Source organism: Nyctereutes procyonoides, unplaced genomic scaffold, assembly GCF_905146905.1.
Source record: "Nyctereutes procyonoides isolate TBG_1078 unplaced genomic scaffold, NYPRO_anot_genome, whole genome shotgun sequence".
Classification (NCBI taxonomy): domain Eukaryota; kingdom Metazoa; phylum Chordata; class Mammalia; order Carnivora; family Canidae; genus Nyctereutes; species Nyctereutes procyonoides.
Window position 1 is genome coordinate 15,203,793 of NW_026575146.1, and position 141,106 is coordinate 15,344,898.

A 141,106-nucleotide genomic window follows, 5' to 3' on the forward strand; every position below is an offset into this window, starting at 1 on the left:
TGAGTATTATAGGATATTTATCCACCCCCCTGCCACCACCCATTAGATGCCAGTAGCACTCACCCACCTCCAGTTTTGACAACCAAAAATGTCTCAAACTTTGTCAAATGTCCCCTGGGGGCCAAATCATCTCCAAATGAGGACCACTGTCGTAGGGCTAAAACTATTACAAAAATGTCAAACCAAGTGAGTTAGTCAACAAAGGATGCCAGACCATGGAAGGCTAGTCGAGAAGCCCATGCTTTTCTATCATACCATGCTGTTTCAGGCAGAATAAATATAGTAGAAGCTTTTATACATAGCCACCTCAACAGCTTTCCAGATTAACAGTCATATTTCCATTTCTTTGTAGGGCATAGTGACAGATGCCCATAGTGCCTGAATGCTCAGAGCCAGACCACTCACTACGGCCCCAACAGTTGAGGTGGATGCCTACCAAGAGTTTGTATATGTTCCCCAAACAGACTTATGCCTAGTTTTATTTATTGACCAGTTATTGAAATTATGTGATTTAATCAAGTACTATTTAAATTGATAAGATGTGAGAAAGGAAGTTATTTTAATGAATACTTTCTAAGGTTTTGATAAAGGTGAGCCACTAAAAATAATCACTGTTCGATTAGATGTGCTTAAAGCAAATAATAGAAGATTGGGAAGATCACTGAACAGTGAAAAGATCAGGTTACTTTGCAGGTGTCTTCAAGTTCCCATTCCACTCCAGAGAACTGCAAACATAGACAATGCATTATTAGTGTGGTCATGGGAAGCTCCAACAATTTTCTGGTTCTTCATCTGAAAAGTATTGAATGGATATGCATTTGCATGTTTTAAGTTACAATGCAGTGCTTAAGATTAAGTACGTGACATTTTTTTCTTGACTCCAACTTTTTTGACCACATGGAATAAGATGTCTCTTAATGCTAAGTAAAGAACAAATATCCCTTGGTTCGCACTTTGGAAGTTGTGTTTAAATAACTGGTCTTTGGACATAACATCTATTTTTGTTAAAATTTGACTTTCTGCTGGCCTACTTTTCTTTCAGGTTCAGTATAAAGCAGAGATTTTTTTTTTCTTATGCTTCCCTGGAACACAATGCAGTCTCTTAGCTTTTTGACTAAGTTCAGGCCGAGAAATCCTCAGTGACAGGTGGTCTCCAAAACCACAAGAGTCAGTATCAAAATGGCCAGACAAGACAATAGCAGTCAAGGAAGATTCCCCCACAAGCCCCTCCCTCCCCACACCACTAACATGAACCATAACCCCACACCTCCTCTCTCTTGCAGCTCAATCCCTGGAAAGTTGGAAAACAAGGTTAGCATGCTAAGAGAGGAGGAGCAGAACTAGGCAGGAAGGCCCAAAACTGGAAGAGCCAACAAGTTACTGCCTCCTTCTCCCAGTTGCAGGCTGCTGGCTAGAAGCCTGCGCTAAAGGACAAGTCTCAACTTTTAGTCCACATCAGAGATTTCTACATAGGACCAGGCATTTAGGGATCCCTGGGTGGCGCAGCGGTTTGGCGCCTGCCTTTGGCCCAGGGCGCGATCCTGGAGACCCGGGATCGAATCCCACATCGGGGTCCCGGTGCATGGAGTCTGCTTCTCCCTCTGCCTGTGTCTCTGCCTCTCTCTCTCTCTGTGTGACTATCATAAATAAAATTAAAAAAAATACTTAAAAAAAAAAAGGACCAGGCATTTAAGACTGAGCTTGTGTTTCAACTTAAAGTGATTATATGATTTTTTAAATCACCTACAATTTAAAAAAAAAAAATCCTGGAACCAGCATTTTGGTACAGGAGCAAAGAAAAAACCGAGTTCAGCTTCCAATGTAATGACACAGTGGAGTCATTATACCATCACCTCCCAGAAGTCATTGCTACCCAATGTAACAGTGACACATCAAGACTACGTCTACTAGAGGGGCATCTAGGTGGTTCAGTTAGCTAAGCGTTCAACTCTTGGTTTCTGCCCAGATCATGATCTCAGGGTCCTGGGATCGAACCCCGTGTGGGGAGTCCACTTGATTCTCTCTCTCCCTCTACCTCAGGCCCTCCCCACTACTCTCTCAATTAAAAAAGAAAAGAAAAAAAGACTATGTTTACCAGAAATTGTCTCAGATTTCTCATCTTTGAGTAGCACTTCAGATTTCATGAGTTTATCCCATAGGTTCTTTCAGTAGATTTTAGAGGTGAGCCTATGCCCATAACACCACCTTGTCCAGGGGCACCCACCTCTAATCAGCCCATATATGACTTTAAATCTAGAAAATAGTGTGAAAAATTACATGTCTTAGTTTCCTCAAGACATGTTATGGCATTCTGAATTGTTTTCTTTTTTTTTAATTTTTATTTATTTATGATAGTCACAGAGAGAGAAAGAGACAGAGGCAGAGACACAGGCAGAGGGAGAAGCAGGCTCCATGCACCGGGAGCCCGACGTGGGATTCGATCCCGGGTCTCCAAGATCGCGCCCTGGGCCAAAGGCAGGCGCCAAACCGCTGCGCCACCCAGGGATCCCCTGAATTGTTTTCAAATGTTTCTTGAAATTCTTTTTTTTTAATTTTTAATTTTTATTTATTTATTTATGATAGTCACAGAGAGAGAGAGAGAGAGAGAGAGAGAGAGAGAGAGGCAGAGACACAGGCAGAGGGAGAAGCAGGCTCCACGCACCGGAAGCCTGACGTGGGATTCGATCCCGGGTCTCCAGGATCGTGCCCTGGGCCAAAGGCAGGCGCCAAACCGCTGCGCCACCCAGGGATCCCTTGAAATTCTTTTAGAAAAGTTGAGGTGCCTAGTTGCTCAATTAAGTGCCTGACTCTGGATTTCAGCTCAGGTCATGATCTCAGTGTTGTGAGAGATCAAGCCTGGGCAGCCTCAGTGGCACAGCGGTTTAGTGCCGCCTACAGCCCAGGGCGTGATGCTGGAGACCCTGGATCGAGTCCCACGTTGGGCTCTCTGCATGGAGCCTGCTTCTCTCTCTATTTCTCTCTCTCTCTGCATCTCTATGAATAAATAAATAAAAATCTTAAAAAAAAAAGAGAGAGGGAGATCAAGCCTGCACTAAGGTGGCAGGGGAGGGGGGCCTCCATGCTCAGTGGGGAGTCTACTTGAGATTCTCTCCGTCTGCCCCTCCTATTGCCCTTCCCCTTCCCTCTCTAAAAAAATAAAAACTAAAAAATAAAATATTTAGCAGTAGTTTGAATTTAACCAATTTTCTATTTTTATTTTTTTTAAGATTTTATTTATTTATTAAAGACAGAGAGAGAGAGAGAGGACACAAGCGAGGGGGGAGTGGCAGAAGGAGAGGGAGAAGCAAGCTTCCCACTGAGCAGGGAGCCCAATGCAGGGTTTGATCCTAGGACCCGAGGATCATGACCTGAGCTGAAGGCAGACGTTAGCCACCCAGGCACCCCTAATTTTTTCTATTTTAATTTTCTTCTACGCACTACTCAGTGTTCATCATAGTTAGTGTACTTTTAATTTCTTCTCTTACCCATGCCCCACCTCAGCTGTGGTAATTTCTTCTCTGGCATCAAAGGAAAATACAACAGTATTTAACTTAATTTTAAATATTTGATATAACAATTTCTTAGTATGTCAACTGCTATATTACTTCTGAGGTTACTGCTGTGCCTCCTAGTAACTGTCATTGTCAGTGAATGTATACGTGTGTCCTTATTATTGCAAGTGTCAAATCTCGTAATACTTGATGGTATTGGGTATTGGGAAGGTTCATTTTAATAATGAATTTTATGTATAAAAGTCATTTTTTAACAATTTTATTTATCTGAGAGAGAGAGAGCATGACCAGGGGTGGGCAGAGGGAGAGGGAGAAGAAGACTCCCCACCCAGCATGGTGTCCTACATGGTGCTCCATCCCAGGACCCTCAGATCATGAACAAAGGTCATGAGCCAAAGTCAAACACTTTACCGACTGAGCCACCCAAGCACCCCTGTGCAAAAGTACTATTAAGAACACCTTAAAAAAAAAACCTAAAAAGCTAAATACATTTGAAGATAGTTTAAAGTTAATGAGAATGTTAAATATTATGTAGATAACTTTAGGAAGACCATCATATTCTTTTGAGTCAATAAATGCTTATAAGGATTTGAATGATATTAAGCAGAAAAGATGTATTCAGCTCTTTTAAAGTTTTTGTGAGGGCACCTGGGTGGCTCAGTGGTTGAGCATTTACCTTTGGTTCAGGTCATGATCCCAGGGTCCTGGGATTGAATCCCATATCAGGGTCCCCACGGGGAGTCTGCTTCTCCTTCTGCCTTTGTCTCTGCCTCTCTCTCTGTCTCTCATGAATAAATGAATAAAATCTTAAAATTTGTAAAAACGTTTTTGTGTAATGAATATACATTTATGCAACTGACAGAATTTCAGGGAACACAAAATCCAAGAAGATGTTTACTGCATGCTATATTTATCTATTGAAAATCATCTGAACAGTGCGCCTTGATCCCATGAGTGATGTCACCCCAGTTGAATATGACAGTAACTGAAGCTGTTACACAATCTCTTGTCTAGCACAAGGCTAGGGATGGTCTAAATGACAACTAAGTGAGCACTTGTTTCCAGCTTTCCAAAGGCCAAGGCTGAAGCCACATATACAAGGGGTTTGGGAAAAATACCTAGGCCAAAGCCACACCACGGTTTATGCTTTAAAAATCTATTAAATAAGAGTGTCTGGGCAGCTTAGTCAGTTAAGTGTCTGGCTTTGATTCAGGTCATGATCTCAGGGTCCTGGGATCAAGCCCTGAGTTGGGCTCCCTGCTCAGCAGGGAGCCTATTTCTCCCTCTTGCTCTGTTCTCTCTCTCTCAAGTAATTAAATAAAATCTTTAAAAACTTATTAAATATTTATTATCTTTATAATGCCTTATAGTAAGATTCCTATACAAAACAAGAACATTTATCTGCTGTGATTTATTCTGTATATTTTACTCATTCCCCATTTTCAATGTCTGAGGCCCACGAACATGTCCTGGCCCTTGCCAGTCCCTTCTTCTAGGGCCTGGATCCCCGTCTCTGCATCTGGGCTCCTGCTTGGGCTCCCACTTGGATTATAATGAGCAGTGCTGCTACAGCTCTAAGATCACCTTCCACCCGTAGGACCCTCACTGCTGAGCCCTGCTCAGAGAATGGACCTCTGGAAACATTTGTCTGCCTAAACACACCTATGTTTTCCGTGCCTTCTGGATATGGCCTTATACAGCTTGGTTGTCCTTCTTAAGAAAGACCTGTGGCCACTGCAGCTGCTTTCAGACTGCCTCCTACCCAAATCTGCCCTCATTATCATCTGGCTGTTCCTCTCTCTGGGGCAGAAGCACTACTCAGACTTATTGGACAGTTTGGCTATATTCACTTATTTTCTATGGAATGAGAACAAAATCCCCTCCACTGTGCCTAAACTTTCTCCTACTGACAGGGGTCTTGTTCTTCAGCTCAAGGGTCTACAGGCATAAAAAAGGATGTCCCAAAGAGGGACCCTTACTTTTATAATATCAGGCTGAGGAGAGTAAACATAGTTTAAAGTCACATTCTCTGCAGTAGTTGTACCTTTACTTTGCTAAAGGTTTCTCTTTTGGCATATATTCCTGAGGGAAGCCTGTTGTGTATGTTTAAGGGAGTAATCAGCTTAACTTTATCTAAGTTGAGGCTCTCTCTCTCTCTCTCTCTCTCTCTCTCTCTCTCTCCTTTTTTAAAGATTTTATTTACTTATTTATTTGAGAGAGAGAGAGAGAGAGAGAGAGCAGGGAGGAGTAGTAGAAGGAGGAGAAGCAGGCTCCCCACTGAGCAGCAGGGAGCCGGACGTGGGGCTCTATCCCAGGAACCTGGGACCATGATTTGAGCCAAAGTTAGGTGCTTCACCGACTGAGCCACCCAGGTGCCCTAGGCTTTAGCTCTTCTTATCGGTACTGTTACTGAACCTCTCTGGGCCTCAGCTGTCTGCCAAAGGGGACTAATACAGGATCTCACTTCCCTGGAAGTCTGCTTGTGAGAACTAATGACACAATGTATGTAAAACATTCAGCTAAGTGCATCATTTTCCTTCTCCCTTTCTTTCTATAACTTCCCCAATATGCCTTTTCCTCTCCAGAAACCCAGGACCTCAGATACCCTGAATCCCTCAGGGTGTGACACATGTCATATAGAATTTTCCCTCCTCTGGAGGGATGAGCCCAGCTTTGATCTGGAACATTGGGCTTCTCCAGACTGTGCACCACCTGCTGGGGAGTCAGCCTCTAAGAGTCTACTTGACTTGGATTTGATCAAGGGTTTAGAGGCACAGCCTTTAGATTGCTTCCTTTTATTTTAACACAAGGTGGTGCTCTTTCCCAGAGTACTATAAAGCACTTCCTGTGTTGCCATTTGTTGAAAAGGGTAACAAATAACTCTGATTGGAGTGCCTGGGTTGTGAGATGCTCCTGGCCAGGTGTTGTCTCCCCAGTGAACCACATCCTGGCTCACCCATGCTTTTGATCAGTAACCTGTGGGGTAGGGGTGGAGGTATTGGCTGGAGAGAGTGGTCACTGTCCCAAGATTTTCTCTCTTGCTGGGCTGCCTCTTCCCTGGTCCTTTGGTTATAGGGAGCAGGCTTTTTTGGGGGGAGAGGGGGCATGTTTTGTCTGTGCCTGTTGGTATTTCCAGATTGCTTGCTTCTGAGGTGTATGAAGCAAAAAGAAAGCCCACGGAATGCGGGGCAACATTTGTGTTGTCCTCTGGTCCTTATGCCCCTAGGCAGTGTGCCTTTCTCGTGTTTGTTTTCATAGGTTAACGTGCAGGATTTTGTGTTGTGCTTCGTGAGAGAAACATGGAGTGGTATGTCTGCTCCATTATCCCAACAGTGGAAATCTCCCAGAATTGCTGTGTGGAAGATGGTTTTGATGGGTGGCAGAGGAGGCTGTTGGAGTTTTCCATGAAAAAAGATAAAGATCTGGCTGTGGCCAGTAGCCCTAAACACAGATCAGTGAGACAGAGAAAATAGGTTAAAAAAGGCAGGAAAGAGCAATGAAAATAAATTATGTTGTTGCTAACAGATGTCTGTAGCAGGTGGTCAGCGTGGTGACTGGGACAACCGCTTTTCTCTGGCAGAAGTACAGATTTTCAATGATCAGGAGTGACTCAGGCACATGGTTTTTGGATGGACTGTCTCCTGTTCTTTAACTTGTGGGGAATAGAAGGCTGTCCTTTTTAAAAATTAGAAGAGGTGGGACACCTGGGTGGCTCAGTGTTTGAGCGTCTGCCTTCAACTCAGGTCATGATCCCGGAGTCCTGGGATCAAAGTTCTGCATCAGGCTCCCTATGGGAGCCTTAATCTTAAAAAATAATAATTTAAAAAAGAAGAGGTTTCATTTATTCAAGAGAGACACAGAGAGAGGCAGACACAGGCAGAGGGAGAAGCAGGCTCCCTGCAGGGAGCCCCATGTGGGACTCATCCAGGAACTCTGAGACTCAACGCTGAGCCACCCAGGTGTCCCTCTTTCCATTTTCTTTCTTTCTTTCTTTCTTTCTTTCTTTCTTTCTTTCTTTCTTTCTTTCTTTCTTCTTCTTTCTTTCTTTCTTTTTTTTTTTTTTAAGATTTTGTTTATTTATTCATGAGAGACACACAGAGAGGCCGAGACATAGACCAAAGGAGAGGCAGGCTCCTCGCTGGGGGCCCGATGTGGGACTCAATCCTGGAACTCCAGGATCACGCCCTGAGCCAAAGGCAGACGCTCAGCTGCTGAGCCACCCAGGCGTCCCTCTTCCCATTTTCTTTAACTTGTTTATCATGTAAATACTCTCTTTCCTTAACCAGGTAAGTCAGAACGTGTTTGGTGATGTTTTAACAGGCACCCTGATGGACAGTGATTTAAAATATAAGTACAGGGCAGCCCCGGTGGTGAAGCAGTTTGGTGCCACCTGCAGCCTGGGGTGTGATCCTGGAGACTTGGGATCGAATCCCACATTGGGCTCCCTGCATGGAGCCTGCTTCTCCCTCTGCCTGTGTCTCTGCCTCTCTCTCTCTCTCTCTCTCTCTCTCTCTGTGTCTATGAATAAATAAATAAAATCTTTAAAAAAATAAATATAAGTACATTTCTATTTTCATAAAAAGCCCAACAGTTGACAGTCCCTGGGTTCATCTGGAAGCTTAACAATGTCATCCAGGATCCAAGGACTTTTCACTCCCTACTCTGTATTCTCAGCAGGCTGGTCTTTTCTTTTCTTTTCTTTTCTTTTCTTTCTTTTCTTTCTTTCTTCTTTTTTAAGATTTTGTTTATTTATTCATGAGAGACACAGAGAGAGAGAGAGCAGACATAGGCAGAGGGAGAAGCAGGCCCCATGCAGGGAGCCTGACATGGGACTCTGAACCTGGATTCTGGGATCATGCCCTGAGCCAAAGGCAGATGCTCAACTGCTGAGCCACCCAGGCGTCCCTGGGCTCTGTTTTCCCATTTGATACTTCCTGATCAGGAGATGGTTCCTATAGGTGCAAGCATCACAGTCTCTCCCAGACTGTTAAGAGGAAGGGAGGGGGGGAAAGCACATCTCTCTATCTCTCTTATCAGAAAGAAAAGCCTTTCTTAGAAGTCCCAGGAGATTTCCTCTGGTCCTGGGCAAAACTGGTCAATCAACTAAGGTTCTCATCAGGTGAATCCTGCCCATACGAGGTATTTGAAATATAGAGGGGGAACTTTCAGGTGTCACACAGAGAGATACTATTGGCATTTAGTGGGTTTGTATTGGGATGCATAATGTTCTAAAATGCACAGAATACTTTTACACACACACACACACACACCACACACACACACACACAAATTCATTCTACCCAGAACATCAGTAGCACTCCTGTTAAGAAACATTGGCTCATACTGGCCATAATTAATTCCCTGGGCTGAAGATATTATGACTCAAACAACCATCAGGAAACCATCAGCAAGAAGAGGAACATGGCTCCCAGCAGTGTGTGCCATGGTACCCTGGTGGAAGCTGGAAGGAGTACAGTGATGCTTAGTCATGTTGGCACACTGAATCCTTTTCAGAAAGCAGTTATTTGCACTGAATGGTAACAAGGACAGAGATCGTGATAGGGAAATTATCTTGGTCTGCCTTTATTTTATTTTATATTTTTTTAATTTAATTTAATTTTATTTTATTTATTATTTTATTTTATTTTACTTTATTTTATTTTATTTTATTTATTTTATTTTATTTTATTTTATTTTATAATAAAGGGATTTTCCAGGAACTAGACAAGCCTGTTTCCAAGAACAAGTGATTCTAAGTTCCCCACACCTCTATTATCTCTGCTCCCTGCCCCCATCAAGGATTCAGAATGATTGAAACTTCACTGTATAGCCACTGTTAAGGGATAAAATTTCATTTGTTCTTAGTACAGTGTGACAGGTATTTAATCAATGTTTAATGGGTATATAACAAATACACTGATTCAAAACAGTACAAGAAGGGGCACCTGGGTGGCTTAGTCGGTTAAGCATATGCCTTCGCTCAGGTATGATCCCGGAGTCCTGGGATTGAGCTCTGCATTGGGCTCCCTGCTCAGCGGGGAGTCTGCTTCTTCCACCCCCTTTACCCCTCCCTGCCTCGTGCTCTCTGTCACTCTCTCAAATAAATAAATAAAATCTTAAAAAAAAAAAAAACAATCTGGCAGCTCTGGTGGTGCAGCGATTTGGCACCGCCTGCAGCCTAGGGTGTGATCCTGGAGACCTGGGATCGAGTCCCATGTCGGGTTCCCTGCGTGGAGCCTGCTTCTCCCTCTGCCTGTGTCTCTGCCTCTCTCTGTGTGTGTGTGTCTCTCATGAATAAATAAATAAAATCTTTAAAAAAAAAACAAACAACCAAACAAGGAAACAAAGCCTGGAAATTGTTCAGAATTATATTCAAGGAGATAGGTACAGTGAAATAGCATTTTTAAAATAGTACTGGTAGAAATTATTATATAAATATATTTTTTTTAAAAATTATTTAAAGAGTACCAATGGAGTTCTTTGTGGTCTGCAAAGACTAAACATCATTAGCTTTACAGTTAAAAAATGTAAACTAAACCTGAAAAAATAGATACATTTGGTTAGTATATTGCATTGAGGTTCAAACAAAAACTTTATAAGAAAGTACTTGTAAAACCCACTAGGTTAAAAAGAGAAAATTATCTAGAAAGCTTTGTTTAACAGCCATATATGTAAAACTACAAATCTCTATGACTGACACATAATCGGCTAAAGAATGCCTCTAAAGCTAATTACTAATGTGTAACAGGAGATAACCTGGTAAGGAAGAGTCGAAAGAGCAAGGCAGACAGAAAGAATGGACCAAGCAAAAGTTATGACTCATGGAAAAACTTGACAAGCTCAGGGTCATGGTCACGCCATCTCTGAGCTCAGAAGAACTCTGTGAATCACTGCCAACTTCTTTAAATGCCAATTCTGCCCATCTCCAGGTTCTCTGGACTTCTTATATGCCAACGACAAAGGTTAGACTTACTGTGAATGCCTTTTTTTTTCTTCTTCCTCTCTTTTTTCCTATTCACATTTTATTAGATGGTGCCTAAGTCAAAGTAGTAGCATTATTGGTTATAGGCTAACTACTAGGTTGACGGGAAAGAACTGGCCAATTTACTTCACATCAGTCTAACTCAACAGCATGTGCTATTTAAAACAGCCAAACATAGGAAGCCTGGGTGGCTCAGTGGATAAGTGCTTGCCTTCGGCCCAGGGCGTGATCCTAGAGTCCTGAGATTGAGTCCTACATCAGGCTCCTTGCATGGAGCCTGCCTCTCTCTCTACCTATGTCTCTGTGTCTCTCGTGAATAAATATTTAAAAATCTTAAAAATAAATAAAACAGTCAAATGTAAGTAACTTTCAGCACACTTTGGTAACTCTTTTGAAATTGCAGCTTAAGAGATCCCTGGCTGGCGCAGCGGTTTGGCGCCTGCCTTTAGCTCAGGGCGCGATCCTGGAGACCTGGGATCGAATCCCATATCGGGCTCCCGGTGCATGGAGCCTGCTTCTCTCTCTGCCTGTGTCTCTGCCTCTCTCTCTCTCTGTGTGTGTGTATGACTATCATAAATAAATAAATTAAAAAAAAAGATATTGCAGCTTAAAGTTGGGTGGATATTGATATTGAGGACTGTGCTAGACCTAACTCAGGTGCTCAATAAATACTTACTGCTTACAGTTTCATTAAATTTTGGGGAGAATATTTTTGCTAGTGCCATTACTTTTTTTTTTTTTTTTTACTATTTTCTGTAAATTGGAGGTTTTCCCACTATTACAGATTCTAAATTTGTTCATTTGGTTCAGATGGTGACCACCAGATGACTCCACTATACATATATATTCTCTTCACAATTAGATAATAACCTGAGAAATGTTATTTTGGTTTCAAATGTATGCTCCCATTTCCCAACAATCTGTCATCTAAAGGTTTTAAAGTCCATAAATGATCCTTGACTTATTTAAGATTTGCATACTAGTTATTTGCTAATTACATTATTTATTCTACATTTATTTGCTAGCATTCTATTGTAAAGAAGAGGTTTTCCTTATTAAATCAGGAGTGAACCACAATTCTCTTTTTCAATAAACAAACAAAAGGGAGGGCAAATACTATGTTAGCGTGAATAGCTCATTATCAGAGTGATTTGATGTAACAGTCATTTCCAATGATGGAAAATTGTTCTCCACCCTGTCTTTCATCAAGTTTAACTGTAGGGTCATAGATTTTCATCTATTCAGTATTTACAATTAATTGTTGCCATTTCCTTTTTATGTTAAAATTGCGCTGAATGTGGCCTGTGGCAGATGCTTCAAGTTGGTTCCTGTGTCCTTTAAAAATGTACTTTTTGAAGACTGGATATACAAATGGATATGACCAGACTATAGATAAAAATAGAATTTTGGGGGCACCTGGGTGGCTCAGTCAGTTAAGTGTGGGGCTTTGGCTCAGGTCATGATCCCAGAGTCCTGGGATGGAGCCCCATGTGGGGCTCCCTGCTCAGCAGGAAGCTTGCTTCTGCTCTACTCATGCTTTCTCTCTCTCAAATAAATAAAATCTTTAAAAATATGTAATTCTGACCCACAACCTGCAGCAACCTGCCCCTTATGTGCACTAATGAGTGAGGAAGCCAGCTAGCTTCCTGTAAGACTAACTTGGAGAGGAAGTCAGATTGCCATTGCAAGTAAGAATTCAGGCAGATAAACAAGAACTTAGTTCTAAGTTCTAAAGAACTTTTCTTTTTTTTCTTTTCTCTGTAGCCCCAAATGACCAGGACTTGATTAAAAATTCACAGTTTCTCTAATTTTCATCCCCACGTCCACCACAGATTTAATCAGAGAAAGTCAAATCTCACTCCTGGTCAATCGCATAGGATGCCCTGCTCCTAGTCACCTTCAGCTTTTCCATGCCTATTGCTTCCAACAGGGCCCACCTGAAGCCATTCCTTTTTTCCTCTCTGAAGCTTTCCCACTCCCATGCCTACCTTTGAGTCTCTGCCAAAATGCAAGTGATGGTGGCTGACTCTCGTATCATGGCGGGCTCCGAATAAATAGCCTTTGCTTTTCTCTTTTGGCTGGTCTTCATTTATTTCCACACTATTGAAGTATAATTTACATACACATGGGAGTTAATTCATATTAAGTATATGAAAGTAATATATATAACTTATATGAGGTAAAGTTGACATTAAGTGGACCCATTTTAGTGGTGTAGTGATGACTGTTGATATATACATACACACACACATATATATATATATATATGTGGGTAAGCACCATCTTAATCATGATGTAGAATATTTTCATAACCCCCCAAAGTTCTTCCTTTCCAGTCGTGTCATGTTCCCCTCTCCCCGCCAGCCAATGATTGATTTGACTTCTATTCCTATAGACCAGTTTTGCCTGTTTTCCTAAGTCCTGTTGACATATCTTTATTAGCTTAAGCACTTTCTCTGCATTTAGGCACAAAATGTCTGACTCATCCTGTACTTTCTCTGCCCCAGACTGGAATCAGCCAATTTTCCAAAGAGCTTTGGATCTATTTATTGTGGAATGGAATTTAGAAACCAGATCTGGGTGGCAAGTATGCTCATTGTTCCTGAAGGTGACCAACCACCCTGGGTTGCCTCTGACAGTTCCAGGTTTAATACTGAAATTGCAGCATCCTGGGAAACCCTCTGGGACAGTTTGTCACCCTAGTGCTATTTCAGTGGACAGGACTAGGAAATTTATTTTTAAAATCATTTGCTCAAATTGATACTTATAATTTAAATGTATTACAGGCTTTTTCTGAACTTCCTTGGTCTTTATATTTGAACCTCATTTTCTCCTCCCCTTAAAAGTTAGACATTATTAGTTGTGTTATCCTATTATATATCTACATATATAGTTTAAAAACCACAGCAATAGTATTGCCATTAATTGTAAACATTGAGAAAAACCTAAGATTCCTTTGCAGTCCTTTTTCATCTTTAGAATATATCTCACCATAGATGTCACCTGAGTACTATGTTCAAAAGCCCTGGAGGAATAAATCTTTTCTATGGGTAACAATATTAGCTGTTACCAATTTGAATTACAGTTAAGTTTGTTTGTTTCAATATGCTTTCAACATTGGATTTATTGTTTCCTTTATTTACTTTTTGGCTACGTAAAAGTCTAGAAGTTCAGAATTAGATGTCTTGCTTCTACTTCTTTCCCCTGCATGCTTTCCGCGATCCTCTGTAGGTAACCGTGTGTTTCTAGGATATCCTTCCAATTTTCCATATAACCTGGGACTCATTCCAAAGCAACCCAATTCTTTTCTTATGGCTGCTTTGTATTCCATTGTACCGTTTTACCATGTCCAACTAGCTCCCTATTAATGGATCCTCGGGTTATTTCCGAACTTTTGTTATGAAAATGACACTGCAACGAATAACCTTGCCTACACGTTGTTTCTATTTGTGGTAGTGTATTTTCAGAATAAGGTTAGGGTCAGAAGTAGAATTGCAAGATACAAGAATAGATGCAAATGTAATTTTGGTACTCCATAGGGCTTGAACCATTTTTCCCCATTGACACCAAGAAACTTATGAGCACTGCTTCTCCAGGGCCTTTTAATTTTAATGTGACTTCCATTATAAGTGAGCACAAACAGCCTTTTATGTTTAAGGACTACTGCTCTTCTTTTCTGTGAATTGTCCTGCTCACGTTCTTTCCCAAAAATTCTCTTCGGATCTTGGTCTTCTTCTTCTTTTTTTTTTTTTTCTTTTTTTTCCCGTTTTTAAGATTCCCTGGGATGTAAGTTGCAAATATGTTCTCCATTATCACTTGCTGGGAACATACCAGATGTGTATCTGGAGTCCACTTTAATCTTTTTTTTTTTAATTTTTTTATTTATTTATGATAGTCACAGAGAGAGAGAGAGGCAGAGACACAGGCAGAGGGAGAAGCAGGCTCCATGCACCGGGAGCCCGACGTGGGATTCGATCCAGGGTCTCCAGGATCGCGCCCCGGGCCAAAGGCAGGCGCCAAACCGCTGCGCCACCCAGGGATCCCCTGGAGTCCACTTTAATCTTATCCGTATAAATCACCTCATTTCAGGACAGCTCCTTCAGGGGTAAACACTCTTAGCAAAGCCGGGTAAGGGAAGATCAGAAGAATTACCTGAACCCTCGTAGGAAGTGTAAGAGACTGTTTCACGTTTAGCAGGTAACACCATCGTTCTTATGCAATGGCCCGGGTGACACAAGGTCTTGCAAAAGGGAGTATATCCAAATTATAAATCGTGTTTTATAAGGTTCATTAAAAACTCAAGGGCTCGCCTTCCCCGCGCTTCTGGGTTTGCGAGGCGCTAGGGCAGCTGACCCGGGCACAACCCCCCATCTGCTAGACAATAGCCCCTCCGTCTAGCCCGCCCCGAGACGTCAAGGCGCGGACGCCGCGAGCGGCGGGGCGCCGCGCTCCACAGGAACGCCGGCTTCCAAGTCCTCCAATGGCAAGGCTAAGCGAAGCCTCCGCGGCCCGTCCTCCCACCCACGGCCTAGCTCCTGGGGTAGCACCTGGCCCACCAGCGCGCGGAAGCATCACCGGCGGACGCTGCACCACACAGCGGCCAATCGCGCGCCGCCCGGCCCGGATTCCTCCGCCGGAGGCCGCGCCGCAGCCGCAGGTGGCCCGGCGAGCGCGTCCGCCCCGCGCCGCCAATCGCGACCCCCGCCGCCCTTCCCGTGATGCCCCGCGGCTGACCTCCGACCTCGCCGCCCACCCCTCCCCGCGGCGGCCCGCTCCCCCTCCCGCCCCCGCCCCCGCCCCCGCCCCCGCCGAGTGTGCAGCGCTCCGAGGCCGCGCGGCGTGTCGGCCGAGCGCAACTCCTCGCTTAGCGCTTGGGGGCTCCGGGCGGACGCCGCGCCCTGGCCTTTCCTCCCTGCGGCGGGGCCCAGCGACGGGCCGGTGGCCGCAGCCGCGGCCGCGCCCGCGAGGCGACTCGGTGAGTGGGCCGCCGCGAACATGGCGGGGCGGCGACCGGGGCGGGCGGAGGCTGCGGCGCGGCGGGGCGGGGCGGGGCGGGGCGGGGCGGCGGGAGGAGCGGGAAGGGGGTGGGGCCTCGGGGCCTCGCGTCCTCCCTCAGCGCCATTTTGTGGCAGCGAGACCCGCAAATAAAGAGGAGCGCCGGGGCTGCGGCGAGAGGAGGAGCGCGGGGGCCGGGGCGGTGCGGTGTGGCGGCCTGGGCGGCGAGCGGGCGGCGGAGCCTCGGCCTATGTGACTGGCGGCGCCGGCGCGGCCTCCGTCCGGAGAGGTAGGTGCGGGCCGCCGGCGGGAGCGGCCGCGAGGACCTCCGGGTCCCCAGGGCTGAGGCGCGGCCGGCCCGGGAAGGGGCGGGCGGAGCGCGCGGGGCGAGCCGGGGCGCCCGGGCCCGCCGGCCTCCCGTTAGCGGCGCCTGCTTCCCGCCCGCGGGGACACTTCCGCCTCCCCGAGGCCATTTTGCCTCCGCTCTCCGTCCCGGGGGCGACCGGGGAGGCCGCCCCCTCGGTGCGCGGCGTGTCCCCACCTCGGTGTCGCCCCCTCCCGCCGCTCTCCGCCGGAGCCCGCGGGTCGGCGGCACCGACGGGCCCGTGGACCACACTGCACGTCGCGCAGTAGCTTATGACTGCAGCTGCGTCCTCCCGGAGACTTCCATTTTTAAAGGATTGCATGCATTCTGAGCAGAGAAGGCGTTCTCTGTCAATTCCGTAGAAGGGAGGCTTGGGGGAAATTTCTGAAGTCTCGTCTCGAGTCTCTCTCAGGCTGTTATTACCTGTTTTGTTTTTTTTTTTTCTTTGCTTTTCCTCCGAAACCCCACGTTGCATCGGTCAGAGGATCCGTGGGAAAAAAATGTCCCAAATTCTTGTTTTGATCTCAAAAGACTGTGTTAAAAATCCTCAGTAATTGTGTTTCTAAGGTAAAAAGACGGTTCTTTGGCCCTGAGTAGCAGAGGGTTTCCGTGAGTGTATTTACAGCCGTGAGCTGTGTCCGCCTGGTTGTGGGTCCCCTAGAATTTAGTTAATTCCATTACTGAGAAGTACAAGTCACAGATGTATCAAGAGTTCTCGTTTTTTAATTCTTCAGTTCTGACCATTGAGTTTCCTACGATAGGTGCATGTATTGTCGACATTCAAACATCCGGTAAGGAAAAAAAAAAAAAAAACAACAACGATGTGGGGAAATATTTTCAAGGTGCCTACATTTTACTTAACTCCTGTCGTTCGGTAGCATCGAATGAGGCAAGCCGGGGAGGGAAATTGCGGTCCGCCAGGTGGCATGTGATGAGGATGAAGTTAAATTTTAAGGGCTTGGGTGGCTGTATTTTGGGAGTTCTGTTAGATCTTAACCTTACTCTAAACAAATAGCTATAGCCAAGTGGTCAGTATTTTTAATCTCTCAGTGGTAGAACTTAAGCATAAATTTCTAAGACCCGTAGGAGGAAGGTAATAATTAGAAGTGTGTCCCAGGCACTGCTGTTTGACTTCAGCTCATCAGAACTTAACGTCTGGATTTCCTGATTCAGTTTTGAGTCATGCCTGCTCAAAATATTAGAAAGGTTAGAAATGAGTTGCTGTATATGACATAGAAAATCTGTAGTAGCTCTACGATGTAGAGACAAGAGTTGTAATAATTGTATTTGTGCAGGACGTTAAAGCTTTCAAAAGTCCCTTCTATGCTTGTATGTATGTAGTATAGAATTCCTGTACTTGGCAGTCTTTTCATATAATTGTATGTTACCTTGCTTTAAAAAAAATTTAAGAATATAAAATTTTACTCTTAAAATTTTTATGTTGATGGGTCTTTTACCAAAACAAGATCTAGGTACTGTTTGGTTTTATGCTTGTTCGTATTTTTTTATCTTCTATTTGTTTACCTCTAAATGTTTTCTGATAGCTTCTCGGAAAAACTTTTCAGTATTCCCATAACCATATATCCCATTGGATTATTAAGCTGGTCCATCAGGTTAGAAGTGGGTCTATAAATAAATATTCTCCACTCTTGAAAATGTAGTTGGTGAAATTTAGTTTGATTTTTTTAGTGCACATTAAAATTATCTTTTGATGTTGATATTTTATATGAAAAATCTTTTTGTGTAACATTTTTGTGGCACTTGAGCATTGAGATTTGCAACACTGTGAGGCAGGTAAAATTGGTTTCTCTCTCTTTCTCTCTCACTGATTTGGAGACTGCAGTTCAGAGTTAAGTGACTTGCTCAAGATCCATGACTGATAAGAGTTAGGAAAAAGTGGTCATCCAGCTCCTAACTATGGTACCCTTTTTACTAGAGCCAGGGTTGTATGCTTATTAGTTTCTTGAGTTCAGTTATAATTAGTTTCTCAAACTAATGTTTCTCAAATTGTACATGGTTTCTCAAATTGTGTTGGCTGGTGTTCGCCTAAGAGAGAACTGCATTGCATAATTTAGGATTGTAATGCTAAAAGCCAGTGAAGTACTGGGATCTGGGATGCTAGGCACCTAGCCAACCAAAACTGAACTCTCCATCATAAAGTGTTTCTCAGTGTAAAGGCATCAAGAGTATGTGGTGGTTCTTGAGGTCTGAATTTTAAGAAATTATCCCTGGATTAATCCACGTGAATAATGGAAACGTTTACATAATTTTAAGATTGGTTGTAACCAATCGTAAACATTCTTAAAAGGCAGCCAAATTGACCAAGTTTAAGTTTTTTCTCTTTTGCTTTTCTGTGTTCTTTCGTGAAGCTTATTCATTGTTGAGGATGGGAGAGTGGAAGAATAATCCATCTTCATCAGTTACCAACTTTTGAGAGGTGCCGCATTTGGAATCCTAACCCCCAGTTTATTAATTAATACCTGTTTTGACCAGAGTTAATCACCTAGTGACTCATAATCATGTTCATCATCTGGAAAATGGAGGCTAACTTCAACTTTGAAAAGTTGTGATTGTTAGGTGTGTGACTCACAGCCATGAGTAAATATTCATCTATCTACCCCCCCCCCCAAGATTCAAGATTCAGCTCCAGATATTTTAGTTATTCCATTTTTCTGATACAAAAATAACAGATGGTTCCAAGAACCTGGGATATATATTATCTTTATTAATCTAGAATTGTTTTAGATGACTATTATGCTTGCCAGTTGTAATTTAAAAATTTTCTTGGGGAATAATAATTTTCTTAGTATATTCATGCAATGTGAAAGTTAAGTTTGAGAACCAAGCTCTATTTCGGCTAAATAGTTGAATGTTGATACTTTTTTTTTTTTTTTTTTTGAATGTTGATACTTTTAAATTTAAACTTGTTCTAGGGCAGCCCCCGTAACGGTAACGCAGCGGTTTGCGTAACGCGCGTTTGGCGCCGCCTGCAGCCTGGGGTGTGATCCTGGAGACCCCAGATCACGTCCCACATCGGGCTCCCTGCATGGAGCCTGCTTCTCCCTCTGCCTGTGTCTCTGCCTCTCTCTCTCTCTCTCTCTCTGAATAAATAAATAAATATTAAAAAAGAAAACAACTTGTTCTAATTTGCCTTTTGCCAGGCTGCTTAACTCTTGTGGCCTATTATGGACTCTGAAGGAAAGATTGACATTTTTAAACAAATTTATTCATGAGAGACACAGGGAGAGAGGCAGAGACATAGGCAGAGGGAGAAGCAGGCTTCATGCAGGAAGCCCAATGTGGGACTGGATCCCAGGACTCCAGGATCACGCCCTGAACCAAAGGTAGATGGTCAAACGCTGAGCCTCCCAGGCGTCCCAAGATTGACTTTTCAATAGCTAAAAATTAGGAATTTTTTTCAAAATGCTTATGCTTTGAATTCCCAAGTCACATATCCTGTAACATGTGGAATGATATATGACTCTGAGAGTCAACACGAAACATAGGCCTTTATACAAAAACTGCATTTGTCTTTGACGTATGTCACAAATTAATAAATTTATATTTTTGAAGAAAATATACACATTCTTTAAGCGATGTATAATTAAAATTTGTCCACCATCAGACTTTTTAGAAAAGAACATAAACCAGTGTTAAAAAATTAAAAAACTTCCGTTTAGAGTTTTAAAAATTGGAGATCACCAAGAATTCTGCAATGGGACTTAGAAATAGAAACAAAGACAGGAGCATGTTTTCATTGTTCTCAACCTCTGAATTATCCCTTCAGTTTCTTCAAGAAGTAGTGATTGAGTTTTTGTTTTTGTTTTTTTTTTGAAGGGGAGAAGGAAACTAATAATTGCTTATTTTGTGCTAGTCACCATGCTAAAGATTAATGTTTATCTTTAGAAGTAGGTTAATAATTTGGAACATTGGTGGTTGGTGATCATCCTTTTTGGGATGAGGAAACAGGCTCAAATTCTGCAGCATTTTTTTTGTTTTGTTTTCAAAGTTTGCCACCCTCTTACGGAAAAGTAGGGTTATTAGAACTTCTTTAATGTTTCTCCTAGTCCTTTAAGTGCCCTTTAAAAACAGTGTAGCTTATTTGTTGCTAATTAAGCTTGGCAATTAATTTTACTTTAATGGAATATTATGAATATGTATTAAGAATGAACAAATAAACCTGGGGAAAGTGTCATGTTGCAGAGGCATTTAAAGCTGGAATTTATATTGAGTAACATCCATAATGCTTACGTTTTATAACTAAAATTCTGAGTAGCTGTAGTGCCCATTAGTTAACAGGTAGACTGCCTATCCACAGTGATAAATTTAACTGTTTTTAAACTGTCACTAAGCAGGCTTATCACGATATCTGTTACATTAGGTTTCACGTTTATTCTCAGAATTTTACAGTGGGTCATCTTGGTTATTTTGGGGAAAAATTAGATTGGCTTATTTAGCTATTATTTCAGTATTAATTGAAGCGAATTCATTTGTTCATACTTCCATTCAGCATACGTTTGAGTGCCTACTGTAGCATCAGCAGTGAATGAAAAGTTCTCATGGAGCCTATTCTATAATTGAGAGAAACAGATAAGTATTTACAATATCAGATCATGATAAGAACAGTGCAGAAGGGCAGCCCAGGTGGCTCAGCGGTTTAACGCTGCCTTCGGCCCAGGGCATAATCCTGGAGTCCTGGGATCGAGTTCCACGTGGAGCTCCCTCCATGGAGCCTGCTTCTCCCTCTGCCTGTGTCTCTGCCTCTCTTTCTCTGTATCTCTCATGAATAAAGTTAAAGGAAAAAAAAGAAAAACGATGCAGAAAAATAAAGCTTGATGTGAAATCACAGCAGGGATTGGCATGCACTATTTTGAGTGAGATGGGGAGCCTTTAGAAGGATTTAATCAGATTAGTGGCATATATAGGTACACCTATACTAGTTAAATATGGCTAAAAGTTCAAATGGCTAAAATCAATGTTTGCCTATTATGTCTTGCTCAGAGAAAGGGAAATTCCAAGGAAATGCCAGGCTTGATTTCTGGGTTCCAATAGGTTGCAGTCAAGTAGAGTGAATATACTTTAAACATACTAAAATAGAAGTAGACCTCTGTGGGGATAAACATGGTGAAGTTTTGTTTTCCAAATGATTGGAATCACTGGTATCGTGTTAGAGTCACCAAGCAGCTGTCTGTTAACTTCCAACAGAGTATAAACTGGGCAACAAGAGGTCTAAAGTAAACAGGGACCAATTTAAAGGAAAAAAATAGGAAAATATACAGACCTTAAATCATAAAGATATGGTTATATCTTCATAGATATTGGTCAAAGATTTGATCAATTTCAGTAATTCAGAAAAAAAATGACATTACTCAGGTTTTTGCTTGCTGCATCCAATGATAAGATTATTAAAGAGGGAAGAATTAAGCCAGTAATATATGATCGATTTATGATTTTTTTTCCCTAAAATGTGATGAATTCTGTAACACATTGTATCTGGTCTGAAAATGAGGTTTTAATGGCAGTCCGTGATTTAGAATATCTGATTTATAGAGTGGGAATTCTATGTAACATAAAATGGCATTGGAAGATTATGTCCTTCTGAGGAATTTCAAATAATATGAAGTCAAGTGGCTTTTAAAAATTCAGTTTTACACTATAAATTCTTTGGCTAATTTTTTGAAAATTGAGATATAATTGACACGTAACAGTTTCAGGTACACATTATTGGATATTTGTGTATATTATGAAATGCTCACCACAAGTAACCCTAGTTACCATCTGTTACCACATAATTAGAAAAATATTTTTCCTTTTTTCCTTGTGAAGACCTTCAAGATTTATTCTCTTAGCAACTTTCAAACATGCAATACAGTATAATTAGTTACCTTCCTGCACATCTCCATGACTTCTTTCTGTTTGGTTAAGTGTTTAATAGCTTGGGGTGTAAGAAGTATGGGTAAATAAAATAAATATAAAGGGAGTGTAAAATATCAGGGGAAAATTCATGACAATGCTGTTGAAAATAAAACCTAGGAAAAATTTTAAATTAGCTTGTCCCCTTATTTGAATATTAGGAAGTAGCAGAAGTGTTTTCAAAAAGCATAAGAAGGGGATCCCTGGGTGGCTCAGTGGTTTGGCACCTGCCTTTGGCCCAGGGCGCAATCCTGGAGTCCCGGAATCGGGATCGAGTCCCACATCAGGCTCCTGGCATGGAGCCTGCTTCTCCTTCCTCCTGTGTCTCCACCCCTCTCTCTCTCATAAATAAAAATAAATCTTAAAAAAAAATAAAGTTCATGAGAGTTCTATTGTATGATCTATCGTTTGCAATAGAGTGAAATAAATTTTGTAAAAATGTATAAAACAAAGATTTATTAAAGCCAATTTGAGATACATATTCTGGGGCATGAAATTATACCTTAATAAAAAATTCCTATTTAAATATATATCACGTATTAAGCATTGTACAATAGTGAATTATCACGATGATAGAATCTATCTACTGGGCTGCCTGGGTGGTTCAGTTGGTTAAGCATCTGTCTTCAGCTCAGGTCATGATCCCATCCTGGGATTGAGCCCTGCATTGAGCCCCATACAGGGCTCATTGCTCAGTAGGGAGTCTGCTTCTCCTTCACTGCCACTCCCCCTGCTTGTGCTTTCTCTATCAAATGATTACAATAAAATCTTTAAAAAAAAAAAAAGATTCTGTCTACCTTACTGTAACAACACGCTGTAAAAGGAAAGGCTTAGCAACTGGTACTACACTTCATAGGCTTTCAGCGAGATGCCTGGGATACTGCCTGAGGTCAGTGTCTGACTTTAGCACAACGATGTCACTTCTGTAAGATCTCTCATGGGGGAGCTGTAAGAATGCATAGAAAAGTTGTCTTTCTATCAATCCTTTATGGGAAGATCAATAGGAACGATACACTTTTTTACAGAGGATTTTTTTTTTTTTTTTTTTTTGGTAACTTAAAAGCAGTAGTAATATAAGAAGTTAACAAAGGAGAAGGTGGATACAGAGTACATGGGAACACGGTAATATTTTTGTAACGTTTCTGTAATCTAAAATTATTGCTGGGTAATCTAATGGTTTAGTCAAAACTGAGTTCCCAAATAAATTTGGAAAAGTCAGTATTTCTTGTTGCTACCTTAACTGGAAGAACATCAGTTGAACCTGTTCTCTGCCCCTTTTTTCTAGGATTCAAGATGACCAACGAGGAACCTCTTCCCAAAAAGGTATGTTTTTTTCCCACAGTTTTTTTAAGTCCTTTGAGGGGGCAGCAATTAATAGAGTTGAAAGGACATCTTTATTTGCTTATTTTTCACTCTGCCTTATAACACTACTAGCATGTGGGTGTATAATGTGCCAGACATTGTATCTTGTATGCAATGTATTTTTAGAATATTTTCAGTTTTTGGAAAACTTGCATTATAATTATCTCTGTGGTCTACTCTTAATCTTTACTATACAAATACTTCCACATACATAACAAAATTTTTTCACAAGTTCTTATAAGTTATTACTTTTTTTTGGTACTTTTTAAATGCCTTTGTAAGGTAAAACCACTTTATTTTTCAACAAACGGTTACAGGTAGTACTTAGATTCTTTCTACCTTTTCCTCTGAAGTTGTTTTCTAGTCTCATTTTCTCCCTCTTCTCTTTCCCTAACTTAATTCAGTTTAGTTACTATTGTACACACAGTTACAAAATAACGTGGTTTCTAAAAGTAATTCATAATTCTTTTTTTTTTTTTTAAGATTATTTATTTATTCATGAGAGACACAGAGGCAGAGAGAGAAACAGGCTTCATGCTGGGAGCCTGATGTGGGACTTGATCCCGGGACTCCAGGATCACACCCTGGGCTGAAGGCAGATGCTTAACCACTGAGCCACCCAGGCATCCCACAATTTATAATTCAAAAGGGAAAGCAGGGTATGAGCTTATTAACCAGTGAATATTTAAATCAACAATTTAGATGATAAAGGATTATGGAAATTTGTCTTAAGTTTTGAAGTCAAATTGTTCATGAAATACGGAATTGTACTGTGTTTTAATCATCAAAATTAACTGTGTGCTTTTTGTTAGACTTCTTATATATATATATATATTTATATATATGTACAATGATTTTTCCCTCTTCTATAATAGTATGCTATGTTACTGGTTTGAAACATTTTTCTCATAGAGGAAACTGATAAAGCATTAATTTTATATTAATGCAGAAGAGGTACCTCACCTTTACAATCTTTATTTGGTATAGAGAAACACTTCATATTTCTTAATTCATAAAGCAGTTTCAGCTAGCTAGAATATTGTTTAATTTTTTAACAATTTTTTTAAACTTCTTATTCTGAAATAATTACTAATACACTAGAAGTTGCAAAGCAATGTACAGGGAGGTTTTGTGCACTCTTCATCCAGCTTTCATCAGTGTTAATCTTGCATTAACCATCAGAAATCTTGCATAACAGTATGAAAACCAGGAACTTGACATTCGTACAATACACAGAGCTTATACATGTATTGTGTGTAGTTGTGTAGTTTCATCACAATGTAACTTACTATAAGCACTACCACAAACAAAATAGTTAACTGAACCACTACCACAAACTTCCATTTTGTCATTTCATAGCCCCATCCATCCCAAACCCTTGGCAACTGCTAATTGGTTCTCCATTTCAGTAATTATGCTGTTTCACAAATGTACAAATGAAATCATGCAGTATATATAACTTTCTGAGATTTTTTTTTCCACCCAGTATAATTTCCTGGAGGCTTATCCAAGTTGATCCATAGGCTGTTTCTTTTTAATGGTGTGAATATAGTATTCCAGGGGAAGGGATGTGTCATAGTTTAATCATTCACCTGTTAAAGGACATTTGGGTGGTTTGCAGTTTGGGGGCTGATACAAATAAAGCTGTGAATATTCATAGACTGATTTCTGTGTGAAAATAAAGTTTTATTTCTTTGAGATGTCTGCTGGGTTGGTTGTGTGGTACATCCATTTTTAGTTTCAAAAGGAATTGCCAAACTATTCTCCAGAATAGCTGGACCGGCATTCTCACCAGCAAAATGTGAAAGTTTGGTTTCTCTACATCTTCCTCCAGCATTTAGTGTTACTATTATTTTTTAAGCCATTCTAATAAGTGTGTAGTGATAGTTTATTAGAGTTTTAATTTGTATTTCCTTAAGAATGATGCCTGTATTAAACAGTTTACCTTTTAAAAACAATAATACAACTTTTTAAAAAACCAATAATATGTACTGAGCCATTTAATCTGAGCCTCTGGAGAGATTTTCTGTGTTTCACCACAGAGCTCCTTTGGGAAGGATTTTATGTGTCTCCAGTAATAAGGGTGTTTCTAATAACGGAAAGGAGCAATTGGTGGATTAAAATGTTAAGATCCTATCTTTATGAAGAATATAAAAGTCATTGGCATTTAATATTTTAAAGCTTTAGGAAGAACAAGTCCATTCATATTTTAATTTTCTTTATATAGGTTCGACTGAGTGAAACAGACTTCAAAGTTATGGCACGAGATGAGTTAATTCTAAGGTAAAATGTTCTTTTATCAAAAATATAAAATACTTTCTATAGAACATTGGGGTTCTAGCCTATAATTAATTATTTTCAAGTTAGATATATATTTTTTATTTATTTTTATTTTTTTTTTAAGATTTTATTTATTTATTCATGATAGTCACAGAGAGAGGCAGAGATACAGGCAGAGGGAGAAGCAGGCTCCATGCAGGGAGCCCTACGGATTCGATCCCGGGTCTCCAGGATCGCGCCCTGGGCCAAAGGCAGGTGCCAAACCACTGCACCACCCAGGGATCCCCAGATATATATATTTTTAGATTATTTATTTATTCATGAGAGACATGGGGGTGGGCAGGGGGCAGAGACCCAGGTAGAGGGAGAAGTAGGCTCTGTGCAGGGAGCCTGACGCAGGACTCGATCCTGGGTCTCCAGGATCACGCTCTTGGCCAAAGGCGGTGCTAAACTGCTGAGCCACCTGGGCTACCCAATTGTTTTGTTTTTAATGTTAATATATCCTGAAGTCATTTAATGTACTGTTTGTACATACTTTCTTTTTTCTTTCTTTTTTTTTTAATTTTTTTTTTTTTAATTTTTATTTATTTATGATAGAGAGAGAGAGAGAGGCAGAGACACAGGCAGAGGGAGAAGCAGGCTCCATGCACCGGAAGCCCGATGTGGGATTCGATCCTGGGTCTCCAGGATCGTGCCCTGGGCCAAAGGCAGGCGCCAAACCGCTGCGCCACCCAGGGATCCCTTGTACATACTTTCTATAGTCTCTTTCTTGCTTTCCTTTCCTTTTCTTTTCTTTTCTTTTCTTTTCTTTTCTTTTCTTTTCTTTTCTTTCTTTTCTTTCTTTTCTTTCTTTCTTTCTTTCTTTCTTTCTTTCTTTCTTTCTTTCTTTCTTTCTTTCTTTCTTTCTTATTTATTTATTTATTTATGAGAGACACAGAGAGAGATAGGCAGAGGGAGAAGCAGGCTTCATGCAGGGAGCCTGATGTGGGACTCGATCCCAGGACTGCGGGATCATGCCCTGAGCTGAAGACAGATGCTCAACTGCTGAGCCACCCAGGCATCCCTGGTCTGTTTCTTCATTATGTAAACACTGAGGAAAGCATAACACTTTAGAGAACTATAGTACTAACTTGGATAACTTCTAGATTGCTAGGTAATGTTTTTCTTGCAGAGGGAAGATCTCAGAATTTTAACTTGAAGCATTTGTACTTCATTTGTAGAACCTGCTACAGGAAAGACCCTGTTCTCAGAATGCTTTCAATTTAACATATATAGACTTGTTTTGAGGTCATTATTTAATCCTTTTCTGTTCAACATGTGAAAAAGTTAATAGTCCTAAAGGATGATGTGTTTAGTTTCGGAAGAAATTATTATTTTTAGATTTTTAAAACTTATTTATTCATGAGAGACACAGAGAGAGCGCTAGAGACATAGGTAGACGTAGAAGCAGGCTCCCAGCAGGGAGCCTAATGTGGGACTCGATCCCAGGACCCTGGGATCACACTCTGAGCCAGAGGCAGATGCTCAACTGCTGAGCCACCCAGGGGTCCCTGGAAGAAATTATTTACTGATAAGCAAAGTTACTCTTTTCTCATTAGCTATGACCTTGGTCAGTTCCTATAACTTTATATTCATTTTCTCACCTGCAAGTTAAAGGAGTTGAATTATTTTCAAAGGTTATTCCAAGCTCTGAATTTTTGTGGTTGTCTTATAAATGTCTTTGAAAAGCCGATCGTCAAGAATAGCATTAAGGGTATTTATTTTTTTAATATAAAATGAAATCAACACGTTTTGTGCTGTGTAACTTAAATGTGTTCTGTATTTTATTACTTTGGGTGAATTTTTTTATATGATAACTTAGGTACAAAGAAAGTATTTTTCAAAAAAAATTTTTTTCAGGGCAACCTTTGCCAAATCATTGAACTTTTTTTTCTATAGAAATATCAAGGGACTTTTACTTGAATAACTAAGTAAATTTAACAGGCTGGAAGTAGGGGAGCAAAAAGTGTTTTATGAGATAGGCATGCACAGATGACCTGTTCCATTGTTAACTAGAGTCTGATAATTTCTCACCTTCCTTAGCTGCTCAGCTTGTGGACAAACTTTTTATCTTCTTCATGCAAAGAACAGTTTTTTTTGTTGCATACATATATTTTCCTGAACATGAAATTTAAATCCTTAGTAGTCTAAAACACTCTTGTCCTCTCCTGCTGAAGTACACCCTTGCTTGTGATATACTGCCACTCAAGTGTTGATATTCTCTTAGTACCTCTGGTTAGTATGTGTAGTCTTTTTCTTGATTTATTCGTAGGGGGAAAAATCAGTAATATAATCTTAATAGAAATTCGTGTCAGGGATCCCTGGGTGGCGCAGCGGTTTGGCGCCTGCCTTTGGCCCCGGGCATGATCCTGGAGACCCGGGATCAAATCCCACATCAGGCTCCCAGTGCATGGAGCCTGCTTCTCCCTCTGCCTGTGTCTCTGCCTGCCTCCCTCCCTCTCTCTCTCTCTCCTCTCTCTCTCTCTCTCTCTCTCTCTCTCTCTCTGTGACTATCATAAATAAATAAATAAAAAATTAAAAAAAAAAAGAAATTCATGTCAGCAATTTCTTATGTTGTTACTTTTAATATTTTTAAGTCCTGTAGTTTATATTGTTGAGGTCGGTTTAACCTCTAGGGAATTATCTTGTCTGACTTTTAAGTTAGTTTTTCCTCATTAATTCTCTTGGTGATTTTAAATTAAGTGCTACTTAATTTAACCATGCTGTGTGTTGTGTCATCTTGATAAAGGATGTTTTTGGTTAAACCTCTATATTTTTCTGTTCCTCTAATTTTTAAGATTTATTTGTTTTTTAGAGTGCATGCAAGCAAGAGCAAGCAGGAGTAGGGAGAGAGGCAAAGGGAGAGAGAGAATCCCAAGTAGACTCCCTGCTGAGCATAGCCTGACACAGGGCTCAATCCCAGGTTCTGACCTGAGCTGAATCAAGAGTCAGATGCGTAACTGAGCCATCCAGGCCCCCTCTAAAATTGATTGTTCTTATATAGGATAAAAGGCCTTTATTCATCCCCAAACACTAAGTGGTGAAACTCCTGTTTGTGTCCTGGGTTGTAGACACCATAAAAATAAGCACCCTTTGACTGAACAGGAGTGTTTTTGGAAAATATGGATTTGTTTAGTATGGAATTTTTTTTGTTCATTATGCAGTAATAATGTATCTCCTAGCAAACCTGTCAAAGTTTTTGAGGTTTTATAGAAAGATTTTCTAAAATCAAAGGTCTGATTGACCTTTAACACAGGTTTGTACTGTGTGGGTCCACTTATGTGCAGATTTTGTACAGTATAGTACTTTAAATGTTTATTTGTTGTTGTTTTCTTAATATTTCCTTTTTCTAGCTATTTCAAGAATATAGTGCATAATACATACACAAAACAGCGTTATCTAAGTGTCTATACTATCGGTAAGGCTTCCATCCAGTCAACAGTAGGCTATTAGTAATTGAGCTTTTTGGGGAGTCAAAAGTTACACATGGATTTTTGACTCTGCAGGGTTTGTCACCCCTAAATCCCTACCCTGCATTGGTCAAAGATCAACTAAATTTTGATAAGCTGTAACTGAAGAGCAGCTTAAAAACAAAGCTCTTTGGTAATCAGGATAGCAGACAGGGTAGGTTACTTTTTGTTAGTTGCTTAAACATAAGACTCAGGACCTTGTTTTCAACAATAATTGCCAAGCTAGCATAGCCTATATTTTGAAGGTAGAGGAATATAACAAGGAAGAAAAGTTCCCTCATACTCCGATAGTCTGTCATTTATGCAGATTGTTTCTGCCAAGTAGGGATGTTTTAAAGAATAGTCCTGGAAAATAGTATATTCTCTTTTCCTTTTTTTTACAGGCAAAAATAAATACTACTTTGAACTGCTGCTTTGGTTGTATGTTATTTTCCGAAAAGAGCTAAGATAAAGAACCTTCAGTTCCTTATAATTAGGCACATTTCTTAGGTGAACAGCATATCTGAAAGTAGTAAGTTTTTTATTTAGTTTAAGGCAAATGAACTGACTCAAAGGATCATACTTGGTGTATTCTCAGCAGAGAACTTTTTTCTGTATTTTCTTTTGCCTAGTTAATGTAAATTGAGAAGGAATAATGAAGTGACTAATTTTATTATTGGTTAAAAATTATGTAGTGAAATTCTTGGCATTACTTAAATTTATAAATTTATGGGGTGTGATTTTCTAGTATATTTAATAAAAGGAATATCAACATGACAACTAATACATGGACTTATTTTTGTACTAGGTGGAAACAATATGAAGCATATGTCCAAGCTTTGGAGGGCAAGTACACAGATCTTAATTGTAAGTTTGAGTTTTAGCTTCCTGAAGATTATGTGAATATCTCCTTTTAGATTTTTGTAATAGACACAAGATAATTGGTTTTTCTAAGCAATTGTAATTTTTAAGTTTTTATTTAAGTAATTGCTACATCTGATGTGGAGCTCAAATTCATGACCCTGAGATCAAGAGTTGCACACTGTCTTCCAGCTGAGCCATCCAGGTGCCCCTAAGCCATTGTAATTTTCATTCAAGCATTTTTTTAAAGTACTTTCTCAAGCACTCACAGTATTGCTGTTACGAAATAGATGAATGAACCATGATCCTTCTTCTTGAGGAATTCCTACCAAGTCACTTGGAGAAGACCCGACATATAATAGTATGACCGTTTTAGTAGAATTACATATAAGTGTCTGAGAGTAGGGAAATTCAAAATTACTTGAAACTTTCCTTGATGTGTCCCTGATTCCTTCCACAGAAGAATTGGAAGTGAAGCATGAATTAGTAGTCTTAGAACAGAGGTACATAAGAAGTAGCACCTAATAAACTTGTAAGAGCTTGAAGTGTAACAGTAGGCTATAGGTACAGATATCTATACAGGGTTTTCAAAACCTGAAAAATAATACCAACAAAGTGTATTAATTTTAAGACCATTTTAGTTTTGTCACTTTTCATTGTTAGGAATAACATACTGTTTGTTAGTATACAAAGCAATTTTGTTTTCCAGGTCCAGAAAGCTTGATACCCTGAAATAAATTTCAATTGCTATATGACTGTATAATAATTCTTAGACATTAATATTGTGAAAGCTTTTTTTTTTTTTAAGATTTCATTTATTCTAGAGAGATAACACATGCATGCACTGCATGTGCGGGAGTTAGGGGGAGGCACAGAAGGAGATGGAGAGAATCTCAGGTAGATACTGAGCAGAGCACCATGAGGGTCTCAGTCTCATGACCCTGAGATCATGACTTGAGCCGAAACCAAGAGTCAGATATGCTCAACTGACTTAGCCACCTAGTGCCCCAATATTGTGAAAGCTTTAAGTGATAATTGTCCAGTTATTGGCATGTTTACATTGGATAGGTTAAAAACAGTATAGTCAGGACTTCGTGGATATGCTGTAAGATGCAGATAATGAAGTTGCCCATGTTCTGTTGGAGGTAAATTGGACAATAATAACAATTCCATGTAGTATTTAGGTAGTATTAGTACACCACTACCTTCTAAAAAGTGCACTCATGATCAAGAACAAATTTCCTTGTTATTAAAGTAGTTAGGATAGAAACTAAAGACTTGGTGAATTTTTTTGCCCTTGTTTTTATTATCCTTAAAGGCAGTCAGAACTTTGAGTAGGTCAGCTTGATCTTGCAATTATGTTTCATAATATTTTGAATTTTTTTTTTAATCATCAGCTAATGATGTAACTGGTTTAAGGGAGTCTGAAGAAAAACTAAAGCAACAACAACAAGAGTCTGCTCGCAGAGAAAACATCCTTGTAATGCGACTAGCAACCAAGGAGCAAGAGATGCAAGAGTGTACTGTAAGTATTTCAAATGTTTTGAGTCTTTTTGAGGAATTGGTTTTTAGTCTACACTATTAGGTCTATTAATATTTACCTAATTTTATAAACTTAATTATAAATGAACATTTTGTTAGGTAGACAGGCTTTGAGCTATAAATACACTGAAATTTTGGTAGATCACCCCATTGTTGAATTTAAATTTTTTTTTTTTTTTTTTTGGTCAAGACTGTTAAAAGTTTTGAGTCATTCTCTGGAATTTCCATGATACGAGAATCAGTATGTTGATCCCATTATTTTTTTGATACTTGAGGGCATGAGGAGCATTTGCTTCCAACTAATAAGCAAACTCTTTGTCCTCTGCTCTCCTTACCTCTCTGTGTATAAAACTTTTTTGTTAGTATCAGCAATCTCTTCCATATCTCCTTTTAATGTTACAGCATTCATTTGTAGTATTTGCCATGTCTGAAATCCAGTGGCATGTTTGATCATTTAGCTCTAGTTGAATTTAGATTCAGTTACATGCTGTCTTCAATAGTCATAGCCATTCCATCTTAGTTAGTGTTTTGTATATATGTTATGTGAAGTAGAGGTAGTTCTGTTTGTGTTGTTCTAATTTGGAAAAATCTGAACTTAAACATTTTTTTTTAATATAAAGTAATCTCTATATCCAACATGGGGTTCAAATTCACAATCGCTGTGTGTGTGTGTGTGTGTGTGTGTATTTTTTTTAAAGATTTTATTTATCCATTTATGAGAGGCACACACAGAGAGAGGCAGAGACACAGGCAGAGGGAGAAGCAGGCTCCATGCAGGGAGCCCGATGTGGGACTTGATCCTGGGACTCCAGGATCATGCCCTGGGCCAAAGGCGAACGCCAAACTGCTGAGCCACTCAGGAATCCCTATGTATTTTTTTTCTTAAAGATGTTATTTATTTGTTCATGAGACACAGAGAGAGGTCAGAGACACAGGCAGAGGGAGAAACAGGCTCCATACAGGGAGCCCAACGTGGTACTCGATCCCGGGACTCCAGGATCACGCCCTGGGCCAAAGGCAGATGCTAAACTGCTGAGCCACCCAGGGATCCCTAACAACCCTGATATTGAATTGCTTGCTCTTCTCATTGAGCCAGCCAGGTGCTCTGAAAATCTGAAATCTTCTTGAATTCTTTTGTGTAATCTCCATTGATTTGATAACATTGTTTATTAAATCTAATGTACAAGGCAATATTCTGGTCATTGGAGACTCTTCTATCGGGTGCAGTCCTATTCCTAATTGTTTTATCACCAAAACATTTTTAAGGCTCAATCACAGTACTGTTATTTCTTAAAATTTCTTTTCTTAATAATCCCACACCTTCTCTTTCTGTAATTTCAAGTCTTGACCACCCCAGCCTTTGGTTATTTTATTTGGACACATTGTTCCAAGAAGTCTTTCCAGTAGTTTGAATATAATTTTCTTTTAATTATAACACCCACCCCATTCTTTCAGAAAATTTTTCTCCTCTTAGATTTTCATATTTAATGGAGTGGGCACTATGTCTCTAAAGTACCCAGTCTCAAAACTCTTTAATTCTTTTTTCCTTTTTCTGATATTAAGGATTCTAGATTGTACCTAGTTTTAGGTCTGTACTTACATGGCACTCTGTTAGATGCTTGTCACATGCATAGGATGACTCTTATCTTCAAAGTGCTGTTAGTAGAGTGTGAATGGACGATGCCAACAGTAATATCTTACTATACCATTATGTCTTGAATTTTTTCTTTGTGTGTCCTACCATTGCCATTGCTATCCTATTTCATGTACTTTTTTTTTTTTTTAACAGTGCTTAGAAGCCATGCGGTAGGTGGCAGTGCCATAACCGTATGTCTGTTGTCAGGACTTGAGGGCCTCTTCCATCCTGGATGAGGGGAGCGCTCCTTTCATATAACACATAATTGTATTTTTTTTCATAATTGTACTTTTTACACTTACTTGGACAATATATACTGTTGACTCATTTCTATTTTATATATACACTGGTAGTTTTGATCCATATCATGCCTGATCAGAGACTTTGGTGTGATGCTTTATCACCCTTTCGTCTTTGTGTCCCAGGTTTCAAAGGCTGTTTCAACTAGAACCTAGCCACTTCCAGTCATATTTTTTTTTTTCAAAGATTTTATTTATTTGATAGAGAAAGCATACACAGAAGGAGAAAGAGAAGCAGACTTCTCTGCTGACCAAGGAGCCCGACCCTGGGCTCCATCCCAGGACCCTAGGATCATGACCTGAACTGAAGGCAGATACTTAACCAACTCTGAGCCACCCGGGCACCCCTCCAGTCTTTCTTTTTCTTTTCTTTCTTTTTTTGCAGCTTTCCCCTGCATAGGTCAGCTGAACAACTCATTTTCAGTTACAGAGTAAGGTTTTGCAGAAAGGGTAGCAAGAGCAACAACACCAGGAAAGTGCAAGATTATATGTGCAGATGAGAGCAGTTTACTTTGTAAACCTAAATAGTAGCTATGTCACTATTGGAAAAGCATGTTTTCTTTAGGGATCACAGGATGTGGTATATACTATATCACATGCTTTATCCTTGTTCAGTTATTCTAGCAACTGGTCTTATATTGAATAAACAGTTATACTTTTTTGTTTAAAATGAATTACTTTAAAAAATCTCCTTAAGCTAAATAAGTTACTTCTGTTTGCTCGGTGAAATAGTAAATGAATGTATTGTCAATCCAGATATTTACATTTTTTACTAAATTTATGATACAAATGAGCAGTTGGTTGTTAACTTTAGTTCTATTTAAGCTGTAGTGTGCAGCAGGATTTTGAATCAAATCTACTTTGGGTGTGAAGAAAGTAATGCATTTAATTCTAATAAACTGTATTTCATATTTTAGAAATGTATTTTTAGTGTGCTAGTAAGTAGTACAACTGAAGTCGAAATTGAAGGTTTCATATGTAAGTAGAGGGGTTCTGGTGTGGTGGAAAAAGCCCTAGACTGGGAGTCAGGAGGCTTGAGAGCTAGATTCTAGTGTCAGTTTTGGCAATGAACCAACTGTATCTTTGGATAGTTAGCTTATTTAATTTCAAAAATAAGGAGTTTGGATGTGGTCAGTCACCTTCTACCTATACAATTTTGTCATTCAAATCTACTCAAGGTAGAAATATATTTTTTGGCTTAAGGTGCTATTTATGAAGCTGTAATGCCAACTCATGTAAATATAAGCACTATATATTTTTAAATTTGGAAATACAGATAAATAAGTTATAATCTTGTACTTGGTTTATTTTTAGTAGACATATATAGAATAATTTCCATAGATACAAATTGGAAAGTGTGAACCACTGTACTTTTTTTTTTTTTTAAGATTTATTTATTTGAAAAAAAAAAAAGATTTATTTGAGAGAGCATGAGTACACAGTGGGGTGGGGCAGAGGAAGAGAGAAACTTCCCGTGGGCTCATTTTACGACCCTGAGATCATTCTTAGCCGAAACCAAGAGTCAGATGCTTAACCAACTGCGCCACCCAGGTTCCCCTCACTATACTCTTATGTAATATTTGACACATGGCTTTTTTCTAGTGGGTGTCAAAATTCTTAGTAAATATAGCACTGATTTTTTTTTTTTAAGTATCATTTTGGTTGCAAGTAGGATGTAGCCTTTTTAAGGATTCCAGATATGGAAATGCAATCAAAGCTTTAATTCCTACATGGATTACCTTAAATAGTTGTTTATAATTTGTACTTTTTCTAGAGGATGTTAAGGTCAAAGGGGGAAGGACAAGTTGATAAATTCTATGAACAAAAGGGACTTTATCCCACATTCCTATGACTGTTTTCTTCGATTTGGTAGTAATTGTTTGTTTTGCTTTGTACAGACTCAAATCCAGTACCTCAAGCAAGTCCAGCAGCCTAGCGTTGCCCAACTGAGATCAACAATGGTAGACCCAGCGATCAACTTGTTTTTCCTAAAAATGAAAGGTGAACTGGAACAGACTAAAGACAAACTGGAACAAGCCCAAAATGAACTGAGTGCCTGGAAGTTTACGCCTGATAGGTAAACAAATCATACTCCCCAGTCAAGACTTCCCTGACAGTCCCACTACGAGAAAGCTGTGGTGGGACAGCCAAGTACTCGTTTCCACACCAAGACTCAGACTTTTTGAGCCAAAAAAAGCCACATTCTTATACTATCCAGCTTGTAATGGTTAATGTAAAACTTACCAGATGAACCTTGTGTTTCAGCTTTTTTTTCTTCCCCCTCCCCTTGCTTCAGAGGCCTGATGGCGTCGGACTATTCCGAAGAAGTGGCCACCTCCGAAAAATTCCCCTTCTAGAACATGTAGACACTTGAGAAATGTTTCTGTTTGAAGAAAATAGAGGGAGAAACAGAAGTCTTAAGTCTGTGGCACACTGTGTCTTCAGACAGTTTGGAGGAATGAAAACCTAGAGATTTAAAATCATGAATTGAACATGTAAAATTCCAGTAAAATGTAAAAATGGAATATGCATCGCTCTTAACCTTGAGCATAGTGACTTAGAGACACTGTATCTCAGGTTTGCCAATAAGACTGTGGACTTCGTGATTGTTGTTGAACTTCTGGGTCAAAACTCAAATGAGGTGAATTTTGCCTTTAAAGAGTTTATTTGCTAAGAACCAATTTAATAGTCACGAGAGAATCAAATAATAGATGTCAGTACAAGTAGTTCATATATTTAACCATTTAGTTTGGGGCTCTATATTACTTGATTGAGCCTTAAATCAATGTGGTTTTAATCAATGGTTTGTTCTTTGAATGGTTGCTAATGCTGTAGATAATCTTACTGAGGACTGTACAAACAAACATAAAGGTGTGGTATCAAACTTCAGGTTGAAACTGTTTGAAGCATTATAAACATTCATTTCACTACTAGATTGTATAAGGATATTGGCTGTGATGAGACTCACTGCGTTAATTTTTTCAGTAGTGAAATTAAATCCCCATTCCATTCAACAGGCACATGTTGAAAGAGCATTGTCGTTGGTGTTAATGGGGGAATGTGTTTCCTTCATTGTATTTGGGCCTTTTGTATTGCACTCTTGATATTAAATTAAATGTGCCTTGAAATAGTTGTTTTTTTTTTTTTTTTAAGTTCAAGGAATATTATGATGATTTTGTTGTACTTTTAACATTTTGATTTTGGGGGGCTGTGGAGAGCAGATTGATTTTGGAAAAATTGTTGCTGTGCTCTTCAAAGTGAAGGAAAAGGCTCTGTGTCTCATTTTTAAAGACCTACGTTTTTCCAGCTGGTATCATAAAAGACAAGGAAAGAGGTTTGACACTTGCTTTTTGACACCTTGTCCCAGGATATTGCAGTAGAAATTAATGTGGGACAGCTTCACAGGGTGCCTGCCAGAAGATTGGGGAAATAATGTGTTGAACTGTGGGCTGGCCTAAGTGAGACATTCTGTGAATTGAAAAAAAAAAGTATAGTGATCATTTCTAGCAAATTCATTTGATCATTTAGATAAATGAGGCATTATTTTCTTCATGCTTCCATCCAATCCTGGAGGTGAATTTTTTTCGTCAGATCATTCTATAAGTCACCAATGCGAATTTTCACTTGGTGATAATGGAGTCTAAGATGAGTGGAAGATATATGTTCCAGATTGTCCCAACGTTTAAGTGCAGTTTTAACAAGGGTGACTTAAGTTCTCTTAACCATTCAAATCAATTGTAAGTATCTTATGTTTGTGCTTTAGGGAACTGATTGTGGGGCAGAGGGTGGGTTGAAGAAGTGGTTTGTGTGACTTTACAGCAAGAGATCCGCTTCTAAAATTCTCACTATTTGTGGGGTTGGAGGGTAAGTAACCAAATCTGTTTGAAATTAGCTTATTGTGCCGCATTAAGGCATTTGTATATATTTCATGCCATTTAAAATCACAGTAGAAATGGCCTCCGTATTTTTAGTAGGTTGAGAAATAATTCATAAAATGTATTATTAACATGTACGCAAATTTATTAGCCAGCATCTTTCTTTGCTGCTTAGTTTAAGAGTCACTGTGAGGTCTGTGGGTTTTTTTCTTCCTTCTGTTAAAAAAGTTTTTTAATAAGATAATACATACTCCTGTATAACATTGGAACAGCATGAAGAAAGGTGGAGACAAAAAGTGAGAGTCACTCCTGGATGTGACCTTGCCCTTCCCCATCCCTCTTCCCCATTTTGTTATCCAAGAGCAGTAATCACTGTTAAATTTCTTGGGTATCATCAAGATAATTTCTATGCATATACAATCATTATATATATGTATATTACACATATATATATCAATTTTAAACAAATGTGAATGTACATAACATAGATGATTGCAGCTTGGCATCTGTTCTCACACACACACTTAACCCTTTGCACATTTTTTTCATTTTTAAAGTACATTTAGATTATTTCATTTTTTATTGGTTACGTAATATTTTCATTGTATAAATAAATCATTAATTTATTTTATTCACCTGTAAATGGATTTTTGTTCTGTAAATAATAGCTATGAATGGTACTATAAATACATCATTAACCTGAAACAGTGCTCGATCAGTACTGTGTTTGGAATAATTCAAATAGAATGGGTTGTGGGCCCCTTTCCATTTTCCTATTCTATTTTAATTTTGAAAGAGAAAGATTGTCTGAATTATCTTCTCTGCTTAGTTAAAATATTCCACACATGTAACAGTGCATATATTTTAGAGTATTTAAGAAAGATCTATTTTAGTTATTTTGACAGTTAATGTTTTGCATTTAATCTTTGAGGTAATTGTGTGTACACCTCTCAGATATCCTGGCCCCCTTCCTCTCGTGATCATGAAGCAATGTATAGCATGTGTTCTTTTTTATAAATCTTTCTCTCAAAATGTTTTCTTTCATATTTTCTTTGGAATTATTTGATTTTAGGAATGGGCTGGGGGGGGGAATTGTAATTAAAATTATTCCAAAGACAGTTACTTGTAATTGAACTCTTAATCATTTTGGGGGATGCAATGAACACATAAATTTTACATGATATGGTAAAATGACAAAATGTTTAAAGAACAGGTTTAAGACTTGTTTCCATAATCACTAATTTTAGTAGTGATAGGATTATCTTAGAACAGGCTTTTATAAAAACGTATGACTACAAATGAAACATTTTTTGTATTACAGTTTGTGATACTTTATATGAAATTAAGTTAGGTCACAAATTAATGTATTTATTGGTTTTACAGTAGTCTTTTTTTCTAACCTCTACTAAATTCACTTAGAAGGATTTTCAGGTTAGTTGGAAAACACTGATGCTGTAGACTTTGAAAGAAAACAGAATTGTGGGAGCATGGGCAATAAAGCGGGAGGAGTGCCACTCCCTGACAGTGGTACCTATCTCTTCTCATTGGATTTCTAAACTCCCATTCATAGGAGGCCAGAAGCTGAGGGTGCTAATGGAAAATGACCGGTGGGAAAGGGGTATCTGGAGCTATGGTAGCAATAAACAAGAACACCAGCTAATAAAGTTGCCATATAGAGAATAAAACCCTTAAGTGTTTTTACGTGAGACTTCTTTGAGCAGCAGTTTGTGCCACAGATAAATTTAAATTACAAACTTGTTTGAGTTACATTAGGGTAGAATATGTACTATGGGTAAAACCAAACAAAAAACAAAAACAACACAGCACTGAGTCAAAGAATGAGAATCATTTATAAAATGCTCTCCTTTTAAGACTGAAGGCTTACAATAGGTTCAGATGCATTCTGAAGTAATACATCAGGCAAGTGAAAGCCCCAATAAATGGAGGAAAGAACAGAAAGTGTCAGCAAAAAAATTTTTTGACTGGTTAGATCTTTCTGAATGTTAATACCATCATGAGGATATCAGACTGTCCCTGGTGGAGTGTGCAACTCGATCTTGGGGTCATGAGTTCAAGCACCACTTTGGATATAGAACCTACTTAAATACACTTTTAAAATACCAGGCTTTCCCTTTTCAAGTATCAGGTAACCTCAATTATGTGCTTAAATCAGATCCCTTTAAAAGTGATCATTTCTCTTATTACTTATTGAGGCTAAAGAAGTTGTTTTATTGAGAACTGTTAAGACTGATTACATTTTTGCGCTTGCTGTGTATGTGTGTGTACACACTTTAGAAGATTGCACTAATACTTGGTACCTAATTTGTGGAAAGTTTGGTGCTCCCAATTTGGCAGATACTTAAATATTTGCATTATTTGTAATAACCCAAATCTCACTTTTCTAAAGATAATGTTTTGTAACATGAATAAAATCTTAACCACGTATCAATATTAAATTTTTAAAAACTTACCGTTTAGATAGCTTAAAGCTTAAAAAACTTAAATTAGGGACTTAACTTAAAAAAAAGTTAAATTAGGGCTTAGTGGATAAAAGTAGTCTAAAGGCTCTTTTTTAAAAGGCTCTTTAGGGATGCCTGGCTGGCTCAGTAGAGCATGCCACTCTTGATCTTAGTTAGGGTTATGAGTTCAAACCCCATGTTGAATGTAGAGATTGCTTAAAAAAAAAATCTATTAAAAGTTTCTAAAAACAATTACTGAGTATATGCCTCACTGTAATAAACCTCCTTCTGAGAACTGCCTATGAATAGGCACTTTTATCAAATGCTGCTTTAGCAAGAATATATATATTCTATGTTATCACATTTACCTTTTTAAGAACTTTTCTGTTCCATGAAGCTGAGTACCTTAGTGTTTTATTAATACCGGTATATATGAGGCTTGCCTTAATTAACTGGCTTGTTTCCATTTCAAATAATAATTAGGGGTGAAAATAGAGATCAGAATCCTTATTAGTGTAATAGAAAATGTGGCCATTTGGGTACTTTTTGTTTAGGGTTTATTTTTGCTGCTGTATTGGCAAAATACTGAAATGCAGAAGATGGACGTGTTCCAGGACAGAAGATGGTAATTATAGGGGAGGCATCTGCCGTGACAGTTATATTCTGTACGTGTTACATCTATTGCTGTAATAATTGCAAGCAAACAAGGTTGTAGACACTTGTCTTCATTTTGTGATGGATGGCTCTTTCCTTTGCAGCCAAACAGGCAAAAAGTTAATGGCGAAGTGTCGAATGCTTATCCAGGAGAATCAAGAGCTTGGAAGGCAGCTGTCCCAGGGACGTATTGCACAACTTGAAGCAGAGTTGGCTTTACAGAAGAAATATAGTGAGGAGCTTAAAAGCAGTCAGGATGGTAAGGGGTTTTTTGAAAAGTTTGATTAACTTTGCACTGGCTTTTAAAAAGTTGCCAGGCATGAATATTACAGATTAGATTCTTTATGTACTAATTTGTGCCGATGATTCTATAAAATTATAAATGGAACATTTCTAGTTGAGTCAGCAGAGCCATTTTAGTACCCCCCTCACCCCCCCCCCCCGCGACTCTCTTGTTTATTGTGCAAATTTCATAAGTTTTTGGATTTTTGGGGGAGGTGCAATTTGGTGAAAGAAGGCACTGCATACATATGCACATTTATATTCAATATTTAAAAGGGGTTATCTCCATTTAATCACTTTCCAAGTGTAAATCTTGGCAATATTTGGCTATTTCATGTGGTCTAGAAATCAGAATTGATTGTACCTGTTAAGGTCCTATTGAGTGAATAAGATGTGATATTTATTGATTTATTATTATTTTTAAGATTTTATTTATTTATTCATGGAAGACACAGAGAGGCAGAGACACAGGCAGAGAGAGAAGCAGGCTCCATGCAGGGAACCCGACGTGGGCCTTGATCCTGGATCTCCAGGATCACATCCTGGGCTGAAGGCGGCGCTAAACCGCTGAGCCACCAGGGCTGCCTCAAGATGTGATATTTAAATTTGTTCAAGATAAACTGAATTTTGTGAGCTGCTTCCTCCGCCCACCCCACCCGCCTTTTCTTGGGCAAGTAACTGAATTTGAGGAAGATGATTAGTAACTAAAATACCTGAACTCTGGAAATTAAATTGAAAATGAATATATTTGACAATTGTAAAGATCGGTCGTATAATACCTTTTAAAGTACCTTTTCAAAGTGATAGTTGTTAGCTCTTACTATATGTAAACATGGTGACTAGGAGATTTTTGTATAGTAATGAAGGACTTTCCCAAGCTTTTTTAGGAGTAAGTGGATATATGAATTTTATCAATTTTCAAGAGTTATTTTTTCTGATTTTTGCTTTCGTTCTAGCATAGGCCTCTTCGGAGTGTTAGAGGACTCACTGCTCCCTAGGGCTAAACTTGCTGTGGAGCTGAGATAGACAGTAGCTAGGGGGATAAGGAGGAAGGGGACTGGCCATGTGGGCCCATAGGTAAACAGATGTGGAGTTGGATTTGGGATATAATCAGTTGTATAATATGGCTAGATTTGAATCAGTTTTAACTTGTTTGCTTTATAAAACTATTTTAAGCATGTCTTCCCCCCCCCCAAAAAAAAAGAACCAAACTCATTCTTAAATGGCTATTTTTAAATTTCAAGGAAAATTTTAAGATATATATATATATATTTTTAGAATTGTGTTTGTTCATGTGAACATTTATTGACTATCTGACTTTGTGATAGGCATTAATAAAGTCTGTTATAAATCTTTTAAAAATAAATGTTATAAGAATATTAAAGTAGGTTTGACTCTCCTTTGCACAGAACTGAATGACTTCATCATTCAACTTGACGAAGAAGTAGAGGGTATGCAGAGCACCATTCTAGTTCTTCAGCAACAACTGAAAGAGACGCGCCAGCAGTTGGCTCAGTACCAACAGCAGCAGTCTCAAGCTCCAGCCCCAAGTACCAGCAGGACTACATCTTCTGAGCCTGTAGGACAGGCGGAGGCCACAGGTAAAGACTGCAGTCGGCTGGCCAACGGACCAAGTAATGGCAGTTCCTCCCGGCAGAGGACGTCTGGGTCTGGATTTCACAGGGAGGGGGACACAGCCGAAGATGACTTTCCTTCTTCTCCAGGGAATGGTAATAAGGCCTCCAACAGCTCAGAGGAGAGAACTGGCAGAGGAGGTAGTAGTTACGTAAATCAACTCAGTGCGGGGTATGAAAGTGTAGACTCTCCCACGGGCAGTGAAAACTCTCTCACACACCACTCAAATGACACAGACTCCAATCATGACCCTCAAGAGGAGAAAACAGTGAGTGGGAAAGGTAACCGAACTGCGGGTTCCCGCCACGTTCAGAATGGCTTGGACTCAAATGTAAATGTACAGGGTTCAGTTTTGTAATATTTTTTTCAGCAAATTTTTATACAGTGTCATTTAATTTGGGAGAGGATACTGTCCAGAAAATTAACGCATACTTTTGTCACAATTTGCCTTTTTTTGTGGGTGTGGTTTTTTTCTTTCCCTTTTTCTCCCCCCTCTCTTTCTTTGCTTCAATACCTCTGCCACTTTGGAAATTGTAACAGTTAATTACCTTGAATGTTGCTAACAGGACATTTTGTGTAGGGTCAAGTTATTTTTATATGAGTTAATGTGAAGTTGTAAATGGAAATCTTTCCTTAAAGTATAACACAATGATGTCTGTATAAATCTGTGTCTATCCTAGAACCTGTGCTGTGTAAGGGCATTCTTACTCATGCTGTTATTATACTTATGCACCATTCAGACTTGTTAGAGTAGATGTGGGTTTATGACTGCCAAGTTTGCCCAGTACAGTAGTTTTATCACTAAAAGTTGGACTTGCTGATGGAGTCCTATAGTAGTTTCAGTGTTAGATACAGTTTTTCCCACCATACATCCGTGCATTTTCTCTTTAGGTGACTGAATGTTTAAGAAATTTGTGTGCATAGTTACTCAGTTTTTATGAACTGTTGTATCCTGTTAATGCATATTGCTCTGTGACTCCAGTATATCTTACCTGTCTGTACTGACCAAACCTAAATAAAGATTTTTATTGTAACCGCTTGCATTAGTTTTTTTATTTGTATCTCTGTGTTTAGCAGGTCATTTATTTTTATTGAATTGATGAATTTTTACTCATCATCCTTCAACATACCACAGTGGTGAAGCTTAAGTTCATGCATCAATCTTGATTGTGCACTTAGTTTTTTAGAAATGTATGCTTTGGGGTGTCAGGTCAGCTCGGTTGGTGGAGCATGCAACTGTTGATCAGAGTTGTGTGTTACAGCCCCACACTGGATGTAGAGATTAAAAAAATCTCTAAAAACTGTTTTGCAAGATCAACATGGAATTTAGGACTAAATTTTTTTTCTGATTTGTAAAAAATCATAAAATATTCAAATATTCAGAAAAGAAGAAAATAAGTATTTGTCAGGTTTTGAAAAGTACAGTTTGTTTTTGTAAAATGATTTCACGTAATTGGGATATCTATATAGTCAGTGATGTTCATTTTAAAACATCGGCTACATTCAGGTCACAATCTCAGGGTGGGTGAGATCAAGCCCTACGCTGGGTTCCATGCTCAGTGCACAGTCTGCTTAGAGTTTGTCTCTCCCTCCGGTCCTCTACCCCCCCCACCCCCCATTTTCGCTTGCTCTCTCTAAAATAAATCTTTAAATAATAAACATTGGCCACTGCTATTGATTTATATTAATAACATGTCTGCTGATGTTACATGGTAAGGCTTATGGGGTGTTAGAGTGAAGGGGAGTGTTTTTAAGATTCAAAAGCTTGCTTTGTTGTCTTATTTTAAACATTATCAGTGTATGGTATGGAATGGTTTTAGAATTTGTAGCTTTTCATATGTGTGGTTGGGATGAAATGTTATTTTTGCTGAAAGCAAAATATTTTTTGGTTTTAGGTGTTCTATCATAATCAAGGAACCTCAGAAGTGGAATTAACGACACTTGAAACAGGTACACTTATTTGAAAATAGCTCCTGGCATACAGGTATATATCTTGTCTTCATTGCTTTGTTTAGTCTCTTGTAGTCTCAAGTAAATAGATCCTACACAATTTTAAATACTTAGTATAATTTACATTTTGTTGTATATTACAATACTAAATATTCTATTTATGAAGTACTTTTGACACTAGTTTTTCTTAGTACTTTTTTTACTTGGCCCCATTTTAACAAAAATGGAATTTCTCTTTTGATCTGTAATCTTTGGTGTACAATAGGAAATTAACTTTTCAACTAGTGATAGAATTCCATGACTAAATTTAATATAGACCCGTGGTACATCATTACCGATTTTCAAGTTTCTGGTGGATCTGTGTTAGTTGATGAGTAACTAGGGCAGAGAGAACTTTGGTTTGTGCAAAGTCTGTATTCTTCCTTTTTGGAACTGGAAACTTTTTGTTGGTACGTCTAAGATAAGAGAGGTGGTAAGTCATAATCCAGGATGAGCAAGTGGCTTCTGGAGCTAATGGATCTGAATTCTGGCTTTACTGCTTACCTGTTTCATGGCTTGGGCAAACTGCTTTCTCCCTCTGTGGCTCCATTTTCCCCTGTAAAAAGTGTGTTCCCTTTAAGTGGGACAAGTGGGAGTGCTGAAGATTTTTTTTTTTTAATATTTTATTTATTCATGAGAGAGAGAGAGACATAGGTAGAGGGAGAAGCAGGCTCCACACAGGGAGCCCAATGTGGGACCGGACCCAGGGACTCCGGGATCATGCCCTGGGCCAAAGGCAGGCGCTAAACCGCTGAGCCACCCAGATGTCCCAGTGCTGAAGATTCTTTAGATGACTCCTGAGAACAGAATCCTGCCATTTGGCAGAAACTTGAGTACTGCCAAAAAAAAAGGTTAATTGTAAGGGCAGTCAACTTGAATAAAACCCCAAAAGTAAGATAATTGTGATGTCTCTCCTTTAGCATCATTCCAGGGAGATTTGTACTATGAGGATAGTAAGAAATGCCTTAATATTTTTGATGTCTGTTGAGTACTTAAGTGACAGATGTGTTTGTTAATTCATGAGAGACAGAGGCAGGGGCGGAAGCAAGCTCCCTGTGGGGAGCCCGATGCGGGACTGGATCCCGGGACCCCATGCGGGACCCCGGGATCACAACCTGAGCCAAAGTCAGATGCTCAACCATTGAGCCACCCAGGCGTCCCAACACATTTTGTTTATATGTTTTTACTCTCACCTCCAGGAGAAGAGGCACTTGTTGACCATTTTACAGAACAAAGGAATTTAAAAGGCTTAAGCGATCACCCAAAGGTTGATAAGTGTAGCGTCTGCCCTCTAGGGTGCTGTCATCAAAGCTTCCCCGACATAACCCCCCTCAGACCTGGCAGCAGAAGCCTGTCTGATTCCGAGAACCCAGGCTTGGCGCTGTGTCCCCTTACCTCATCCTCTGGAGTAGGAGGAAGAACTGTGCTGGAGCTGAGCGTGACATCTCAGAAGCAGTCCGAATGGTTACTGTGCCAAATATGTAGGAGCTGGAGACAACCAAATGAACCAACAATGCAGTGATGGGGTAAAATATAAATTATAAAGATTCTGAATATATCATTGAAGATGCTGGCTAAAGTAAGAGGGTTTAGTTAAGAATAGTCTGAGAAGTGGTTAGGCGATACCAGTCTGTGAAAAAGAGGATTGAGGACATTTCATGAAGGTCTGGCATTATTGGAGGGTGGTTTGCCCATTGCCATCTCTTCACATAAGGTTCAATGGATGCAGCTGCTGGGAAGGTTGTAAGGAGAACAGAAATATAACCGTGCTTGATAGAGGTCTCACTAGATGTTCCTTCTCTTGGCCTCTCAGTTATATTTGATGCAACTGACCACTCTAGTTTCTGGGACACTTCAGCAAACAAAATGCAAAGCCATTCTGTCTCACAGTTTTCTCTCAGATATTCCTTATTTCTCATTAGTAGCAGTTTGTCCTTTAGACCAGTCATTGCCCCCTCCTCTGTTGACGCTTTCTTGGGAGTTCATTTATCCCCAGGATCTTACAACCCTGAATAATGTCATTACCTTTGATCTGGAGCGGTCACCGGGGAGTTGTGCCAAGAACCAAGCTACCCCTATTGTCAGGAGTGCACCGCAAACCAGCTGTGTCCAATCCACAGTGTTGAGTCATTGTTCTTTTAGACCAACCAGGGAGTTTGCTACATGGAAGGTTGGGGGATTCTACCTTCTGGCTTAAATCTGGCCTGCACTCTTGCAACCCTATTTGTGGAACTTAATGAAGAACAGTTGTGAGGCCCCTTCAGGAGAAACTGGCCCAGTAGCTGCTGTAGGTCCTTCACTTGCACTTGGAGATTATGGTGGCTACCCACTCATTCCTTACCAGCCTGGGTAGCATATGCTTATAGATTTAGTTTTTTGTTTGTTTTTTAGGATTTTATTTATTTATTCATGACAGAGAGAGGCAGAGACATAGACACGGAGCTGTAGGACTCGATCCCGGTACTCCGGGATCACACCCTGAGCCAAAGGCAGATGCTCAACCACTGAGCCACCCAGGCGTCCCTCAATACAGTTTTTAAAATGATACTCTTCTTTTGCCTATTTGTTATTCTTAGTTCCTATCTGGCCCATTCAAAGCTCTGAAGAGAGCTTGGTGAACAACTATAATGAGGACTCCCCAGGTGCTGTGTGCCCCCTCAACAAAAGCAAGCAATTATCCTCTCAATTTTTGCTCTTGGTTCTTGATAGACCCTCCAGGTAGGAAACCATTGAATGCATTCCTTGCATGCAGAAGAACATACTCATATTTGTTAGGCATTGGGCATAAAGAATATATTAGTATTCATTCATATTTAATGCCTGTAATGTATTAGGACCTGTGCATAAAGCAATATAACAAGACGAACTTGCAAAGCTTATGTAGTTGAGTACAGGAGACAGATGAAACCAGGAATTTTAACATCTTGTAAGAAAAGTTAGGTAGATGATGCCAAGGGGCACCAAATGCAGGAGATAGGAAGGCTTCCTGGAAGAAGTGATCATCTAAATGGAGTGCTTGCTACCCAGCAGAAGACAAGTTGCACTGCTAATTGAGATTTTGTATGTATGTCTGTATTTATTTATTTATTTAAAAACAGAGAGACACACAGAGGGAGAAGCAGGCTCCATGCAGGTAGCCCGACGTGGGACTCGATCCTGGGACTCCAGGATCACGCCCTGGGCCGAAGGCAGCACTAAACTGCTGAGCCACCTGGGCTGCCCCTAATTGAGATTTTGAACAGAAAGGAAATAATAAAGCCTGGAAGAGGTGGATTTAATGAGTTTGGTTTAGATGAGTTAAACTTGGTGTGTTGAGAAATTTTAATGGAGAAGGTATCTGCTCAGGGGACTAGATTAGAGATTTCAGAGTGGTCAGCATGTCATGGTAACTGAAGCCATGGGAGTGACTGGTATTACTCAGAGTGCTGGTGCAGAGTAACAACCTTGAATATAATAAGGGGCAAAGTAAGCCCACAAAGGAGACTAAGTAGCCTAAGATGTAAGGGGACACAAATAGAACAGAGCATGAAGCCAAGGCACAAAGTTCCATACGTTACTTGGACTCTCGTATTTTTAGGACAGGGAACACATTGCAGACAGATTTGCTGCTGAATTCTTAAGGACTGCTGATTCCATCACTACTCCAGACTCTTAAGGATTTCTCCCAAAGAAAACACTGTTATACAAGCATTTCCTACCTGTGTGGCCAGTGCTCTAGCTTTCTTCTCTGGTTCCTTTGGCCCATCCATATTCCTCTGCAAAGTCTTAATGCAGATTCCAAGGACCTAATGAGTTTTCAGTCTACTTCAGGAGGATTCTCCAGGCTTGGCAACCATTTCCCTTGCACATTGTGACACAATTCTCTTGCCCCAGTGTTCTCAACAAGCTGCCCTGCCCACCTAGAAACCCCTTTCCTTCCTGCCATATTCAAAAATCTTAACTTCCTCGCAGGAATTCCATGTGGATATATCAGGATGCTCTCAGTGGCATGTGACACAATAGCTTGTCTAATTCAAGCTGGCTTAAACAAGAAGGAATATTTGTCTTACATAGTTGGAAAATCAGAGGTTGAATTTAGAGACTGAATTTAGTGTTCACGTCAGAGATGCCCTCAAAGGTTGTACTCTTTCCATATTAGCTCTGCTATCCTCAGCGTGTTGGTGTTGGCAAGGGTCATGCTGTCTCTCCTCATGCTCAAAAGATGGATACAACAGTTCCAGGCCTCACACCAAGACACTGTCCAAATGTAAGAAGGATCCATCCTTCTTTATAGATCCTAGGTGGGATCTTTGGTTTCCACAGCCAATCTAGCAAGCTTCCCTTCACACTTCTAAGGCCAAGATTGAGTCACGTGACTGTTGTGAAATCATTGCCCAGGGCTAAGGTTATTTATATAGAGTAAAATGGATAGTGGGAATCAATCACTATAACTCGATTATGGGAAAGAGGTGAAAAGTATCAAGTCTAAATAACCATAATATTCTAGCTGTCACCAATTACTCCACCCAGGTGTTTACCCTTGCCAATATTGACCATCAGTGATCGTTAACTGTTAATCATTTAAAATTTCTAAGGAGTTTTAAATTTTTTCTGAGCTTTATTTATTTGAGAGAGCGTATGGGTGGTGTAAGCAGGGGGAGGGATAGAGGGAAAGAGAATCTCAAGCAGATGCAGTGCTGGTAAGGAGCCCAACTCGGGTCTCCATCTCACAACCCTGAGATAACGACCTGAGCAGAACCAAGTGTCAAATGCTTAACCACTGAGCAACCCAGTCACCCCTAAATATTTTAAGTAATCTCTACCCTTAATGTGGGACTTGAACTGAATAGCCTCAGACCAAGAGTTGCATGCTCTGCCAGCTGAGCCTCCCCAATTATTATTCAAATAATAATTGTCTCCATATCTCTGGCTGACTCTAATCTTTGTATGGGGGTCTTATGCAGCCCTTGGGGATGGTTAAAGCTTTTGGAGAGAATGTCCTGAAAATTCCTTAATATTTGTTAATGCATTAAGCAGCCGCTACTGTGGGTCTGACACTGGCCTGAGAGCTAGAGAGAAGACAAAGCAAGAGCGCTCTCTCTCTCTCTCTCTCTCTCTCTCTCTCTCTCTCTCTCTCTCTCTCTCTCGAAGACTAGTCCACGCTGTGGGGGCGTGTCCAGGAGAAACACCCAGACCTGAGCCTGGAAAGTGACTGGGTGGGGGAGGAGGTGGGTATTAGGGTTCTAGATAGCTCTGAAAAATTGAGCTTCCCCCGATGAGACAGCGAGAGTAAGTCGTAAACACTTTGAAACACAAGAGTGACCCAACGTATTCCATGCACCCACTTCCTGCAGATTCTCCAGACTGCTCCCTGGAGGAAATCCTTTTGGTCTGTGGGATTAAGACCCTTCACATTTTCCTCACCCATTTGGCGCTGGAGCTGATGTGCCACCCTCACAGGAGAGCGCGGAGAAGGGTCTGCCCAGAGAACCAAGTTAACCCCTGATGAATGGAGGAGCTTTCCAAGCCACCAGAGCAGGACGCAACCGCCTGCAGGCCTTCAGCTGGCAGGATTCGCACCCACGTCCTCGCCACTGGTATTCGAGTCCTGGGCTCAACGTGGGGTACTATCCTGTCACCCCCACTTTTCACTGACTCGAAAGAAGTTCAGAAAGACTTGTCTTCCCCTCCGCCCCCCAAACCAAAAACGTCAGGACAAACTACAGCCCTAGGGTTTTCGGATAAAGGCCTGAGGTGACGGCGGGCGGCTCTCGGTGCGCGGCCCGCTGACGGCCCTCCCAGCCCCCGCGCGCCCCGCCGTCGCGCCTGCGCACTGGCGCCCGCGGGGCCGGAGGCGGGGCAGCCCGCGGCTCCGCCCCTTGGCGCGGCCCTTCGGCTGCCTGGCAAGACTCTGCCTCACTCGCCCACAGTGCCGGGCAGCAGCAGCGCGAGGTGTTCGTGCGGCAGGATGAGTGCAGGCTCTGATCCCGTGGTCATCGTCTCGGCGGCGCGGACCCCCATAGGTAAGTGGCCGGGGGCGGCTCGGCCGCGGGGACCCCGGAGCCCCGGGGATCCCCCGGAGCCCCTCGGAACCCTGCACCTCGCGCCTCTTCGGGCCCACGGGCCGGCAGCCCCGCCCCGTCCTCGCCCGGTGAGGCCCACCGCGCGTCGCGTGCTCCGATTGGGTCCCCGGGTAGAACCACCGCGCCGCCCTGCCGTGCTATTGGCTGGCGGAGGTAGGCGCTGTCTTTCGAGTCCTCTGGTTGGCCAGCTCCGGGAGGAACCATGTCGGCCCTGTGGCGGCAGGGGCGGGGTCGCGGGGTGGCCTGAGCCGGGCGGGGGTGGTGAACGGAGGATTCCTGAGACTTGCCTCCCGTGGCTTAGCGCCGTGGAGATTTCAAAGCCCTTGGGCCGTCGACCCCTTTTGTTGGGGGGAGCGTGGGCCGCCCCCATCTGCTGGCGCTGGGGAAATGGAGGGGTGGGTTTCCCGCGGGTCCGCTCGGTCGCGGGCCAGCCGCGCTGGGCGCGCAGCTCATCGCCCCTGCCTGCCCTTCTGCCCTAGGCTCCTTCAATGGTGCCCTAGCCACCGTCCCTGCCCATGACCTGGGCTCATCTGTCATCAAAGAAGCCCTGAAGAGGGCCGCTGTGGCTCCCGAAGAGGTGTCGGAGGTCATATTTGGACACGTTTTGGCGGCAGGTAACTCCTCAGGGACCGCGGAGGTTTACTGGAAGCAGCTCATCATACCCCCCTTTCACCCCCGCCCCCCCGCCCCCCAGCTCCCGAAATCTAAGTTCCTACCTCCAGAGATCTGCTCGCGGTGGTTCCCTCTGTTGGATTTCTTCAGGCTCCCCCGTGCCAAGCCCCTTCACAGGCATTTCCTGGTGAGCCCGGGCTAGACCACCGCCCTCCACTGTCTTTTCACTCCTTAGAACCAGGCTCAACCTCACCCACCAGAGACTGTACACGGCCCTCCCTATGCCCCTAAAGTGCCACACGTTCAACAGACATGTATGAATTCCTCGTTTGTGCCCTGCACCGTGCTAGGTGCTGGGGCCAGGGCTCCAACCACCCAGGTAAGGACTCACTTCCCACCTGGGAAGGGAGGCCGCACTTCCTGCTCCTCACAGGGCTCTGGCTCCCTGGATGGGGACACGTGAGTCATCAGAGCGCTCCAGCCTCACTTCTGGTTCCCACTGAGTTTACAGACCTGCGATCACTGAAAGTTCCTGGTTAGTTATTAATAGATTCATGCTCACTCAGTAGCATGAATTCTCATTATTCCTAGTGGTACTGGGTAATGCTCACTTACAACTGACTTCTGTCTTTACCCTGAGACCTGGCCCATTGTTTGGTGAAGTCACTTGATGGTTTTCTAGTTCCTCTTCCTGATTCTCAAATTGTCCTTATGGCCTGTAAAGTTGGAGCCTAATGCTTTCTCATGACTCTCAAGGGCTTTATTTATTTATTTTAAAGATTTTTATTGATTCATGAGAGACGCAGAGAGAATGAGAGAGAGAGAGACAGTCTCCATGCAGGGAGCCAGATGCGGAACTCAATCCTGGGACCCCAGGACCACGCCCTGGGCCGAAGGCAGGTGCTAAACCACTGAGCCACCCAGGGATTCCCCTCTCAAGGGCTTTAAAATACACAAGTAACATCCTCAGACTGGCCACCTTCAGTCCACATCCTCCTTCCTTCCCAGACCTACCCACAATTCAGACTTACTCAGTTGCCATAGGGTGCTCCATGCTGGTCTCCCTGTTATCTCTTCCACATCTGTCCTCGATAGTACCTCTACATAATTTAATAGAAATAATAGCTGTGTTCATTGAGGGCCTAATAAGCGCTGGGCTTTTAAGCTGTGCTTAGTGCTTTCATTGCTTTACTGAGTCCTATCCATAACTCCACTGAATTGTATTATCTCCATTTTGCAAATGAATAAATGAGATTTTGAAAGGTCAAGTCACTTTTTTATTTTTATTTTTTTTTAAGATTTTATTTATTCATGAGAAACACACACACACACACACACACACACAGAGAGAGAGAGAGAGAGAGACGCAGAGACACAGGCAGAGGGAGAAGCAGGCTCCATGCAGGGAGCCTGATGTGGGACTCGATCCTGGGTCTCCAGGATCAGGCCCTGGGCCGAAGGCAGACACTCAACCGCTGAGCCACCCAGGGATCCCCCAGGTCAAGTCACTTCCCCAGGGGCACAGTTTGAAGTGCAGCTAGCATTTGAACCCTCATCTGTCCTAGTCCTTAAAGCTAGGTACCTTTCACAGTCTTGTAAAAATATTAACCAAGCACCTGCTATGCACCACTAGGGATAAGCTGTGTTCGTAAAGGGTAGAATTCATCATTCTTGTGGAGCTCATATTCTGCTAAATGCTAGACTATATTATCTAATTATGTGTAGGACTCATTTCTTACCTTGAAGATGGGGGTTATAAATAAACACATAATATTTTTATGAAGGAGTTATTTATTTAAATGCATATGTAATTAATTGTAGCTTCAAAAACGAGCCTGAAGTGATCGTCTTTTTTATTAACTTCCATGCTATGTGTTTCATTCAGAGGTATTTTGATTCTTTTTTTTTTTTTTAAGATTTATTTATTTGAGAGAAAGTATCTGCATGAGTGGGAGGAGAGGCAGAGGGAGAGGGAAAATGTTAAGCAGACTCCCCACTGAGCTTGGAGCTGGACTTGAGGTTCAGGTTCAGGACCCTGAGATCATGCATGACATGAGCCAGAATCAAGAGCCGGCCACCTAACCGACTGAGCCACCCAGGCATCTTTGATTCTTTTTTAAAAAACTTTATTTAATTTTAAGATTTTATTTATTTATTCATGAGAGACACAGAGAGAGATTGAGGCAGAGACACAGGCAGAGGGAGAAGCAGGCTTCCTACAGGGAGCCCAACATGGGACTTGATTGTGGGACTCGATCCTGGGACTCTGGGATCACACCCTGGGCCGAAGGCAGGCGCTCAACTGCTGAGCCACCCAGGTGTCCCAGCATCCTTGATTCTGTCTTTTTAATAATTTTTCCTATACTTGTCTTCAGTCTCAGTCTCAAGGCTACCAGTCTAATCCCAGATAAGGAACATTATGATGAAGATAATCTTTAAATTTTTGTCTGTGACCCATTTGCTAGTTTTTTTGCTAACAAACTCATTGAGGAAGGATGCTAGGTATGGGTAGATCTGAAATTTGCAACAGAGTGACCACTGTGTAAACATTGATCCTTTGATAACAGATAGTGGGGACTGAGAACATTTGGAACTTTCAACTCCCTTCCCTTCTCTGCTACGATTATGTGCGTGGTCTATTTCTTGCTGAGAGGTATCTGTGTTCCTGTCAGGTTGTGGGCAGAATCCTGTTCGACAGGCCAGTATGGGCGCAGGAATCCCTTATGCCGTTCCAGCGTGGAGCTGCCAAATGGTCTGTGGGTCAGGCCTAAAAGCCGTGTGTCTTGCAGCACAGTCAATAGGGATAGGAGACTCCAGCATTGTGGTGGCAGGAGGCATGGAAAGTATGAGCAAGGTGAGGCCTCTGGAGGTAAGGCTGTCACTGACCGCTCCCTAATAAACTCCCGTCCATACCATAGCAGAGTAAACTGATGCGTCTTAGAGCTGAAACCAAGCAGTAAACAAATAAACAATGGATTCCATCTCCATCTCTACCTGGATAGTATACTTTTTTTTCTAAAATGTTATCAGCATAAAATATTTCCTGAATTAAACTTATAACATTAGTTGGTCCATCTTAAATTTCTTTCTCCTTGTGGGAAAAAGTCAAAAACAGATGTTTTCACTTACTGTCCTACACTTGACAAGGAGGACCCCAGGGACCAAATTTGGTCGACCCTTTTGAAAGCATTTGGAATGTGGAAAAGAGGACCAGTGAGTGGTACCTTCTCTAATAGGCTTGCCAGGTGGGATTTGTTTCACCAAGGTCCATCCCTCGAATTGGCATGGCAGTGAAAAGGAGAAAGTATAGCCCTTGCTTCCTCCAGGCAGTTGCAGGTCTGACCTGAAGGTCCCCTAGACAGAGGCTGATTCTGCTCAGTGGCCCAGGAGGAGGTAAGGCATCAAACAGGGTCAGCGTAACCCTGACGGGACTATGCTAGTGTCTGTGTCACACTTTGCAAGATGCTTTTGTACATACAGTCACAACAGCCCTTTGAAGGTAGGTGGTATCATTCCCAATTTACAGGTCAGGAAACTGAGGCCCAGAGCCAAGTTTCTGACTCCAGGTCTTTCCATTCTATTATAGAGCTGCTATAGAGTTGGTAGGAGTTAAAAAGATCCCCCCACCCAGAAATCCCTTCCCATGAGTTAATTAGGCAACCTGATTATTCTCACTATAGGCATTAGATCTTCTGGTTTTTTTTAAAGATTTTATTTATTTCTTCATGAGAGAGACAGACACATAAGGAGAGGGAGAAGCATGCTCCCTGTGGGGAGCCTGATGGAGACTCTGTCCCAGGACCCTGAGATCATGCCCTGAGCCGAAGGCAGACACTCAACCACTGAGCTATCCACACGTCCCAGCATTACATCTTTCATAAATAAATGACACATTGTTAGCATCCTTTATGCCTTTGGATGTGACCCTCATTTAACAAATAGCTGGTTGCCTCTTTGGAAAGAATAAATGAAGTTTTTAAGGAAATAGGACACAAAATGGGTTGATGTGGTGGTAAATGGAAATAGCTAGGTAGGAGAGGATCAGCTTCTCAGGAGCCGACAGGATAGAGTAGACTGCTGATTCTAGGGGTCTTGAGGCCCTAGGCCCTAGGTGGGGAAGAGGACAGGTCCCAGGGGCAACTAGGTGAAGACTGAGCAACACCGGGTAGTTTTGAGTGGGATTTTGAGGAAAGGACTAGTCCTAAGTCCATTTGTATTTCTTGTTTCCAGGCTCCTCACTTGGTTCACTTGAGGGCAGGAGTCAAGATCGGGGAAATGCCACTGGCTGACAGCATCCTCTGTGATGGGCTCACTGATGCATTCCACAACTATCACATGGGCATAACAGGTAAGGCCGACGCCACTGGAAACAGTAACTGCACGAAGTTTAAAAAAGATCCTGTAATCGCTAACTTTACAGATGCTTTCCTCCTGGAGGGTGGGTACCACATCCTGATGACTCTGCATCACTGCTGGTGAGGCTCAGTCCACCTGGATAAGCTGACCTGGGGAGACAGCCTGTCTCCCCAGTGTTGACTCCTTGACCATCGTGGAATGTTAGAGGCAGGTGGTGCTTCAGAGCTCTGAGCAATGTCCCATTTTACTGTTGGAAGAAACCAGGGCCCCTGAACAGGTTTTGTGGCCCAGGCAACATCAGAGGCAAACAGGTGCTTCTGGTGCCTTGCACTGCCTTCTTTGCCTGGCACAACCCAGTCTTTGTAGGTTGTCTGCGGTTCAGGTGTCCTGGCAGGGCAGCCAGAAGATCAAATGAGCTCCTGTCTTTCCTGCATTTAGAATGTAAAACTTAAGAACAAAAGGGACATTTAACTTTAGAGTTGAAGGAATAAGCCCTGAGAGGTTCCACCCTTGTTTATTTATTTGTTTTTAAAAATTCTTTTTTTTTAATGATTTCATTTATTTATTCATGAAAGACACAGACAGAGAGAGAGAGAGGCAGAGGCAGAGGCAGTGGGAGAAGCAGGCTCCATGCCGGGAGCCTGATGCGGGACTCGATCCAGGACTCCAGGATCACACCCTGAGCCCAAGGCAGGCACCAAACCGCTGAGCCACCCAGGAATCCCCTCCACCCTTGTTTAAATGCATATGGTAGTGGCTCTGAGTCTAGGTGAAGGTATAATAAATCTGATGGAAGTCATATGAAAAAGTGGGGGAAAGAGCAAGATTCTAAGTAGAGGGAACAGCATGTGTCAAGGCAAAGGTGGAGAGGCATACAGGCAGGGGGAGCAGTGAGAAGCTGAAGCGTCTTGGCCACCAAGAGCGAGACCAGCAGCGAGGACGGCTGGAGAGGGTGGCCAAGCCACGGGAGGCTCTGTATGCCGTGCCGGGCTCTTACTTGTCATCCTGTCCCGACTGGAGATCCTCAAAGTGTCATACTCCAGCCAACTGTCTCAACATCACCATAGGCTGTCATTGAAAATCTAGCTCCCAAGCCCCTTTCCGCAGTGTCACAGGCTGAATTGTGATCTTCCGAAGGTCATACATTGAAGCCCTAACCCCCAGAACCTCAGAATAGGACTGTATTGGTAGTTGGGGCATTTGAAGGAGTAATTAAGTTAAAACAAGGCCTTTACTGTGGCCCTTAATGCTGTCTAACTGGTGGCCTTGTAAGAAGAGGATGAAATATGGGAGATGTCAGCCCAGGACAAAGACTGTAGGCAGACACAGTGAGAAAGTGGTTGGAAGTGAGGCCTCAGGAGAAAACAGACCTGCTCAGGCCTTAATTGTGAACTTCTGTTCTCCATAATTATGGGAACATAAATTTCTGTTGTTTAAAAAAAAAAGTCTCAGGCCATATTGTAGTAACAAGCAGCTGTTTTCAGATATTGGCCAACAATCACGTAAGACTGAGATTCTTTTTTTTTTTCCCCTTCCCCTGCTAGGGCCTTTATTCACAAGGGCCTTCCAGAACCTTCCAAATTCCCAGCACCCCACAGCTCTGCCGCCCGCAGGCTCCTTTTGGGGGACTATTTGGAATAGTCCAAATTAGCAACCACCCTCTACCCCCCTTCTTTCAGGCTCCAGACAAAGGCTGTGACTCTGGGGAAGGTCTTGCATCTTTTCCACAATGATGCAGGTATCTCTAGTGGGCTGGGCCTCAGTAGGCTGGGAGGGACGGTTGACAGGATCTATCATTTCCTACTGGCTGTTGTCCTTCTCTTGTTGGTATTTCCTCTGCTCCTGGATGGCTTGTTCTAACAAGGGTAGATGCATTCTTTCCACACAAGTCAATACCTGGGCTGTTCCCCACGGAGCCTCTGTCTGATGCCTATCAGATCTTCACTCCTCTCAGCCTTGGGAAATTTTCCCTTCTAGAATAATATGGAGGAACATGTTGTTCTTCCCTTTCAGGTGCTTGAGACCCTGGGGACAAGGTACAGGGAGTCCACCTGGGCTTGGAATGGCTCCATCCCTGGGGTCACTCCAGATTGAATTATGTCACAGAGCCATAGCCTGCTGAATGTTCTCTGTGTGCCCCTTTCAGGGTCTTGGCCCAGGGGAAATAAGAGACCCAAGTTTGGGCAGCATCCGAAATGGTGGAGAGGGATGCTTGAAGATTCCTATCAGGGCACTGGGGCCTCAGGTTCCCTCCTCCTACCCTGCATGATCCTATGGCGAGGGAGGAGCAGTTAGCAGAGGGCTTTGCTTCCCCCTCAGGGCAATTTCTTGCCCTTCTTCTGGGGTCCCCTTTCTGGGGGCTGTTCTAGGCATCCCCTGGATAAGAGAGGGGGACTCTCCCATACAAGTACCGTCTCTATCTCAAATGTGGTCAGTCACAAGACAGTTTTTTTTTTTTTTTTTTTTTTTTTTTTAAGTAAGGGGCTTAAACTCTTGACCCTGAGATCAGGACCTGAGCTGAGATCAGGAGTCAGATGTGGAAATGACTAAGCTACCCAGACACCCCAAGATTCTTGGAAGAAGGGGAAAATCCCACCCACACTGACTTTCTACCTGGGGGGATGGTGTCTATTGAGCTGGGGATGCAGAGGTCAGAGTTTGAAGCTGCTGAGATGCCTGGAGTTTGTGGGGCAGAGTATTGGAGAGAAGGGAGCTAGAAAAGGAGCTCCAGAAATCTCCATAAGTGTTCCCTCAACTCTTGGGTCAGATACTCAGCTATGCATGTGCAGGACCACAACTTACAAGGTCTAGTAGAAATAGCTGCTGGGGAGCTGTGACTTGATTACTTGGAAACAGGAGTGTTCTGATCATTCAGAGTAGAAACTTTACTGAACCCGCTGGACACTCCATTGACATCTCAGAAAGGCCACTGTTTAGGTCCAGGGCCACTGTAGCCCCACAGTAAGGACTACTCTAGGCCCAAACTAATAAGCTTAAAAAATAAGCTTCAAAAGGATCTAGAAGATCTGCCAGTATGTTAATGGGAATGAAACTCAGTGTACTTGCTAAAGATAATAAAATCCAGATGTTCAATAGTATAGCAAATGTAATGTCCAGCATGCAATAAGAAATTTCTAGACACTCACAGAAGTAGGAAAATGTAGCCTGTAACCAGGAGAAAAAATGGTCAATAGAATCTGATCCTCAATGGCAGATAACTGGAATCAGGAAACAAAGATTTTAAAGGTGCTACTTTACCTGTGTTTAAGGATAAAGGAGGGGACGCCTGAGTGGCTCAGCGGTTGAGCGTCTGCCTTGGGCTCAGGGTGTGATCCTGGGATCTGAGATTGAGTCCCACATCAGGCTCCTTGCAGGAAGCCTGCTTCTCCCTCTGCCTGTGTCTCTGCCTCTCTCTCTCTGTGTCTCTCATAAATAAATAAATAAAATCTTTAAAAAAAAAAGATATAAAGGAAAACATGGGGAGAATCTCAGTAGTAAAAGGGGACATACACACAAGTACCAGATGAAAATTAGAACTGCAAAGCCTATGATCTGAGATGAGAACCCCACTGGATAGCCCTCACGGAAAACTGGAGACAGAAGACAGGCTTGGTTGATTTATAGTAGCAGATACGACCTGAAGAACACAGAGAAAAAAGATGGAAGAAAAAATGAACAGAGCCTCAATGACCTGGTCCAGAGCAAAATAAACTGGACTGACATGCGTGGAATAGGAGTCTTGGAAGAAAGAGAAAGGAGGCAGAAAAAAATATTGAAGAAATAGTAGCAGAAAATGTCCAAATTTTGTGAAAAACACAGTTCATTTACCAAGAAAGATAAAAGTTGCTCTCTGGCAAATTTAATAAAGCTACTGAAAAAGAAAAGATAAAAAAATATGGAAATCAACTAGAGAAAAACTATTATCTTATGGGCATGGGAACAACAATATGAATGCTGGATAACTCATCAGAAACAGTGGAAGCTGCTGGACTAAAGTGCTGGCAGAAAGTCATCCACCCAGAATTCTGCAACAAGTGAAAATAGCCTTCAAGAATTGAGAGTGAAATAAAGACCTTTCTTAGGTGAGGAAAAATGAATTTATTGCCAACACCCCTCCTCTCAGAAATGCTGAAGGACGTTCTTGAAACTAGAGGGAATTTTTAAAAATATTTTATTTATTTATTCATGAGAGACAGAGAGAGAGAGAGAGAGAGGCAGAGACCCAGGCAGAGGGAGAAGCAGGCGCCATGCAGGGAGCCTGATGTGGGACTCAATCCTGGGTCTCCAGGATCCCGCTCCAGGCTGAAGGTGGCGCTAAACCGCTGAGCCACTGGGGCTGCCTGAAACCAGAGGGAATTGAAAGCAGATGGAAATTCAGATCTACAGGAATGAATGAGGAGCACCACAAATTGTAACTCTGCTGGTAAATGTAAAAGGGTTCTTTTTTTTCCTGTTATTTTTTTTTTTTCTGTTGAAAGCAAAAAGTTTAACACTGTATCGTAAGGTTTACAACATATGCTATTGTGTGAGAACTAAGGATGGAAGAAAGTGGACATATACTGTCTCAACGTTCTTAAATTTAACACGGAGCACTACAGTATTAACTCGAAGTAAACAGGTTAAGGACCCATAATGTAATACCTAGATTGTCACTAAAGACTGTGCAAAGACTTATGGCCACAGGGTGGTCCCATCATAACTGTAGCAGACTTTCTCTTAGGAATTGACAAGTTGATGCTAACATTTATATGGAAACACAGAGGACCTAGAATAGCCAAACAAAGGAAAAATAGGACTTACATTATCCAATTCAAACACTGAGTATAAAGCTGTGGTAACCAAGACGGTGTGGTTGTGGCATAAGGACAGGTAGGTGGGCCAGTGGAATGGAGTAGAGTTCAGAAATGGACGTAGACTTGTGCTGATTTTCAATGAAGGTACCAGTGTAATGAGATGAGGGAAGGGAAACCTTTTCCTGTGAGTGGTCCTGGAACAAGTTACTCATGTGGGAAAGATGACCCTCAACTCCTACCTCATACCATAATTACACACATGGAAAAGATGACCCTCAATTCCTACCTTACACCATAGTTACACACGTGGAAATGATGACCCTCAACTCCTATCTCACACCATAGTTACCCATATGGAAAAGAGAACCCTCAACTTTTACACCACCAGAGTTACGTGGGAAAGATGACCTTCAACTCGTACCTCATACTAAACAGATACTCACTTGTGATGAATCATGTACCTAAAATTAAAATCAAAGAAGTCGACATAGAATAGCTTCTGAACCAAGGAGTAATAAGTAAAGACAGTACTGAGAAGGCAATAACCTCAGAAGAAAAACTAGATAAATTAGATTTCTAAAAATGAAAACTTATGGGCAGCCCCAGTGGTGCAGCGGTTTAGCGCCGCCTGCAGCCTAGGGCGTGATCCTGGAGACCCTGGATCGAGTCCCACATCAGGCTCTCTGCATGGTGCCTGCTTCTCCCTCTGCCTGTGTCTCTGCCTCTCTGTCTCTCTCTGTGTGTGTCTCTATGAATAAAAAAAAAGAAAACTTATCATCAAAAGCACTATTAAGAAAATAAGCCGAAAGAAAGAAAGAAAGAAAGAAAGAAAGAAAGAAAGAAAGAAAGAAAGAAAGAAAATAAGCCACCAACTGGGAGAAAATATTCATGATACATATAAGAATTTCTATAATAAGAATAAAAAAGACAACCCAATTGAAAAATGATCTAAAGATCCTGCACATATTTCATAAAGGAAGATATATGAATGGCCAATAAGCACAAAAAAGAGGCTCATCGTCACTTCAGGAAATGTAAATTAAAACCACAGTAAGATACTACTCTACACCTACCAGAATGATTAAGATTAAAATAATTGACATCACCAAATATTGGCAAGGATGTGGAGCAACTAGAATTCCTCCTACATTGCAGGCATAAAGTGGTACAATGTACTTTGGAAAAGATTGGGCAATTTCTCTACCAAAGTCACGTGAAGACATGATCACTAAAAGCTTTGCACAAGCAAGTTCACAGTAGCTTTATTCATAAGAGTCAAGATGTAGAAATGGTTGAGGTATCCAACAGGAGAATACATAATAAAAAAGTTGTACCATGGAATACCACTCAGCAAGAAAAAAGGAACAAACAGTAATCAATTTAACAATATGGGTAAATATGGGGTGCCTGGGTGGCCCAGTCAGTTAAGTGTCTGCCTTCAGCTCAGGTCGTGATCTCAGGGTCTTGCGATCAAGTCGCACATCATTGGGCTCCCTGTTCAGTGGAGAGTCTGCTTTTCCCTCTGCCACTCCCCCTCTTGTGATCTCTCTCATTGCCTCTCCCTCCCAAATAAATTAAATCTTTAAAAAAGAACCGATATGGGTAAATATGATAAACAGAATACTGAGCAAAAGACATTGAGTTGCATTTCTAATTTATGGTGAAAGAAATCAGAACATTATTTCCTTCAAAGAGGGTGAGATGGGGAAGGGGCATGTGAGAACTTTCTGGGGTGATGGAAATACTACATATATGGGATATGTGGTTGCATGCATTTGTCAGAACTTCTTGAATTATAGACTTAATATTTTTGTATTTCACTCTGTATAAGTTTTACCTAAAAAAAGAAAAGAATTGTAAACAAATATTGAGCTGTAGTTATTAGGTTTGCTTTTCCCAGTGATGTGGGCCAGCATGTTCTGAAACTATCTTGTATAAATTCTAGATCTGAGCAAAGGAGTGGATATATTGAGGATAGTGGGAACCAGGCTTCTCACAATTATAGAAGGGAGTTCAAGTATGGCAAAGGGAAGTGTGCACCAGTGGTATTAAATTGCATCCAGAGACATTAGTATGAATGCAAGGTATCCCGCGAGTGTGTATACAATTGCAAATTGTATGTGTATGTAAGTTCCTAGTGAACAGGCACAGAAACAGTGACATGCCAGTAATAGTGAGCAGTCCTGACACCCAGATCTTTCTAAATGCGTTCTCTTGGCAACCTGGGCGGCTCAGCGGTTTAGCGCCGACTTCCGCCCAGGGCGTGATCCTGGAGACCCGGGATCGAGTCCCACATCGGGCTCCATGTGTGGAGCCTGCTTCTCCCTCTGCCTCTCTCTCCCTCTCCTTCTTTGTCTCTCATGAATAAATAAATACAATCTTAAAAAAAAAAAAAAAAAAAAAAAAAACCTTCTCCACTAAAGAGAACTAAGGTTCCTTTGAGAAGTAGCTCATTCCAGGGTAGGGCAAAGTGCTACAAAAATCAGGCTCTTCCCTGGCACTGCCTGTGGATGGGGCAGCCACCTCCCGCTTGACATCACAGCCACTCTCAGACCTCTGGTAAAGCCCAAGATCATTAGAAAGAGGGCCAGGAAGTTCACCCAGGACCAGTCAGACCAATGTGTCATATTTAAGCACGGCTGGCAGAAACCCAGAGGCACTGACAGGAGGGTGCACAGAAGATTCAGCGACCAGAACTTGATGCCCAGCACTCGTTATGGGAGTAGCAAGATGACAAAGCCCATGCTGCCCAGTGGCTTCCAGAAGTTCCTAGTCAGGGAGCTTGAAGTGCTACTGATGTGCAACACATCTTCCTGCATGAGACGGCTCATAGTGTCTCCTCAAGGACCACCAAACCACTGTGGTAGGAGCAGCCCTGCTGGCCATCAGTTACCAATCCCAATGCCAGGCTGCACAGCAAAGAAAATGAACAGCTTATGTGCATATCATATTTGTGTTAATAAATCCATAAAACTATAAGAAAAAGTGCTTAGAGCACATGGGGACATGTCAGAAGGACACAGGAGCCAACTTAAAGGACTCCAACTGCCCAAATCTTGAACAATTTGAACATCACAATAAAAATGACAGTAATGGGTTATAGAACTTACTAAATGAAGTGAAAATATTTGAGTCCATACTGATGTCAGTATGATAAATGGAGAGAGGGAAAAGCCCTGTATAGTAGATGCCAGTTACTGTATGCCAAGGAAGGTTGGAGTTGGAAAATCATGAATGCTGATGAGTAGCAGGGGAAATAGGAAAAAGGCATTTCATCATAATGTCAAAAATACTCCCCATAACTTCCTGATCAAATATAAATTATAAATGGAAAAGTAATAACTTTATGGTGTAGAGATGCTTCCACCAAGTGATCAGAGTTCACACACCTGAGATAAACTAATATCACAGGTATCATGATAAGATTCACTGAGATCATGTCAGTAGGATACCTGCTTTTCTGCAAAATCTTAATCTAATCTTGAGAAATCTCGAGCCTAAATTGGAGACATTTGATAAAAGAACTGGCCCCCACTCTTCAAAAATATTGAGGTTAAGAAACACAAAGATAGTGTGAGGAAGTGTTCTCAATAAAAAGACACTGAAGAGATGAACGGTGAGGTGCAGGGCATGATCCTGGGCTGAACATACAAATTAGCCACAAAGGACATCACTGGGACAGGAGGTGGGTAAAACTTGTATATGGACCAAAAATTAGATAACAGGATTGTACCAGTTTCCTGATTTTGATAACTGTGCTTATGTAAGAGAATGGCTGTCTGGGGGACATATACAGAGAAATTATAATTTAGGGAATAAAGAGGCATGATTGTAACTTTTCTCAGATGGTTCAGAGAGAGAATGATAAAGTAAATGGCGCAAAAATATAAACTGTTGGCGAATCTGCATAAAGGAAATTTCTGAAAATTTAGTTACCTAGGAAGGAAGCAGAGAAGGAAAGTGACTTCTTACAAGAGTCACTACAGGATTCCCAAATCCATTACCAGGGGGAGGCCAGATGGCCACAGACCAAGGTCTCCTCCCATCTGTGAGGGCTTGTCTGGGGCAAGCGGTGCTTGCTTACAGGGGCAGAACTTGAGCTACCAAAAGCCAGTTTCTGAAATATCTTTTGCTTTATCATTTTAAGATTTTATTTATTCATTCATGAGAGACACGGGGCGGGGGGGGGAAGCACAGACACAGGCAGAGGGAGAAGCAGGCTCCATGCAGGGAGCCCGATGTGGGACTTGATCCCGGGTCTCCAGGATCACGCCCCGGGCTGAAGGCGGCGCTAAACTGCTGAGCCACCCGGGCTGCCCTGCTTTATCATTATTATTATTATTTTCTTTCACAGCTGAAAATGTAGCCAAAAAATGGCAAGTGAGTAGAGAAGATCAGGACAAGTGTGCAGTTCTGTCCCAGAACAGGACGGAGAGTGCACAGAAAGCTGGGTACTTTGACAAAGAGATCGTACCGGTTTTTGTATCTTCTAGAAAAGGTAAGTCTATAGATCCATAATAGTTTAAACATCTGCATGCCTATTTATAGGTAGGAGTAATACTTCAAAGAATAATATAGAGGAAAGTTTGTACATTGTATCTTAGTTATGTCTTTCAGGTTGCAAAGAAAAGCTTCATCTTGGATACCTCTGAAAATGGCGGGTGGAGGGGGCGTGTTTATGGGGTGTGGAAGGGTGAAGAACATGGGATGCTATGTCAGCACTGGGCACTCCTGGTTCCAGTGTACACATGGCTCTGGAAATACAGCAGGGTTTGTCTAAGAAACTGGAGTGTTGGCTCAAGGTTGTCAGGAGGCAACAGCTGACTTGCCCCTCCAGGCTGAATCTCCTCAGAAATGAATATCCATTCCTTCCTGTTTTTGTATATATTTCCTATTTCTTGAGGGTCTATCTTTTTGGTCCTTTGCTGTTATCTAATATGGATGCTGTTACTGATACCTGTTGTTACCGATAACTGACGATGCATATGTCCAGCCCTTATGAATCTGGCAGTTGTAACCAGCCAAGCCCCACACCCTAGCAACCCAAACAAAGACTTGCTTTCCTCAGAAAGGACTATGGATGTGGAAAACACTCAAAGTGTCTGAGGACAGGGCTTATAGGATGTTTGAATATGCAGCTTTTTAGTGTGTACCTTACTGTTGGAATCAAAGTATTTCTAAATGAACCTTCTTTCCAAATATGAACCCTCACACATTGTGTCTGAGGACTCCACCATTCTAGCACAGACTGCCGTCACTGTACTAATCTTGGGTAATTGATTCTCCTGTTAGGTCTTACCGAAGTGAAAACAGATGAGTTTCCTCGCCATGGGAGCAACATAGAAGCCGTATCTAAGTTAAAGCCTTACTTTCTTACGGATGGAACAGGAACAGTCACCCCAGCTAACGCTTCAGGTTAGAATTCCCAAGGGCGGTTGGGGGAAATACAGTCTTCTGCTAGGTCTACTAAATCAATGCCTTTTTCATTATTTATGTAAAAATTATGCTAAAACCTTCATTTGGAGGGAAAATGTAGTTTCTACTTCATCATTACTTACCATCGTCTTATTTTCGGCTTAACCTATATACGAAAGAAAGGATTGGGCTTCCCCACATCCAACTAGACATACAGATGAAAAATCAAAATAGGGAACCGTGGAGTTTCATCTTCTGGCTCGATGCTTTTCCAAAACCAGAAACTCCTCATACCTTCTGTCCTTCTGTGAGAGCACAAGGCTATTTCTTCCATTTCTTTTTATCACTCTTCCCCTCCCCTAGTATTTTAATCTTTCTACTTTCCTTGGTTAGAATGTTCTGTGGTCAATTATGTCCTATTACCTAACTTAACATTTCTAATTACACTGTAAAAGAGGAATTAGGGCAAACAATTTTGCCAAGATGTATTAAGAATAATTGAACATGTAATAAGAGAAAGTAGACACAGGTTAGAGCTCAAGTTAACGAGCATTTAAAAAATGAAGATGTTCCTGTTGCTTACAGGAATAAATGATGGTGCTGCTGCTGTGGTTCTTATGAAGAAGTCAGAGGCTGCTAATCGAGGGCTCACACCATTAGCACAGATAGTTTCCTGGTCACAAGTAGGTGTGGAACCTTCCATCATGGGGACAGGACCAATTCCAGCAATAAAGCAAGCTGTGAGTTTAATTCTGAATATTAGTACCTATTCTTTGCTCTGTAGAATGAACCTCTTTGGACCAGGCCAATACCATGTAATTCCCTTTTCAGTTCTGCGTTCTTACACCTTGGCTCAGATCCTCTACTCCAAAATACCAAGGTTGAGCTGGCTTTTTTATTCCTGTCACATTTCACCTGCTTTCCCTTTTGTGAGTCTTCCCATTAGCTTTCAATGAACTTATTCATGTAGTTTTATCTCTAGTCTACTTCTCTGCCACAAAGAACAGCCAAGAACATTTATCATGTACTTTTCAGGGGAACTGATAAATCACCTAGATCATCTCACCTACATGTACGTTACGGCTTCAGAACTTTTTTTGGAACCCAGATGTTTTATACTTAACGTTTTAGAATTGGTGTAGCCAAGGCAAAATGTGGTATCACCAGACTCATGTAAAAACCTGAGATCCTCAAGTATCTAGAATAGATTTCATCTGAGTTTTTCGGACTCTAATCCATTAATCTTTCCTTTAGGTTGCAAAAGCAGGCTGGTCCCTGGAGGATGTGGACATATTTGAGATCAACGAAGCCTTTGCAGCCCTCTCTGTTGCAATAACTAAAGAACTTGGATTAAACCCAGAGAAGGTAAACCTGAGCAAGCAGTCCTGAGGACAGCTTGCAATGCAAATCTGATTATAAATAGCAAAACCCAGGTACAGGCCATACTATTAGAGGCAGACACTGGGAAGCTCCTTCTGGGACTCAGGAGTTATTCTGTTTCCTAAGGCAAAACCCCTGGACTGTTTTTTTACTTTTGACATAAACAGAGCATTTTGACTTAACTAGTAAGGTAGGGTAGGTGTCCCAGTTCCTAAGCAGTTAAAATCAAAGTAGAATTTGAAAGGATAGTTCCTGATGGAACATTAGAAAGGGAAGGTTAATTCAGGACTTTTACCTGATGTCCACAAAATAAATGATATATATCTTTTCCCTCTTAGGTCAACATTCAAGGAGGGGCTATAGCCTTGGGCCATCCTCTTGGAGCATCTGGCTGTCGGATTCTTGTTACCCTGTTACACACAATGGAGCGAAAGGGTGGACACCGTGGTGTTGCTGCCCTGTGCATAGGGGGTGGGATGGGCATAGCAATGTGTGTTCAGAGAGGATGAAATTGCTTAACAATTACCTGTGTTGGAACTCAACTGGAACCTAATCTCTTTTTAAGCTAATATGGTACTAAGTTACAGTGTATGAAACCACAGGACCAAAAGGATGGAAACTTATCTTTCATAAGAACCCAAGGCTTGACAGCTTGTTATTTTTAATGTGTAATACTAGAGGAACAAGAGAATTGCATCCAACATTGTTATAAATAAAAGAAAGCACATCAGTCACCAAGGGCTCCCGAGTGAACGGCATCTTCATAACCTCCATGTTTGTCATCTTTGCTCTCTGGGTGTAATTTGATGAGATCATCAATTCGAAGAATGGTAATTGCAGCTTCTGTTGCAAACTTCAAACTCTTCACTTTCACTATGGTTGGTTCAAACACCCCTGCTTGCTTGTTGTCTCGAGGTTTACCATTGATCAAATCAAGACCAATCCTGCAATTTAGGAAAAAAACTAAGTGGCTTCTTAGATAACATATACCTATCCCATGCCAGCTCTTTGAATCCAGCCACTCCACTCAAATGTGAATCCTGGGAAACCCTGGGACCTTACAATAGAGCCTTTAAGACTATAGTAGTTAGCAGTACTGAAAAGAATTATAGAAAGATTATTAGATGATCCCGAAGATGTTTCTAAACATCACTGAAAGAGACTGCTTAAGAAGATTCAGATCACCCCAAAATAATCCCCTCTCTGCCTCTGTGAGATATCTGTGTAGGTGCAGGGACTACCCAGAGAAGCAAGGAGGCTGAGACCAGAAGTGCTAACTAACACATGCTAACATAAGGTAAGCACTAGCCATCACCTTTCTTAAATTTAAATTTAAAACAAAGCTAAACTACCACATAGGATACACAGATGACAGTGAAAAAGACAAGGCAACTATAAGCTTACCATTTTAGATTTTTGCGTTCTGGGTTAACTTGAGCCTCATTATGGAAAGCTCTTAACTTTGCCACCAGATCTGTGGAGTCTTGAGCAGCGTTAACTGCCAGTGTATTAGGAATAACAAGGAGAGATCTTGCAAATTCCGCAATAGCAAGCTGTTCCCGAGACCCCTGAGAACAAACAATGAACGGTCTTCACAAAGCAGCACTGGTCTCAGACAAGGTAGACTAACCAAATGCTAAAGATGGGGTCCCATGCCCTTCTTGAAAAACAAAGAAACCACATTTCTATATATTCTTACCATGCTGGTTGCATAGTTCTCAAGGTATATGGAAAGGGCTGCTTCTACAGCACCCCCACCTGGGACCACGGATTTGGACTCCAAAACTCTCTTCACCACGCAGAGAGCATCATGTAAAGAGCGCTCCATTTCGTCACACATGAAATCATTTGCCCCACGTAAGATAATTGATGCAGACGTACGAGCCTTAGTGCTATTTAAAATAAAGTAGAATTCTTATGTCAATATTTTTATAACATCAGTCTACATAGAAATTCACTGCAAGCACCTTGAGTCCTGCTCACATGGTTCACTCAGACAGAGCAGCAGTGTCTGGGCAGTGCAGACGAGATGAAATGGTTACTCCATCTCTATCTACCATGGCCTAACATTGTTCTCTCCCATGCGTATAACTGCTCCTATCACTGAAAGACTAGAGCAGCAAATCAATGGGAAGGTGATCTATTTCTACTCATTAATAAAATCTGTACAGCTTTGTAATTTAGAAAGCAGCTTACTTTTTGATCAAGATCAGTTCATCATCACAAATTCTCTCCTGTACCACCTCTTCTGCTTGTCCCAACATGGAAGCTTCAAAAGTTTCTTCTCCTTCCAAATTGGCCAGGGTTGACAGAACAGTTGCTGTTAAGATAATGACAAAAACCTATAAACACTGTTTTCCCATGAATGTTTTCATATCCTGACTTAGATTTAGAAACATTTGATAAAAGCAATGTATAGATACAATAGAAGGTTTACAGTTAAGCATGAGACAAACCACTGAGTCCTTTTATCCTAACGTGAAACTATGTCATTTTGATGTAAAAAAATTAAGTTAAAAAACTTTCCCAGTAACATGAAAAATGGCTCTATCTGTAGCACAAAGCATTGGGAGAATAATAAAAAACTTATGTTTTTGAAGCTGCTTAGTGAGGACATTCCAATATAAAGACACACGCTCGTGTAAATGGTATAGTGACACACCACAACCGGGAGCCAGCAGAGGCCCTACCTCCAGAAGCTTTAGCGATGCGTTTAAGGTCCCTTTTTAAAACTCTTCTAACTGCCATGGCGCCTGTCTCCACAAAATACTTCAAACACATGTCGTCAATTCCACCAGTGGTTAGAATAACGTTGGCACCAGTTGCCAGGATCTTCTGGATCCGCTCCTTGGTGATATCAGATTCTCTACAGAGATGAAGTATTTGGGTAGTACCCCAAAGTTATCTTCTGTGTCGTTAATCTAGTTCGGACTTCCATTAAGTACTTTCCACAAAATAATTGCACATTAAATTATATCAAACATTCTTTCCCTTCTGTGACCAAAATTTAAATTGATTTACAGAAAAAGCCAAGAAATTTAAAATTACTACTTAGGTTCCCCCCCAATCCCAATGGGAGTTCCTAACCAAGAACTGCAGTTAGTCTAAGTCCTACAAACATAAAAACTGCTTAAGGGCCGGGAAGATCAAGTACAGGAACTCATGGTAAAGTAGGATTTAGATTAAAGGAGAAAAATAAGCCTGAGAGATTGATTAGTTAAAAAAACAAGTAAAAAATTAATCAGACCAAACAAGCAGAGAGTAGGCCATAGGCAGAGAGAACATTACTGAAGCAACCGGGGGAAGAGTTTGGTAAGTCCTAGTTCTGGGTGTTGCTGGACCACAGCGAAAAAAGATATTTAAGAAATTAAAAAAACCTACTGCAGAGCAATGAAAAACCTACATAAAGCTCTGGACTTGGAAGTTATGAGGATGAAGTGGCTTCTGTGGGGAAAACAGTCTGGGAGGGGACAAGAGTGAACCCAGGTGACCAGCGTAGCTTCCTCTACAACAGTCTGGGCAAGAGAATGAAAAGTAGACGAAGCTGAGATTTAATTTGAAGATAAATAGAAAAGAGAAAGGTATAACTATAAAGAGGCATTAAAGATATTTCCTAGTTTTCTCTGAAGAGCCTCATCACTAAAATAGCACAAGTCGATTTATGGGTACCACCTGAAGTTCAGTTTTATTTTTTTAAGATTTTATTTATTTATTCATGAGAGAGAGAGAGAGAAAGAGAGGCAGAGACACAGGCAGAGGGAGAAGCAGACTCCATGCAGGGAGCCTGATGTGGGACTTGATCCCGGGTCTCCAGGATCACACCCTGGGCTGAAAGTGGCACTAAATCACTGAGCCACCCAGGCTGCCCTGAAGTTCAGTTTTAAATATTGATTTTGAGATGCATAAGGAGTATTCACAGGTGTCTGGAGTGCAAAGAAACAGAATTGGAAGTGTCCAGCACTGAGATATTATCTGATTTCCTAGGAGTGAGGAGCAGTTACTCTGGCATACAGATATAGATGGGGCTGTATCACAAAGCCCATCCCCGCCTCTTCCAAGTGTTTCAAGAAAGAAGTAATGAACAGCTTGATAAAGGACAAGCGAAGGTTGTTAAGTGTCTAGTGAATTTTACACTAGGGACCACTAGTGCCCTTTGCAAATGGTCCCTCCAGTGAAGAATAGAGATGAAAAGGAAATGAGAAAGAAAATACCAGGAAACTGATTTTGTGAAATTAAAAACAAAACAAAAACCCAGGACATCCAGCTGTGAAGAGATGGGGAAAGACAGAGTAACTGGAGCAGGAGGCTTTTATTTCTGGGTAAGAGAGCTACAAAGTGGCTGCAAGTAGAATCTAGAAAAGGAATGAGGAACAGAATTAGTAACTGAAGATGCAGTTTGATAATACTCTACAGAGACTGACCTTTGGTGGAAGAAAGGACACTTTGTTTACTGGGATGAAAAAAAGCACACATGCAGATCCAAAAGGAAAAAGCATGCCTGACTCCTGGCAAAGATTTCTTATAGGTTTGGTTATTACTGTTTTTTACATCCACATTTAAAAAAATCCAGTTGCATCATCATCATCCTCTGCTACCTGGCAACTGGTTTACTTGCCATTTTCTAGAAAGTATAATGTGCTTTTTTAAAAGAAGATTTTATCGTATTTCTTTGAGAGTGCGCAACCATGAGAGGGGGCGGTGGCAGAGGCACAGGCCGACTTCCTGATGAGCAGAGTCCATGAACTCCCTTTTAGAACCAAGACCATGCCATTACGAACCTCAGCCCAAGTCAGACAAGTCAGACGCTTAACCCACTGAGCCACCCCAGTGCCCCGCTCCTTTTGGGTATACTTCTTTACTGTTACCTGCTCTAACAAGCATAATTTATAAACACCTTTTCCAAAAGTCAAAAATAATCTCTAAACATACCTCTGCCTAATCTGGTCGAGTTTCTCAGGGTCTGTAATAACCACCTGTACACCAAGCTTCATTTTTGTTTTCTGCAGGCTGAAGTCAAGGCAAGCAATTTTTGCATTAACTATCCTCTTGGGCATGCCTATAATTGAACACATTGAATACATTTATAAGAACTGTAACAATGTCACATCTTATAAAATACACCTATTCTTAAGCACAAAAGTAGCAAAAGATATTAAATTATCTTTAAAGACCAAAACTTACATTTTTATTATATTTAACTCTACAAACAAATTTTTAGGGCCATTGCCACACATACTTTAACTTGCATTGCACTTCTCCTAAGTTTTATGTACTAAGTTACACAAGGGAAACCGAAAACCTGGATATACGATTTCCTTTACTCTGGGCTTTACTGAAGAAAAGTAGGTGCAAGCTTGGATAGCCCACCTGAAAGATGTATTAAGTAAGTAGTCCACAAAAAGCAAATTTTCACTTTTAGTACTAAATCCTAAGCCTTACCTTGGGATCCCACCACACAGTTGAGTGCATAGCCACTGATAAGCAAACTCTCTGTCTGACTTCTCCCATGGGCTTTCAGAATGTTAACAGAATTGACTGGATAGCGAGGCTGGCCTCTTATGTCTGTATACTTAACCGCAAGTACAGCATCTACTACCATATTGGCAAAGAAATCACCATTTCTAAGACAAGGGTTAAGGGGAACATGGAGAGACATGGAATGGACAACAGGTGCAAACAAAAATCAAGAGTAATACAAGGCACTTCCTTTTAGCAATTCATCAAAGAAACAAGCATTAATAATAAAACTCCATCAAAATGCAGGAGTTTTTATCACTACTTGTAATTCATAGTACTATTACACGCTTTATTATCATCTCTCCCCCTAGAAAATCAAGGAAGGGAGCAAACAATTTTAATACAGTATCACTCGGCACAAAAACTAACCAAGATTTTATCACAAGGATACATTCCAATGATTTTGGAAGACATCGATGTCTTAGCAGCATTGATTAGGCAATCTCTTCCAAGTTCATCTGTGTTAATAATCAGATTTTCACTGATGTATCGCACTGCCTCCCTGTTTGAAGTGTGTGGGAGAAAACATTTGTAAATGCACTACTCAAACTTTGTTTTACCAAAGTGTCAAAATATCTTAGGCACCAATTTTCTGTTTGGCCATTTCATATAGGAGGAGGACACAAATAAATCCTCCCTCTTCAGATCATGGCAATTTTAATCTATCCCATAAGCATAGCCACCAAAATCTATTATTGGGAGAAAATGTGGTAGTCAAATGGGAAAAAAGATACTAGCCTTATTCTTACTCCAGATATTATTACTAAAGTAGCACTTTTTCAAAATAAAAATTTAGTCATTAACATTTAAAGAACATAGACTATTTACAACTATAACATCACATAATGTAAAATTTCCTCTGAATGCAAACAATCTTACTTGCAAGCAAGTCGATAGCCACTAATAACTGATGTGGGATGAATTTTCTGTTTGACTAGTTCATCTGCATTTTTAAGAAGTTCTGCTGCAATAATAACCTGTTGAGAAAATATTCACTGCTTTTAGTCTGACAATAAGTGCAACACATATGTAAAAACAGCACTAAAACTACCTACGATTAATCAGAGTGCCAATGATGGTGAATAACTGGTTATTGGGAACCTGAAAAAAAAAAGTCTACTACTCCTATAATCTTTATTACTTTAAATTTTTACTTGGTTTACTTTTTTACTTTAAAAATCATTCTTCTGGGGACTGCTGGGTGGCTCAGCCGGTTTAGCGCCGCCTTCAGCCCAGGGCGTGATCCTGGAGACCCGGGATCGAGTCCCACATTGGGCTCCCCGCATGGAGCCTGCTTCTCCCTCTGCCTATGTCTTTGCCTCTGTCTCTCATGAATAAATAAATAAAGTCTTTAAAAAAATCATTCTTCTAAGGACATTAAAGAATCAAAAATTCAGTCTGCCTCTTCTAGGGAAATTAAAATCACGTTATTTTAAAAACCATATTACTGTAAACAAGTTACTTAAAAAAACTATTTTCATTATTTCAGAAAAGGTAGATTCCATTCCATTCTTTCATGGCTTGAAGTTCAATCTACAAATATAAACATTTTCCCTGCAAATCACTGCCTGTTTTTTTTTTTTTTACAGCAAATTATTTGTTCCTTATCATTCTGAACTTAGGAGATTGCCTATCAGAATTTAATATAAAAACACCTTAAAAAAAAAAAAAAAAAAGCAAAAGCCCAGTAACATTTCTCCCCTAACTTAAGAGTTTAGGAACTTCTAAGTTTCAGGTAGTAAGGAGAAAACAAAACAAAACAAAATTTTTAAAGTAGGCTCCACACTCAATGTAGAGTCCAATGTGGGGCTTGAACTCACAACCCCGAGATCAAGATCTGAGCCTGAGATCAAGAGTTGGACGATTAACTGACTGAGCTACCCAGACACCCTGGAAACATAACATAAAACAAACAAAAGCCCTGTATGTGATGTATAAATATTGTTGTAGCTGAAAAACTCACAAAACATGTGAAAACTCACATTTAAAATGACTGTACTATATTACCTCTTAAGCTTCTCTCCTTTAAATCCTACAAGCTAGCAGTAAATATTGATTTTAAATTCTGTTTTTAAATCACTATCCCAACTTAAATTTTCTCCCTCTCAAGTATGTACCTCATCTGACTGAGAAACAAATGACTTACTTCTGGCTTCACTTTGTCAAGGTTCAGTTTTAGGAAAACAACTAATCTAGGGGCTCCTGGGTGGCTCATTGGTTGAGTGTCATCCTTTGGCTCAGGGCCTGATCCCGGGTCCCGGGATAGAGTCCCACACAGAGCTCCCTATGAGGAGCCTGCTTCTCTCTCTCTCTCTGTCTTCTCATAAATGAATAAATAAAATCCTAAAAAAAAAAAAAAAAAAAAAAAAGAAAACAACTAATCTACAGCGATCTAGCAGGTGACAAACTACCTACCACTGAGGTAGTTCCATCTCCCACTTCTTTGTCTTGCAGATCTGCCAGCTCACAAAGAACTTTAGCTGCAGGATGTTCCACCTCCAGTAACTTCAGGATGGTGGCACCATCGTTAGTAATGGTTACATCCTACGGAATTTGCAGGGAAGAAAAAAAGACAACACAATCAACTACAAACACAGGACCTCCTCTAAATGAACACAAGCCCACTAGCCCCTTTACTACACCTTCCAGTATCAGCATTGTGATAAAAACAATTCATGGCGCTAAACATTTAAGCACTGTTATTTTTTGTTAAAGTCACAAACACAACATGTAGGTGTACTTACACCAATATCATCAACCAACATTTTATCCAAGCCGACTGGACCAAGAGAGCTTTTTACAATATTGGCAATAGAAGCCGCAGCCATAACTGCAGGAAAAAGAAAAAAAAAAAATTAAATCCACTGCTCCAAATGACGGCCATTTCATTTCGGCCTAAAGAAAGTGACAGCCACAGCCTTTGCATTTTCCAAATATACAAATCAATCCAAAATACTTAAAAGGGTAAGATGGGCAGGCATCCATGACTTCAAAGCGAGCACGCTTGCAAAAGAGGCTTAACTGCAGCAAACGTGTGAATCCGTATCGTTTGCCAGGATGAACTCGTCCTAAGTACCACTTACGCGAACGTTCAACCGAAATTTCGCCTGTCAACCGTACGGTAAGAACCTGTCAGCGATGCGTGGGAAGAACTGGGTCTGGACGCGGGGCACCGGCGGCTACTACCGCAGGCTCTAACCAGCAGGTTCTACAACGGGCAAGACATCCGGGTCGCGGCCATTCGCTCATCAGGAGAGCGAGCAGTTAAAGCTCGTCTTTTTCTGGGTAATGGCCCTAAAACGAGGCCCAAACATGGAGTTAGGCGCTCCTGCAGGTTAGAATCGGCGGCGCAGGGCGCCCGGCCCAAAGGGGACTCGAGGCGTGACGGCACGTGTCCCTGCAGCGCTGGGCGGCCCAGAGCCCCGGGATCCGCTGCCGGCCACAATCCGCAGGGCTGTGCTCCCAAACGTGCGGGGCTCTCCGCAACCCCTCTGCGGGCGGCGAGAGGGCGCTGCCGCCCCGCCCCGGGGAGCCCCGCGCGGCCGCATCCCGAACCCTCCAGGAGAGAAGGGGCGCGGTGGCGGCCCGAGCCAAGCGGGCTGGGGGCTGGGGGCTGGGGGCGGGGGCCGGACCCGCCCCGCCGTGGGGAGCCCCGCGAGGCGCATCCCGGACCCTCCAGGAGGGAAAGGGCGCGGTGGCGGCCCGAGCCGAGCGGGCTGGGGGCGGGGGCCCGCACCGCCGTGGGCCCGCCCGGCACAGACCTCGTTCGCGCTTACCGTTCTGGGAGCGGATCGCCTCCCCGGTGCTGCGGTCTCCGAACACGGACAAAGGCCCCTCCATCTTGGCGGCGGGGTGCACGTCGAGGTTCACGCTCACCGCGGGCAACCAGCGTCTGGATCCCTAGGCCCGGCGGCAGCCACAGCAACGCGGCGGCGGCGGCGGCTACGGCGTGGAACGGGGCCGAGCGAGGCCGCGGGGGCTGCTGGGAACACCGCTCCCCTGGCCGGGCCGCGGGGCAGGGCGGGAAGGAAAGAAGGGGGCGGGGGGAGCGACCGTCCGAAGGAGCCGGAAGTGAGGCGGCGGGAGAAGGCGGGTGCAGCACTTTCGCCCAATTAGAGAGCGAATGAGCAGGGCGCGAGGCAGGAGAACGGAAGTCAGGATCGCGCACTGGAGGAGGAAGGAGGTGCACGGTTGAGGCTTCTCTTCCCCTCCTGCAGGAACGGGTTGCGCGTGCGCGCTTGCACCTTCTAGTGCTTTCTAGAAAAAGTGGGCGGTGGGGCGGAGCTCGGAGTTGGGGTGTGACGAGAGGGCGGGCCTCTCACGGTTCGGCTGCGCTCCTGAGCGAGTTCGGCATGTTCGCTAAGGGTCTTCAGAGAGGACGCGGCGAGTCGCGGGCTGACTTCCGAGCCCACGAGCATAAGCTTGGGGGCCTGAACCTGGGTGGGACGGGCCAAGAGCTTTCCAGGGGCCGTACGGGGAAAATGACCACCACGGTTTCTGGAGAGAAGCTGCATCTTGCGCTGCGCCGATTCCTCCCGTTGCCCAGCGGGGCCGTGTGTGGATCTGACCGCGATCAGCAGACGCTTTGCGACCGCAGGACCAAATAAGGCAACGTGAAGTTACGGGTGCCTCGCGCCTGCCGGTCCGGCGAGACGCCGCCCGCGACCTAGCGGGCTGCGCCCCGCCCCCCCGCGCGGCGCTGCGAGGTGGTTGGCGGGCTCCAGCGTAGCGTGCGCCTCTGCGTGGGCAGTGATTGGAGGAGCCGAGGTGACTGATCGCTCCGTCGGCCGCTCGGCGACCCGGCTCGCCAGTTCCGGGCGGAGGCGTCGGTGACCCCCGGGAACCCGTGCTGCTCCCAGAGTTAACATGGCTGCGGCCGGCGAGCGGCTGGGACGCCGGTGAGGGGAGGACGTGAGGCTTTTCCGAGGCTGAGCCCGCGATCCCTCAGCGATGGCGCTCCGCTCGCGGTTCTGGGAGTGCCTGTCGGCTTGCAGAAACCCCGGGAATTCCCATTTCTCTCAGACGACTCCTCGGGGGCTGCACAGTAAGTGTGCACATGCAAGTCGTGTTTTATAGTCCACCCGGCCGAGCAGCTTACGGGCTGACAGCGCTGTGACGACAGTACCAGGACCTGTGATGACTGCGTCCCGTGACCAGACTTCCCCCTCCCGGGGAGCGAGGATTCGGGGAGTGGACGGGGATAGCGGTTGGGCCTTGTTCCCGTTTTGTCCGTGTGTGTCAGTTTTTAAGATACGCGTGGTGGTTCCCGTTCTTAGGGTGTGGGGTCGCAGCGCTGTCAACGAGTGCCAAGCCAGCGGCGAAGCCTGAAGCGGACCCTGTGGGAAACGCAGCTGTCGCCCCAGAGTTCACCAACCGGAACCCCCGCAATCTGGAGCTCCTAGGTGTGGCCAGGAAAGAGCGGGGTTGGGGGACAACCTGGCCCTCCCGGGAGTTCTGGCACAGGTAACTGCGGCGGCCGGTTAACCGACCGACGGAGCAGTGCGCGCTGCCCTGCGGAGCGTTCCTCAGCTCAGTCCACAGGCCGGATGCTTGTGGCGAGTCTCTTCTCAGGAAGCCGCCGTTTGGTGGTGGAGGAGGGGTCAGTGGCCGGGGGCGGGGGCACAAACCAACAATAATGGAAGTAAATAAATAAAAGTCAGGGAGAAAATTTAAAGAGGATGATGTGAGGCTGGGGAGCCTGGGTGCCTGCTATAAGGTAACCTGCCGAGAAGAGCACTCCCAGCAGAAGAAATGGCTGGGGTGGGTGGGAATGGGAATCCTTTCCTAAGGACTATATAAAACTGTAACAGGAAGTTAGGGTCATAACTATGATATATTCATTCCACAAACATTAGGCCTATGGCACTTCATAGGCATTGTGCTAGATGCAGGAGATGCAAAGAAAGCAGATTTCGTCCTTGTTAGCAAAAATTTTAGGTTTTGTTTTGGAAGATGGAATAGGGATAATAAAATTTTACGATTGCTGTGATGCGTTTTTACTTAGTGTTCATAGGAGGAGTCAAAAAAAGGAAGTAGGTAGGTCACTTTTGAAATAATTTGGATCTTAAGTCTAAAATTCTTTTTTTTTTTATATATATATATTTTATTTATTTATTCATGACAGAGGCAGAGGCAGAGGGAGAAGCAGGCTCCATGCAGGGAGCCTGATGCGGGACTTGATCCCGGATCATCTTGAGCCAGAGGCAGACGCTCAACCGCTGAGCCACCCAGGCGTCCTTTTTTTTTTTTTTTTTAATATTTTATTTATTTATTCATAAAATTCTTTTGAAACCCAACCGTTTCAACCTAATATTTGGACCATCAAAATAGAGATGTATTTTCCCACTTTTTTTTTATTTCCTATCTGCTATATTCACATTATCATCAGTATGGAATTTTGGCAGATTATAATAGGAAGTGACCTCAGAGAAGATGAGTCCTATGCCTTTGTTGGACAAAGGTTCAACAAATGGTTTAAGACACAGATCAGCAAACGATGGCCAATGGGCCAAAGTTGGCTTGCAAACTAAAAATTTCTTTTTTAAAGTATGAAAACAAATTTCAAAAAATAATATTTTGTGACGTGAAAATTATATAAAATTCAGATTTCATTATCCACAAAGAAAATTTTATTGTAACATACCACCACTCATTCTCACCTGGCTGTTCTGGTATTAACTGTGGCTGAGTTGAGCAGTTGCAAGAGACCCTATGGCTTATAAAGCTTAAAGTATTTACTGTCAGACTTCAGGGAAAAGGATTGTTGACCCTTGATTAAGAAATTGTGATTTTTCACTAGGGCTTCCAGCAAAACCATTCGGGAAAATACTTTTCCCAAGTAAAATCCAGGTAGAACCCACATTTCTCAATCTAGTGCTTTTTCTGCTGTTTCACACTAAGAATCCTAGTGTGATCTCTAATTTTAGTGTTTTCTTTAATGTGAGCTTAATTTTTAAACGTGTAATATAAACATATGCTATAAAATCCAAAGGGGGGATAGTTTGTGTATCCTTTTAGAGAGAATTTGTGTATACTGGTATAAACTTAGAGTTTTAAATTACAAATCTTAGCACACCATGTACACTGTTATTCATCTGAATCCTCTCCGCCCCCTTCAAAATACATCTTGGAAATCCTTTGTGGTATTTAGGAACATTAATTCTGGGGCCAAAACCCTGGACTGAAGTCCTAGCTCCATTACTTACCATTAACCATTAGTTGTGATCTTGTTAAAGTTTCTGAACCTTTCTGTGTCAGTTTCTGTGGCCTTAAAAAAAAAAAAAAAAAAAAAAAAAGATGGGCAGCCCGGGTGGCTCATTGATTTAGCGCGGCCTTCAGCCCAGGGCCTGATCCTGGAGATGCAGGATTGAGTCCTGCATTGGGCTTCTTGCATGGAGCCTGCTTCTTCCTCTGCCTGTGTCTCTGCCTCTCTCTCTTTCTGTGTCTCTCATGAATAAATAAATAAAATCTTAAAAAAAAAAAGAGAGAGATTATTTTGAAACATGAGCTATCCCTGTAAACAAGACCATGCCTGATGTAGTAGGCACTCAATAAATGGTCAGCAGCATTCTTTCTGGTAACTATAGAATACCACTGCATGGATGTTCTAGTTAGCTAGCTCCATACTGATGATTACCTTAGTGATTCCAAACCATGTTGCAATGAATTGCGTATGCATCTCATCAGTGACCGGAGTGTATTTTCATGGGCCTAAGTATTAATATTTTTTGTTTCTGTGAATAGTCTGTTCAAATCATTTGCCTACTAAGTTAGTGGGGGGTTTTTTTATTGATGAGAGGAGGCTTTTTACAAATGGAAATTAGTCCTTTGTATAATATGTTTTTTTTTTTAATTTTTATTTATTTATGATAGAGAGAGGGGCAGAGACATAGGCAGAGGGAGAAGCAGGCTCCATGCACCGGGAGCCCGACGTGGGACTCGATCCCGGGTCTCCAGGATCGCGCCCTGGGCCAAAGGCAGGCGCCAAACCGCTGCACCACCCAGGGATCCCTATAATATGTGTTTTAAGTATTTTTTGTTTCTTGCTTGCCTTTTGACTTCAGTTTACTGTTTTTTTAAACTGTAGAAAACTGTCAGTTTTTTCTTTATAAAAGCTGGATGATATGGTTTGATGTCCTATTTAAATAGGCTTGCCTTGAGATTATTTTAAAAAAAAATCCTGCTTGCTAGTATTCCTGTTTCAGTTTTTAATTTAAACCTTTGATCGCGCTTTTATTTATTTTGGTGTTAGCTGGAAAGTAGAAGCGTAGGGTAAGTATATCCTTCCTCATTGGAAAGTCGTAGCTTAGCTCTGCCTCCTCGAATCCTTTTTTGAAGTAGATGTTATGTAATAATTCTCACATCTGGGATCCCTGGGTGGCGCAGCAGTTTAGCACCTGCCTTTGGCCCAGGGTATGATCCTGGAGACCCGGGATCGAGTCCCACGTCGGGCTCCCGGTGCATGGAGCCTGCTTCTCCCTCTGCCTACGTCTCTGCCTCTCTCTCTCTCTCTCTCTCTCTCTGTGTGTGACTATCATAAATAAATAAAAATTAAAAAAAATAATTCTCACATCTCAGAAATATCAAATTACTCCTGGATATTTGAGGTTAAGTGGAAGTGTTTGATTTATTGAGGATATTGTCATAAAGACAGGAAAAATACTTTTCCCAAGTAAAATCCAGGTTAACTGTGTTGAAGTAAACAAATCGAACATAGCGTTCTAGAGAAATATGTAGGCATTTATTCACTTGAGGCCTTTTATCTTTAAGATTGTTTTGATTTGATTCTGTTCTCATCTCATTTAGGTTGCGAGTTATAAAGACTCAGCATCACGTAGAAGCACTCGTTGAGCATCGCAACGGCAAGGTTGTGGTTTCAGCATCTACTCGGGAATGGGCTATTAAAAAGCACCTTTATAGCACCAGAAATGTGGTGGCCTGTGAGAGTATAGGACGAGTGCTGGCAGAGCGATGCTTAGAGGCAGGGATCAACTTCATGGTCTACCAACCCACTCCTTGGGAGGCAGCCTCAGACTCGGTATTTTGGTTTTTGTACTTATTTAAAAGGTATTAATTCTTGACAACAGGTGCTTACATAGTAACAATAGTTGCATTTATCAAGTTCTTTCCATGTAGCACATGTTGAGGTGGGAATGAGGTTGACATGCGTGACCTCATTCCATCCTCATTACCCAGAGGGTCAAGATTAGTATTCCCAAGTCACCTGAGGCAGGCTTGTCCAGAGTCAGTCCAGGGTCACTGATTCTATCGCTGCAATGACCACCACTTTGCTTCCCCGTTCAGGTTAACATCTTGTCTGTATGATGAAACACTACTAATCTTTGACATCTACAGTTTCTTATCTGTGTCATTATTAAGATCACTTTCTGGAAAACCAGTGTGGGCTTGGAAGTTAGCAAGGAACAAATTGGCTGTTTTATTTCTCTTGGGAAGTGAACTGTTTATTATCAGCTTACTTGTGCTGACTTAATCTTTTCCTTTTTATGGATCTTCAAAACCAGATGAAACGACTACAGAATGCCATGACAGAAGGCGGTGTGGTGCTGCAGGAGCCTCGGAGAATCTATGAATGAAATAGCATTGTTCCAAACGGGGAACTAGGAAGCTGTGAGGTGCTACGTCCTTCAAAAGAGAGCATCTGGAAGAAGGGCCAGCTGGGAAGTTTTGTACAATCACGTAACAGTGTGGAACATTACTGTAGTTAAGGTCATTCCCTCCTCCCCTTAGGTCTGTTTTCGGGGTTGGGTGGCGGTGGTTAAATCGAAGGCTAAATTCTTCCCCTCTCTTGGACAGGAGAGAATTATCTGGAAAAGCGGTTGCCAATTATAATTAACTTTCAAAGGACAAGTTAAATGTTTATAAGTTAATGAATAAAGGCATATTATGAGCACTTTCTGGTTACATGACGTTTTCTTTGCCTTTGAGCTCACTGTGGCAAGAGTATACATAGGAAGTTTGTGCAAACTAATTGTTACCACGTCCAGCTCATAGTGGGTGATCTCAAAAAATCGTATTTGTTGCTGCTTAGGGTTTGGGCCTTTTCTTAAAATAGGAAATGCTCTATCAATCAATTTACTATTAACAGTCTTAGTGCTATGAAGATAAAAGGGGCAGAGTGGGACCTTAGTTGGGCTCCTGAACCCTGACATGCAAAACGAGTTGTGAAAGAAGAAAGGAACGCAGTGAAGAGCTGAAAGTGGAAGTGGAAAGGAGCAGGGTTGGTGTTGCTAAATTTGTTTTGAAGTCAGGGTTTGTGGAATTGGAGGTGAAGCTTGAAATCATGTTAATCTAAAATGAAACTGGGCTAGGTGGGAATCATGGCAGCTCTCTACAGGAGTCGATTAAATCAAAGTAACTATTTCTGGCTATTTAAGACGGGTGTGAAGAGAAGACCTGTAAGTAGTTAAGGTGGCTTCTAGAGTACTTCCCAATTTTAAACATGTATCCCAATTATGTATTCATACAGAAGTGAAGTAACATTACTATTTATAATCTGAGTGTTGGATATTTTTAAAAGATATGTATGTACCATTTTTTCAAAGTATGCTTGGTTCTGAGAGGCCTTCAGGATGCAGTGACTCAGTGGCCCCTTTGTGATCAGTAACTACCCCAAGTGGGGACATTTAAAAATGTTTAATATAGGTCTGATATTTTCTTCCCTCATCTTAAAGAATGGAGCATCTCACTTTGAAGACTGTGGTTGTAGAAGGCTTCTCAAAATAGGTCTGGTGTTCAGAGGAGGACCTAAAGACCAAAAACTGGACTAGTGTTTTTGGAATCCGCAGTGACAAAAACAGGGTTCACCTGGAAGTGACCTAGGGGTTTTTCCTGCAAGGAATAGGATTGTCCTAGATCATCTCTGCACCAAAGATTCTCCAAGTTTGATATGCAGTTCCTGAGGGCCTTTGTGGCAAGTTTGAGAGACTGTGTTCTAAATGATGAGGCAGAGAAAGTGAAGAAAACGATAGGATGGGGTGGGGGAGATTCAGGCACAGCTCACTGTGGGCCACGTGCAAGGACGCGCTGATATAAACGGGACGAGGTGCGCCCCCTGCCCCCGCGCCGCCACAGCTGCGGTGATTACCTACTTACCGAAGTTCCTTCAGGTGCCCTCCGGGCATTATTTTCACCTACCACCCCTCTCAGTACCCTGGGTCTACCTAGGTGACTCACCTTCGTGCCACCGCAGAGCCATCGTTGCGGCGCCCGCCGGAGGGCTGGGCTCTGGCTGCGAAGGCGGGGCTCCGGCAGCCCCGCGGGTGGGCGAGGTGTGCGGGCGGACACCTGGGGGTGGGCAGGTGGGGGCACGCGGCCAATCAGGAACGAGCCCCTTAAGGCGGCGGCGCGGCGGAAGCGCGTGGCAGCACGTGGCCGCACCGGCGCCCTGGGCCGAGCTGCGTGGCCATGGACGTGGGCGCCGACGAGTTCGAGCAGAGCCTCCCTCTGCTGCAGGAGCTGGTCCTGGGCGCCGACTTCGTGGGTGAGGCGCGGGGAGGCCGCGGAGGCCGCGGCTCGGGTGGGCCGGGTGGGGGAGGGGCGCGGCCCAGCGGGGACGGGCGCGGGGACGGGCGCCGGGACGGGCACCAGGCCGCGGGAGGCGCCCAGAGGGCCTCGGAGGGCGGGCGGATTCCTTCCCCTGCCCGGGCCCCCGGGCCCCGGGCCCCGGTGCGGCCCCAGCGGAGCAGAGCCGGTGGGGTGAGTGGCCCGCCTTGTCCTTGCTTTGGCTTTCTCCTCGTCTTGACCCCGCCTGGCCTCTGAGCCCCGACGGTGAGCCGGATACGTTTGCCACCTGCAGCCTTTACGGCAGGAATAGCTGGCAATGGTCTGCGTCCGGGGACCTTTGTCTTCCTTTATTTTTCTTTTTTGGCCTGCAGGTCTGGACATCGAGTTCACGGGCCTTCGCTCCAACCTGTCCCGGCCCCAGCAGATCAGGTAAAGCCAGAGCTGCCTTCCAGCTGAGCTAGGGAGGTGTGCTCACCTGCGCCCTGCTGCCTGTGACTCTGGCACCCCCCTGCTCTTTGGCAGCAGTCACCGTGTGGGCAGTGAGGGGGCAGGACAGCACTTTGAGGGGTAGAGGGCCTGGGGACCCGGCCTTTGCCCCAGTAGTAACAGGGTGCTGAGCCAGCAGGTGCCTCCGGCCCTCTCCCTTCCTGGGCACCGAGATGCCTGTGTTTTTCCACAGTCTTTTTGACTTGCCCTCGGAGTGGTATCTGAAGACCCGCCACAGTGTTCAGCAGTTCACCATCTGTCAGATTGGTGAGTGTGCTCTTCAGCTGTTTGTAAGGAGTTAATGAAGGAGGTGTTTGTATCATCTCCGTGATTACCACTGGTTAAAAACGGCCTGGACTCCTTTCAGAGAGCCTGGCTATTGTTTCACGTGATTGTTTCATTTTGGGCTGTGTTGTGCCTGCAGAGGCCAACGCTGTGGAACAAGCAGAAACTGAATTTAGCAGCTTCGTTGCCATGCCTTACAGTTAATCAACGTTAAGGAGGCTTTACCGTCATTCAAGGGAAGACCTGTAGGAATTTTGTTTACAGAAAACTTATAGAAACAAGGTTGTTCTTTCCCCCCCCCCCCACTAATGGGGCTTAGAGATATTTCAATATCAGCATAAACAACCTCCATTTTTAACTATGTGACTCCCTAATCTTACAAAGTGAATGCATCAATTGACTCAGTCTCCTGATGATGCATATTAGGGATACTCTGTGTGATAGAACAAGTTGTATTAATTATCTTGGTTTGTATATATGTTTGGTGTACCACCAGCAGATTTTACTGACGCCTGTTTTTTTTTTTTTGTGAATGATGCACATCTGTGTGTGTGCTCTATCCTTGTCCTCTGCTATTGTTGTGTTTTTCATAATCATAAGACCTCTGTGAAAAGTATACAAAACAACATGTAGGTAGGTTTCTGTTGTCTTCCTCTACTTTGAAGCCTTCTTCATTTTGTGCAGGGTCTGTTTAGCAGTATGGACAGTTTAAAGCCATTAAGTGTATAAATCTCTGATTTTAAAACTAGAAAAAATGTCAATATTCTGTGTATGAAAAACCCCTTGATGGTCTATTGTAGTATTTTCAGTATGAGTAACAGCTTGACAGTTCTCCTGTTTCCAGTCTAAGAGATGATCTTATTCTAAAGCATACACAATATCCCTAGGTGCAAAGTATTGGTCAAAATGTTGCCTTTCTGAAGCCCACTTCAGATAGGTTTTCTTTGGTATTCATTTCTTCTGTGCTCGTTCTTCTAGGATTGTCCGTGTTTTCCAGTATTGAAGGAGAGTCAAACAAGTAAGTATGAAGACCTTTTGTAAAGCACCCGGCACTTGCCCACTAATCTTCTTCACCTGCTGCCCTCCACCTCCTGCCTCAGGGTCTGAACCACTTGGGCCCTGGATGTTCCGCAGTCGTCTTGCCCTTCTACCTGCTTCTGTACCCTTTTATCCCACTGTCCTCTGCGGCTTATAGCTCTTCCAAGTCTCTCTTGGCCCAGCATCTTTTCTGGGGCCTTCCCCGCCCCCCCCCCCCGCCCGTTTCTGCATCTGTGCCTCAGGGGAGCAGTTAACATGGTGTCCTAGTGAGGGTGACCTGGTTCCTGGGCACCGTCAGAAAGCGTGCCACACGGTAGGCTCGGGATGGGGAGTAGACCCTTCTCAGGGGGCAGGATCTCTGCCTTTTCCCTCTGGACCCAGGGCCAGGCAGGAGTACTAGGAACAGCCAACATTCAAACACTCCTCGAATGAAAGGAGGAGCCTGCTCCAAGTCTGCACTGTGAGTTAGAATTTTTTAAGATTTTTTATCCATGAGAGACACACAGAGAGGCAGAGACACAGGCAGGAGGAGAAACGGGCTCCCCGTGGGGAACCTGATGCGGGACTCAATCCCAGGATCCAGGATCATGACCTGAGTCAAAGGCAAATGCTCAACCACTGAGCCGCCCAGGTGTCCCTTGTGAGCTAGAATTTTAAAGACCGTTTTGGCTTTTCCTTATGTTTATTTTTTTCTCATAGGTATGTAGCCCATTCATGTAACTTCTTTCTCTTCCCTACGACATTTGGGATTTTGGATTCCGAATTCTCTTTCCAGGCTTCTAGTGTTCAGTTTCTGAATCAGTATGGCTTCGACTATAACAAGGTATGGCAGCAGAGGAGGGCAAGGGGAAGGTTGGAAAAGTTCTTTGGTTCAGGTGGGCGGAGTCCCATTTGCTGTCCATGTGACCTGGACGAGGATGGTTTCTTTCCCCCTCTGCTCCTGTGTGTAGAGGCTGCCTCCACTTGTCTCCTTGTCCCCTGTCTAGTTTCTCAAAAATGGGATCCCCTATATGAATGAAGAGCAGGAGAAGAAAATCAAACACAACATCCTGACTGGGAACTGGAGAGTTCGCAGGTAGAGCCTGTTTCTCCAGGTGCTTTGGGGGTAGGGGTGTCTCTTGTCTCTGTCACCGGCGTTCTTCTGTGTTTCCTGTGGGTTGGCATGCTGGCGCCGGGGTACGGTGACCTCACGCCAGCACCTTTAGCTGAGTGGCTTTGGAAGCACACAATCAGCCAGACACCGCAGCTCCGAGTCCTGGCGGTCCTGTTCTCTCCTCTCAGATGAGAGCTGTCTTACTGCATTGAGGACGATCTTTAATGTCTAAAAGTGAAGGGGGGAAAAGAGAAAACACAGACTCTTAACTCTACGTCCTCAAATGAAAAAGCAGAACTTTATTCCATTGCTGCAGGGGGAGAAGCAGGTTGTGTTGGACTCACTCTGGGATGTTATACTGGCCTTCAGTGTGACCTTGGGGATGTCTTGGGGGGTAAATCACAGGCGACCTTGACCATGCCAGTCATGTACCTTCCCCTGGACATCCTGCCCTCATGTTCCTGAATTTGTGCACTCCTGAAGGCGGGGTCTCAGCCTTTTCTCTTTACCTCTTGAGACCACTTGTCCTACTTAAAACCCAGTACTGCTGTAGACAGGGCCAGGAGTGATGGCGTGATAGCATCGTGTGGTCACCTGGGCCCCAGGAAGCCATGCTGGAAGAGTTGGATGGAGCTGAACTAGTCTTTTCAGCTCTTTGAGCTTTAGATTCTTTACCTTTATTAGGACAGGGTTAAAGTACCCTGATTTTTAGCTCTGGAATGTTGTAACTGAATACTGGGTCCAGAAAACCATGTATTAGTAGAGGTTTTTTTTGTTTTAAGTAGGCTCTATGCCTGATGTGGGGCTTGAACTCAACCCCAAGATCAAGAGTCTTCTTGTATGAGTGAGCCAGCCAAGTGCCCATGGAAGTTTTTGTTTTTTTTCTGAAATTCTTATTCTTGGCTTTTCATATAAAAATGCAGCTTTTTTTAATTTAAGATTTTGAGAGAGAGCACATGAGCAAGGGGAGGAGCAGAGGGAGGGGGAGACACAGGCTCCCCACTGAGCAGGGAGCCTGATGTGGGACTTGGTCCCAGGATTCTGGGATCATGACCTGAGCTGAAGGCAGACGCTTCACTGACCGAGCTACCCAGGCACCCAAAAATGTAGCTTTTTGTAAGAGAAGAACTATTTGAATTTTTAACGTTCTGTTATTTTCAAATGTTGGAGAAGTCTTTCCTCATCTCAAAATAACATCATGTTCTTACGTTTCTAACATAGGAGAAGACGTGCTTACCAAAGTTCCTGTCTTTTCCTTATTTCACCAGATGGTGCTTTTTCACCCCAAACGCTGAATTAAGCAGACAGGCCTCACAGTAGTGCTTAGTGCTGGCTAGCTCCCATGCAGGAGAAATGGATGGGACCTTCTCCTGCAAATGTATGGGAGAGTATGGGCCGAGTAGTTGGCGCTCTCTTGTAGAACAAGACTCAGAAAATAGTCTTATTTGGGTCTATTTTTTTTGCTGAGATGGCAGTGTTAAGACTGGAGTCCTCCAAAACTGCTGTCACATTAACTCTGCTTTTAAGGTTCTGGTGGTTTTCTGCAGCATCCCACTCTCATGTGCCCACTTTCAGTTCTCTGGATAAAGACCAGATCAAGGTGGTGATTGATGAGGTGACACGGTGGCTGGATTTGGCTGAGGAGGGCGACTGGATGACTCTCCCTGGTATCGCTGGTAGGCTGTCCCCCAGCCTGGGGTGTTGGGGCTGGTGACTGTTGGGTGCAGGGGTTGGGGGGAGCATACACTCTGCTCCCTGTGGGGAGTGTATGTTCTGGGCACCGGCTCAGCAGGTGAATTGTCGTTGGGGTTAAAGCTCTGACCTCAACTCAGAAGCTTGAGGTTTTTTGACCCATTTGGAGTTGCATGTGTGGTGTTTTTTTTTTTTTTTTTTTTTTTAAGATTTTATTTACTTGAGAGAGGGCACATAAGTGGAGGGGGTGCAGGAGAGGCAGAGGGAGATGGAGAAGCAGGCTCCCCACTGAGCAGGGAGCCTGATGAGGGGCCTCGATCCCATGGATCATGACCCAAGCTGAAGGCAGACCTTTAACTGACTGAGCCCCAGGCGCCCCTATTTTGAGTTTTCAGACTGAAGTCCAGCTCTGTTTAGAGTCCTCTTTTTCATCCCAATCCTGAGAGTCCTGTGGGGCTCTCTTGTTCATCTGTGCATTTTCTTCCCCTCATGGCACAATGTAGAATCACAATGAACATACCCTGGATTAGTGGTTCTCAGGCCTGGCCTGTGACACCTCCTCCCAACCCCAGGGTCTCCGACCCTTTCCCTGGGCGTCCACAGGTCGAAAGTATTTCAGAATCTCACTGGCCATTGTCACTGTGCCTTTGCAGGAATAGTAGCCAGTGAAGCGCTGGTGGGTAACCCTGCCAGCACCTCGGCACAGTGCTGACTGTGGTTATTTTGATTTGGGTATTTTCAGCTATTTTGTCAAGTGAGAAAAGCAAACCTGTCACTTGCAGAAAAAGAACTCACAGAATTTGCTAGTGATAAAATTCGAGCTTTCAATCAGAAACTAAAATTCTGGGAAACTTGGGTGTGCCACCAGGAGCTTGACAGCTTCCCAATACCGAGACCTTTCTGATGGTCAGTGGCCACATGAGCAAGTGTCTCTTGTTGATAGCATTTAACGAAATGTGTGAACTTCAGGAGACTCGAGTACTTCCACAAACCAGTATCTTTCATGTAACCAATGCATGAGATTACAAAACCATGGGCAGCAATATAATGGGTTTATTGTATTTTTAAAGATTTTATTTACGTGAGAGAGCACAAGTGGGAGGAGAAGGGGAAACAGATCCCAGGACCCCGGGATCATAACCTGAGCCGAAGGCAGATGCTTAACCGACTGAGCCCCTGGGCTTGTTATTTTAAAAGAGAACTCTTTATGTTGTTTACCGCACGCTGTTCTAATGCGCTAAGTGTCAAAAGCTATCACCCCCCGCCCCTCCGGCCACAAAGGCCTGTCGGGGTACTCCATATCAGAGTGGCCCTGAAGTAAACTTCAAGAATGGATGTGAATGCTGTGCTGTCCTGTCATGGGGCTCCTGGGCTTAGGCACACCTCTGCGCTGCCTCTCCGTTGGCTCTATGCATCTCTCAACTCCTCCTGAGGAAGCTAGGCTGCCGTCTGTGATGGTTCTATGCGAGCCTCATGTCTCCTTGCCACAGGCTTCCAGGCCTTTGAGGTCCAGTTGGTGCTGAGGCAGGCCCTCCCTGACATCTGGACGGTCCTGAGAGACCAGGGGGTGAGTTCCCACCTGCGAGCAGGTTGTCTCAGTGGCCCCATTTTCTCTCATCCCACCAAATCTGGCCTCTGAAAGGCTTTCTTTCTTTCGTCTTTTCCTCCTCTCCTCGTGAGATGAACCACTTCTTTGGCTTTGTTCCCAGGAACCCAGGATTCAAAGAACTTGTCTCTACTTTTGTCTCAGATAATAGTAAAAAAAGTGAGTAAACAACATCGCTGGTATCTTGAGAACACCTCCTGTGATCGAGAGAGCTGTTGGAAGGAGAAGATTCTCCTCTCTGCGAGGGGCTTCTCGGTGTTTTTCCAGATGCTGGTGAAAGCCCAGAAGGTAGGCAAGAAAAATCTCTTCTCTTGCTCTCTAGCAGTCCTTTGTATTTCTGACCATAGAAGTATGCTGGATCCTCCAACAAAAATAAGATTCCTTGAGATAAGTGGTTCTTTCTTGTCCATAACTGGCTTTCTGGATCTAGCCTTGCTTCCCCTAAACTGATGAGTTAAGCTGGGACAGAGGGTCCACATAAAACACTTTGGTTCTTTTCCGCTGTTACATACACGGCTGCTTCACTACTAGCTGACCTAGAACTGCTGGGGGGACCTTGTTTCATTCAGAGCCCCAGCGTGGACCCTGTCCCACATCCTCCTACACCCTGCTTGTCGTCCTGGCCATGGAGCGGTTGCGTCGAGTGTCATGAGGGTGGGGTGAAAGATCACAGTGGGTTCTAAAGCCACCCCTTCTGCGAGAGGGTGTTCACCTAGGATGTCTGTTCTTACACCTCTTCTGTGCACCTGTCGATTCGTCCAAGTAGCCCCTAGTGGGCCACAACATGATGATGGACCTGCTGCATCTCCACGAGAAGTTCTTCAGGCCGCTCCCAGGTACGGGCACACCTTCCGTTCCCTTCCCGGGCTTCTCTCGACCCTTGCAAGGGGGCTTGGGTCCAGAGTGCTCCTGCAGTAGCCCTGACATGCACTGCTCCCCACGACTTGGTGGGCTTCTGCAGAGTTCCAGCACATCTGTCCTTGTTGCCATCCTCCTAGAGGGGAAGCCAGGTGACTGATTTTTCTGGCAGGAAAGCTTATATTTGACTTGATCCTCTGATCCCCATTATGGAAATTGTCCCTTATTCTCATATATAACCTTGCAAAATCAGAAATGGGAGCAGGAGGGAAGCTGCCTTCAATCTCAGCTATAATCCTAACACTTGGCTTTTTCCTCTGAGTTCTCACAAATTAGGCCGCACTACATAGTTGATGGTATGTTTGGCTGTTTGGCTCCCCCCCATTTACCCAAAGCATGTATGTCATTCACTCAATAAATGCCAATTCGGTGGCTGTGTGGCCTTGTTTTATGGCTGGACCGTGCTTTTCTATGACTGATGCCCTTGCTTAGATATATAACCTTGTAGTGCTGCTGTTAAAAGCACGGACTTGAGAGCCATGCTTGGGTCCTCATTCCACCCCCGTTACCTGTGTGAGCTCCAGCAAGCTACTTTCTCCATTTCCTTGCCCATAAAATTGAGGGTAAAAATAGAACCAACATCCTGATACAGGGATTAAATGAAGTCCTGTACACTATCTAGACAAGGAGGGCGAGATGGTGCTAAGATTTCCCCAAGAAATGTATTGATAAAACACCTTACTTTGAGCATACTAAGAAAATTGGGGGAGGAGTAGGGGTAAAGTTAATAAGCATTCACCAGAAGAACTAAGACAAGATTTCTAGGAGAATAAGAGCTGGGTAAGAAAGGAAAGGTCGGGGAACACGACCTGGCCCTGTGAGAGCGCGAGGAGGTGTGGGCTGGAGATGAGTCATGAGTTGAGCCGTCTCCTACGTTGTAGGAAATCACAGGTAGATGCCTAAACCTGGAGAAATTGGCAGCAGCATGGTGCTGCCCATTGAGAGATCTGGGAACAAACACCCAGAGAAAAGGAATGGAAAGTGCGTGGGGAGTGGGAAGAGGAGAGCAAGGCTTGGTGTTGGTTGGTTTTGCAACAAACCTCTTTAAACTATATGCAGGTAGGCCTTTGATCTGAATATACCAATCAGTAGCTTAATTTATCAGGGCACTTATAATTTTTAGTTGACTTTTCTTGAATCTTCTCTGAACAGTCCCTTATAAATGACAATTTCCTATCTGCCTTTCCAATAGCACTTCTTTCTCCTTTTTTTTTCCCCCGTTGGCTAAAACCTTGCAAACTACATTAATGTTGGCCATAGAAAATATCCTGAATTTAATAGCCATTGGCTTTCACCACCACGAATGGTGGTGGCAGGTTGGTTTGAGATCTGTCAATTCTTAATGATTAAGAGCAGGGATGTTTTTAATTCTCTTTTTGTTTGCTTTATTTGTTAGCGTTGGTGACAAGCTAGGTTGGAGAATCATCTTCCCCATTTTTACCAACGTACCCTCTTTTGTCTGGTCTTTCCCTTTAGAAAGCTATGATCAATTTAAGTTGAATATCCACAACCTATTTCCCATTCTCATTGACACCAAGAATGTGACCAAGGACATCTGGAAGGTAATGAACGGGACTGCTTTGGGTTAAGGAGTGCTTTGTCCCAGTCACACGTCACTTTGTCTCTTTCTAAAACTTTTTCCTGGAACCCTTCTCTGTTTTACCACCAATATTGGCTTCATTTGTATTTTATTTTATTTTTTCATTTGTATTTTAGCGTTGGGTTATCCTATTAGCTTCCGAGTTCTTGTTTTTTTTTTTTTTTCCTTCAAGTTCCCATGTTTTGAATGAGTTTTCTTTAGCTTGTCTGATTTAAATAAGCTTGTCATGGAACAGCTTGTTCTAGAGCTTGATATATGAGTGATGAGTATTTGCAGCCAACTTCAAGAGCATCAGGATGGAGGAGGTTCTGAAAAATCTTTACTGAGCCATAAGGTCATGAGTTTTCCACCCTGAGCACATTAGTCACTTGGGAAGCCAAGTCCTGACACCTGGGTCCCACCGCCAGCTTCCTGTGGTTTAGAGGGATGGGCGAGTGTTTTAAAAGCTCCCAGATGGCTTCTGTTGTGCAGTTAGAGTGTGAACTACACATGGAGAAGGGACCCACCAGCTAGCTTAAATGTTTCTTAGAAATTAAACTGAAGAACAGAGAAGGGGAGTCAGATCAGCATTTTTTTTTTTTTAAGATTTTATTTATTCATGAGAGACACCCAGAGAGACAGGCAGAGACCTAGGCAGAGGGCGAAGCAGGCTGTCTGTGGGGAGCCCGATGCAGAACTCTGTTATAGGACCCCGGGATCACTATCTGAGCCGAAGGCAGACATTCAACCACTGAGCCACCCAGGTGTCCCTCAGATCAACATTTAAAAGCCTCAAGCTGGTCACTTAAGATGAATTACTCAATAAGGGAGCCACAGAAATGGCACTGGGTTACTTGGTACATCTTTGCCTGGAGCTGTGTTCACTACTTGCACCTCACCAGTTCCTAGCTCTTAACACGCTAATGTGATGTTGTCTGTGTCCATGTGGTGGAGTCCTAGGGTGAAGCAGAGAGGATGTGGGCTGATCTGAGGGGACCATGTGTACCCCTTGCCACACAAGAGTTGATGAGCTCTAAAGCAACCTGGAGTTCCCCAAGGCTTGCTAGTTCTCAGAGCACCTGGTGTCCTACATGTGTGTGTCCTTGGCCATGGCCGGGAGCCTTGGAGGCATACATTTATGGAACCTCTTAAACACTTGTCTTTGAAAGAAGGTAGTAGTTGTTGCTGTTCTTCTAGCTTAAGTCTTTGGGTACCTTCTAGGAAACCCAAGATTAGTAGGTGCCCAGATATCAAAGAATAAGGAGATTTAAGTTTGAATAGAAAGAGGGGCTTATAGGGATTATTTTCTAGGTTCTTTAATGGCCATTTGGTAATCCTCAAAGCAGATAACAAAAGCACAAGTTTTATTCTCCCTGATTTGTTTTCCATAATTTTAGGAACTGAATTTTCCAAGAGTTTCAAACCTTTCAGAAGTTTATGAAGTCCTAAACAGGTAAGGAATTTTTTTTTTTTTTTTTTAAAGCAGTGCAGGGATTCTCAGTCCAGGGCAGGGGGAATTTTATTCCCCAGGACATGGCTGCAGTGTTGAGACTTTGGATTGGTATCTGCTGAGTAGAGGCCAGGACAGCCCCCCAACAGCAGAGGATTCTCCAGCCCGAAATGTTCTAGTGCTGAGGTTAACCCTGTCTAGAGGGCTAGGAATCCAGTAAAATACTTACGGCTGTTGGATTATGTGATTTTTTTTTTTTTAAGATTTTTAAAATTTATTCATGAGAGACAGAGAGGCAGAGACACAGGTAGAGGGAGAAGCAGGCTCCACGCAGAGAGCCTGATATGGGACACGATCTTGGGACCCTGGGATCCTGACCTGAGCTGAAGGCAGACACTCAACCACTGAGCCACCCAGGCATCCCAAAATATTGATACTTCTTTTTTTTTTAAAAAGAGATTTTATATATTTATTCATGAGAGAGACACAGAGCGAGAGGCAGAGATACAGGCAGAGGGAGAAGCAGGCTCCATGCAGGGAGCCCGATCCCAGGACCCCAGGATCATGCCCTGAGCCAAAGGCAGACGCTCAACTGCTCAGCCACCCAGGTGTCACTACGTGGTGGTTTCTGTTGGCCATGGTTTAATTTCTTTTGATTGGTTTCTGATTACTGGAGATAATCTCCATGAGGTCAGGCTCATCTCCTTTCATCCGATGGTGGTTCTCCTGGGCCCACAGCAGAGCTGGTAGGTGTGCCCCCAAGCATTTGAGTGAATGTACGACCTCAGTACTAGGGATGACCCTGATCTTTCTGTAGGAGAAGCAGCTCCCACCTCCCCTCCTGGCCTTGACCCACTGTGGCCTGGGTGCAAGTTGGTGGGGACACAGGGCCCGGGAACACCAGGGTAGGGGCAGCTCACCTCCTTCCGTCCCAGCTGGGAGGACTAGCACCCAGAGCAGCGGTGGGGAGAGTGCCACATTGCAGCAGCTGAAAGTGGCACCTTTTTGAGAGGTGATCAGATCTGTGCCTCTGTTGGTGGCTGTCTTCTGACCACCCACATGACCACCCCTTGCTGTGCCATGCCTGGGCACTGGGTCCTCCAGCGGCACCCCTGGTCTAGTTACAGGAAGACAGTAAGAGGCCCTATGCGGGGAGTCTCCGCTCCCTCCCGCCCTCCAGTGTTGTCTTTTTAAGAGTCTCTCCTGCCAGCCTGCACATGTGAGCACCGCCTGTATGCAGGGCGGGGTGAGGAGGTGCTCTACATGGCCTTGGCCCACGGAGGTCGGGTTCTCTTCCTTCATGAACCTTGTTCTTGCCAGCTTGCCGGGTGCAGGCTCTGCCATGGTCGCAGCCGAGGGGCCGATGTGTGTGAGGTGCATGGTGTATGACCCACCCTCTGGTGCCTGGCACTCCCAGCCTCTCCCCTCCCAGGCCTTCCCTAAGATCCTTTCCCAGATTTCTGGTGGGTTTTTAATTTTTTTAATCCATTCTTCCTGGGGTCTTGTTCTTCCACCCACCCCCTTTAGTTCCTTCAGGGCGCTCCCCAGCTTTCCTCTTGCTCATGACCATGTCCCTGGGTGACTGAATCCACCTCAGCTTCTGCTACCACCTGTGACTGTTGAGACCCCAAGGGCCCCTTCGCTTGCCCCCTGTCTGCTGGCCCTTCCTACCCGCATGGCCACAAACCCCTTTTAACCTGCTCTGTTCTTGCCCCTCAAGCCCATCTCTGTGCCTGAGGCAACCCCTGCTAGGTCCTCCGGCCCCAGGCCCATGTGCATGTGAGAGGCTCTACTGGAAACGCCTAGGCTCTGAACTGAGACTCCTCAGGTTCAAGGTCTGGCTTTGCCACCCGGTGGCTTGTGAGCAACCTCAAGAGAATGACTGAATCTCTCTGGGCCTCTGTCTTCCCGCCTGTGACCCGAGGAAGTGGCCACAGGAAAACCGCAGGTGGCTGTAGAGGTGAACAGCTCACCTGCAGAGAAGGACAAGGGCCCCTGCCCTGTGCAGTGTTGGTGTTGGCGGCTGGCATGGTAGCCAGTGGCCCTAAACCAAATGGGCACACACCTGAGACAGCTGGCAGTTCTGAGGTGCTTGGCATGGACGCATGTTGAGAAGCTTTGTTGGAAAACCATGGGAAGGTTTCCTCGTGGAGTGCCCCCACCTGTGCCAGAGCCGGGCCAGGCCAGCCACTCCTAGTCGGCTGACGCCCTGAGCATGCCCAGAGGCTTTCTGGTGTGCCCTTCCTCTGTGTGCCTAGCATCCCTGCCTTCGCCCCGGCCTCTCCCATTGCAGGCATGCAGCCTGTGGGCATCTCAGGGCCTGTCTGGCTCATTTCCCATCGACACTGGTGTGATCTTTTAAAACATGAATCACCTGGGCCGTGTTTCTGGGCTGTCTTCCCCATGTTTCTGAAAGGGCTTCCCATACCCCCCTCACCTCTCCTCCCCGATCATCCGAGCTCTTTTCCTGGCCCCTACCCTTCCCATGGGGGCTTTGGCCACACTTAATGCCTCAGTGGCACTGGTTGGGCCTCGCTGCCTTTGCCTGTTCTCCATGTTCAACTTGCCGGACACCTCTCTGTGCCTTCAACCGTATGAGTTCCTGTGGTTCTGGACTCTTGGGATGCTGCTGCGGTAGTGGGACCAGCTCCCAACCTGCCCTTTAGACCACAGGGTAGTTCCAGGCAGAGCTGGTGCCAAGCTTATCAGGCTCGGTGCATGGCAGTTGCTCAGAGTGAGTGACCCAGCTGCAGCCTCTGGCACATCTGCCCGATTGCTTGGTTACCAAGACCCTACCTCCCCCCCACTCCTGGGTCTGTGCCTTTTTGTTCTTTTTAGAAAGGCACCCCAGTCTCTAGGACCCTTTTATTTTTATTGACTTAACGTGGTGCGGAGAGCCCAAGAAGGGCTTATTTGCAGTGACTGTTCCTTATGCTACTTTTCTCTACTAGTGACTTGAATCCTACCAGAAATTCTGGGCCAGTGGTTATTCATGCAAGCAAGTGTGAAAAATACGGTATGTTCCTGTGAGTGTATGCTGCTCCATGGTTGGCAAAGTATTGAGGTGCCAGGGATGAGGCCTGGCCTCTCCTGATCAGGGGCAGGTGTGTGGGAAGGTCACATGGGGTGCTCCATGTCCCCCCTCTGCCTTATGAAGGAGCCATCCTGGAAGGGATCGTAACTCCTGGGGGTCCTCTGCCCCCTTTGACATGTGGCTGGCTTGCTGGGGGGCCAGAGCCCATGGTGAAGACAGGTGGGGAGAAGCACACACACCTTTCTGGAGGAATGATGGGTGCTGGTGGTGTGTGCTTGGCCGGTGCAGGTGTGGAGCTGGGTGGGGAAGAGATTCCTCGTCCAGGCCGTGTTCTGATGGTGGCTCCGCGCTCTCTTTCTTTCTCTCTCTCTATCTCTCTCTCTCTCTCTCTCCCCCTCTCCCTTCAGTTGAGACCAAGTACCCCCACGAGGCTGCCTATGATGCCTTCCTTTGTGGATCAGGTGAGAGTTGTCCTCTGCAAGGGGGCTCCCGCTTTACTTGTGGTACTCTCCCACCATCATGAGGGTCTCCGTTTATTTCCAGGTGGGTTGCATGTAACGGACACAAAGCAGGAGTTGGCATATTTTTTTAAATAAATTAATTTTTATTGGTGTTCAATTTACCAACATACAGAATAACACCCAGTGCTCATCCCGTCAAGTGTCCCCCTCTGTGCCCGCCACCCATTCACCCCCACCCAGGAGTTGGCATATTTTGAGGAGGTGATCTGGTTGAGCCTGGACGTGTGTTACATCTCTAGCTTTTCTCTTCCCCCCACCAGTTCTTCTGAAAGTGGCACACTTGCTCCTATGGAGAGTACACAGGTGAGCGTTCCTTCCTTTCGTCCTGTTCCTGGAACAGTGGCCACATTCTGAACCCTCGCTGTAAGCTAAGACCTCCGGGCTCCTGTGGCTCTCCCAAAGACGGGGGGAGGCAGTGTCATTGGGCAGGGATGGTCCCTGACTGGGCAGCAGCTTCCCCCCCCGCCCTCCATGGAGGATGGCCTTCCCTGCTGGTCCTGGGCCCTCGTCTCCACTTTGGGATCGTTCACGTGCCAGGAGGCCAAGGGAGGGAGGTCAGCTGCAGGTCCCCGCACCTGCCTCAGTGCTTCCCAGTGTAGTATGCTGGCTTCATTACCCACCTGGTTCTCCTAACTGCATAAATCACAGGTAGGAGGACAGAGTGTTCTGGTCAATGAGTGGCACCTCCTTGGGGCCTGTACAGGCTGGGGAGAAGGGGGGCTGCTTGGAATAAGGGCTATAGGGAAGAGCTTCTTAACCCCAAATTGGCATCGTAAATGCATTTCCCCATGGCAGCAGCATTCTTGATTCTTATGGCACCAGGCTCCTAGGCACCAATGCCACACTTGAAATATGTGTTCTGTAGCCCCGTCCTTGGTGTATGTATTTGGTAAGTAGGAATTAGGCCTGGTGGAGGAGCTAATGAAAATTGGAACAGGGTCTTTGAGGCTGACTTAACCTTTTCTGACTAAGAAAACTAATAATCATGGACTAATCTGTTAACTTTGGTACTCCCCACATTTGCCCATTTTAGTAATGGCTGTTATGCATAGAAATACTCTATGACCTGTTGACGTGAGGCTGATAGCTTGAATAAGAAGTCTGTCTCTCCCTCCCCCCCTTACTCTTTCCTTTGACAGCATCTGAGTGCTCACTGGGGAGGTACATGCATGCAAGACAGTGAAGGCTGCTAATGGCAGGGAAGCCCCATCATGTCCTGCACCTGGGTGCTTTACAGCCTTTTGCTCTGAACCTCATGACTTAAAAACCCTCCTAGGTTTAGAGAAGTTCTATAGTGGCCTGGGGCCTGTCTGGCTCCAAGGCTTGTGCTTCTCCACAGACCTGTGCTTAGATGTGTGGTTGTGTCTGGATGGAGGTAGGGCATAGTAGAATGACGGCTGAGGGGCGGCCATTAGGAATCAAGGGTGATGTCCTGTCAAGTGCACCTCTGGACCATGGCCTCTAACTAATTCTCTGAGCCCATTGCTAACATTTGCCAAGGAATTCTTTCCAAAAGTGTCACCAACAGGCAGTGACCACCTGGAAGCCCTGCTTTGATTTGGGCCCTGGAGAGAACTTTGTGAGATTGGTTGGTGGCGGAAGCACGGTGATTTGGAGGGAGGAGGGGGAAGAGTGATCCGAGGCGGCCCCTTCCTCTGTTCCCTCAGCGGACTCGTAGCTGTGGCTAAGGACCTGTGCTTGATTGCTGCTCTGCCCAATGTTCTGGGGTTTTCTCTGTCCCTACAGTGCCGGTCCCATGCCTGAGCCCTCCTTTTCTCTCTACCTTGACGTGCTGGCTCCCTATGTGAACCAGGTGAATCTTATCCGAGCTGGGGTCCCTAAGATTGTGAGTAGCCTTTCTTTTGTTCCTTTCCCCTACTCAGAGGCATGTGCTGGGAAGCAGCCTGGTTTCCTGGGGGATATCTCAGAGGTGGTCTGATGACAACCAAAAAACCAGAGTGAAGAGGGTGCTTCCACCCCGATAGGCTTGTTCTTTCCTTGTCTTCCTGCCCAAACCAATGCGGATGTGTACATTCCTTCCGTCCCCCTCCCAGTCCACACAGGACATCTTGTAGCCTCAGGATTTTCAAACCAGGTAGTTTGTCAGTAGGAATTTCAGAAAATCTCTGTTCTTCTCCCTGTCTTCTAGAACTTTTCTGGTCCAGATTGCCCCAGTATCCGGCCTCCCATCCTCCTCCTGCGTGTCCGTAGGTGGCCTGGGGTCAGCGAGCAGCAAGTCTATCGTGAGTTTCAGAATGTCTGCAAGTTTGATGTGCGGCGCCTCTCACGGAGCCAGTTCCTGCTCTTGACCAATAAGTTTAAGGAGTAGGTGCCTTGGCCCCCCAGCCTGTCCTTGGGCCCCACAGCCCCTGTCTCCTAGTGGTCTCTTGGGGCAGCAGGTCTGATACTTGCATGCCTGACCTGAGAACTCCTCTTGGCAGTGCTCGGAGCATCCTGAAGGAGTATAGGGGCCACCCTACCCTGCAGGTCTCCCTGTACCGATACTGGAGACACTCCCCGAACATCAACTGCTTGTTACAGTAAGTGACCAGGACCAAGGCTGCCTTTCGGACTAAGACTACAATGTTGGTGGGCTCTGCATGGAGTGGAGTTCACCAGCTAGTGTGTGTTATGAAGGGGTCATTGACAAGTATGGTGACCTGGGTGTCATTCGGTAACACTGGGCAAACGTTTACTAAACATCTGCTGTATTGGGTACTATTGTGGGTTCTAGGTTGCATCAGCCAATAAAACAAAATCCCTGTTCTCTTGGAACTCACACTCCAGCGGGAGGTAACTGTGAACAAGCGAATTATAGATAGATCAGGTGACAAGTGTGTGGCAAAAACAAGAGCAGGTCAGAAGGTGGGAGTAGGGGGCTAGAGGGGGGCTGCTGGTGAGGGTATAGATGGGAACCCCATTAAAGTCTTAAAGGATGTGAGGGAATGAGCCCAGCAGAGCTCTGGGGGAGACTGCCTGGGTGTGGGGCTGAGGCTCTTGGGTGGGGAAATGTCTGGTGTGCCAAGGGGCAATGAGGAGACCACGGAGAGGGGCTGGAGAGGTTTGTGGGCCTGGTGGGCCCGGGCTGTTGGGAGGAGCTGTGGGCGGCCAGGTGAGGTGCTCTGTGTGAGGCAGGCTGCAGAGGGCCAGGGAGGTGGTCGGGGAAACCAGGCGGGCATCCTGTCCAGTTGGGCTTGGACTGCGTTGGTGGCAGAGTGGGGTGCTGAGGCGGGATCATGGACAGCCTGGAGCAGGGTCGAGTTTGGGTTTTCGGCCTGCGTGACACAGATGGAATTGCTCTATGAGGGTTTTGGCTGCTGGTTAAGAGCCTTATCTGTAGAAAACTACATACTTGAAGAAAAATGTTTGGCTATCTTTTCCATCTGTCAACCTTTGATGTAAATCACTAGGAAAATGACTTGTCTGCATGTGTCTCAGGCCATTCTGCCCTGGAGTCAGAAGTTCATGTGGGGAGAAGGATGGGAAGATGGGGATGTTTGGGTGAGCGGTGCCGGGCCTGCGTGTCTGTCCTCTGGACCTGCCCGTTCTCACACGGCTGCCGGTGGAGCCGCTGACCTCTCTGTCTTGCAGGGTCTGCGGTGTGGTCACTACCTGGGCTCTCCTGGCCCTTCTCCTCGGAAGACCTGGCCCCTGAGTGCAGCCTGCAGCCCCTGTCCTATCTCTGCACCAACCTGGGACAGCCAGCCGGTTTTTTGTTTTTTTTTCTTTGTGGGTTTTGTTTGTATAAATCATATTTTATGTGTAGACCGATCTGTGAGGTCCTTATGAGAAGCTTTGTTTTGAACGTGAAATACTGTAATGATCATCAATGATAAAGAAATCCTTAGATGTGGCACTTTGGTGGCCAGAACTTTTCTTTCTGTAAATGGGGAGATGTTCCCACCCCTGGGAATTTAGGCTAGACCCCACCCCACCCCCAGAGGGTCTTCTGCACAGACCACGAGCACGGGAGCTGGACAGCACGTGAACCAAAGACTACATTATTTCTGGGAGAGAATGTTTTGGCCAATAGGCCATTTCCCAGATGGGAACCTACCAGCCTGAGTTTAGTAAAGAGGCAAAAAAAAAAAAAAAAATGAAGCTAAGTGTCCATATGTATTTGTGATGTTTTTTGAAGATTTGAGAGAGGAAGCACGAGTGGAGTGGAGGGCTGAGGGGGAAGGAGAGGGAGAAGCAGGCTCCCCGCTGAGCAGGGAACTGGGTGTGGGGCTCTATCCCAGGACTCTGGGGTCATGACCTCAGCCAAAGGCAGATGGCCACCCAGGCGCCCCTCCCCTTTTCTCTTGTGGGCTTTTGGGGCTCAGTCTCATTAGACGAGCTCCACATGCAGTAAGCAAACGTGAAAAGTGAAAAGCACACTTAGCTGAGTGTACCAAGTGACCATTTTGATTTTCCAAGATTGGGGCAGGGCCTGACCACCAGAAGCTAGTTTGTGTAGTTCTGGAGTGAGGACCACCCTGAAGTGACTTTGAGACTGGAGTCTTGTGACTCCTACCTGCTGTGTGCACCTTCATTGGGGCGTCTGTGCTGGCGGTAGTGGTCTGTACTGGACCATGGGGACGCTGGCTGCACTGCCTGTCTGCTGGCCCTTCTGGGGGTTGGGGGGGGTGGCTGGGCCTTGATCATGTTTGGGTTCCATTTACGAGTTCTCCTGAGCCTCTCCATCGATTGTGTGCTGTTCAGAAGTGCCGAGTGCAAGGAGAGCCCCGGGGTGTTGGGTGGGCTCGGGGTCCCAGTCATGGGGCCTCCTCCTCCCCCTGCTTTCTCGTCATCTTGTCTAGGTCTTCAGAGCCGTGCTTTTCATGCAGTTCTTTGTGCCATCGTTAAATGAAAAATCCAAAGCAAAACGTAAACCAGCTGCCCCACCTTCCCCCCTTCCCTCTGTCTGCCTCCCTCCCTCTGTGGCTTGGACCCTTCTCCTTTCAGCTGCATCTCCCTTCCTCGTAAACTGGCTCACAGGCCACAGTGGCCACGTTGGCAGCCTGCCCCCAGCTGCCTGCCCTCCCTGGGACCTCCTGGTCCACTAACGCTATGCAGAGCCTCCCCTCTCCCTGCCCCTCCTGCTCCGAGTCCTCCTAAGGATTCTGCGGCCAGGTTCCCCTGATCTTCCTGCTTGCTCCTGCCCTGTAGGCTGTGTTGAGCACCCTTCCTCTTCTGCTTGCCTCTGAGCCTCCCTGGCATCTCCTTTCCGTTTTGGATCTTTGCTGTCCTGACGGCCCCATCGGGGGTCGTCGGGCTTCTCCTGCCTCTATTAGGACACTTAGCACAGTGTGGCCAGGTCCTGGGCTGTCTCCTCACAGGTGGGCTCTCTGCTGTCAGGTCCACAGAACCTGTGGGTCCCTCTGTGTCTGTGTGAGCTGATGTTCCCTGTGCTGGAGCCTTTGAGCTACTTGGAATGCAGTTTGAATACTTGCGTGCTGCTCTTTGAGGCACCTTAATACTGAGTATCCTCCTGCACAATTGACGTGGTTCTGCCTCTGCAGTTGAGAAGGATGCACAGTCGTTCCACATGACCTTGGCCTAGAATGTCCTCGTGACCCTCTGGCTCCTGACATGACTCCAGTCCTTGCTCTTTGGCTGTTTGAATCTTATGTGTAACTGATGAGATTTTTTTAGCATAAGAAAGATCATGAGTGGAAATAGCAATCTTAAAATTGTCCTTTTAAAATTAGCCTTTTTAGATCTTTCAGGTACCTTTTCCCTGAGAGATAAAAGTTCATGTCCTTGGGGCACCTGTGTGACTAAGTTGGGTAAGCACCTGACTCTTGATGTCAGCTCAGGTCTCGATCCTCAGGGTCGTGAGTTCAAGGCCCACATTGGGCTCCACCCTGGGCATGGAAGCTACTTAAAAAAATTCATGTCCTTCGTGATCAACTTTAGAATACTTCCTAGGGAAAGTCTGTTACTTTCTAACCATTAAGCATCTCCAGTGCCATCTCTATAAATCTGTCTGAAAATCTAGTGCAAGCTAATTAAAATGCTAAGTCCCGTTGCCGCACATGGTGCCATATCACAGGTTCTGGGGTTAGGACATGGGCCTCTCTGGGGTCAGAATCCTTTCTGCCCAACACGTTCTCTCCAGCATTACATTTACCAAGCACTGGCTTAGCTAACTCACCGCGGTGCAGCCAGGTATGTGTCTGTGCCCCCACCTTATGACGGCGAAGCCCAGGTAGTAGGCTTTGGTGGAGGCCCAGTTTGCAGGCAGTGACGCACCGTCCCTGCTGGGGCCCCTACTCTGTTGCCTGGTCTCTGGAACCACTGTGCTTCCCTAGCGTCTGCCAAGGGTCAGTGCGTGGCAGCTCACGCACACAGGTTTTCATTTGCTATCGTTTGCCCTGATGCCTTTTCCTAAAGAGAAGTACGGGATCCTCACATCTGGGACAGAGAGGCTGCAGGGAGACCTGGGCTCCCCCTGCTTCGTTGTTCAGGCTGTACCCTGTTCCAGCCTGCTTGGGACGTAGGGTGATGGCATCACGCCCACCCCTGTCTCCCCAGCCCTCTAACCCTCTGTCCTTGCTTCCCCAGGAGCTCCCCCCACCCCCAGGGCGTGTGCTCTGCCTGCCAGGAGCCTGGCTCCCCCTGAGAATGTGTGGATTTTGGCCTGAGCAGCTAAAAGTATGGGGTTGCTATGTGAGGGTGTTGAGATGGTTTTATTTCAGTATCCATGAGTAGAGAATACTTACTATTTTTGTTGTTGAGACAGTGTTTATCGTTTATTGGCAATGAGGGAAAAGTGACTCAGGTAAGGTAGAAGGTGACCTTTCCCAAAGTCCCAGGGTCAGGCCGAGGGCCAGGTTGGTTGGATTCCGCCACCAGTGCTTGTTCCGTTATGCACCGGGGCCCTGTGCCCACTGCCCCTTTGCCTGTTTTTCCGGCATCTCCACCCCTTGTGCTGCCGGGCTGGCCGTGGTTCTGTTTTTACAGGATGTAAAGAGAGGCTTCCGGGTGGAGAGAACCAAGGGGCCATGGCCATGTGGGAGAGGAAAGTCCCTTCAGGAGATGCTGTGGATTGCTGATGGATTGGATGCTGCTGAATTGCTCAGATGCCAACCCCCTTCCCCCCGCTTCCCTCCCAGGGAGGTGTTATATCCTCAGGGACCAGAATGAGCAGCAGCCACAGCCACCCTTCCTCTGGACACATCCTACATCAGTATTGTCTTTGCTTCCCTGCTGGCACCCATGGGAACAGCTGGGGTCCCATCCTGCCGCCCCACATGGACTTGACTGCCAGGAGGGCTTTGGCTACCTGGAGCCGGGGCAGCACTCTCCTCCCCCAGCCACGTGCTCTGACAAAGCATTGCATCCCTTAGGGGAAGGGAACCCTGTCTGAATCCCCACCGAGCAGCCATCTGGAGTTGGGGAGGCCCTGAGGAGGCCTTCCCTGCTGCAGGGCTCGGCTCAGTGTGCTCCTCTGGGGGCTCTGTGAGGGTCCCATGTAAACCCAGGGGACATCATTCCCGCATCCCTTCACTAAATGCCAAGGGAGCATCACCCTGCAGTCACACTCGAAATTATTTCTAATGGAATTCCAGATACTGGGCTGTTAAGTTGCAGGCCAAATGGGGTCCTTTCAGTGTACCTTAAAAACTGCCTGGATGGGTGACTATTATACTTACTTACCTGGTGGCCAAGCTTGTGCTAAAACTTAAAACCTCCATTGGTGTTTGGAAAGAAAATACGAGAACCTATTTGTATTTATTTTCTTTGCCCTTAGAACTTTCATTTTGGGACGCCTGGGTGACTCAGCAGTTAAGTGTCTGCTTTGGCTCAGGTCCTGATCCTGGAATCCTGCATCGGGCTCCCCCCAGGGAGCCTGCTTCTCCCTCTGCCTATGTCTCTGCCTCTCTGTGTCTCTCATGAATAAATAAATCTTTAAAAAAGTTTTATCATGAGCATATCAGTACATGTAGCACAGCACACAACTTATTAGTAAATACATCTGGGTTAATGCTCAGCCTTTCTTGTGATAAGAGTGAACGACTGACATCGTTTGGAGACTGGTCATTTCCCTTTCAGTGTCCCTGTTGACTTCCACAAGGATAAAAACAGCCTTGTGTGGTCTGGCCCAGACCTCCAGGCAGGACGCTTGAGGATGCTGACCACTGATGCTCCCAGAAGGGGTTCCCTGCTCCTGGGATGTTTTGGGTGGGGAAAGCAAATGGCTTTCCCACCTGGCTGGTGGATGTGCACACTCTGTGTCAGAGTCCTTCTCTTTCCAGCTGTACAGGGTTCGAGAGCTTCTGCAGCATGAAGCACAGTGGGCATGATAATCATGTCTGATCACCATCGGGAGGGAGAGAGCTGGAACCTACCAGTGGGCAGGTTTCAGATAGCATAAGAAATCCTTCAAAGTGCTTCTAGCTAAGTTTTTAGTTGCTTCTCCTGTCTGAGGACCTAATATGAGAGGGCCCGAGGACCCTCGAAGTTCAGTTCCACAAAAGCGGAGATACAAGCTCCCAGCTGTCATTGGAACCCACACCTCTACCATGTCACCCGCCAAATCCATACCACGGGCATCTTACCCCAAAATCCACCTGACAGTGGTCTGGCGGCCAGTGAGCGCCTCCACAAAGTGCTACCTAGGTGTCTCAAGGGTTGTTAATACAGGACATGCAGCTGGGGTGTGCACCTCCATTATGTCTCCACTGAGGTCCTTGCCGCAAGCTCCCATGCTGCCCAGTGCAGAAGGGGAACTCAAGACAGGAGCAAGGCAAGTCTGACACGTTCAGGGCTGTTTCCCTTTGGTTCCCCCCCCATCCCCCGCCACCCCTCAATCCCAAGATGAGCTCAGGGAGGAGGATGCAAATACCACCCTGGCCCATGGCCCTGCCCATCATCAGTAGCCCCAGCCAGTCTCTGCAGAGCCAGGGCCTCTCTGAGGGCGCCCCTTTGTAGGGTGGTGGGCACGAGGGCTCCTCCGACTTCCCTGTGCGCTCAGACCAGCCCACCTGCACCAGTGCTCCAGGCTGCTCCAAGCGACTTTCTCTGATCCTCTGACCTCCCACCTCCAGTCTTGGTTCCTCCCTTCTTCCCAGTGTGCTTTTAGTAGCTCAGGTTTCCCAGCTGAACCCTAAGGGAACACACGCTTCGTTCTACCACAGTATCACCGTCACAACCCCTGCATTGTCCCATCATAGACTCGCAAAGACTTCCAGCCCTCTGGGTTCTAGCACAGCTGCTGCAAGCAACAATTCCTAAGTCACTTTGCTTCCCTCCCTCCGTGTCCCAGGCCACGTGGCTTCCTTCCTCACCATTCAAGGTCTCCATTCAAGGTCACATGTACGGGGAAGCCCCCCTCCCCCATGTCTAATATATAACCCCTTTCCCTTATCTTAAGACTCCACGCTGCACTAATTAGCACCTTACAGGTAGTTGTTTATTGTCTCTCCACGAGAATGTGGGCTCCGTGAGGGCAAGGTCTTTGTCTTGCTTACTGTCATGTCTCCATTGCCTGACATGTGGGGGCTCAGCAAATATTTGTTTAATGATGAATCAAACTCCAGCCCTAGAGCATCTGATGAGCAGCTCCTCAGTTCCGTTGCCACATATGGTTGCTAAGGTAGGGGAGGGGGGTGTCTTCTTTTTACACCACGAAGGGGCAGGAGGGCTTTGGCTGCAGAGACAGAAACAAAGGGTCACAGACTGAAATGAGAAATATCCTCTCATATTATTTCATCATAAGCTAGGAATGTAAGTAGTAGGCAATTGGTTCCCTAACCTGAGCACTGTCAGGAAGAGTTACTTTAAAATCACTTAAAACCAGGGTTGCCTGGGTGGCTCAATTGGTTAAGCGTCTGCCTTTGACTCAGGTCATGATCTCCTGGGATTGAGCCCCTCTTTGGGCTCCCTGCTTGGTGGGGAGACTGCTTCTCCCTCTGCCACCCACCCCACTCAGCTTTCTCTCTCTCTCAAATAAATAAGATCTTTAAAAAAATCACTTGAAATGAGAATGATTTTTTTAAAACCTAAATGATTTTTATTTTGGCAGATAATTTGTCCAAGTTTAATTGGTCTATATTCAGCAAGTACAGTCAGCAAGGGAACGAGTGTCTTTACTTAGAGGTTCATTTTGAAGCCTATTTGTAGTAGTGGGCTGTTTCTCGTGGATGCAGTAAGATCTCTCTGGCATAGTAGTGGGTATTTGCTTTCTTTGTTCTGAAAGTCTTCAAAACCTCCTGGGATGGGCTCTCTGCCACACAGCTTTGTGGTCTTGATCATTTTTTGCTCACCTGGTGGGGAAGATCTAGAACAATGTGCTAAATAAAACTCTACCCTGGCCTGCAAGTACATCCTACACAGATGGAATAGTCATCGTTCTTTTTTTTATATATAAATTTATTTTTTATTGGTGTTCAATTTGCCAACATATAGAATAACACCCAGTGCTCATCCCATCAAGTGCCCCGCTCAGTGCCCGTCACCCAGTCACCCCCACCCCCCGCCCACCTCCCTTTCTACCACCCCTAGTTCGTTTCCCAGAGTTAGGAGTCTCTCATGTTCTGTCTCCCTTTCTGATATTTCCCACTCATTTTTTCTCCTTTCCCCTTTATTCCCTTTCACTATTTTTTATATTCCCCAAATGAATGAGACCATATAATGTTTGTCCTTCTCCTACTGAATAGTCATCTTTCTAAGTATGAATCTTGGGTAGGGTCCTTAATCCTGTCATCCAACCAGTCCATTCTGAAATCTATGTGTCTGTCCTGAGCCAGCCCAGATCTGCCTTGCCCATCCCAGCCTTTCCAAGCAGTGTGCGCTTGGGTTGCTCTCTGTTCTGATCAAGTGCGCATCTGGAACAAAGTTGCAACCATAATTTGAAGGACTCCCTGTGCATTTCAATTCTTAGATATTCTGTGAACTCCAGGACCCAGCTGGATTATCCCAGACAGCCTCTGACTTGATGCCTACCCCCTACCCCCACCCTAGAATTATGCTATTTGCTTAACTTCAGAAGAGACATAAGAGCATTAAGGAAGGTACGTGATGTGATGAGCACTGGGTGTTATGCACAACTGGTGGATTGTTGAAGACTACATCTGAAACTAATGATGTACTATATGTTGGCTAATTGAATTTAAATTTAAAAAGAAGACATGAAATATATCAATACAATAGAATATTATTTGGCAATAAAAAGCAATGAAGTACTGATCCCCGCTGCAATGTGGATTGAAAACCTTAGGCTAAGTGAAAGAAGTCAGTCACAAAAGACCATATATTGTATTTAAATGAAATGTTCAGAGTAGGCAAATCCATAGAGACCATAGAGAAAGTAGACCCGTGTTTCTGGGGAGTGGGGAGTGTGAGCTAAGGGGTATGGGCTTTCTTTTAAGGGTGATAAAGATGTTCTAAAATTAGACAGGATGGTGACACAATTCTGTGATTCTACTAAAACCCACTGAATTATACACTTTATTTTTTTAAAGATTTGTTGACTTATTTTAGAGAGAAAGAGAGAGCGCACTCAGGCAGAGGGGCAGAGAGATTGAGAAGCCCAAGCAGACTCTATGCTGAGCATAGACAGAGCCCGACTCAGGCCTTGATCCCACAACCCCGAGATCAGACCTGAGCTGAAACTAAGAGTCGGACGCTCAATCGACTACACCACCCAGGTGCCCCTGAATTGTACTCTTTACATAAGGTAAATTTGATGGTATGTGAATTGTATCCCAGAAAAAATGTCTGGAAAAACAGAGTGCTAAAAAACACCACCTGATGACTGGTTTTAAAGTCTTTGCTCACTGTCTCCCCAGAAACATCCATGGTAGAAATTCTATTCAGACCAGGACGTGTGTGTCCTCCCTCCCTGCGCTGTGCCCCCCAGACAGGAACTAGTCAGTTTACAGAGGAGACAAATCATGGACCCTCCTTGGTTTTTCTCTTTGCTCTGATGCCTGGGTGTTTACAGCCCACTGGCTGGAATCCAGACAGCTCTGTGGTCGGCATGTTTATAGCTCTTTCCCCCTGGCTTTCCTCTCTCATGCTGCCTGTGCCCTTCTGATTTTGGCTTTTATCCATGTCCACATTTTTACTTAATTTATGTGTCTTAGCTACTTCACTTCCTTTGTGGAACACAAGTGAAATAAACACACACATCCCTATGGACATTTCCAAGGGCTGCATACAGGTTAACAATTTCCACCTCCCCTGTGATGTACCTGGCAGGTGAACTGTGGTTACTCCTTTCAACAGCTGGTTTGGGAGAGGCACTGGCAACTCTCCCTGGGGTGCAGGGGTTAGCCACTAGGTGACCTACCTGTAATGAAGGCCCCAACTCCCCTCTTTGCCCTGGAGACAAGGGAAAGGAGACCGGATATGGATGACCCTCCATATGGAATTGGCAGGGGTTCTGGCTTGGAACTGGGCACTCTAATGTTTGTGCTTTCTCAGTGAGAATCAAATTTTAAAATGCCATTGGAAAAACCTAGTAGGTTGGCAAATTTGTATCACGTATAGCTAATATTTTTGGTAAAGCCATTTGGCAACTCTACCCTCAAGATAAATAGTCACCTCTTAGAAAAATTCTTTACTTTTAGGAAGGTTATCAAAATTCAGGAAGGAGTCATTTCAGTTACCTCCAAAAGAAAGATGACAAGTGATAGAGTAATGAACATAATCATTAGAACCATTTAGGCAGAAAGGCCACCTAATGGTGCCCCAAATCAGAAACCAAAAAGGGATTTCCACTAGTCGCTATTTTCTCTTGTGTTCTCTGTATGTAGGCTGTTCTATAGGAATATCCTTTTAGAAATAAGCAATGGGCAAAAATATTACTGTCCCAAACTTCCATTCTTCTCTCCTTGTTTCTTCCCAGATACTTTTATAAAGAAGGTAACAGGCTAGTTTTCTTTCTTTTTCCTCAATCACTTGTATTTGGCTTTTCTTTGCGTTTGTTTATCATTCTTGACATGGCCCCTTCTTTCATTATCAGCCCATGCAAGATTCTTCTGCCTGGTTCCAACACAAGAGTCTGCTCTCTCTGAGTGGGTTCACGTGGTTTGCTTAATGCCACGAGGTGGAATTTGTGTTATGTCAAAGCAGTAGAGAATATTTCCTCTGTGCAATATTACTACCCACACACAAGCAAAGTGTCAGGTAGGTTCCTTTAGAAAACAGAGTTGCAGACCAATTGCTGTGGGAAGCTGCCGTGGGCATCCTTCAGATACCAGGAACTCATGTAGCTTTGTTTATTTTGATTCTGATACAGAAAATGATTGCCTGAGAATATATCCTTGAACAGCCTGATGATCTACTTTTATCAAGAACCCACCTAAAGAAATCTGAATGTATGAAAGATCGTTTGTCAGTCTATTCTTAGATCATATAGGGTTTTAACTGCATTCTAAGCTAGACCTCTAAAAAGCTGTGTACCTGGACCACAGTGGTTTTATGTTACAAAGGCATTCATTTTTCACTCCAAGGAAGACCAGGGGAGAAATTTTACTCAGATCTAAATGCAAGGAGAGCTAAGAAACATTGGTGTAGTTTCCTTTCCATTCCAGAGAATGCTAATAATATTTTCCTTATTGCTTTGACCACCAGGAAGCTCAGTTAAAATATGTAGATAAATACTAATTCATGTTAATACAGGTGAGACTACAGTCTGGATATCTACATGTTAATTTTTCCTTTGGACTGTATCTTTCATCCTACCTATCCTTCTAAGATCTTAATTTTATGTCCATCATTTATAAGCATTCATTAAAGTCATCTGAAATGTTTTATGTAGTTGAGAAGGGTGAAAACAAACCAAATAAATATTTATGGATGGACATTTCTGTTTTTAAATTTTATTTATTAAAAAAAATAACAAAAAATAAATTTTATTTATTTATTTATTTATTTATTTATTTATTTATTTATTTATTTATTTATTTATTTTAGTGAGCTCTATGCCCAATGTGGGGCTTGATCTCAGGACCCAAGGATCAAGAGTAGAATGCTCTACAGGCCGAGCCAGCCAGGTGCCCCTATGGATGGCCAACATGCACATGAGAAAATGCTCTGCATCACTTGCCATCAGGGAAATACAAATCAAAACCACAATGAGATACCACCTCACACCAGTGAGAATGGGGAAAATTAATAAGGCAGGAAACAACAAATGTTGGAGAGGATGCGGAGAAAAGGGAACCCTCTTACACTGTTGGTGGGAATGTGAACTGGTGCAGCCACTCTGGAAAACTGTGTGGAGGTTCCTCAAAGAATTAAAAATAGACCTGCCCTATGACCCAGCAATTGCACTGTTAGGGATTTACCCCGAAGATTCAGATGCAATGAAACGCCGGGGCACCTGCACCCCGATGTTTCTAGCAGCCATGTCCACAATAGCCAAACTGTGGAAGGAGCCTCGGTGCCCATCGAAAGATGAATGGATAAAGAAGATGTGGTTTATGTATACAATGGAATATTACTCAGCCATTAGAAACAACAAATACCCACCATTTGCTTCAACGTGGATGGAACTGGAGGGTATTATGCTGAGTGAAGTAAGTCAATCGGAGAAGGACAAACAGTGTATGTTCTCACTCATTTGGGGAATATGAATAATAGTGAAGGGGAATATAAGGGAAGGGAGAAGAAATGTGTGGGAGATATCAGAAAGGGACACAGAACATAAAGACTTCTAACTCTGGGAAATGAACTAGGGGTGGTGGAAGAGGAGGAGGGCGGGGGGTGGGGGTGAATGGGTGACGGGCACGGAGGGGGACACTTGACGGGATGAGCACTGGGTGTTATTCTGTATGTTGGTAAGTTGAACACCAATAAAAATTAATTTATAAAAAAAAAATAACAAAAAATAAATTTTATTTATTTATTTATTTATTTATTTATTTATTTATTTATTTATTTATTTATTTATTTTAGTGAGCTCTATGCCCAATGTGGGGCTTGATCTCAGGACCCAAGGATCAAGAGTAGAATGCTCTACAGGCCGAGCCAGCCAGGTGCCCCTATGGATGGCCATTTCTTACAACTGTGTATCTGTAGGGCTTCACTGGCTACCCCCTTCTTATTCCTTGCAGCAATGTGAACAGGGCTATGGGAGCAGGGCTAATATTCCTGTGGGTCTGGGTGGAAGGAAGTACCATGATAGCTGGGGAAGGGAAGGCAGGAGACTACTATACCTGCCCATCCAGGAACTCTGGGCTTGTTGGGCTAAGTGGGCTCCCGTTTGCCTGAGCACCTCAGGCCCACCTCCCATTCCTGGAAGAAATAGGGATGATCCCACCTTTAGGATTGCCAGTCTCCAGTCTTGAACTACATCCTCTGCTTTTGTGTTTTCCACCTGAGAAATGTATTGAGAAAATACAAGATATATAAACGTAAGAAGTTTGTGGGTTTTTTTAAAAAAAGATTTTATTTATTTATTCATGAGAGACACACACACACACACACAGAGGCAGAGATACAGGCAGAGGGAGAAGCAGGCTCCATGCAGGGAGCCCAATGTGGGACTCCATCCCTAGTCTCCAGGATTACACCCTGGGCCGCAGGTGGCGCCAAACCACTGAGCCACTCGGGCTGCCCAGAACTTTGTTTTTTGTGTGCAGAACTGTAATCAATTTTGTCTAGTATTTTGTTTAAGACATCTGGCACCTGCATTCTCAGGACCTGTGGTCGCCCCAAGGATCAGTCTGAATTTTTCAGTTACAACAGGTGTGCCAGGGACCCTGGGCAGAAGCGAGCAGGACATCTGCTTGAACCTCCTCCATCGCTCCATCCTCCTGGGACAGCCAGCCCCTGGGGGTCATCCTAGGAGCTCTAATGACAAAACACAACAAGAAGAGAAGCTCTTCTTTTGGTCTTTAGAGCTTTCTTTATGTCACGATAACTTCTAGTGCTTGTCGTTTTGTCATGCTTCTGTTGGCCATGAACAAACCCACCTCTCAGTGCCCCCAAAGGGAGAAAGGGACAGTTGTAATTGGCCGTATTCGTTGTCAGTCATCTTGGGGAGAAGAGGGAGACAGGTCACCCCATGGGAGGATAGCAGGGGCTGGGCTGGGGCTGCCTTTGTCCAACCTTGTAAGGCAGGCCGCCCCCAAGCTCTGCTTGAGCCTTTGGAACGTCAAGGGGAAACGATGAGAAGGTGTGGACGACTGGGGGTGAGTGATATCTGAAGAGCACGATGTTATATTTTATGGAAAACAAAGGAACTTCATTAAAACCCGTTTTGAGTGCTGCCTCTTAGAAATGCAGAATCTCTCATTTGCTTAAAAACAGCCTCTCTCACTTGCTTAAAAACAGCCGATTTAATTTGGGGTCTGTCAAGGTAAGGGGATCTTCCCTGTTTTTTTGGACGAAATTCCCCTAAAAATAGTTCAAGAGATAAAAATGCGACATGTTCTAGAAGCAGGGAAACAAGGATACAGAGAATTAGGAGAATGATTCCACTTTTTGAAAACCTAAGTCACCACTTGAGGGCACCAAAAAATAAGAAATCCAAAAGGGCTTCTCCTTGCCTACAGGTGGAGTCATTTAAAATTCCATTTTTTTTCCCAAATGGAGGAAGGGATACTATTTTGAAATTTGTTTTGATGTATTTTTGCTCTCAGGAGAGTTTGTGACCCGTATCTCTTCCTCTGCCTGAGAGAGGACAGACATCACTGCTCACACTGGGGTTTAAACCACTTTAGAAAAGCTTCCTGAGCCCCTTGAAGGAGTGGCTTCCTGGGGGCTGTTTGGCAGCACATCAGTGGCTCTGGCCCAGAGGCCCAGGGCACGGAGGGTCTATTTTAAGATAGACTGGACATTCAGGAGCTGGTGGTGGCCATGAAGTCCCTACCAGGACTGGCGTGGGGCCTGGGGAGGAAGGCTCGAATGTGGGATGCTGGACTTGGTGCTCAGACCCAAGGCAGTAGAGAGGCCAGAGGGTTCGAGGAAGTGCAGGAGAGGTGGCCTGCCCTGCTTCCTGTCTGGGCCCCTGGGTGGAGGGGCCCTGGGGCGTCTGCACACACCAGCCTGCCATGACCTTCTTCTTCATTTGCGGGGCTGAGAACACCCTGCTGGGGGAGAGGTGGGCAGGGCAAGGAGAAGTGCCAGAGCCAGGCCAGGAGGGTGCTGGTGATGCCTACAGCCCAGCAGCTCGGAGGACACGGCGGGGGAGGGTGGTGGCAATGGCATGCTCCCAGCCTCCCTGCCAGTGGCTGGGAGCTGCATGCAGGGCGCTGGAGCAAACAGGACTCCAGCGACAGCCCGCAGTGCTCAGGGATGCCCCACCGGGCTTGCTGCGCTTCCCTGGCTCCAGGCAGGCCAGGCCACAGCCACAAACCGTCCTTCCCGCCCCCACACACAGGGCCAGGCTTGCACTGAGGTCTGGCAACTGTCGCGCCTGCTGCCTGCTTACTGTTTGCTCTTACTGGGGGGAGTCCCCCAGATACCATCCCACCTTGGTGCTTGCTTCTCCTGGGACCCAACTCAACACCACCCCTAAGGCCGAAAGATCCCTCTGTATGGAGTGGGTCTTTGAGACACCTGAACTCAAAGTCTTCTTCCTTCTTATCCAAAAGAGACTATTTAAACTAGAAGAGATGAGTACTGTTGGGGTGCTGAGACTGAGGATCCCTCCTACCCGGGGCAGGGGGCCATGGAGATGGAGGCAGAGGTCAGGGCATGCTGCCCAAGCCAGGGGGCACTGGGAGCCCGCACAAGGTGGAAGAGGCAGGAGAGGACCCTTCCCTAGAGACTTCATGGGGAGAAAGGCCCTGCGGGTAGCTGCTGGCCCCCAGAAAGGTGAGATAGTACATTTCTGTTGTTTTGAGCCACCCAGTTTGGGGTGATTTGTGATGGCAACTCTAGGAAATGAACACACTCTTCAATATAATTGTGGTGAGAAGAGGCCCAACCCTGGCAAATCTGGGCTTAGGTAAGAGCACAAGTACATACTCCTCATCTTAGTATCTGCACGTCATTAAACAAGCTACCCCCAGGCCCCCTTGGATGACTATTATTAAAAAAAACAAAACAAAACAGGGCAGCCCGGGTGGCTCAGCTGTTTAGCGCCACCTTCAGCCCAGGGCGTGATCCTGGAGACCCGGGATCGAGTCTCATGTCGGGCTCCCTGCACGGAGCCTGCTTCTCCCTCTGCCTGTGTCTCTGCCTCTCTCTCTCTGTGTCTCTCATGAATAAATAAATAAAATCTTAAAAAAAAAAAAACCCGACACACAACAGCAAGTGTTGGTGAGGATGTGGAGAACTGGGGACCCTTGGTTGCAGGTGGGCAGCAGCGTGGCACAGCCCCTGTGGAAAGCAGTTTGTGGATCCTCGAAAGAGTTGCCCCCTGGGACTGGCATCAGGTCTGGCACTTCCAGTCCGTGGTGCACACCCCAAAGCACGGCAGGCAGGGCCTCCACCCCACTTCACAGGAGCATCGCTCACAGCAGCCGAAAGGGAAGACACGCCCGAATGGATAAACAACGTGCCATGGTTCCTACGCCGAACGTGAGTCAGGCTCGGGGATCCAGACACGCACCACCAGGCGGATGAACGTGGAAAACACTCTGCTCAGTGGAAGCAGCTGGACCAACGAACAAACACCGCGAGCTTCTGCTCCCACCTGGAAGCAGGCTGGAGGCTGCAGGGGCCGGGGCAGGGGTGAGGCTTTGTGCTCAGTGTTGCGGTTTCTGTTTGGGAAGATGAGAAGGTTCCGGAGACGGCTGCTGGTGGCGGTTGCACAAGCGAGCTGTGTGTGGAATGGTCGAAATGGTTAATATTATTTTGTGTCTATTTTACCACCCCCCCAGCCCCCCAACTAGGTCTTATCCTTCTCCCTTGACAGATGCACCTGTCACCCAGGTCTAAACTTAGACTCCCCGGACTCCTTGGAGTTCCGTGGCGGGACATCCCGGGGGAACAGCCGGGCCCGGCCTCGTCCAGCGCCTTCCGGGCCTGCCCTGGCCCTGCCCTGACCACGAGACGCTCGCTGATGCCCGCTTGGGGCCCCCCGCAGCACACTCGCGGCCAACGGCCCAGTGTGGGGGGGCCTGCCTGGCAGTTCCGTTCGCCCTCGGGAGGGTGGCCCCGGGTTAAGGCATGTGCAGGCCCTGGTGCCGCCTGCCTGATGCTATCCAGAGCCTGACCCACGGGAGGAGGGTACAGGCCAGGCACGTGGCTCACTGGCCACGGACTACAGACGATGGGACACGATGGAAGGGAGCCACGCGGGGCCTTTAAAGCGTGGGGTGCAGGACACGGGTCCCACTTAATCAGGCCTATGGCAGTCCTGGATGATTTGAGACACCTGCCGCCTGGGCTGAGGCTGCCACTAAAAGCTGACGTGGATCTTCCTCTCTTCCTCCGGCCACGCAGAACCCGGCGCCTTCCCGCGCTGGGCGGTCTCCCATGCTGTGGGCTCTCACTCCCCCGGCCCACCTTTCTTTCTTTTTTTTTTTTTAATTTTTATTCATTCATTCATTCATTCATTCAGAGAGAGAGAGAGAGACACAGGAAGAGGGAGAAGCAGGCTCCACTCAGGGAGCCCGACGCGGGACTCGATCCGGGGTCTCCAGGACCACACCCCTGGCTTCAGGCGGCACTAAACCACTGCCATGGGGGCTGCCCCCAGCCCATCTTTCTCGGAGCTGCAGGCACATGCTGCTGGGGCAGCCAGCCAGCTAGGTCTGGTCCTGACTTGGCCTTGGCCACGTGTGACAAGGGGGAGCAGGGACATGAATACTGGTGCTGGTGTGTGCGTGGGGGGTGCGGTTAGGGAGACCCCCGAGCCCAGTGCAGCCGGGCCGCATGCCGTGCCGGGCGCGATGCTGGTGAGGGAGATGAATCATCCAAGGCTTGGCCGAGCAGCCGCGTCCTGATGGAGCTGAAGCTGCCGCACGATTTTAGCAATCATGCAGTTGTTTTTGGCATCCTCGCTTAGCCTGGATTTTTCTGTCCTGGGGATTCTGTGAGCTAGCTAATAGCCTTTTAATAAATCCCCTTTCTAGGCAGATTAGCTGGAGTCTGTTTCTCTCGTCCATAGTCACGAACCCTAGCTGAGACTGGTCCCTCGGCACATGCGCCGAGTAGGGCCGGCAGGACCTGCAAAGCACCTTCTAGGGGTACTGTTGCCTCTGAGAAGGGTCCTACACCCTGGATGGGCAGAAGGGTATTGAGGCACGTCTCCCGACGCAACTCTTAAAAAGAATGTCCTCCAGCAACCCAAGAGTTCCTGGGCAGATAAGTGGATCAGGAAAATGTGTTCTGAATACATTCCGTGCCATGCGGTGGAATATTATTGAGCCATAAAAAGGAAGGCGAGTCTGACCCAGGCTACAACACGGACGGCCCTTGAAGAGATGATGCTAAGTGGAATAAGCCAGTCGCAGACGAAGCAATACTGTGCTCCCGCTTACATGAGGTACCCAGGGGAGTCTGACTCTGGGACACTGAAGATTAGAGCTTGCCAGGGGCTGGGGGAGAGAGCAGGAGTTCACGGTCAATGAGGACAGGCCTTCATTTGGGAAGATGAAAAATAGCCCCAGGGACGGATGGTGGTGTGGTTGCACAATATTAATGCACTTAATGCACCAAATTATACTCTTAAAATGGTTAAAATGTCAAATTTTATGATAGTATCTTTTATCATGAAAAATTACATGCAAGGTAAGGGGTTTCCCAACGAGTGTCAGCTGGCCTCACTGCATGTGACTTGAACCCACACCAGGTTGCATTGCCTAGGCCTCCACAGTACTGTGGCGGATGGGTCTCAGGGGTAGGAGCATGGAGGCATCTTCATGGTGAGGGCTGACAGCAGTCCCCTCATATAACTGTGCACCGAGACCGCAACAGAGGCTGGCAGCTGGGGTGCATGGCCTTCTCAGCTAGCTGTTATTTCGAGATTCCTCACGGATGGAGCTGCAGCGGGAGCATGCGGATGCTCATTCCTGCAAATGCCACGTGTCGGTGACCCCAGGGAAAGCGTGAGAAAACTTGAGGCTCAAAGAGGTTAGCAGAGGTCTGCGGGGGGAGAGGGCATGCGGGGCTCTCACCTGGGCTTCTAGAAGTGGCAGCCAGAGTGCATGCCAGACAGGAACAGGGCACAAGCCCTTTGCCGCAGGGGTGGCCGTGTGTGTGTGTGTGATGGCACACCGGGACACATATTTCTAGAGAAACAGACTGGACACAGGGTCCCAGGTCCTCTCTTGTGGAGGGAAACCAGGCTTAGGGCACCAAGATGTCCCAGTATTTCCAATATTCCATCTTCTCACCATGGTACCTTGCAGGCTCCTCCCCAGCCCCCCGCCTGCATTGCTCAATCATCTGATGCTGTTACAGGGAAAAAAAAGAGGCTGCAATTTGCCAAGATGGAAAGAATCAGGCACGTACTTACAGAGCAATTTTTCCACTGACCTTGACTGGGTACGTGATAACAGGCTGGGAAGAAGGAGAAGAACTGCGTGGGCCAGCGAGGTGTGGGGCAGGGGCGGGGGGAGCCTGTGCTGGGGGTGTGGAGGGCTGCCTGGGCAGGACTCAGCTCCGAGCCACCCCTCCTTGCCGTCAACTGTCCCCAAGGTCGGTTGTTGTCCGTGGCACAGCGAGGCACTTGTCCGTCGGGGCAGGACCCTCCCGGCTCGGCCACCCCCTTGTTGAGTGGGTGGCCCCCTCCTCCACAGTCCTGCAGAACAGAGTGAGCGCCTTGGAGATCTTCAGATCAGAGAGGACAGAACAGGGCCTCTCTGCAACTGTTCGATTCATACATCGACAGCACGTGTGCTTCGAAGCCATCCACTAAGATGCCCAGTGGGTAGTAATGTTATGCCGGAGTTTCCTCTCCTCTCACTTTCTCATTTCAAGACATTTTGTTTTTGTGCTCATTTGAAGAAATGTTTTGCAGATATGTAATTTACATACAAAAAATGAACACATTTTAAGCAGGCAGCTTGATGGCTGTTAATAAAATGTGTACACCTGTGTAACCACCACCCTATTCAAGATGCAGAAGCAAACATTTTTCCTTTGTTCTCTCTTTTTGTATTTATTTATTTTTCTTTTTAGTTCCCTCATGTGAGTTCCTTGAACACATTTCAGAACTACGTTTTGTTTTATATATAGTGTTTTTGTATAGCTGTTTTAGGAGTTGCTTAGATTTATATTACGTATATATAAATCCAAGGCTACTCACATCATCTTTTTTTTAAATTCGAGTATAATTCACATGAAGTGTTACATTAGTCTCAGGTGTTCCATATAATGATTCAACAGTTCTATACATTGCTCAGGGCTCATTGTGGTAAGTGTCTTCTTGATCCCCTTCACCTATTTCACTAATCCTCACACTCACCTCCCCTCTGGCAACCACCAGACACTTGTCTATTGAGATATAATTGACAGAGAGGCCTGGGTGGCTCAGCAGTTGAGCGTTTGCCTTCGGCTCAGGGCGTGATCCCAGAGTCCTGGGATGGAGTCCCATATTGGGTTCCCCGCATGGAGCCTGCTTCTCCCTCTGCCTATGTCTCTGCCTCTCTGTGTGTCTCTCATGAATAAACAAATAAAATCTTAAGAGAGAGAGATATATAATTGATATATAATACTGAATTAGTGTTTTGTTTTTTTTTAAAGCCCCATGCCCAGCGTGGAGCCCAATGTGGGGCTTGAATTCACACCCCTGAGATCAAGACCTGAGCTGAGATCAAGAGTCGGACACTTATTCAACTGAACCACCTGGGCACCCATAACATTGCATTACTTAGTTTTAAGTGTACAACATAAGATTTGCTATGTGTGTGTATTGTAAAATGATCAACTCTAGTTAACGTCCATCACCACATGTAGTTACAGGTTTTTTTCTTGTGGTGAGAACTTTTAAGATCTACTCTCTTAGCAACTTTCAAATGTACACTACAGTCTTGTTGACTATAGACATCTTGCTGTGCCTTACAACCCCAGGACTTAGAACTGGAAGTTTGTAACTTTTGACCTCCCTCTCCCATTTTGCCCACCCTTCAGCCCCCGCCTCTGGCAACCACCAATTCTCTGTTTCTAGGAGTTTGTTTTTTCTCCCCACATGTAAGTGAGATCATAGAGTATTTGTTTTTCTCTGATTTATCTCACTTGGCATAAGGCCCTCAAGGTCCGTCCATGTTGTTGCAGATGGCAAGATTTCCTTCTTTTTTTAATGGATGAATAATATTCCACTGTGTATGTTATGTGTGTGTATATGTATAAATATCAATGTGGTATATATGTAAATGTGGCATATATATATATATGCACATATATATATTACATTTTCTTTATCCATTTATCCATCAATGAACATTTCGGTTGTTCCCATAGAAACAGTGTGAAAGGATAGCAACAGAGGAGGACGACTTACCTTCTTCACAAATGACTTTTCTCCCTAGTTACCACCCCCAACACGCACGTGAGACTTTTCAGTAGTATTGAAATGCTTTTGTTTTCCCTGAGCTTGCACCAACAGAGGGCTGGGCTGGGATCCAGAGGGCCCCAGTGTCGAGGGTGGCTGCTCATGGCACACAGGACACCCTGTACCCCCAAGTTCCCCAGAGTTATCTAAGCAGTGGCCGCAGGACACTTTCCAATGTCATCCCAGAATGTGGCAGAGCAGTAAAATTCAGATCCGTGTAGCAGTCGTTTTGAGCTGAGTGGTGTGCAAATGCCCCAGCACCTCAGAACATGACCTTATTGGAAATAAGGTCAATGTAGACATAATTAGTTAAGATGGTGGAATCCAGTATGACTGGTGTCTTCATAAGAAGACAGCCACGTGAGGACATGAGATGATGGAGACAGAGATTGGAATGATGCAGCTGTAAGCCATGGAGCATCCCAGATTGCCACAGATCTCCAGGGATCGCCAGGGATTGCCAGGGATCACCAGGGATCACCAGGGATCACCAGAAGGCCAGAGGAGGCAGGGAAGGATTCTCTCTCCAGAGCCTCCATGCATGGTCCTGTCGACACGTCGATCTTACAGTCCCAGCTCCAGAAGTGTAAGCGAATACATTTCTGTGGCTTGAAGCCTCCGAGGCTGTGGTACTTTGTTAAGCGGCCCCAGGACCCTAACACCATGCCACCTACCATGCTTTCCCATTCTGTTTTCCCATCAGTTAAAAAGACTCTGCTAAGCCCTAGTTTTTATAGTTTGTATTATAAAAACAACTAAGTGACTTACTGAAAATTTAGATTGAATTTTATTTTTAAGATTTTATTTATTTATTCATGAGAGACACAGAGAGAGAGAGAGAGAGAGAGAGAGAGAGAGAGAGGCAGAAACATAGGCAGAGGGAGAAGCAGGCTCCATGCAGGGAGCCGGACGTGAGACTCGATCCCAGGTCTCCAGGATCACATCCTGGACTGAAGGTGGCGCCAAACCGCTAGCCACCGGGGCTGCCCAGATTTATTTATTTATTCATGGGAGGCACGGAGAGGCAGAAACACAGGCAGGGGGAGAAGCAGGCTTCCTGTGGGGAGCCCAATGTGGGACTTGATCCCAGGACCCTGGGATCACGACCTGAGCCAAAGCCAGATGCTCAACCATGAGCCACCCAGGCGCCTCTATTTAAGGGATTTGAATGTAACACAGATTAGTGATGACATTAACTTAGGTTGGGCTGAGCTTGACCTATATCAATAGGTCTCTGCCCATTACCCATGACCTCTCTCTGTGGGCTCCAGGGATTCCCTGAGGGATGGAGGTGCACCTCTCAGGGCTCACTCATTTTTGCCTTGTGTTTGGAGGCCTTCTGCTTCCTTCATCATCCATACCTTTCCTCTCAGCACTTAGGAAACCATTTCTGGGGATGCCTGGGTGGCTCACTCAGTTAAGTGTTTGGCTCAGGTCATAATCCTGGGGTCCTGGGATCAAGTCCAACATTGGGCTCCCTGCTCTGTGGGGAGTCTGCTTCTCCCTCTGCCTCTCTCTCTCTCTCTCTCTCTCATGAATAAGTGGATTCCTTTTTTTAAAAAAATATTTTATTTATTTATTCATGAGAGACACAGAGAGAGGCAGAGACATAGGTAGAGGGAGAAGCAGGCTCCCTGGGGGGAGCCTGATTCGGGGACTCAATCCCCGGATGCCCGGGATCACGACCTAGGCCAAAGGCAGACACTCAGCCACTGAGCCACCCAGGTGCCCTGAGGAGTCCACTTCTGTACTACTCCCTTCACCCCTGCATCTTTTGACTCAGGGACCCAGATGTCCTTGTCATCAGAGCACAGGGAATGTTCAATGGAACATATAGAAAATCTCTCAATCTCATTTTGGCCAATAGTAAAATGTCCCTCTCCAGTACATTCTCATAATAGTATGGGCTTACCCCTCCCTTGTCTTTCTGCCTCACCTTTATATGGTGATGGGTCTACAGGACAAGGATGGAGCAAAGTCCGGAAGAGCAGGTCAGGGACTTGGAGAGCCACCTACCAGTGTTCAAGTCTGAATCGCTGGGACTCAACAGTACTTTCCTCTTTCCCCTGAACAATGATTAAAGTTGGGGCAAAATTAAAAAGATTGATTTTATTTATTTTGCCTATTTATACTGTTGTAGGCTGGACATTTTTGGCTTTGTCTAATACGGTTTTTTAAAAGATTTTATTTATTTATGAGAAAAAGAGAGGGAGCACAACCAAGAGGAGGGGCAGAGGCAAAGGGAGAGGGAGAAGCAGACTCCTTGCTGAGTAGGGAGCCCAATATGAGGCTCGATCCCAGGACCCTGAGATAATGACCTGAACCCAACACAGGTGCTTCACTGACTGAGCCACCAGGCACCTCTGATACAGTTTTATAAGTAAACACAGGGTAGCTGGGTAAGCTATAGCTGCCAGAAATATTTATTATTTTCTTGACTGCAGATGCTGAGTGTCCCTCTTTAGGGCAATATATGGACATTGAAAGATCAATAATGAGTCCTGTAGATGGTGTGGAATGTGAAACAATTATTCAGATTGTTTTCAGACAACTGAGGCAAGGCTACATTTTCACTTCTGTAACCTGCCACTAAAATTCTCTGGTAAGTGCCGATTAGGCCATGATAAGACACTCAAAAGACACTTTTGGTTTTACAAGAGAGCCAACCAGTCCTCATCCTCTACAATATGACAGGTAGTAATGACATACGCCATGTATAACCGACCCCAAACAAACAGAAGTCATCACTATGGTATCGTGTTACACTCAGGCGAAGGGTTTGCTGGGTGTCATGATAATCAACCGAGACAGATTGTTTCAGCAAAATATCAACCTGATATTTGGAGGACACTAGCTTTACTGCGCATTGTGTGGAGCCCGAAACCCATCAAGCCATCCGGCAGTGTTCACCTCGTGCGTTCTCAGTCCCATTCGCACCAGGCAAGAAAGCACAAATGTGGTTCCTTCCCCAGAAACTTACAAGTTAATGGAGGAAATTAGGCGAACACTCAAGAAATTACAAAAACGATTTTATAACAATTATCAAACAATCATAGAACAACTAATACTTGAAATTGCAGGAGCCGTTCTTAGCAGAGTTGATTTATTCAATTTGTTCTTTTGCTCAGCTCATACTAAATGAATAAGGCATTGCCTCTGCCTCAAGGAGCTAAGTTTTGTGGGGGAGAAAAGACATGTAAACAAGTAACTCTAAAAATGTCATTTAATAGGTGCTACCGTAGAATTTAGAGAACTCTTTTCTGTAACGGTCCAGTCACTGCTGTGTCAGCTTAGCCACTACAAGTGTCATCTGGAAGTGACTGACTCGTTTTGGTCTTCCTCAGGATGTTGTAGGTAAAAAAACAAAAACAAAAATTGTCAAAATCCACAGTCAGGAGCAGAAAAGGGATAATGAACACAAGTTTAATGGTGCTCAGATGGACCTCTGACTAAATTAGTGATTTCAAACATATTTCCTCTTAAGTAGCCCTGTGGTCCATTTGCAAAAGTTGGTCAAATATATGCCTTCAGGCTTTCCAGAAGGAAGAGAAAAAAAAAACACAATTATACATTTGATGGTATTCTACTGTCATAAACAAATTGGTTGCTGCTTAGGAGAAACTTAGCTACTTCTGATGCAGAAATCTCCAGAAGGAGACTCTGTAGGTCTGGTGGGAAGGGTGCTAGCCAGTTCCTACACGAACACAGTTTTGATCTTTTTATGTCTCTCTCTCTCTCTCTTTTTTTTTTTTTACAGAGCCTCTAAATGCTAGCTGATGAATATCTCCAAAGGGTAATTTAGAAATTACAGTTTTATGAAGGGCCAAGACAATGCTGGCCAAGTATGCAGGGCTGAACCCAGGGTAATATTTAGAACATCTAGAGGGGTGGATAGACTCCATGTCCCAAGGCAATGATCCAAAAATATTCTTTCTCACAACTGGATTTTTTCATGATGTTTGGACAAGGGAGAGCACATGATTACAATCTAGGTAAGGAATCTAGAGGGCAAAGTGTCTGGGTAGCCGATTAGGTGCTGATTTGGGGGACGAGGAGATATTCCATTTGTTCAAATTAGGGAACTTGCCTGAGATTTGTGTCTTTGTAGATGAGCGCCACGCAGGAGTGTCCCCACGTCCCCACACAGCCTCATCATGCCTCCTGCATATTCTCCTCATCACTCTGCAAAGATGCTGGTGCTGCGGGGGAGAAGAGTCTCCTTTCTGGAAGATTCCAAACATGGTGGGAGGTCTGGGAAGACTTGGGGCTGGGGACCTAGCCTCCCACGGCTGGGTCTAATCCTCCCAGGGTTCATCCAGGACAGTGGCTTCCGTCAGGTCCTTGTAGCTTTCCTCCCCCCATTGTCATACCTGCTGTGCTTTCTGCCCCACCACGTGGGCCTGTCTGCTTGAAGGGAAACAAGTGACATGGGGGAGAAACATGCCATTTTTCTTTAAGATCTGATGTTTAAGAAATGTGTACTGAAGTAGAGATCATTACTTGGGAGAGACCCAACCAGTCCCAGACAGGACAGGCTAGGAGAAGCCTGGAGAAGATTCCCCGAGGCTGATGGGACTCAGATCAGCCCGGGAGAGTTCTGTTCTCAGGGTTTTATCTTGGATTTTTATCTGGCCAGTGAGATCTGAAGCTCCTTTGCAGGACTGGAAGGCAGAAGGGCAGAAGGCTGACTGCTCTAAGACCCTATCAGTCAAATGGTTTTGGTGAAGAATCACACTTATCACTGCGGTCAAGTCCAAATTTCTAGCATACCTGAGGTTGCTCTGCTCCCAAATGGTGAACCAAGATAACTGGTACAAAATTAGGCGTCTGCCACTCTGAGATCTGTTGTTTCCCACCCGGATTCTGAGGTCTGTCATCTTCGGATGAAAATGAGCACTCCCACCTGCCCCAGCCCAACCATTCTCTCCCCAGTGAGAGTGACCCTCCCTCTTGTTATTCTACTGCATGCGACTTTCTTTTCTTTTCTTTTTTTAAATTTTTTTTATTGGAGTTCAGTTTGCCAACATATAGCATAACACCCAGTGCTCATCCCACCAAGTGCCCCCCTCAGTGCCCATCACCCAGTCACCCCAAGCCCCCGCCCACTTCCCCTTCCACTACCCCTTGTTCATTTCCCAGAGTTAGGAGTCTCTGCATGCGACTTTCTACTACTGAGCCGAGTGCTGGGCTCTGGGGAAGCCCTTGATGGCTATCTCGCCATCATCACAAGCTCAACATCCCAGGTAAAGACTTCCTTCCAGGTGAGGAAGACATTCTAGGATGTGAGTGGAATTCACTGGGCATCTCTGGGTTCAGCACTGAGCAAGATCTCCATGGCATTGAAAGGATTTGGAACTTGGGGAAATTTCACTTAGGGGCCTCCTTATGGGTTCCACCTCTTACAGGTTCCACCACTTATGGGGCCACTCGCTGGCCTTCTGGGTTAGTGAATTCCCCCTTCCAGCTCCTATAATTCCCTTCCCCTGGTCTCCTCCACCGTGTTTCCCTGTTGCTTGTTGGGAGAAAGAGGGCTGGTGTTTCTCTAGGGAACTTTGGAAGGTGTGACTTGGCTCGTGGAGGTGGGAGCTAGAACCTCCTTCCACACTGGACGGTGGGGACCACGGGCTTCATTTCCCCAGGCTCCGCTGGCTCTGTCACCCATTCTCTCTACACCTCCCTCCCCCAAACTTCTCCCTACCTCTCAAGAGAAGGATGATTACTCACAAAGACAAGCCAGGCACAGAAATAGCCAACCTATTTGTGGCTTAAATGCAAGCAGTTTTATTTTTACAGAGAGTTGCTGTATTTTCTCTAAGTAGAAATCATTATCTACCACAAATGAAACCCCGGCTCCATCTGCAGTAGTTCTTGCTTTTGTTGGCGGTGCCAATTAGTCACAAAACAATCGGTGCCTCCTGCCACCCCCCCCCTTGGTCTGGGGGGCAGGGGGTGGGGGAGCACCATCTCTCCCAGGCTCCCCCTGACCAGCCACTGCCCCTCCACATCCTCCACCCTGGGCACCACCTGGCCTCTCCACCGTCCTGGTGGCTGGGTCCTCGTTCACCTTGTGACTGTCACCAACTTACAAATTGGGCAACCTGTCCCTGCCAGCATGGACAGACTTCTCCGTTCTGTCAGGAGCTGGAAAAAGCAAACTGGTGAGGCCCTCTGTTCTGTTGACTTAAATAATGACGTTGGAGTCTTCCTTCCAGTTGGTCACTGTGCTCAGGGTTTCACAGCCCCCGTAGGGACAGGGCGAAATGTTCATAAAATCTGGACAGTCCCCGAGCCTCTGCAAAGCAGCAAATGTGGAACAGAGGAGCAGAGTGGATCCTACTGCCCACCTCGTTCTCCTTCGTTCCTCTTTTCCTTCAGGGCATCTCTTCCTTCCCGACCGTGACTTTGCAACCTTCCGAGCAGCCCGGTACTCGGCTCCGAACTACGTCTGCTTGTACCTGTCTGATCCCCTTCCCGCAAAACGCCCCTCCTTTTCTGCCTCGGGGTTTGCTTTAGGCAGTCCCGGGTCTCTTTGCAGTCTCTGGTGAGCCTCTGGGAGATGTAAAGTCCTTCAGGAGGCTGCCCCTCGCCTCCCTGGGAACTTCAAACCAGGTAATGCAAGTGCACTTCGGGCTCCCCGGGCCCGGCGCCCCTGAAGTTCTGGCTGGTGGCTCTGCACCTGCAGGCCCGGGGATGCCCGAGCCTCACCTTGTCGTACCTGTGGCTCGGAGGTCCTGGGGTGGGGGGGTGGGAGGGGGAGCTCCCCCTCTCTCTCTTCTTCCCACCGGGAGGATGGTCAGAGCCACAGGTCGGGCTTCCCACCGGAGCAGTGGGGCTCGCTCCAGTCCTGCTGCTTCTGAAAACAGCCGGAGGAGAGCATCTTATGTGGGCTCCCAAGTTGGCTTTCCCACAGAATCTGAAATTGCCTGCTCTGTTTTGATCTAATTGGTCCCCGGGGCCCATTACTACTTTGACACAGTAACCACGAAGGGATGCTTGTGACAAGGAAGAAATACTGCTACGAATGGAGGGTGGGTCTTCGTGGTGGGGCTGGGCAAGTGGAACCATCCAGAATTATCTGGCTTGGCCTTTGGGCCTTTACACTGGGGCAGTTGGAGAGGGGGCAGGGGTGGTGGGGGGCAGGTCACTTGACTGCAGGGGCGAGAAGGCACGTCACAGGAGCATCTGCTCGAGGGGCTCGTCTCTGAGCCAGGCGGAGAAGGGGTCTGGGCCCCACCGTCCCGGCAGCCCCGGAAGCCAGCTCCTGGGCTCTCTCGCCACTGCATCGTGCTCGCACGCCAGCCTGGGCTGTGACTCCGAACACGGCTGTAGGGAGGGAAGGGACCCTGAATTATTGAGCCTTGCCTGTCCCCTGCTGTGCAGCTCTGCCCTTGCATCTCATCTCCTCAACGCAATGTTCTGTGGTGCTACGAGTGGCCCCATTTTACAGGCGAGAAAACAGAGGCTTAAAGAGCTTTGCAGAGACCAGTGGGCTAGCTCCATCCAGGCTGAGTGAGGGCTGTCAGCCGTTCTGTCCTTTTGCTACACACGTGGTTTTGCCCTTCTGTGGAACATCTCTCTGGGTCACCTGTCCCCTGAGCCCCGGCTGGCCCTGAGGGCTCGGGGGGGTGGGTCAAGCACCAGCTCATTCCCACTCTGGATCAGCGTGAAGATTTTCACTTGAGTGTTTCACTGAATGATGCCATTTGAAGCGCAGCTTCTGCTGATAAGCGTGGGACCATCTGCTTGGCACATCTCAAATATTTTCAGCAGTGGGAGAGCAGCTCTGATTTCTTCAGAGAAGGAGGCTGCAGCCGTCCTCGGAGATGTGGGGACCGGAGACCCTGCAGGCCGGCGGGGCAGCGGTGCCCCAGGATGCGAAGGGGCACCACCCCTGCTGCCACCTCTGACCCTCCCTGAGCAAATGGAGCTAGTGAGTCTGCACCCCAGGTCTTAACTGTTCAGCTGCCCTTGGCAACCAGAGTAAGATTTTCCCTCTTCAAAAACCTATTGCCCGGGCAACTCTTTCTGTGCCGGTTGTTTTTATAGCGTGTTAGATATTTGGTGTGTGTTGGCCAAAACCTCTGTATCTTCCTGGCTGCCTGTTGTTTTGGAAAATTTGCTTCTTTGCTGGGCGAACTGTCCTCAGACGCTGTTTTTCAACTTTGGGGTTGAAACTTCTGTGTTAGCTTTTTCTCTTTGACCCGCGATGTAGGCAAGAAGCTTAGGCTTGATTCCTGAGTCTGATGTGGACTTGGGGGGTGTTCAAGGCCGTTTGATTTGTTGTTATGAATGATAAAAGAGTTGGGGTCTGAAAGGCTTGTTACTATATCTGATTCCTCTGGGGAAATCACTGGACTAGAAGCAGTTGGGCATGGCCAGAGGCTAGCTGGATTTGTTTATTTATTTATTTGGGGGGCCTTTCCTTGGTGGGCAGCAGAATCAGCACTAGCTTCTGTTGCTTATAAACTCAGATGTGCAGCCCATGGGTGGCCAGGCTTTGATGAAAGAAATCTCTTGCCCCATCTTATCTTTGATGCATCTTGGCAATTATTTCCAGGGCAGCGGTGGGGATAATTTGCAGAAACAATGTCTAGGATGTTGTTCAGTTGCTTTGTAAGCAGCAGTGAGGAGGTGGTAACAAGCCTTCCTCTAGAGCAAATTTTCCCAACCTTGCACCACGACATCCGGGCCAGATAATTCTTTGTTGTGGGGAGCTGCTCTGTACGTTGTAGGGTGTCCAGCAGCATCCCTGGCCTCAAGCACTACATGCCCACAGACTCTCCTTTCAGTTGTCACAACTCAAGTCACCAGACATGTCGAATGTCTTCTAGGGGATAGGATCAGCCCCTCTCACCCCTCTGTCCTGCGACTGGTGTTGTAAGTTGATCCTGCTGTACACTTGGAAAGGGAGCAGAAAGTTTTGCTTCTCCATGCAGATGGCTCGAGTGGTAGGAGGCTGGAAACCAGGCACGTAATACCAGGACAGATGTTCCTGCCCTGCGCGTTGCCGTCAGATCCCTTACCTGCCATGGAAATTCCATCTCACAAATAGGTTTCTGTTTGTCCAGGTTACTGCACATACACAGAGGGCAGAATTTGCCCTTTCCTCTGGAGCTGCACACCTGGGAGGTCCAGCCTCAGGTCAGATCTCCGGTTTTGGTTGCGGAGGAACAAAAAAAGGTTTCAGATGACCCACCATGCAGCCTGAGTTTTGTTTGTTTTTCTCTTTCCTTTTCTTCCCTCCCTGTCTCCCTCTCTCTCACCCTCCCTCCCACTCTTCCCTTCCTTCCTTCCTTCCTTCCTTCCTTCCTTCCTTCCTTCCTCCCCTCCCTCCCTCCTTCCTTCTCCTTCCTTCCTCCCTCCCTCCCTCCCTCCCTCCCTCCCTCCTCCTCCTTTCTTCCTTCCTTCCTACTGCTTCCTTCCTTCCTTCTCTTCTAAGAGTGATGTATCAGGTTGGGAATCCAGGACAATGGGAGGACTGTGGCCATGGAATGGGAAACTAGATCCCTAGAGAAAACTTCAGCAAGCAAAATGTAGAGCACTGAAAACTCTCTGCTCTGTGCCCCAATAAAGCTAAAGAAACCCCACAACTCTTGGCCTTCTTTGACTCTTCTTGCTTATCTATCAGCTCCACTGTCCACCTGTGCCTCTCACTTTCATGGACAGGTAAATGCATGTAGCAATCTCAAGTAGACCTGCCAGGACACAGCTCTGCAAAGCTCACATCCTTAAACATCTATGGAAACCACCATGCTGGTTTTCCCAGCTTGCCGATCCATTATCTCAGTCTGGCATTTCCACGAGACTCTCATTGGCAAAGTACTTTTCAATATCTAGATTTACTTATACTCCAGCCTTTCAGAAATACCTGGAAATACCAATTATGTGAAGCCAAGCTGCTTTACTTAGGACTCGCATCTAGTGGTCACTTTGTGGCTTTGAGGCAAAGCAGCCTTAGGCAGAGGCAGCATAGACGGTCATCTCTGCAGTGCGATTTGAACCACATCAAATCTCTTTTCAAACATTTCTTTTGGATTCAGATGCCAAATTGCCTGTAATTCTTTTGATTTTTGCGAGAGGGAGGTGGGGGGCTAAGTACACTCTTTCCTATAACCAACCTGGCTCTATATGGCTTGTGTGAGGTGTTGGGGCCTGAGCAGGTGAGCCGCGAGCACAGGGGAGCAGCCCAGCCAAGGTGACAGCGATGGTGGTGGTGACATGGCAGGGCAAGGAGGGTGTCAGCATGGGGGCAGGAGGGGCCCTGGCACCAGGGCCAGAGCTTCTGTTGGGTGAGGAGTGTGTCCCGGCAAGGAGGGCAGTGGCAGCCGTGGCCTCACAAGGTGGAAGGAGCATCTGTGCAGGGGCAGGGGATGGGTGGTGGCAGATGTAGGGGATGATTTACCCACACGTGGATGGATCAAATAAGTAAATCTGTAGAGGATACTGGGGGCCAAGTTTCTCACCATCAGAGAGGAAGAAACTAAACTGAACTCAGTGGTGTTGGAGTGAAATCAGAGATGCTGATGGGAATCTATTACATATATATGTATATATATATATAATTTACATATATATATGCAAATATACAGTTGACCCTTGAACAACATGGGTTGGAGCTGCTTGGGTTCACTTACATGCAGGTTTTCCCCCATGACTACAGTACGGTACTGTACATGTATTTTCTCTTCCCTGTGATTTCCTTAATAGCATTTTTTTTTCTCCAGCTTACTTCATTGTAAGAATACAGCATATAAGGGCCACCGGGGTGGCTCAGTCAGTTGAATGTCTGACTCTTGATTTCAACTCAGGTCATGATCTCAGGGTCACTCGGCGGGGTGCTTGCCTAAGTTTCTCCCTCTCCCTCTGCCTCTCCCCCTGCTCTCCCTCTCTCTTTCTTCTTCTCTCTCAAATGAGTAAATAAATTTGAATAAAATACAACATATAGTACATATAACATGGAACAGGGATTGGTGCAGGGAACATGTAAAATGAGGAGCGCCTGGGAAAACATCCAGTTTTTTGGCTTAGAAGCCTAGGAGTACCAGAGCAAGCATGGAACAGCCGAGAAGGTCGATTTCTGTTTTGGGTCAGCTGGGGCAGGTGTGCCTCTGCGAGAGGCCCAGCTGGAGACATCCGGGACTAGGGGTTATAGGGTCTGATATTTTGGGGAGCTGTCCGAGTTAGAGCTACAGATTTCGGTGTCACCAGAGTGTGGTGGTATTGAATGAGGGGGTTGTACAAGGCCACCTGGGGAGAGTCTGCAGAGTATGAAGGGATGAGGGTCAGGGAGGGACCCCGGCAGCCCAAGGAGTTGTGTAAGTAGAGATCCAGGGAAGGATACAGAAAAGAAGCTGCAGGCAGCCAGGAGGAAAGCCAGAGGGGAGAAAGCGTGTCTTGGCAATGGTGTCCTCATGGAGCCTATGGCAGAGACACGGGGTGAGAGTCCATAACCTGCTGTACATGTGCTGGGGGGCAGGGTGAGAGCGAAATCACCTCCCCTTTGGAGGACCCATCTAAAAGCACAATGCTGATGAGTGGATGCAGTTCATTCTTATTATTTATCCTCATGAAAGGACATAATCTGCATGTTCCCTTCTGACTTCAATGATCATTACCTAAAAGGGTGAAGTATGGTGGCCCCTTCATTGATAGAAGAGTTTGTTGATAGTGGTGATGGCTCTGGGTCACTCCGCTTCACAGAAGAGATGGGGATCAGAAGAAACTGAAAGCAACTCATTCCTGTTTTGTTGTTATGAGTTTGGCATTGGGTAGATGACACCTTAATAAATAAAAATCTATCCTCTAATAAATAATATTCATCTTTAATAAATGGTTATTATCCTTCAATAACAATAAATAATTCATCTTTTTATTAAATATGCTTTTTAAAAAATTTTTATTTATTTATTCATGAGAGACACAGAGAGAGAGGCAGAGGGAAAAGCAGGCTCGCTGTGGGGAGCCTGATACGGGACTTGATCCCAGGACTCTGGGATCACTCCCTGAGCTGAAGGCAGACATTCAACTACTGAGCCACCCAGGTGTCCCTAAATAAGCTTCAATAAAGCCCATCCTTAGAGGTTTTAGTAAAGACCATTATTGACAATCAAGTTGATGGTGGTGATGGCTTCTGATGACATTAAGACCATTATTAAATGTCCCAAAAGTTTTCCTGATCACATGTACGAGTAAGTGAACTTCCCACGTACATGAACCATTGACAAAGAACTGGAGTAGGGAGTAGAAACAGTGCCCACATGGACCTGGGCCATGTAGGCTCTGGTTCTGGTAACTGCGGCCTGCTGCTAAGCTAAATATGTGGTCTTGGGCTGCTTGTGGCTGAACTTTCTCACCTGTGAAATACAGGGCAGCTTGCAGAATCTACCCAATTCCTCCAAGCTCCAAGCATCCATGACCAACAGAGTGCAGGCAGACTTGTAGCAGTAAGGAGGTGGTGTGAAGAAGACTCCAAGCTGCATCCTCTTTCAGCTTCCACAAAATACCCCAGTTTCTGGTGAAAAAGAATCTGTCCCATGTGTGACAAACTGTTACATTTGTGAAGAATTCTTGCATTTCAATAAAAGACACGTGACCATGGAAAAATAATTCATCAAAGAAGAAAGAGAAGTGAATGTTAACTGTGAAAGAACATCCAAACTCATTAGCAATCAAATCAATGCAAAGTAAAACGAGGTATCTTTTATCACCTACCAATTTTGCAAATTATAAAATATGGAGATGCCCTATGTGGGGGCAGAAAGTATATGTATAAATATGCTGTGGCGAGGCGGGGGGGTTAGTGCTCACATACTGTAGATGTCCACGTAATCAGTCTGGTGTTTTTTGGAAGACAACTTGCTAATATGCTTTAAAATCTTCAAAAATATTTATACCCTTTCATCCAGTAATTCCGCTTTTAGAAATATGTCCTCGGGAAATAATTAAAGATGTGCACAAAATTTGCATCCAAGGAAGTTCATTAGAGTGGTTTGTTTTTAGAAATAATGATGAGAATCAGAAGCAACTCTTATGTCCAGGGTTAGAGGATTATTAAAACTAAATTATGGTTCATCCAAATAGTGACTAGTAAAGTCATGTTTTTAGAGTACATGCTAACAGAGAAAATGCTTATAATATGGTGTTGAGTATGAGTAGAAAAAAAAGCAGGTCACCAAAACAGATTTTAAAAAAGCAATTTTGGGGCACCTGGGTGGCTCAGTGGTTGAGCATCTGCCTTCAGCTCAGGGCTTAATCCTGGGGTCCTGGGATTGAGTCCTGCATTGGGCTCCCTGCAGGGAGCCTGCTTCTCCCTCTGCCTGTGTCTCTGCCTCTCTCTGTGTCTCATGAATAAATAAATAAAAATATTTTTAAAAAAAAGCAATTTCAATTTTAAAAAGGAGCATGCGTGAGGCATAGAAACAAGACTAAAAGAAAATATCCCAAAATGTTAAATCAGATTAATTTTGATTGGTGGTTTTACTTGTGATTTTTTTCCCCATCAAATGTTCCAAATCTTCTTCAATGAACACATACTATTTTATAATTAGAGAACCCATCTAAATAACATTTTGAAAATACGCCCATTTTGTGTTGTGATGAGATATTATAAAATAAGCCTGGGCAGGGGGTGCAAATCTCTTGGTGGATGAGCCCAGTCTCCTGCAAGGCCATTCAACCAGCGCCTGTGGCTACTCGACCTCCAGTGGAATTTGAATGCAGAGAGCACACAGCCGTGGGTCCTACCTTGGCAAAGTCACAATTAGAAAGTCATCAAGTCTGTGGGGGGAAAAAAAATCCCCTATAACATTAGGGAATCTGATGCCTTCAATTCCTTGAGTAGGAAGACTGGAGGCAGACTAGAACAGGCTATAAAAGGTAAAGTCTTAAAAATAGGGTCCAGCCCTGGGGCAGAGTGGGAGGCGGTCAGGAGTCAGAATTGGAAGCTCCCAGGGAGAGGGCTCCCTCCAGGTGGTTGTGAGATGGGTTCTCCCAATGTCTCCACCATGGGCTTCCTTTGACGGGTCTCTAAAATGAGGGGGTTTGGTCAGACAGTGGTTTCAGGTTTCTTTTTTTTTTTTTTTAAGTGGGAGAACGGTCAAAGTTCAGTTAGGATGGGGATCTGGGTTCCTGCCCTGGCGGGCTCTGGGATGGGGATCCACATGTGCTTTCAGCCCCTATCTCCTGCAGAGTCCCAGGAGCGCAGACAAGGTGAAGGCCCTGGGGAGCCGTGTGACACAGCGGCTCTGATCTGATCGTGGCCTGCTTACTAATCCTTCCATTTTTCCCTATAAAAGAGGGCTGTACTGCCTTCCTTATCATTTCTGGAGCTGACTAAAGGATCCAAAGTTAACTCGAACGGAAGATCCCTTGGACTGTAACGTCCTTCCCAGCTGCTTTCTCCTGCCCTAATATTGCTTTTTCTAGAAGTGTTCTGTGAGAAGGAAGGCAGGGTAGGCAGGTGCTTCTGTGATGCCACCAATACTGCCTACCAACACCAGTGCCATCCCCCACTCGGCTTATAGTCTGCTCTGACCCAGATCTGTGGTGTTGGGTTGTTGACCACATCAGGGCACAGAGGGTTGTAGGGATGAGCTCTCCTTTCTCCCCAGATGGTTTCCGCTAGGTAACAGGCATTACTGCAAATATGATGTCTCTCTAAAAATGAGCTGTATAAAAAGAAGTGATTTGCATGTCTGGCCAGAGTATTGCACTAGACCTGCGAAGACATGGAGACGTGTTAATCCTGTAGTGCAATCGCCCCCCCACCCCCCGTCTTCAGGGTTTTCTGAGAACTCTGCCATGTGTTATTCTGAGCTAGGTGGTCTGTAGGACTCCCCTTCCACTCTCCCCATCCTGCCCAGCCTCACATGTCCTAGCCATCCACCCTCAGGGGTGATAGGGAGCCACCAGGAAGGGGGTGGGTGGGGAGCATGTTGGACCAGCTGCGTCCAAGGTGCTTCTTACCACCTGCTATTTCTTGGAGGGGCTGAAGTTCAGTTTGGTCCAGTAAGACTGGGAATGCGATTTTTAGCAATGTGTCATTTAAATAAAATCCCACTCTAACAAAACAATGTGGAGGATTATCATTAGTTGTTGTTTTTTTTTTAATATTTTATTTATTTATTTGAGAGAGGGAGAGCAGAAGAGGGGAGTGGGGAGGGCAAAGAGAGAGGGAGAAGCAGACTCCCTGCTGAGCCTGGTGCCCAACGGGGCTCAGTCCCAGGACCCCTAGATCTTGACTTAAGCTGAAGGCAGACACTTATCTGACCGTGCCACCCAGGCGCCCTGAGTTATTATTAGTTTTTAATAAGAATTAGTTTTTGTGGATTTTTATTTGCTTTCCAATCACATCATGATCAAAATCTGCCTCAGGATTTTTGCGACAGAACTTTCTTATTAACGTGTCCTGGGCTGGAGGTGGTGTTTTTCTCTCTTGGACCACTGTGATGGGCTTCATTTCCTGGAATAATTCAATAAGTAGTCCTTGGATGCCTACTGTGTGCCAAGTGCTGGAGACTCAGACATGAATAAGATAAAGCCCTGTTTTCCACGAGTTTGCAGGTTAGCGGAGGAGATGCAACTTTATCTCTGCTGCCAGGAGGAGTGTCCTGGCTGTGGAGGCAATCGGAGGAGAGAGATCACCAGAGTGGGCAAGGTGCATGGGCTGGCAGGTGCAGGGAACCAGGAGACACCTCCGACGGCCCAGGCCTGAGTCCCGGGACCAGCGGGGAGGGGCAGTCCAGGCCGTTGGTTGCTCCTGCATCTGGAGTTCACAACCAGGCAAACGCACAGTGATAAATAACGTCCTGAAGATCTCACCTGTGTGCCTATTACCTTTTGTCTGATGCAGCTCTGCTTACCGAAGAGCGAAGAGCGCAGGCCCTGGGGTGCAGGTTCCCGCCTTCATGCGCCCTTCCCACGCTTCGTGCGCTGCCCACCAGGCTCTCTGTCCCCAGCTGTCCTGTCCTGTCTGTCTCAGCCCCTCCCTCCGGCCCGCTCTCGGCCACCTGCAGTTCATTGATGCAGCCCCATCAGGTGGGTGCTGGGTCCACTGCCCCCCCCCCTTTCTCCTGTCCCCTCACAGTCACGGAGGCCTGATTGCTCTTCTCCGAACTGGAATCCATTCCCTCCTTTGGCCATCATCCTATTTATTATTTCTCAGCAGGACTTCTGGGCAGCCCGGGTGGCTCAGCGGTTAAGCACCGCCTTCGGCCCAGGGCATGATCCTGGAGACCCAGGATCGAGTCCCATGTCGGGCTCCCTGCGTGAAGCCTGCTTCTCCCTCTGCCTGTGTCTCTGCCTCGCTCTCTCTCTCTCTGTGTCTCTCATGAATAAATACATAAAGTCTTTAAAAAAAAAAAAGAGGACCTACTCTCAGTAGGACTTCTCAGCAGCCCCCGCTGGCTCCTTTGCTCCATCTATCATCTCCCTCCATCCAGCCTTTAGACAAGGACCAGGGTAACCTTTTTTTTTTTTTTAAGATTTTATCTATTTATTTGAGAGAGAGAGAGGGAGGGAGCATGAGTAGGGGGAGCCGTAGAGGGAGAGGGAGAAGCAGACTCCCTGCTGAGCAGGGAGTCCAATCTAGGACTCAATCCCAGGACCCTGGGATCATAAACTAAGCCGAAAGCAGGCACTTAACCAGCTGAGCCACCCAGGTGCCCCCAGGTAACCTTTCTAAAACACAGCTCAGGTCAGATCCCAACCCTGTGCTGAAGCCTTTCATGGCTCAGCAATGGCAGAGGTTTTCAAACCATGGCCCCTGGCCCACCTGCACCAGAAGCTATGAAATTATAGATTCCCCAGGGTTTCTGAAACAATGGGGTCTTGGCATTTACATTTTTCTTAAGCAATCCCAGCTCATTATTAAGCACCAAGCTGAATACACATTGCCTGTAGAAGAAGCCTAACATTTAGAGAAGCATCAAACCCTGGCTGTCATGCTTCAGCCCAGCTGTCCGCCCAGGGTCCATCAGACTTCTAGAACCCCACCCCCAACATCCCATGCCCCCCCGCCTCCATACATCAGGCCATCTGTTCCTTTTTCTTTCTTTTAATTTTTAAAGATTTTATTTATTTATTCATGAGAGACCCAGAGAGAGAGGCAGAGACACAGGCAGAGGGAGAAGCAGGCTCCCCACGGGGAGCCCAGTGCGAGACTCGATCCCAGGACCCCGGGATCATGACCTGAGCTGAAGGCAGATGCTCAACCGCTGAGCCACCCAGGGATCCCTGTCCCTTTTTCTTAAAATGTCTTTCTTCGGGATCCCTGGGTGGCGCAGCGGTTTGGCGCCTGCCTTTGGCCCAGGGCGCGATCCTGGAGACCCGGGATCGAATTCCACGTCGGGCTCCCGGTGCATGGAGCCTGCTTCTCCCTCTGCCTATGTCTCTGCCTTGTCTCTGCCTCTCTCTCTCTCTGTATGACTATCATAAATAATTAAAAAAATTTTTTAAAAAAATGTCTTTCTTCCCTCCCTCAGCCAACAAACTCCTACTGACCCTTCAAAGCTCAGCCCTGTAGAGCCTTCCTCGAAAGCCTGAGACACTGCCTCTTGCTGTGTGCTTGCCTGGCATGCGGTCAAGGTCTCCTTCATTCCATTTCCTGCATTGAATTAGGTTTAGTTCTGTCTGTCTCCCCTACAAAACTATGAAGATTGTGTCTTATTTATTTCTTTATCCTTAACACTTTGGACAGTGACTGGAACCTAAATGTTTGTTGAAAAATGGGCAGAGGGTGTTCTCTCTCCAGGAAAGGAATTTGATTACTTTGGTTTGACTTTAAAAGAAAAATACAGTTTGATCTCATGTGTTGAAATGCCTTTCCTAGCTTATGAGGAATACATGACAGCTCTCTTGCACATAACGAGTAGGAGAAAGCTGAACAGTGTTGTGGTCTGTGATGTAAGCCTGCTTCAGAAAAATGTTCTTGTCAGTTTTCTTAAACATTCTGATTAGAATTCAATTAGAAGTGAGAAAGGTTCTGATATCTGGTCTTTGATTTAGGTTAGTTATGAAAAAATGAAAGCATTTGACTTCCTTGTACAAGGTATTTTGGTTTTGTAATGGTTCTCCACCTGGGCTGGCCAGTATGGTAGCCACTGGCCAGGTGGGGCTATTGAGCCTCTGAAATGTGGCTAGTATCAAGGGAGATGTGCCCTTAGAGATGGAGGTTTAAAGATGCACTGTGAGAAAAAGAACATAAGATGTCTCATTAATATCTTTTATATTGATTACATGTTGAAATAATAGTTTGAACACATTGAGTCAGATAAAACAGTTATTAAAATTCATTTCGCCTGTTTCTTTTTAGTTTTTTTTTGTATGCGGCTACTAGAAAAAATTAAATTAAACATGTGGCTTGCATTATCTTTCTACTGGCTAGTGCCAATCTAGACCTTTCTTACCCTCTACCTCTTGGTACTCCAAACTACTCTGTTTCCTCTTTTCTGCCTCTAAAACACCACCCCCAACAACAAAATACCCAGCTATGTTACCTATGACCCTCCTCACTGTGAGTATTCATATACCCCTGGGTTGTGTTCCCAAATTCCTTGAAGATTTTGGCACCTGGTTCACAGTCTTTTTTTCCTAACACATTCCACTATTCCCCAGCCATTTCAGTGTTCATATAGATAGATAATTCTTCCAAAGCCCAGCTCCACGTCCTGATCTCGCCTCAAATGACCTTGTCCTCCATGCTTTCCTACCCGTTTTTTCCCACGGTTATGTTCTGCACTTGTCAGCTGTCCTATTCACTGTCATCAATCTCTCAACCTCACTTTTCTACGAAACCTGTTGAATTCTGTAGCCCATCATTGTAACCATTCCCTTCCACGTGGCCTGATCCTGTTGGCCCTTCTTCTGCCAGCCTGGGAAAACTGGTACTGGCTACATCCAGCCCCACTCCTTCATCAGCCTCACACCTAGATAGCTGAACTATAGCTGGAGAAAAGCACATGTCATGCTGAATTTTTAAGTCCATGGGGGTTTACAGACATACTGGTGGGTACAGTTGGAGTGGGTTAGGAGAGGCATATTGAGTTTGCAAAGCCTATGCATTGGGTGCCTCTGACTCTTGATTTTGGCTCAGGTCATGGTCCCTGGGTCGTGGGATCAAGCGCTGTGCCAGGTTGCACTCTCAGTGTAGAGTCTGCTTGAGAATGTCTCTCCCTCTCCCTCTGCCCCTCCCCCACTTCTCTCTCCTCTCTCTCAAATAATAAGTAAGTTAATCTTTAAAAAAAGAAAAGAAAAGCCAATGCAAGTGAGGATGGCTAGTAGTGTCAGGAGTTGGGGAGACAGGTATAGGCTGGAGATATAATTGCAGGTATTATATACAAACAAGTGGGATTTAAAATCATGCATCTAAATGAGATTATCTGTGAAATATAGGTAATTATAAAGGAGAAGAGGTCCAAAGACTGAACCTTGGCGCATTTCAAAGTTTACAGGTTGGGAAGATGAAGAAAAGGAAGCAAAAAACAAAAACAAAAAACAAAAAAACAAAAAACTAAGAAGGTTCTGCAGAGAGGTAAGAGACTACCAAGGAAGTATGATGTCCGGAACCCAAATGTGTTTCATGAAGGTGTGATCAACTGTCCTCACTTCTACTTCAAATTCAAATTAGATGAGAATTGGAAATGGACCCTACGGTAGAGTCATTGCTGACCTTGATAAGAGCCGTTTCAGTAGAGTGGAGAAAATGAGAGCCTGGTTAACCAACATGGATTCCAGAGAGGATTGGAGGAGAGCAGGTAGAGACAATGGGTATAGACAACTTCTTGAGTAAAATTTATGTAAATTCAAGCAGAAATGGAGCAGTAACTGGAAAGGGCTGCAGGGGTTTGGAGAAAGTTGATAAGCTAATAAGAATTTTTCAGGAGGAAAGAAATAATTGATGATTCATGACTTAAGGATCTGGAGCTTGGTGGAGGTGCTGGCTTTAGCTAGTAGCATAATTTATTCATCAGAGCAGAAGGGAAGGCAGGGGATGTGGTTAAAGATGCACCTAGGCAGGTAGGCTGACAGCCAGGGTGTTAGAAGTTGAAGAAGCTCTTTTCTGAATGCACAATATCTCCTTTTTCAACAAAGTAAGAAGCCAGATCAGCAGCTAAGAGTGAGGAGAGGTGGAGGGTTTAAGGAGAGAGCCAGCATGTAAAATAATCAAGAGAATGAGAGAAAGGACCAGGGAAACACACAAAGAGCAAGCTGTGGGGCACACCTTAGAGCCCACCA

At 44.9% G+C, this 141,106-nt stretch overlaps 5 protein-coding genes, 1 long non-coding RNA gene, 2 other non-coding genes and 1 pseudogene across 10 annotated transcripts; 4 read left to right on the plus strand and 5 right to left on the minus strand.

The window, feature by feature from the left end:
• Nucleotides 1–15,302: 15,302 nt before the first annotated feature.
• WTAP (WT1 associated protein) lies at nucleotides 15,303–43,165 on the plus strand. 3 transcript variants are annotated; one of them, XM_055310958.1, is made up of 8 exons: nucleotides 15,303–15,469; nucleotides 23,052–23,089; nucleotides 25,356–25,411; nucleotides 29,705–29,763; nucleotides 31,155–31,282; nucleotides 35,133–35,311; nucleotides 40,327–40,481; nucleotides 41,914–43,165. In XM_055310958.1, the coding sequence occupies exons 2-8, from the start codon at nucleotides 23,060–23,062 to the stop codon at nucleotides 42,495–42,497; spliced, it is 1,191 nt and encodes a 396-aa protein (XP_055166933.1). In that variant the 5' UTR covers nucleotides 15,303–15,469; nucleotides 23,052–23,059; the 3' UTR covers nucleotides 42,498–43,165. The 3 variants fall into 3 exon arrangements, with proteins under 3 accessions (XP_055166933.1, XP_055166934.1, XP_055166932.1); XM_055310957.1 differs by lacking the exon at nucleotides 15,303–15,469 and adding an exon at nucleotides 15,593–15,778; XM_055310959.1 differs by lacking the exons at nucleotides 15,303–15,469; nucleotides 40,327–40,481; nucleotides 41,914–43,165 and adding exons at nucleotides 15,592–15,778; nucleotides 35,531–36,364.
• Nucleotides 33,080–33,196, minus strand: LOC129501112 (U6atac minor spliceosomal RNA; annotated as a pseudogene).
• Nucleotides 43,166–44,747: 1,582 nt separating the features above from the next.
• LOC129499886 (uncharacterized) lies at nucleotides 44,748–52,062 on the minus strand. The gene is made up of 3 exons (XR_008662489.1): nucleotides 50,907–52,062; nucleotides 45,524–45,616; nucleotides 44,748–44,964 (listed from the first exon to the last, which is right to left on the minus strand). It is a non-coding gene; the product is annotated as an uncharacterized LOC129499886 (long non-coding RNA).
• Nucleotides 49,983–67,484, plus strand: ACAT2 (acetyl-CoA acetyltransferase 2). Its single transcript, XM_055309903.1, has 9 exons — nucleotides 49,983–50,130; nucleotides 50,670–50,804; nucleotides 53,475–53,656; nucleotides 55,033–55,150; nucleotides 64,306–64,449; nucleotides 65,244–65,366; nucleotides 65,952–66,106; nucleotides 66,621–66,731; nucleotides 67,085–67,484. The coding sequence occupies exons 1-9, from the start codon at nucleotides 50,076–50,078 to the stop codon at nucleotides 67,253–67,255; spliced, it is 1,194 nt and encodes a 397-aa protein (XP_055165878.1). The 5' UTR covers nucleotides 49,983–50,075; the 3' UTR covers nucleotides 67,256–67,484.
• Nucleotides 67,391–76,232, minus strand: TCP1 (t-complex 1). The gene is made up of 12 exons (XM_055309902.1): nucleotides 76,040–76,232; nucleotides 75,008–75,093; nucleotides 74,679–74,807; nucleotides 73,143–73,240; nucleotides 72,655–72,765; nucleotides 72,186–72,367; nucleotides 71,676–71,802; nucleotides 69,437–69,612; nucleotides 68,943–69,066; nucleotides 68,446–68,638; nucleotides 68,151–68,314; nucleotides 67,391–67,690 (listed from the first exon to the last, which is right to left on the minus strand). The coding sequence occupies exons 1-12, from the start codon at nucleotides 76,101–76,103 to the stop codon at nucleotides 67,474–67,476; spliced, it is 1,671 nt and encodes a 556-aa protein (XP_055165877.1). The 5' UTR covers nucleotides 76,104–76,232; the 3' UTR covers nucleotides 67,391–67,473.
• LOC129501099 (small nucleolar RNA SNORA20) lies at nucleotides 68,752–68,881 on the minus strand. Its single transcript, XR_008662663.1, has one exon. It is a non-coding gene; the product is annotated as a small nucleolar RNA SNORA20 (small nucleolar RNA).
• LOC129501102 (small nucleolar RNA SNORA29) lies at nucleotides 72,850–72,989 on the minus strand. The gene has a single exon (XR_008662665.1). It is a non-coding gene; the product is annotated as a small nucleolar RNA SNORA29 (small nucleolar RNA).
• Nucleotides 76,233–76,358: 126 nt separating the features above from the next.
• MRPL18 (mitochondrial ribosomal protein L18) lies at nucleotides 76,359–82,173 on the plus strand. Its single transcript, XM_055309904.1, has 4 exons — nucleotides 76,359–77,307; nucleotides 77,540–77,726; nucleotides 81,069–81,300; nucleotides 81,785–82,173. Exons 1-4 carry the CDS (start codon nucleotides 77,214–77,216, stop codon nucleotides 81,854–81,856), a joined length of 585 nt encoding a protein of 194 aa, XP_055165879.1. The 5' UTR covers nucleotides 76,359–77,213; the 3' UTR covers nucleotides 81,857–82,173.
• Nucleotides 82,174–83,687: 1,514 nt separating this feature from the next.
• On the plus strand, nucleotides 83,688–101,342 carry PNLDC1 (PARN like ribonuclease domain containing exonuclease 1). The gene is made up of 19 exons (XM_055309714.1): nucleotides 83,688–83,973; nucleotides 84,158–84,215; nucleotides 84,466–84,539; nucleotides 85,536–85,575; nucleotides 86,295–86,418; nucleotides 86,582–86,670; nucleotides 88,264–88,364; nucleotides 89,871–89,947; nucleotides 90,131–90,274; nucleotides 90,753–90,822; nucleotides 92,381–92,466; nucleotides 93,881–93,936; nucleotides 96,885–96,949; nucleotides 97,375–97,428; nucleotides 97,749–97,791; nucleotides 99,235–99,334; nucleotides 99,638–99,813; nucleotides 99,930–100,028; nucleotides 101,080–101,342. Exons 1-19 carry the CDS (start codon nucleotides 83,688–83,690, stop codon nucleotides 101,141–101,143), a joined length of 1,806 nt encoding a protein of 601 aa, XP_055165689.1. The 3' UTR covers nucleotides 101,144–101,342.
• Nucleotides 101,343–141,106: the final 39,764 nt, after the last annotated feature.

Coding starts and splice junctions, on each gene's coding strand:
- MRPL18 (XM_055309904.1), top strand. CDS start 77,214: ATGGCGCTCCGCTCGCGGTTCTGGGAGTGCCTGTCGGCTTGCAGAAAC. Junction 77,308..77,539: donor GACTCCTCGGGGGCTGCACA/GTAAGTGTGCAC, acceptor TCCCGTTCTTAG/GGTGTGGGGTCGCAGCGCTG. Junction 81,301..81,784: donor GGGAGGCAGCCTCAGACTCG/GTATTTTGGTTT, acceptor CTTCAAAACCAG/ATGAAACGACTACAGAATGC.
- TCP1 (XM_055309902.1), bottom strand. CDS start 76,103: ATGGAGGGGCCTTTGTCCGTGTTCGGAGACCGCAGCACCGGGGAGGCG. Junction 71,803..72,185: donor CTGTGTGGTGGGATCCCAAG/GTAAGGCTTAGG, acceptor GTTCAATTATAG/GCATGCCCAAGAGGATAGTT. Junction 69,067..69,436: donor CATCGCTAAAGCTTCTGGAG/GTAGGGCCTCTG, acceptor TTATCTTAACAG/CAACTGTTCTGTCAACCCTG.
- WTAP (XM_055310958.1), top strand. CDS start 23,060: ATGACCAACGAGGAACCTCTTCCCAAAAAG. Junction 23,090..25,355: donor AGGAACCTCTTCCCAAAAAG/GTATGTTTTTTT, acceptor TTCTTTATATAG/GTTCGACTGAGTGAAACAGA. Junction 35,312..40,326: donor TGGAAGTTTACGCCTGATAG/GTAAACAAATCA, acceptor TTTCCTTTGCAG/CCAAACAGGCAAAAAGTTAA.
- PNLDC1 (XM_055309714.1), top strand. CDS start 83,688: ATGGACGTGGGCGCCGACGAGTTCGAGCAGAGCCTCCCTCTGCTGCAG. Junction 97,429..97,748: donor TGCCTTCCTTTGTGGATCAG/GTGAGAGTTGTC, acceptor TCCCCCCACCAG/TTCTTCTGAAAGTGGCACAC. Junction 100,029..101,079: donor AACATCAACTGCTTGTTACA/GTAAGTGACCAG, acceptor TCTGTCTTGCAG/GGTCTGCGGTGTGGTCACTA.
- ACAT2 (XM_055309903.1), top strand. CDS start 50,076: ATGAGTGCAGGCTCTGATCCCGTGGTCATCGTCTCGGCGGCGCGGACC. Junction 64,450..65,243: donor TTTTGTATCTTCTAGAAAAG/GTAAGTCTATAG, acceptor TTCTCCTGTTAG/GTCTTACCGAAGTGAAAACA. Junction 66,732..67,084: donor TTGGATTAAACCCAGAGAAG/GTAAACCTGAGC, acceptor TTTCCCTCTTAG/GTCAACATTCAAGGAGGGGC.